The following is a 120,000-nucleotide window of genomic DNA, read 5'->3' as shown; positions in this document are numbered from 1 at the left end:
CAGAGCACCATATAGGTCCTTAGTTCAGTTATGCCGATAAGTCTGTGTTCAGATAGATTTCCCCACCGTTGTCTAATGGATTTTATTCGTGTGATCAGGGCTGTGATCTTTGAGTTTGAGTCGTTTTTCTTTTACTATCGTTATTTTGGACCAACCGCTTCACAACAACCACCTCCACCACCTACATCGCACTGACCAACCGCATTTCAACCACAACCACAACCACAACCACCTTCTCCACACCAACCACAACCACCACCTCCTCCACAACCACCCTCACCACAACGCCAACCACAGCCACCATCTCCCAAACCGCATCTCCCCCAATACCTAACGGAACAACATCGTTTCACCTTCAACTCCGCGGGCGCCGCCATCTTTGCGCCGGCAACGGTGAGATCGCTGCAAACAGACGTGGGGGTTTCCTCGCCGCGCAAGTCGGTGATTTCACGTACGTCCGCACGCCAGGGTCGCTGTCTTCGCGCACGTCCGCTCGCTCCAAGCTTCGCCTCGGAATTTGGATCAGGAGAGCGAGAGGGGCGGAGTCAGTGGGGGTCAGAGGTGAAAGTGCGGAGATCAGATCTCGCCTCACGAACCCTATAAAACGGCGCGCAGAGCGCCAGTTCAGTCAGTCAGTCTGGAGGGGTCGAGGATCTACGCAGAAATCTGGAGCTTGCAGTCGATGGGGAAGCTGAGAAGAGCGGAGGAGACGGGAGCTGTCGGCGCAGCCCAGCGCGTTTGTGTACGGGACGTGGGAAGAGCCGGAGGGAGCTCGCCAGCCAGCACCGAATGGTCGGAGGTGATCGGGCTTCGGGACAGTCCGAGGATCGCTGAGGGACGGACGGGTTCTTAAAGAGAGCATCAACTCGGAAAGAGCATAAGGTCCGTTCGTTCCTCTGAGGCGTTGCCGGCTGGGCCCGAATCACCGGGCCATCAGACGAGGCCTGGGCCGGACCACGGTCACGACAGCGGCCATAGGGACGGGACGTTGCGGGTCGCCCCAGCGAGGTGAAGGTAAAAGCGCTGTCACACCTTAACGATTTAGCCAGCAATGGCAACGTATAAATATGTATGTAAAACGTTGGCGTACGCTGAAATTTTGATGTTTTTAAAAAAATTTTTGGTCATATTCATAACGTGTTGGTTGTATGCATAACATATTAGTAACGGGCACAGGACATTTCGTTGTCTTATAGATAACTTATACCAACGAATGCTTAGCCTGTTGTCGGCGTTCACAACCTATGCCCAACGATAGTTTAACTTAGGCATAGCGCGCTGCACATATCGCCGACGAACTTGTGGCGTAGCCTGTTAAAAACCTGCCGCTCGCCGATTTAAATCATAGCCGCCTGAGAAATGGAAGTGTCAACATCGCAGTCACACCTTGACGATTTAGCCAGCGTATGCCGACCTATGAAAAGTGTCTAAAATGCTGGCACACGTCGAATACATTATGGGTAAGTTGTGTACACATTAAGAGCACACTGAAAAACGATGAAGTACGCTGTCATATTTCGTGGTACGTTTAGTAAGTCGTGAAATTTCAAGCATGCTGAAAATTTTACGATGTACTCTCCGTATGGCTCACACGTATCGTGTGTATCACACGTATCCAGCACACTACGCTGGGAATAAGTTGTTCGGCACGATATGCGATCGTTGACACAAGTTCCTTGTAAGTTACTCATAAGTCGAAACGCGTCGAGGTAATGTTTAGCATACCCGTAACTTATTTTCTCCGTCAAGGCACATTTTTTTTTCTCCTTGGCTCCGTGAAGGCACGTGACGAAATATCTGAAGTTGTTGTTTTTTTTATTATTATTATTTTTTTAGTCTATCACGAATTTTAAAATATTGTTGTGGTTGACGAAATTCGCAAACCACCATTCAGGTCCCATAGGTGAGATATCTCTGTAAGTATATGTGTAGTTAGCCCAAACCCGTTGTGTAGAGGGAATAAATGTCATTCATTCGGGCTGCGACCCTTTTAGATAGCCGTTTTTCTTTTACTATCTTTATTTTGGACCAGCCGCCATTACTACCACCACAACCACCACCAACCACGTCTCAACAGCCATCACACAACAACCACCAACCGCAACGCCGCTTCGCAACAACAACAACGCCAACAGGCTCGACCTTTACCGTCACATCTCGTTCTCGCAACCATCGCATCACCGCCATTCCCACGCCGCTTGTGGGCACCGATCCTGGACTCGTACAGGGCGCGCACCGAGCAGCGGGTGCAAAAACACCAGCCTTTCCGAGAAATCGGATCAAGAATGATTCACGCCCACTTCTGTTCCGTCCTATCAGCGAGCGTGGGGCGATTTGGCCCCGCCTCCAGGCGCGTAGGAGTATAATCGTTATATGCAGATTCGCGGATCAAGAATGATTCACGCCCACTTTTCCTCTGTCCAATGGGGAGCGTGGCTCCGCCCCCGAGCCGTTCCTGATCCAAAAATCTGCATATGATTTCTCCTGTCGCACTATAAAGCGCCAAGCGAATCGAGGCAGTTGGGAAGAGTTGAAGAGTTGAGAAGAGGAAAGAGTTGGAGAGTTGTGGCGGCGGCGAAATCAGTAGAGAGAGTGTCTGTCGGGGTCTGGAGAGGCTGGAGAAGCCAAGAATCTTTGTGGAGGTCTGCGCTCGTGTCAGAGTCAGGGAGCTGCAGAGAGGGGAGGCCGGTAACGCGACCGAGGTCGCAGTGGAGTCGCTCGTCGCGGGACCCAAGCCAGCCAGATATCCTCTTTCCCCCGAGCATCAACAACCCCTCCCTGTTTCCCCCCGCGCTGAGATAGTGTGAGAAGGGGGCCCCGTTCCCACCCCATTCCAGGCAGTGCCAGCGAGGCCCGCGGAGTCGGGGCGCCGCCGCCATTTTGCGGCTCATCACCAGACGGGTAGGCTCGACGCGGTCTCGGCCCCAGGCCCGTCTGCCCCCTTGTCGATGAGGGTGGCCCCTTTTTCTTTTGCTTTGGAGTATATGTGTTGTCGGCGCCGTCTGTGAAGTAAAACTGTGTAAGTGTTGCCGTGTGCTCGCGTAGTCGGTAGTAGATCTGCATTGTGTTTCTTTTGTTGCAATTGCTTTTTGTGCAGAATTGTCGTGTTACTTTTACATTTGCTTTTGGTGCATAATTGTTGTGATTGTATATGTGTGCTTTCCGTTTGCCGCGGAATAAATGTGCTTTATGTTGAACTGTTTTTCCCGTTTCGCTTCGTCTTTTCTTTTATTGAATCTCCATCTTACTTCACGTAAAGGGTTGGTCATGGGCTAAATACGCCCAATAATTAATCGAACCGTCGAGGTTGACGATAACACCGCTCGGTTATCCCGATAGTACGGAACGGGTCGCTTAAAGTGGCCCGTGTCCGAAGTCGACCTGCGGCAAGGTGCGATCGCCCGGTCTACCCTCCGTGTGGGTACTTAGGTAGGTCGAATTTGGCGAGCAACCCTATCCCACGCGGGGGGCCGATTGGCACGATCGTGGTGAGGCCGAAAGGCCCACCCGTGACTAGTTCCCGGCATTAGTCCGAGAGGGTCACGACGGGATTGTCCGTCCGGTGGGCGACGTGCCGCGATTCGAGTTACGTGGCCGCCAGCATGCCGGCGGGCGCGAATCTGCAACACTGGTGTCAGGAGTGGGACACAAACCCATCCCCCTCCTCGCGGCACTGGTATCGGAGAGCGGGAAAACGGGCTCTCCTGTCTCCAGCTAAATTCACGGGAATCGGTCCAAGGGTGAGAGGAGCGACCCCCGATTCCCTCCAAATTACGAGCGATTCAAATTAACCCTTTACGAGAAATAAGATTGCGTCTCAAGGCGAGCGGGAGCCGGGGGTATTAGAAATGGATTTAGAATGTGTAGAATCCATGGTCCAGGATGAAAACCCCGTGCAGGAAATGTTGGTGGTGCAGGAACACGAACTCCCCCAACTGAACCCAGAGCCCGAAATAGGTGCGGCGGCGGCCGCGGTGTATGACACCTCCCCTCCCCCTCTCCACCAAACCCCCCCCCCGATCCTTGCCGAATCGGCTCAGCTGAGTGCACCCGACATGGCCCAGCTATGCGCCACGCTGGCGGCAATGACAGCGAGGATGGATACAAACACAAATGAAATGAAAAACGAAATAAAAGGCATGAACAAGCGAATGAACGAAGTGAAAACGAAAATGGATGCAAACACAAATGAAATGAAAAACGAAATAAAAGGCATGAACGAAAATATGGAAACAAACGCACTCAAAATGAAGGAAGAAATGAAAGAGCTGCGGGGTGAGACGCAGAACATGGGCCGAAGCCTGCAGGCGGGCATGAAGGCAGTAACCGGGGAGCTTAAAATGGCGACTCCACGTGTAGGAGCGAACAAGCTGGGAGGGAGTGCAACGGCTGTCAGGCCCGCGGTGGAGGCGGGTGACAAAGTAATTCGGGAGACGTGTTGGGCGAGGGTCGTGACGGAAAAAGTGACGGTGACCGAGAGGGAAAAACTAATTGGGGTGACGGAGACGTGCACGAGGGAGATAAGGGAAGAGACGGAAATAATAGTTGAGACAAGGGAGGTAAAGGGTGAAGAGGTGACTGAGTTGGCAGAGACACGGGAGATGGGAACGATAGAGGGAAGACTACACGATGAAGACGGGGATAGAGACGCACACACACACGGAGGTAGTGGAGGAAAATGGGGGTGAGCTGGTGGACTGGGTGGAGACCCAGTGCGAGCAGCGGGATGGCCCCCTCTAGGAACGAGGGGAGGGAGTATGCCCCCTTGAGGCGAGTCACGACCAGGTGGGTTCGGTCGTGCTTTGCGAGGTCGAGGGGAGGAGTGCTGTGGACAGGTGCACGGAGAGCTTGGGGGGTATAGAGGCCCCGGAGACCCTTGTGGGGACACAGATCCCCAGTGTGGTTGTCTCGGTGTGTGTGGTGCCAGGTGTGAGTGCCTTCCGGTGTGTGGAAGCGACCCCGTGTGTGAGTGGTGTGGTGGTAAGTGTGCAGAAGATCGTGCTTCCCAGCACGCCGTGTGTGGATGAGGCACCGCGAGCGAGTGCCCCCGCGTGTGTGCGTAGTATGGTTTGTGTGAGGGAAATGGCACGAGTGAGTGAAAGGCCGCGAGTGAGTGGAGCCATGTGTGCAAGGGTAATGGCATGCGTGAGTGAGCGGCCGAGTGTGAGATACAGCGTGTGCAAGGTCGCTGTGTGTGAGAGAGATGTCGGTCGGCATGTGTGAACATGCAGCCGCGTCTCCCGGGGTGAATGTAATGGAGTGGTGTATGAGCGTCGTGGCACGCGGGAGTGCGTGGGTCGAATGGCGACGGAGACTGCGACAGAGGGACAAAAGCCGAGTAGCGGCTGTAGCCGTTTCGGGGACCGTGCCGGGTTCGCCCAGCAGCGAGCGCAACGTCCGTGCTGTGCAACGCACGAGGCCCCCACTTGCTCGCTTACGAGAGTGAAGTCCCGGTCCGGAAACGAGCGCGGTGAATGTTGCCGATCCCGCGACGGACAAAGTTTAGGCAGGATTTCGGATTTGGACCGGACGGGTTCTCCACGCGATCGTGTGTGTAAAGCTCCAACGGGCAAAGCACATGTGTTCGCGTGGGGAACCCCTCGAGACGTGGGGCTTGTGTTTTTTTTTTATGCGCACGGTGACGTCTTGGCTGCATGTGGGGTTGGAATCCGGCAGGAGGGGTATCCCTGCCGGATGGTACCGTCCAAGGAGGGACGAGGTACACGTGCAGCTGCATGACGTCACGGGCAGGTGCAAAGTGCGCGAGCTGCGAGTTGCCGCGCTGGTGCTGCGCATGTGGAAAAAAAAAAAGCAAGCCTCGCTTTCGGGTGAACAGGATTCCCGGGCAAGGGGTGGAAGACCCCCTTACCCAGGGCACAGGATGGAAACTAGTTAGGGGGAAGGGTTAGCTTAGTTAGACCGACTTCATGGGGCAGGGGTAAGTCCTCATGGAGTCCGTGGAATGGATTAGTTAGAGGGATTTAGTGAGCTTTAGGTTGGGAAATAAAATGATTTATTTGGAGACAATGACAGACTTGTGGATATGTCGAGGGGACGTAGTTTAGCTACGTAGTGTTAAATGGAACGTGCTATCGTTTAAGGGACGACGTGGGAGCACGAGTTAGTTAGGGGATGCAGATAGAAGGATGGCAGAGTTCAGCGGTGTGTGTGTTGAAAAGTTGTGAGGTGTGTACATGTTGAGTGAGTGAGGCCAGCGGGTCTGTGTGTGTGGAGCGAATGTGCAATGCATGGTGCGATGAGTGATTGGGGGGAGGAGTGACTCCCACCCAAGGGACCCCCGGGGTCAGTATAAAGTAAGTTTGCTGGGTTAGTCAAATTGAAAAATGGAGGTCGTTTTGCTGTTGGTGGGAGTGTAGGCTCGAAACCCATTTGGAGGGGTGCAGGAGCCCTGTTGACGGGCTGGGAGCGTGGCTGCGAAAGGTGAGTATCGCTGAGTGGGTACCCCGGGCACCAGGCTAGTCGGCCGTGGTAGGCCAAGGGCCCATGGGGGGCCGGGATAGCGTAGTGGGCACGGGTGCGCCTGCTTGGTGCGGGGGCCCGGGGCGCCATTAGCCATGTGGGCAGTGTTGTGGGCACGGGTGACCCTCGGAAAGGGGCCTGGGAAGCCAGCCTGCTACGTGTGCGTTTCAGGGGAGTTGCCATGGGGGGCACTCCCCGGTATTTAGGGAGCTGGTAGGCTCGGAGGCAGTGTAGTGCCCGGGGGTGCCATCATCGGAGAATCGGCAGAGGGTCATGCCTGCCAAAGGGAGCCACGTGTCCCAGCCATGAGACCGTGTGAGGGCACGGAGAGAAAATTGGGGGGCGAGGCCCGAAATTGCGAGGACACCAACACAGGCGACGGGAATCTGGGTTGTTAGAACCAATAGTTTAAGCGAGAGGCGCTTTTTGAAAGCCCCGGGGTAGTTCAACAGTTAAATGGTTAGGGTAGATAGGAAGTGTACCCCTCCGCACCATCCATCCCCTCGCTCTAGTTGTGGGCCGCTGGACCCACTTTGGGTTAGATCGCTGAACTCTGGGGAGGCCATTCTGAGGCTTGGATTGGGCCTCGACACAGGACGCTAGCTCTCCCTTGTTCCCCTCCGGGAAGGGAACGTAGGGGTTGGGAGTAGGCTAGGTGACAGGATAGGTTAGCCAAACAAGGACGATAAAGGGGGTTAGGGGACAATTTATAGTGGGGAAGTAAAAATAAAAAAATAAAAAAATAAGTTGGGGCTAAATTGGGGTTTGACAAATTAAGGGAGTGGGTATAGACAGTGACAGGCAAAGGTGATAGGTTGGGAGGGAGACCGTAGAGTAGGTCCGAGCCCGCCTTCTGAGTGGCCAGCACCACCGCACTCCCTCCACCAACCTCCACTGAACGGCGAAGGCTGGCCAGCTTCATCGGCAGCTGTTGTTTTGCTGCAAGGCCTGTGCTGGCTGGATCGTCTGCAGCTGCTGTGCTGCAAGGCCTGTACCGGCCGGATCGTCTGCAGCTGTTGTCTGCAAGGCCTGTGCCGGCCAGTTCATCTGCCGGCTGTGTTTGCCTGCAGTGGCCTTGTTCTGCAGGCTGTGTTTGCCTGATCACCTTTGCCATGCCATGCCCACTGCCCCTGTTCACCCAGCCCCGTTCAATTTTTGTTTTGCCCCCCCCCCCCTGTTCATTGCCATGTGCGCCAGGATCAGAAAGCAACAGTTTGCAAGCTGCGTGAACTGCCCTGTTGGCAGCTACAACACGGGCCTGCAGTGGCGGCCCGTGCACCGTGTTTGTGTCCATCCATCCGTTGTGTTCATTGCGTGTGCCACTTGAGCTGGCACGGAGACTGCGTTTGTGCAGCCCATGCACCGTTGTGGTTCACTGCGTTCAGTTCAAAAGGGAAGGCCTTGGACTGCGTGTGAGCAGCCGGCCACGTTCCCTGTCACCTGCATTGTTTGAGCCAGAGACTGCATGCGAGCAGCCTGGCTCCCTGCTAACTGCTTTCTTTTTGCAGAGTTCATTGATCCTGCGCCATGGTTTAGTGTAAAATTTGTAAGTTAAGGTTAAGATGTACTGTAAATATGAGTGCGCCCCCGGCATGTCTGTCTTAGCGCCGGCAATTTTATTTAAGTCGTCCGTGTGAGTGAGTTTGTTGAGGTAGTTACTCAGCGCTCAGGTTATTTATTTTGGGGACACCAATACCATGAATGTCGCACTCAGGGATCCGTAGGTAAAATGTACTAGGGGAAAACTACACATGATGGCACACGAAAATTTGACGATTCGGGACGAGTCTGTAAAAAGGGGAGGGGGTAGTGTTGTGGTTGACGAAATTCGCAAACCACCATTCAGGTCCCATAGGTGAGATATCTCTGTAAGTATATGTGTAGTTAGCCAAAACTCGTTGTGTAGAGGGAATAAATGTCATTCATTCGGGCTGCGACCCTTTTAGATAGCCGTTTTTCTTTTACTATCTTTATTTTGGACCAGCCGCCATTACTACCACCACAACCACCACCAACCACGTCTCAGCCATCACACAACAACCACCAACCGCAACTCCGCTTCACAACAACGCCAACAGCCACGACCTTTACCGTCACATCTCGCTCTCGCAACCATCGCATCACCGCCATTCCCGCGCCGCTTGTGGGCACCGATCCTGGACTCGTACAGGGCGCGCACCGAGCAGCGGGTGCAAAAACACCAGCCTTTCCGAGAAATCGGATCAAGAATGATTCACGCCCACTTCTGTTGCGCCCTATCAGCGAGCGTGGGGCGATTTGGCCCCGCCTCCAGGCGCGTCGGAGTATAATCGCTATATGCAGATTCGCGAATCAAGAATGATTCACGCCCACTTTTCCTCTGTCCAATGGGGAGCGTGGCTCCGCCCCCGAGCCGTTCCTGATCCAAAAATCTGCATATGATTTCTCCTGTCGCACTATAAAGCGCCGAGCGCGGAGCGAATCGAGGCAGTTGGGAAGAGTTGAAGAGTTGAGAAGAGGAAAGAGTTGGAGAGTTGTGGCGGCGGCAAAATCAGTCGAGAGAGTGTCTGTCGGGGTCCGGAGAGGCTGGAGAAGCCAAGAATCTTTGTGGAGGTCTGCGCTCGTGTCAGAGTCGGGGAGCTGCGGAGAGGGGAGGCCGGTAACGCGACCGAGGTCGCAGTGGAGTCGCTCGTCGCAGGACCCAAGCCAGCCAGATATCCTCTTTCCCCCGAGCATCAACAACCCCTCCCTGTTTCCCCCCGCGCTGAGATAGTGTGAGAAGGGGGCCCCGTTCCCACCCCATTCCAGGCAGTGCCAGCGAGGCCCGCGGAGTCGGGGCGCCGCCGCCATTTTGCGGCTCATCACCAGACGGGTAGGCTCGACGCGGTCTCGGCCCCAGGCCCGTCTGCCCCCTTGTCGATGAGGGTGGCCCCTTTTTCTTTTGCTTTGGAGTATATGTGTTGTCGGCGCCGTCTGTGAAGTAAAACTGTGTAAGTGTTGCCGTGTGCTCGTGTAGTCGGTAGTAGATCTGCATTGTGTTTCTTTTGTTGCAATTGCTTTTTGTGCAGAATTGTCGTGTTACTTTTACATTTGCATTTGGTGCATAATTGTTGTGATTGTATATGTGTGCTTTCCGTTTGCCGCGGAATAAATGTGCTTTATGTTGAACTGTTTTTCCCGTTTCGCTTCGTCTTTTTTTATTGAATCTCCATCTTACTTCACGTAAAGGGTTGGTCGTGGGCTAAATACGCCCAATAATTAATCGGAACCGTCGAGGTTGACGATAACACCGCTCGGTTATCCCGATAGTACGGAACGGGTCGCTTAAAGTGGCCCGTGTCCGAAGTCGACCTGCGGCGAGGTGCGATCGCCCGGTCTACCCTCCGTGTGGGTACTTGGGTAGGTCGAATTTGGCGAGCAACCCTATCCCACGCGGGGGGCCGATTGGCACGATCGTGGTGAGGCCGAAAGGCCCACCCGTGACTAGTTCCCGGTGTTAGTCCGAGAGGGTCACGACGGAATTGTCCGTCCGGTGGGCGACGTGCCGCGATTCGAGTTACGTGGCCGCCAGCACGCCGGCGGGCGCGAATCCGCAACAATATATTCAGACATTTGCTTTTAAGTTTCGACGTCGACGTGACAATATCCTCAAACAGAAAATATTCACAGAGGAGGAACTAAGAATTAGACATGAGCAAACTGAAGAGGCAATCGGACGTGACGTAACGGCACGTGACGAAATATCGGAAGTTATTGTCGTTTTTTTTTTTAACGCTGCCAATACGCCATTATACGGTAGCTGTAAATTAGAAACACGTTCAGTAAGTTCTGTGGTCGTCCGGAAGACGTCAATCAAATATGTCTACATACGTCAATATGCGTTGGAAGTACGTTACACATAAGTTCAAAGCACGTTACTCATAGGTTAGAAATAAGTTTTGGGTACGCTAAGCATTACCTCGACGTGTTTCGACTTATGAGTAATTTACAAGTAACGTGTGTCAACGATCGCATAACGTGCCTACAACTTATGGCCAGCGTAGCGGAACGTGCGAGTCATACACTGGCATACGTCGTAAAATTTCAAGCATGCTAAAATTTGAGGACAACCGCAAAGTACAACGATGAAAGCCAGCGTACTACGATGTATGGCAGTGTTTTTCAGTGTGCTCTTAATGTATACAAACTTACCCATAACGTATTCGACGTGTGCCAGCGTTTTAGCCCAATTTTGCATTTGTCAGGCACACGTTGGCTAAATCGTCAAGGTGTGACAGGGCCTTAACCAGCGCGGCCTCGCGGAGCCTCTGCGGTCTACACGGCTCCGTGCAATAAAGATCCAAAGAGGTCCAGTCTACCCCTCATCTGTCCTGGGGTTTTTCCTTGCTTTTGAATGAATGTTGTGGCGCCATGTCCACAAGTAGAACTGTATAAGTGACTGTACATAATAGATACATGGTCTTAGCTCTTTCTTTTGCTTGATTGATACATGACTGCATGCGTGCCATCGTAAATAAATGTGCTCGTTTTAAATGTACCCCGTTCGTTGCGTCCTCTTCCCTTAATTGAGCTGCCATCTTGCACTCGGAATATAAATGGTTTTTAAATAGCCGGTAAAGTGATCGGGTCCAACGGGACTGCGCGATAACACCCCACTCGGTTATCCCAAAAGGAAGCGAGCTGCTTAAGCGGCTCGTTTCCAAGCGGTCCCGTTGAGGTACAATCTCTCGGTAATCTACCCACGCGATTAATTAGGTATATCGACAATTCGGCGATTGACCCTGTTGCGCGCGGGTAGAGTACGGACAAGGCTGTGGTGTGCTCAAAAACACACCCGTGGCTGGTTTTCAGCGTTGATCCGGAAAGCCGCGACTGGATTGTCCGTTCGGTGGGCGCATACGGCCGCCCGCACGCCGAATGGGTGGAAATCTACAACAATATATATATATATATATATATATATATATATATATATATATATATATATATATATATATATATATACATATATACATACATATATATACATACATACACACACATACACATACATACACATGACAACTTTGGGTCAAAATGCACAAGTTTCATGAATAATCACTTTTTCTTTTTATTGTTATTATTACCCAACTCGAAGCCGATTCAAATTACCAGCACATTGTGCAAGATCCTGCTCAAAAAATAAAATAAAAAATACTATTTTACATTCACACAATTGACTGCAAGATGATGAAAGTTGGCTTCTACTTTTTGTTTTTTGACATTGTGCAAACAGTGGCTACACCAGAATACAGCAATCCTGGTTTAGTAGGGTGGTGGGGGAAGAAGAAAACAAAATGATCACAGGAAGTTGGAAGAAATTTGAAGTCCAGTTACAGGAGCTAATCATTAAACTGCAATGGTTACACCAAAAGGTGTTTGAAATGTTATTCCAAGTCCAGCACACGATGACAGATTTCCGCCGTGAATTCGGAGCACTTTGAATTGCCCCCAAGGTCACCGGTGAGCACCTGTGGGAGAAAAAGTCATTATAATTAAGATGGAGAAATTCTTCATGATGCTCCAATTAATGATCATTATAAATGAACAGGAAATAATGATTATATGTATATGTGGGAAAAATTGCATACCCAGACCAAGAATCGAACCCAGGTCCTCTGGAAAATCCTACCAGTGCTCTGCCATCTGAGCTATCTGGGTGACACAGGCTGAATACGCAATTCTCCCACATATAGACGCCACAGTCTTTCCCCTCCCGTTTCCGGGGCACTCTCTGCCAACCATAGGAGCAGTGAGGGCCTGTCCATGAGGGGGTCGATACCCAGTGTCCATTTTTGGGCCTTAAGTAGACATTCAGTAAAACTAACCTTTTATGGGGATGAACAAATGCAAATGATAATCGATTGGTTTTGTTCTTTGGGGTGTTAAAAGTTTATCTATGGCCAACGTAATAGAATACATCGGTTCAGTGGATGTGGGATTGTGGAAATGCTCTCAGAAGTCGATGTTAGAAGGGAAGGCACCATGGTTGCACTGAAAAGGAACCAACGTGAAACAGGGATTCTGGTACTACAAGCTTCTGTGAGAGACACTCATGGAGGACAAAGATCAACTGGATATTTGATCACAAAGCGATCGCCTCCCCCGGCTTCCACGATCTAATGATGGCCATGATTTTTGGGGAGGGCTGTCATGTGACCTTACCTTCAACATTGAGGGAGAGAGTGTAAATTAAACAAGTCTGAAGACGACGATGGTTCACGAGCGGTATTTGACGATGTAGATTGTTTCAGAAGTCAAGAATGAGACAATGTGATAAAGTTTGACCAAGTTATAAAAATGATCAACACGATGTGGTACGAGTGACAGGTTATTAGCTGTAAAATGTCGAAAACCCGGTTTCGTTCAACAACTTTCAAAATTTGACCTTTGCATAACCTTTAAAGGTCACAAAACAATGTTGTGGACATTAAAATAAGGAAAAAAGATACATGCTTATTGGAGTTAGTTCGTCGAAGGTCGAAAACCCGGTTAGATTCCCACAACTTTGAAAATTTGACCTTTGTGAACTTTAAAGGTCAAGAATTATGACGTTTGGTGCAAAACTTCCTCTGGAACATTCCAGGAACAATATAACGTCATATAGGCTATATGGCATTTCACACTCCTCGGATTATCCATACTTTGATGAAATCAGCATAAAAACAAACTTGAAGTGGGCACCACGGGTAAGGTGTTCGAGATAGAGCAAAATGGTTTCAAGACTTTAGGTGGGGAATGACCTCAAGATTATGCATAAACAAGGACAAACGTGTCCAAGAGCAGCGTCGTAAAGGTTTTGTCGGCTAAAAAAAAATAAAAAAAATAAAAAAGAACACAACAACAACTTCCGATATTTCGTCATGTGCCTTGATTAAGCCAATAGCTAGACCCGTCATCGTGTATTTACGAAACATAGTGCATTTACGAAATAATGTATTTACGAATTTACAATACATTAAATGGAATAATCTTTAAATAGTAACGTGAACTTTTCGAAACTTTAAAGCAAATGTCCGAATATATTTAAAAGTTCATGATAGACACTCTCAAAAGGCACCCTCAATTCGACGATGTGTACAGGTGCTTAGTATTTAAGGAGATCCGGATCGCGTTATTAAAGAGCAGAGTCCTAATATAAAGGTTTTGTCTTCACAACAAGAACAACACGGAGCGTTCACTACGCGAAACGCTGCTAAAAAATATTGTCATCCCAGCTCTCAAAGTTTCGGCGGTTGTATGATTTTTTTACGTCAAAATTCACAATTTTATAAGTTTATGACCTTTACCTTGGGACGAAAATGAAAAAAAAAGAAAAGAGCTCCGTGGGGCTATACAGGTGCCATTGGGCTAACCCAATACTGAAACCCCTGCCAGATTCGACAAACCCCTCGGAGAAGACTGATTTTTATGTCAAAATTCGCAATTTTCTAAGTTTGTGACGAAAATGAAAAATCGAGCTCCGTGGGGCTATGCAGGTGCCATTGGGCTAACCAAATACTGAAACCCCTGCCAGATTCGACAAACCCCCGAGGAGAAGATGCAAATTGAAATCGGCTTCCCCTAAAAACACAATTTGCAATTTTCTAAGTTCGTGACCTTGTGACGAAAATGGAAAAAAAATAAAAAAATTAAAAAAAAAAGAGCTTTGTGGGGCTATGCAGGTGCCATCGAGCTAATCACATACCGAAACCCCTGTCAGATTCGACAAGCTGTTGTCGAAGTTGTCGAAACCCTAGGAGAAGATGCAAAATGAAATCGGCTACCCCCTAAAAACACTTTTTTGGGCGTGGCTCCACCCAAAATGGGCGCACCACGCCCATTCTCAGGAAAACACAACGAGATCATGATATAAACCTCCCACCAAAATTTTATCAGGATCGGATCAAAACCCACGGAGCTATGCTCAGGACAGACAGACACACAATAGCGAATATAGTAGTCACTTATATTTTTTCGTGAAAATATTTTTTTGTGAACCAAAAACTCAAGCAAAATTGTATTGTACAATTTCCGAGAGCGAGCGGGTGTCAAAACGCTTTGGCTTCTTGCCTTGCCATCACTGATCATGTCGAAGCAAGCTCTCTCAATCCGTGTGGCGTGCTGTCCAAGCCCTGTATGTCTCAGCATCATGACCGCACTCAGCAGCAGGGCCGTTGGATTTGCAAGGTCTTTGCCTGCGATGTCTGGCGCGGTACCATGAACCTGGCAAGCGAAACAACCACAGCACTGTACAATGCAGCACTCCAGGATTTAAGCCCCGCAATGCCCTTTGACTTACATCAGGCTAATAAAGCACAAAATTAACATACATTTCAATATTCCCATCCTACGACACCAGATGCCAAGATCCTGAATAAAATTTTAAAATGTCCCATCTCATCAATGATGCACCTAAGTTCTGGCAAGCAAATCGAGTCCCTAAACACTGAAAAGACAAGGTACCCGGACATATTTCAGGCCAGACGATTGCCTAATCAGTGCATAGATTTCTTTTAAACACTGCTTTACACTTTTGCCACTTCCTGTGGAATTGTGTAGTTCCATTGATTTTGCATTCACTTCGAGAAATGCAAGAAAAATGTTTTTTTCCCCCCTCAGGGGTGAGCTCATGCATGCAGATGAAGAGTTGGTTGATCGTGTGACATGACATGTGCTCGGACTATAAAGATGTGAGCACAATATGCCTGTAAGTAAGAGGCAACAGCAATTTGATTCTGATGTACCGTACTCCTTTACAGGCTGTTGGTGCTGCCGAAGCAGTTTCTTGGCATAGGTTGTACTGGGTGGTTTGCCATTACCTTCCCAGCTTCGTTTGTCATTGCTCTATCCTGTTAAATGGGTGTTAAGTAAGGAAACAGCACATACCATGTTAAAAGTGTTTGGTATGACTCCCAGACGATCAGAGCGTATGCTCTAACCATTACAGTGTTCTTTGCGAAGAGCAGGCCATCAATTGGGGCCGTTAAATTAGTATTTTAATTAAAGATATATTTAGCATGTAGCTCATTTGGAAAGAAATCGGAAAAAAAAAATCAACCGGGAAGAGATAAAAGTGTGACGTCTCAATGTTATTTGTAAGAAATAACAAGATAAAGACCAATCAGAGATTGCAGACCCTCACCAGGACTCGTTTTGTGTTGTGTATTGTGTTACATAATTAATGAGAAACATAATTAGAACTGCCACTTTATAACTGCTGGCAGTGATGACCGGGTACCAAGACGTCTCACTTTGAATCGGACACGTGCCCCTGACGTTTATTACTATTTAATTGAATTCAGAATGGGATTAAAATAAATTCAATTCAAATCAAATGGAAGACCAAAATTGGAACAGTCCTGCACTGGAGTGATTCAAATGAACTCAAAACAAGCAAAGATGAAGTCATCAGGAGGAACCTGGATAGGATTTACATTTCAGCTGCTACTCCTCTACCCACAAACCCATCCAGGCACAAAGTGAGCCTTATTAAAAAAAATAATAATAAAAAATTAAATTAAAGCAAAAAGAACCAGGATCAGAAAAATTACATAATTCTGGCTGCCAGACCATGTGTCCAATCAAGTTGAAATTTAACAACGTGTATTTCTCATCACTACTAGATCATAATTGTGATGTTTCACGTCGATTGATGAAGCGGTTCCAGAGAAAACAGCATTTAATATTTTCTTCAATCCAATATGGCTGCCAAACCATGTGACCCATCAATTATTCCTTAAACTTGTACACACGAGGCTTGGGGAACGTGTGTGACTTTTCCCCTCGATTTGTCCAGCCATTCTGGAGAAGATTTTGATAGGTTTAAGGGTAAATACAACATGGCTGCCAAAGCATGTGACCTATGACATCATATGTATGAACCTTTTGTTCCTCATGGATCGGCGGTCATACATGTAAAAGTTTCGCCTCGATCTGTTCAGCCACTTCAGAAAAGAAGATTTTTACATAAAAATACCCCTGAGCGGGAGTGCCGATCATCTCTGCCAGAGGTCGACAGAAGCAAAATCAAATTACAACTCGGCAGAACTCATATTTTTGTCTAACTCAAAAAAGTTCAAAAAGTAACTCTGTGCCAGACTGGAATAGGGGCAGTTCATAAAGTACGTACGCTCTACTTCCGGGTTTCAAAACCACCCCACCCCCCTCTGTATGCAGGCTTGTGATCACCCACCCACCCCCATATGCGTCTCATATCACATCACAATACTTGAAGATTACAACGAACTGTAGATTTATCTCAAATGCATCAGTAATTATTAACTACGGTAATACAGCAATATGGAACAATTATTGACATCCACGGATTCAACATCACGTCGAAAATATTCCTGGGAATGGGGATATGTTTCCCCCTCGCGATGACGACAGGCTCACCTTCATCTTCTGAACCGCTTTCATGTAGTCCGACACCACTTTTCATAAAGTATGTATGCAGCCGTCGTACCACTCACCCACCCACCCACCCCTGTACGCAGCCCGTATGCGGGCTTTAAACCACCCACCCCCCTCATTTTTGTATGTACTTTATGAACGGCCCATACGGGGCAAAAATTTGCGCAGGACCCGGAGCATCTTCAGAGATTGGCGCCGGCCTCCGGATGACCACTTCAAATTAGCACCGGACATGTAAGAATCAGAGCGAAGTTTGAAGGGCTATAAAATCGGAACGAGAGCAAATTTCAAAAATATGGCTCATGTTGTTCTAGATAATAGTCCATAGTATCTGAATCACTCATAACATTTAATCTCTCTTGATAAATGAGGGAGGAGATACGATTTGAAATCGACGATTTTCACAACTTTGACAGCCTCTTGACCTTGAAAGTTATATCGTTGTGCATGTCTCATCGACCTCTATCCATTCCACTATTGGTTATATGTCTCCACTCGGTTTGATTGTGGATGGACGGACGTACGGACAGACTTCGAGACTGGCTTTATTAGGTCATCTCTACCGAGATGATAGAGATGAACTAATAATAACAATAAAAAATATGGCTGCCGAATCACGTGACCGACATCATGTCTCTTTTCTTTTCTTTCTGTGGACCATTTTATCCCACGTTTGACCCTCAAAAATTTTCATACTTATCAGCTGTGGTGTTCTACATATGCAATGACATAACAAAGGCATTGATGATGTCATTAAAAAAAAACAACCCCAAAAAAACTCCATCCCCCATGAAGAGTACTTGCCGTGTGCCAAGTTTCAATATTTTCCTTGGTGCGGTTTGAGAAACAGTGGTCCAAAGTTTTTCCAACATGGCTGCCACACCACGTGACATATGACGTCATCATTTCCGCTAATACATTCTAAATGAGTCGTGAAAATTGTCTCAATCTTGGCATAGTTCCTAATGTCTCTGTTCCCCACTGTGTTGTCCTTCCCACTCCCTCCCCTCTTGTCTCATGCCCTCCCGCCTCCCCCGCTGTGTGTTGTGTGTTATCTCTCATACGAGCCTCGACAAAGTATACAAAAAAAAAAAATCCGCCAAGCGGTTGTGGAGGAAAAAAAAAAACACGAAAATCAAGGGTAACAAGAGAAATAATTTACAAGTACTTTTGGAATTACGACACTGGATGTTAGTGTCTGAAGTCACAAGGTTTTGAACGCCAGTCCTCATTTCCCAAATCCAGCACAAAATAAAGGACAAGTCTGATACGGTAACTGTCTCCAAGAGTTGCTAGCATAAGCAACAAGAACAGGATACAAATTTATGAATAAATTGTAAGGGATAGGAAGGTAGGTGTAGGTGTGCAAGGTGTAGGTAGGTGTAGGTGTGCAAGGTGTAGGTAGGTGTGTGTGCGTGCGTGCGTGCGTGCGTGCGTGCGCCTTACCGACTCAAAAATGGCTAGGCCATTGGCACCAATGTTGCCACTTGGCGTGACTCCAAGGCCACCCACGAGCCCTGCACACAAGTCACTGCAGGAATGTCAAAATGGTCAGTAAATGGTGGAACTCTGCAGGTTGGTGTACCTGTCAATCATGAACATACTTTTTAAATGGAGTCCCATCTCCTTTTGAACGAAGAGTTGTGGCCATAACACAATGTTCGCAAATATAATTGAGTTAGTGGTGGCACACCGACAATTAAAATATGCAATTCTTTATCCAAATCCACCTCAAGTGACGCCCAATTGGAATCTCTTTGCCCTGACATTTTTCATCAACCAAATATCGGAATTCATCTCAGTCCACAAGTGAAAATTATTCCCACTTTGTGGACTCTGTTCGACACGCAGCGAGGTGAATCAGTTCGGCGGGGTGGGCTGCGTTTCGTCCTTCTGCCTATGGACACGACTCGGTTTTCACTCTTGGGTCGGCCCTGCACTGCAGGGTACTGGCGGACCGAGAGTGCGAGGCTTGGCAGAGAAGGATCGAAGTCGTGGAGATGATGCAGAGAAGGAGTTTGGAAGTGTTGTGTTTGCAGGAGACCAAATGAAAAGGAGACAGAGTGAGGGGGTTGGTAGGATACAAGCTGTTGCACGCAGGTGGGGATGGAAGGACTAATGGCATGGGAATAATAGTATCTGAAAAGATCACTGTGGAAGAAAAATAATTATGTTCATGTATTCTCAATTATATTCACTTGTTGAACTGTTGCTGTTGCTTCATAAATGTAATTTTTGTACTCTCATCAAATTGGCTGTCAGTAATGTTTTCCTTCCCCACCCCCTGTCTTTTGACCTACATAGTGAAAAAGGAATATCTTACGATGAAAAAGGGTCTTGCTTGCTGCATAGAAACAGGCTGACCTGGTTGAAAACACTGCAAACTTTTGCCAAATTGTGTGTTATTCTTTCCCTCCCACCTAAAGTGGACACGTATTGCAGTTCTGAGTTCTTTCGCCTCGTGCCCATCAGGTCATCCCGTAGTTGAAGTGCCAAGTGTCTCACCCTCCCATTTTTTGGATGTCAAATGACTACAAGAGGGATTGCTCGGGATTCTAGTTAGTGAAGTTCATTTGAATGCTTCAGTGAATCATTGAATGTTCTTCCTCTGTTTATACAAAATAAAGATTCTCTTTTGGTATGCCGAGCCATCGTGTGGAAATCGAGTTCTTTTCCACCACATCAGGAAGCAGGTTGTCAGAGTGGAAAGAGGGGAGTGACGGATAGTTATGACATGGGTGGTGATAGAGGCAAATAGTTTGTTTTATGTCAGTATATGGGCCAGAAAAGCAGAAATTCAGGGACGCAATGGAGAGGATGATGGGAATGGTTAAGCTGGATGTGATGCCGTGCATTGCAGGAGACTAACCTGCATATGGGAGTAGTGGAGCGAAGAGGAATGTGTTGGTAAATTATGGTGGGGAACAAGGAATATAGAGGGTCGTGTTCTATTTAAAAGCGGGCGGAAAATCTCTTCCTCCTTCACTTATAATCAGGTGAGTCTCATTCAATCCTGTTTCTCCTATCGATTACATTCAGAAAACACTGATTATAAACACCGCCTTTCAAAGCATCACAAAGCAGTTCACTCCACTCGCAACAGGTGAGAAAAGGATACGAAAAAGTAGCTGATATTTCAATAATTTATTTGCACGATTTTTAAAGGATGAAAGTAAATTTTTATTCCTTTTTTTTTTAGCAATTATGTAAAGATTGGTATTTCCATCAGCAAAATGATGGGTCTTACTGCTGGTGGCTTTGAAACAATCAAGCAGCTTGGTGAGCGCCCACCAAGTGGCTTAAGCACTCAAGCAAGCACTTACCGATCGATAATATAAACCCATGCAAGCAAAAATGCCCAAGCAATGTCCGAATTGGACAAATGAACACTTTTTTTTCTTTTTTTTACAGCAGTCAACTGTTGCGAAGTTAAATTCTGGAGCTTAAATTTTGTCATTCAGCTTAGTTTAAAAGAGATTCCAGAGCTTATGGTAAGTCTTCTTCTTCTTTCGGCTGCTCCCGTTAGGGGTCGTTACAGCGGATCATCCGTATGATCCGCATAGTGATTTGGCACATGTTTTACGCCGGATGCCCTTCCTGACGCAACCCTGGTCGCCTCTTAGGACACAGGGATATGGTACACCTATTTTAACCGGGGTATACACCGGCCCAGTACACTGGTACTCACTTCGCCGACCTCGGAAGGATGACAGGCTGAGTCAACCCCCTGGTATATTAATTCAGTGGCCCAACAGGGCTTGAACTCAGGACCTTTTGGATCCCAAGCTGCTGCCCGAACCACTGCGCCAACACCAGGCTTAAGCTTATGGTAAGTATGAAAATTAAATTAAGCCACGAACGCTGACATCTTCTGGCGTTCATAAACATTGCAATGCATCCACCACTTTGGAGGTATGATGATCAGGCATTCGATGATATAAGTAAGGAAAGTGGAAAGAAAAAAAAACACTTTATCCTTAAATCGTTGTGGCCTGTTCCAAGCCAAGGCATTGTTGACCAGGCCAAAAAAAACGAAAGAACAAAAATTGGTGGCTTAAGACTTGCAAGCTGACAGAGGGCTGACCAAGTTAGTGTGCCACCATCTTGGTAAGGCTTATTTTGGTTTTTCATGATGAGCATCCCCTTAAATTATCTTCAAAAGGGTTGTTTATATTAACATGAACACCCAGTTTTCATTCATACACCACCTTGGAGTTCCCTTGGTATGCATGCAAAGTTTGGGGCCACGAGGTTTCATGGTTTTGGAGTTTATGGAGGAGACGGTGGGACTGACGGACACACACTGACATTTATTATTCCAGATGTAAAGTATATTGATAAAAGCTTTAAAATGTTTCCCCTCTCATTAATGAATCTCAAAAATGAGCATTCATCAGTCTTGGTCTTATGAACATTACATGGTATTAATTACTTGAAATAGCATGATTAACAATGGCTTTCTGGCATAGTTCTTTCAAAAGGCCTTTATCCCCCCCCCCACAATCAAACCCCAACCCCCTCATCCAAATAATTAGCACATTTTGTAAGCACATATAATCTATTATGTCTTGCTTTAAATGTTACAAATATTTTTGTCGTTGAGCTGTGTATTCCCCACCTCAACATAATTTCCACCAATCAACTCGCATGACATGTTGGTCAATGCAATTACTACACACGACAGAGACGAACACAATCAATTAGTTCCACTAATGATCTGCCGGCACATTAGGTTCAGAAAGGTAATCAAAGCTCGTTAACATTCAGGCACGGCAAGTTCCACATGCAAGTAAAGGGCTGTTTGAAATTGAAATAAATAAAATAAAAAGATTTTGCAATGCTGTACTTAGTTTCCCTCCTTAAATCTCCCCCCAATAAACCGATCGTATAATTAATGGAAAAAAAATGAACTAAAATAGCCACAAACTCAATAAAAATAAAATAAAAAATAAAATAAATAAAAAAACTGTGTGGTTCAGTTACAGTGCAGTGGATTGGAAATGTTGGGAGCAATGTCCCCTTTTCTTTGTAAATCAGGAACCTTCTCCCACCCTGAACTGCCTGCCTTTTTGAATCGGGAGAGAACACCCAACTCTAACCCGATGACTACGCACCTGAGAATGTCACCATAGAGGTTTGGCATGACCAGCACATCGAACTGCGTCGGATCTTGAACCATCTACACAAGAGCAATGACCATTCCTGGTATCGTGCAGAAAACCACCAAAAGCAAAGACCAATTTATTGGAAACACATTCCTGCTACGTATTATCCAATCTCGATACACGATTAAAACCGGACGATTCTGAGGCTAAACTGCAAGCACCGATTGACCAATGCCAAACACAGTGTACTTACGTTGAGGCAAACCGTATCCAGATACATCTCTTTAAAATGTACATCTTTGTAGTTTTCTGCCACTTCCCGACATTTTTTCAGGAAAAGGCCATCAGAAAGGCGCCTGGGAAAAGAAAAAATAAATAAATAAAATAATCATAGTAATTAAAGTAAAGAAATAAAAGAAAGAATACCCCAGGCAAGATAATCACGTTAAAATAATCCTGCATAACTTTTTCCAGGATTATTCAGCGATGTGAAGAGGCTGACAGATCGTGTTAGTTTTTTTTTTAAAACATGATGCTAATTAGAATATATCTGCACTTTTTTATTTTCATAACCCAAATATCTACAAGTTGAATCTCTGAGATGCCCCACTCATACGATAATCATGATATTACACTCAACCCACCATACCAACATGACATAACAAGTGGTACCTGCACATTGAATGCAACGAACAGCACACACGGGGCTGGTGTGTGTGTGTGTGTGTGTGTGTGTGTGTGTGTGTGTGTGTGTGTGTGTGTGTGTGTGTGTGTGTGTGTGTGTGTGTGTGTGTGTGTGTGTGTGTGTGTGTGCGCGCATATATATATATATATATATATATATACACACATACATACATATATATATATATATATATATATATATATATATATATATATATATATATATATATATATATATATCCCTGTGTGTCGTAAGAGGCGACCAGGGTTGCGTCAGGAAGGGCATCCGGCGTAAAAACCTATGCCAAATCATTATGCGGACAACAAAACGAATTTCCATACCGGATCGGTCGAGGCCCGGGTTACCAACGACCGCCACCGGTACCGGTGGTCAGCAGGGTACCAGTGGAAATTGTGCTACTGCTGGGCGAAGGAGGAGAAGGAGACGGGGAAGGCGAGTCCGGAGGCAGTGGGAGAGGGGGAAGGACAGAAGTGTGGAGGTGAGAGTTGGAACTCAGAATGTTGGGACGATGACTGGCAAAGGGCGAGAGTTGGCTGATATGATGGAGAGAAGAAAGGTGGACATACTGTGTGTACAAGAGACCAAGTGGATGGGGAGTAAGGCCAGGACCATTGGAGGCGGTTTCAAACTGTTCTACCATGGTGTGGATGGGAGGAGAAATGGTGTCGGGATAATCCTGAAGGAAGATCATGTCAAGAGGGTATTGGAGGTGAGGAGGGTGTCTGACCGAGTGAAGAGTGTGAAGTTGGAAATTGAAGGGGTGATGATGAATGTCATCAGTGCATATGCCCCACATATGGGGTGTGAGATGGAATATAAAGAAGATTTCTGGAGTGAGTTAGATGAAGTGGTGGAGAGTGTATCCAAGGATGAAAGAGTGGTGATTGGAGCAGATTTCAATGGACATGTTGGGGAAGGGAATAAAGAGGATGAGGAGGTGATGGGGAGGTACGGTCTCAACAAGAGAAATGTGGAAGGGCAAATGGTGGTAGAGTTTGCAAAAAGAATGGAAATGGCAGTGGTAAACACGTATTTCAAGAAGAAGGAGGAACACAGGGTGACATACAAGAGTGGAGGAAAGTGCACACAGGTGGATTACATCTTAAGTAGGAGATGCAACCTGAAAGAGATTGGTGACTGTAAGGTTGTGGCAGGGGAGAGTGTAGCTCGACAGCATCGATTGGTGGTCTGTAGGATGACTTTAGAGGTGAGGTTGAGGAAGAGAGTGAGGGCTGAACCAAGGACCAGATGGTGGAAGCTGAAGGAGGAAGACTGTTGCGTGAAATTTAGGGAGGAGGTGAGACAGGCGTTGGATGGTGGTAAAGATGGGTGGGATGATTGGGCAACGACAGCAGAAGTTGTGAGGGAGATAGCTCGGAAGGTACTTGGTGTGACATCTGGACAGAGGAAGGAAGATAAGGAGACTTGGTGGTGGAATGAGGAAGTACAGGAAAGTATAAGGAAGAAGGGGTTGGCGAAAAAGAAGTGGGATAGTCAGAGAGATGAAGAAAGTCGGCAGGAGTACAAGGAGTGGCATCGAAAAGCAAAAAGAGAGGTGGCAAAGGCCAAGGAAAAGGCATATGACGAGCTGTATGAGAAGTTGGATACAAAAGAAGGGGAAAAGGATTTATACCGATTGGCAAGACAGAGGGACCGAGCTGGGAAGGATGTGCTGCAGGTTAGGGTGATAAAGGACGCAAATGGGAATGTGTTGACGAGCGAGGAGAGTGTGTTGAGAAGGTGGATGGAGTACTTTGAGGAGCTGATGAATGAAGAAAATGAGAGAGAGAGAAGGTTGGAAGAGGTGGAGATAGTGAATCTGGAAGTGGGGTGGATCAGTAAGGATGAAGTGAGGACTGCTATGAAGAAGATGAAAAGTGGAAAGGCGGTTGGCCCAGATGGTATACCAGTGGAGGCATGGAAGTGCTTAGGAGAGATGGCAGTGGGGTTGTTAACCAGATTGTTTAATAAAGTCTTGGAAAGTGAGAGGATGCCGGAGGAGTGGAGATTAAGTGTACTGGTTCCGATTTTCAAGAATAAGGGTGATGTGCAGAGCTGTGGAAATTACAGAGGGATAAAGTTGTTAAGCCACACCATGAAGTTGTGGGAAAGAGTAGTGGAAGCTCGGTTGAGAGGAGAGGTGACGATCTGTGAGCAGCAATATGGGTTTATGCCAGGAAAGAGCACCACTGATGCGATGTTTGCTTTGAGAATGTTGATGGAGAAGTATAGGGAAGGCCAGAAAGAGTTACATTGTGTGTTTGTGGATTTAGAGAAAGCTTATGATAGGGTGCCAAGAGAGGAGTTGTGGTATTGTCTGAGGAAGTCGGGAGTGTTGGAGAAGTATGTGAGGATCGTGCAGGATATGTATGAGGACAGTGTGACAGCGGTGAGGTGTGCGGTAGGAATGACGGACCGGTTTAAGATTAAAGTGGGATTGCACCAAGGATCGACTCTGAGCCCTTTCCTGTTTGCAATGGTGATGGACAGGTTGACGGACGAGATCAGACTGGAGTCTCCATGGACCATGATGTTCGCGGATGACATCATGATCTGTAGGGAGAGTAGGGAGCAGGCTGAATCAAGCCTTGAGAGGTGGAGGTACGCACTGGAGAGAAGGGGAATGTTAGTCAGTAGGAGTAAGACGGAGTACATGTGCGTAAATGAGAGGGAGGGTGGTGGTATGGTGCAGTTGCAAGGAGTTGAGGTGGGGAAGGTGGATTGGTTTAAATACTTGGGATCAACTGTCCAAAGTAACGGAGAGTGTGGGAGAGAAGTGAAAAAGAGAGTGCAGGCAGGATGGAGTGGGTGGAGAAGAGTTGCAGGAGTGATTTGTGACAGAAGGGTAGCTGCAAGAGTGAAGGGGAAAATATACAAGACGGTAGTGAGACCAGCTATGTTGTATGGTTTGGAGGCGGTGGCGCTAACAAAAGACAGGAAGCAGAGCTGGAGGTGGCAGAGTTAAAGATGCTGCGATTCTCGTTGGGAGTGACGAGGATGGATAGGATAAGAAATGAGTGTATTAGAGGGACAGCGCAGGTAGGACGGTTTGGAGACAAAGTGAGAGAGGCGAGATTGAGATGGTTTGGACATGTGCACAGGAGGGAAACGGAGTATATCGGGAGAAGGATGTTGAAGATGGAGCCGCCAGGCAGGAGGAGAAGAGGAAGGCCAAAGAAGAGGTTCATGGATGCGGTGAGGGCGGACATGCGGGTGGTTGGAGTGTCAATGGAAGATGTGGAGGATAGAGCAAAATGGAGACAGTTGGTCCGCTGTGGCGACCCCTAACGTGAGCATGTCGAAAGAAGAAGAAGAAGATATATATATATATATATATATATATATATATATATATATATATATATATATATATATATATATATATATATATATATATATATATATATATATATATATATATATATATAAACTACATGGCCAAAAGTATGCGGACACTTCCAATTAGTGGATTTGGCTATTTCAGCCACACCTATTACTGACAGGTGTATAAAATCAAGTACACAGCCATGCAATCTCCATAGACAAACATTGGCAGTAGAATGGGTCGTACTGAAGAGCTCAGTGACTTTCAACGTGGCACAGTCATAGGATGCCACCTTTCCAACAAATCAGTTTGTCAAATTTCTGCCCTGCTGGAGCTGCCCCGGTCAATAGTAAATGCTGTTATTGTGAAGTGGAAAAACGTCTTGGAGCAACAACAGCTCAGCCGTGAAGTGGTAGGCCACACAGGCTCACAGAATGGGACCCCCCCCCATCCCTCATTTACCCAGGAGTTTCCATTTTTTTGTCCGCATGCCATCGCTAAACTCTCCAATATGGTACAAATACCGAGCTGTACCATGCGGTTATTACCAAGTCATGAGCTCTACATTCATGTTCACACAGTGGCACACCATCAAACCGCCCTGAGGGGCAAGCCCAGCCGTTTCCTCACATGATGTTGGCCTTGTGTACGGCTGTGACGGTGCCACGCTGGTTTTTGCGAGCAAACTCGAATGCAAACTCAGCCACACGTCGACTCGCCCCCTCTGTGATCAACTTGATGCTTTGAACCACACCATCCACGATCTGCAACGTGTCAATAAATTGGTTAAAAAAATTATTTGTAACAAGGATGACTGCTTCATTATCGACGGCAGTGATTGCGAGTGAGACGTGTCAGGTGATGAATTGTTAGCAGATACCAATGTAGGTGACGACAAGCTCGGATGCCTTGTAGTGAATGGAATGAAAATAAACTCATCAACAAGATGGTGCTGCATCTGCTGAAAATATGTATTGTTACACGCTGCCTCTGTGCACCAGAGCAAGTGCCCCAATTATCGTTTACCAGGTGAAACCAGCATGTGACATGAAACAAAGATTTTTAATATGCAATTAAATAACCCCTTGTTTCTACCTTTGACATGCCAATACCTTTAACCAAGATTCCTTAACAATGATTTTAAAACTCCCCGCAGTAATACATGCCATGTTCAATGCTTTTAAAACTCCCGAAGTCACACACACACACACACACACACACACACACACACACACACACACACACACACACACACACACACACACACACACACACACACACACACACACACACACACACACACACACACACACACACACACACACGTCAAAGACTGTTCCTTTCACGTTCAAAGCAGGCTCGGTTGCCTCGGTTGGCACATGAAGTGACGCCCAACTGTCCAGCCACGTTGAGTCCCCAGAGGGTGATCTTCGTACCACCAAAGCAAGCATATGAAGCCGTGTCTAGTCCTTGCAGTTTGGAATCGTGCGACGCCAAGTGATGCTTTTGGAGGAGGATGAGCTTGGCCTTTTTGTCAATGTGCTCAGAGAGGGTTCGTCTGCTTAGATGTCGGCTCCGACACCAGCATAATAGTGTTAGTTCCTCATCAACTCAACCAGTCAGCCGACTGGATTGACCTGCATAACGCAAAGACGCAATGGGATTGACTCGTGGCTGCGGTCAATGTGCACAATCCGTCGGAGTGCGCCCGCAGACGTCGCAGCTCGATCCTTGCCGGTCACAGCTCACTTTCACAAAACTAACTTTGCTTGGCACTTGGAGCGGTGATATGCAGCCCTCTAGTTCACATTGTCGAATGGCTCACTGCTCGCCTTATATCGTGTTGAACACAAGGTCAATCCGAAGCCAGGCGACAAAAAGTCTGCATCTCCAGTCTGTTCAAAGGCTTGACCACTGGTCTGGATCAGCATGTCCCATAATAATTCCTTCTCCCAGTTCGTTTCTCTTTCTATAGAAATAGTCATCAGGTTATTGAGACATTTTAGCCTCAACAAAGCTGTCCTCAAAGTAATGCTGACATTCCAACCCACTACTGAGCTCCACATGTGCAGGCAGCCATGTGTATCGGAGCACTTTCACACACTGACAACAATACTTACTTAATTTTAAGTTGCCTTTTCCACAGAACACCTTAACATTTCCAATCACATCGTAGATTACTGATCCGTAACAGAACACGAACAAGTTTGTATGTTTATTTGTTCATGATACCTTTCCAAACCCCTGGCACAATTGCCCCACCACAATAATAAAAACACGTGTAAGGTCAATGTCACAACAAGAGCTTTCGATTCTTCACAAAAACGATGTGAAACACGAAACAATGGCCCTTTGGGTGAATGAAGGAATGTTGTAATGAAACAGTCGGTCAACATAAAACCTGAAGTGGTGATCTGGCAGATAATAAATCACCCCAAGAGGGAAGAGAAGAATCCTTATGATTTCGTCACAAGATATTGATGTCACAAGGAAGGAGCTCAGGCATGAAAATGGAATGGGTCCTCAAATATAATACTCAGTGGAAGACCAAGGACGAGTCGTTGCACTCAAGCCTTTCACCAGTGTGGTCAAACTGTCAAATCTTGAACTACAGAGATGGAAAGAGCACAACGGGTGTCCTCGGGCTTTGAAATATGGAAACAGGTTTGTGAAGAAAGGGGTCCTGCTATACATTATTGACATCGGATTGCAGTGTCTGTGGGACATTGGAAGAAATGGTTTGACCTCAACAATGAAGAACTGAAAGAACTACAGGGTGTACTGTATGAGGAACACATGGAAGTACCACCTCCAAGGTATAGGTAATGTTCGAGAAAGGGCCCAGGAAGTCCTCCAAAAGCTATAGTCAGACAACGACCAAACAAAAATTGTTGTGAACGGTCAATAAATCATTGTTCAAACAATAGTTCAGAGCACCAAAAGACAAGTGCTCAAAGGGGAACACCAAACAAACTAATCCAATTGTTGATGCATGATGCAGACTCAGAGGACTCGCTCAATTTACATTTTGATACCGCAGATGTGGATATCAAGATGTGCAATCTCTGCATTCATGGATGACAGTTGTTTAATTAACTAATAAGTCTGCATCATGAAGGCCATGGGGGAGGGGGGAGGGGGCAGTGGATGCAGTATATCTCAACGTTTCTTTCTGAAAGCATTTGACAAGGAGGTGGTGTAAAGGTTAGAGTGGAAACTCCGAGTCTGGGAGGTCAGCAGTTCGAACCCAGGATGAGTCATACCAGACTTCAAAAATGGTACGTGCCGCTTCCTTGCTTGAGGCTCAGCATTAAAAAAATATATAAAATATATATTTTTTTAAAAAAAGAAAAGAATAGAGCACGGACAAACAACCATACGTGAGCAATACCAATGCAGGCTTTGATGGGTGCAATGGCCTCCTGTGTCGAAGTTCCTAGTCAGGGAACTCATCGCGATAAAGGTTTCACAATCACATCGAAAGATGCTCCCAAAGATGAGGGCTTGTGGAGTGGCTGGTAGAATAGCAAACTCGATTTGACACTGGATTAGTGAGAGGAAGCAAGGAGTGGTTGTGAGTTAAAGGACGCCTGGTTGGGATCAATACTAGGACTGTTATTTCTAATTTCAATCAACGATATGGAAAATGTGGTTAAGAGCAGGCTTTCCAAATTGGCATACATCAAGTTTAGACAGATGACATGAGCCAGTGGAGAGGAGTTTGTCTTGGAGCCACATCTGGAGAAAGACATAGCTTCCATGTCGAGGGCTCAACATAGAGTGACTAAATTTAATGCGGGACTAGCTTAGCTAAGTGAGGAGGAACCGCTGAAAAGGCAAGTCTTTATACATTGGAGAGAAAGCAGAGTTCTTATCTTGAGGGGTCTGATCGGTGCTAAAAATGCTGTTATTTCAAGTTTGTTTTTTTTTACATCAATTAGATTAGGAATTGAAAAATTTTACATACTCAGGGATCTGATCGAGATGTTTCCTGTAATGAAGGGTATAGACAAAATAAAGGAAGAGTTTTTCTGAAAAATTGACCAACCGGATCCGGGGCCCACAGCCAGAGTAAAGAGTAATATGTATCATAATGAGGGGATCTTTTATGCAGTCGATGCATGGAAAGGTAGTGCCAGTAGAAACATTAGGTATGTCTCAACTGGAATTACATAGGTACCTTGAAGCATTGGGGATTGAGAGTTCCATGGACTTTGGCAGGACTGGTAGGTAGTTTAGATATGGATGGGTGATTGCATGTGTCACGATTGCAAAGCATGTTAAGGAGTCTCATAAAAAGTGAACATGCCTTCATTGTTTGCCCTACACCAGGGTGACGTCTCCATACCTGCCCCACTGTTCTCCTCCCCCATCTCCCAATGAAATAAAGCAGATAAATTGATGGAATTAATTAATGTGGTGATGATGGAACACAGGAACGATGGGGAAAATTGGACTCGTGTTAAAGTCCCTTGTAACAATCTTTGTGATAAATTAGGGAGGAGGAGAGGAGATTGGGACCATAGTCTGTGCAGAGTGTTGGTGCTGTTTAAGCAGTCTCCTTGGCTACTGGGCACAATCCTGGACGGGTCACCACTCCGACACAGGACATCAACATGCTGGCACTCATTTTGCCGACCTCGGAAGGATAACAGGCCGAGTTAACCCCACCTGATATTAATTCAACAGCTTAGCGGGATTTGAACTCAGGACGCTAGGATAAATTAGGGGTCGTCACAAAAATGGACATCGATAGCGACACAAAGTCGTCAATAAAATATTTTCTTCCTTGATTTTTGAAGGCTGATGTCCATTTTCAACGACAATTAATTTGATTACAGTCCGAAACAGCACTGGCTCAATTATGTTGCTTCAAAGCAAGTGTGGCTTCCCTCGCAAATACCAACAGGAGGAAAACGTACCACATGCTCGATGCCGCTGTACTCTCCCTCAGTGTTCTCACGGATTGTGACCAGATTCACATCTGCAAAGGGTGTGTGGTAGCCAGCAATGGAAACACATGGTCGCACGTTTGCATACAAGTCAAAGGTCTTGCGCAGCAGAAGGTTCATGGATGGATGGCCTGCAGCCACAGGGGTCTTCAGTGGACCTACACAAAGACAGGACAACAGTATGTGTGGTTCACTTGGCTATGTGCAATGAAGTCTTTGTAAAGTGGGAGAGGTATTAAAAAAAAATATATATATATATATATATATATATATATATATATGAAAATCGGGGTTGTAAAATTTGGATGTCGTCACATTTCTTAAACCATTTCAATGTAAAATCAGGAATGGAGTGACAGCAGTAATCTACACGATAGAACTGAAATTATATATTTATAGATGTTTGTTTGTTCGTATATGCTTCAAAAACAAAAAAAAAAAAAAAACTACTGAACCAAATTTTGCATGTTGCCAAAGGGTACCCCAAGTATGGTTTCTGTTGGGGAAGCATATCTGGGGGATGGGGTTAAGACCCCAATTCTCTCTACGTAAATGTATATTGTGTCGTGCCACCCAGTATTACAATTAATCTTATTGTTACATTGAGAAAGTTAAAAACAACTTGATAATGTGTATTACAGTGATGTTGAAATCTGAGTGAGAATAATTCAAAATGTTTCATTTCACTTGATTCAAGTGGAGGTTCAAATCTGAGAATCCAACGCTGAGATTCGCAGTGAAGTGGAAGTGACTTTTTGCTCGGACCATATGTAAGCAGTAAGGATGGTTGATGAGGGTAATGTGAGCCGACTTCCAAGCAGATGGAAGATGACCTCGGGTAAATTATAGAGTGAATAGAGTAGAATGTTTGTGAAGTACAACATGTCGTCTTTTGATTAAATCCATCGGTAAAGTGATGGGTGAAAATGCCGAGTCTATTACTAAAACTAGAGGCATCCGTGTGTGTGTCACGAAGACTTGTTTTGTGTGGTGTATTGTGTGTGGCATAATGAATGAGAAACATAATTAGAACTGCCACTTTATAACTGCTGGCAGTGATGACCGGGTACCAAGATGTCCCGCTTTGATCTGACACCTGACCCTGACCCATGACGTTTATTACTATTTAATTGAATTCAGAATGGGATTAAAATAAATTCAAATCAAGTGGAAGACCAAATAGGTACAGTCCTGCACTGGAGTAATCAGAAGGAACTCAAACATGCAAAAAGGAAAGATGAAGTCATCAGGAGGAACCTGGATAGGCCTCAGGTTTCAACTGCTACTTCTCTACCCTCAAAACCCATCCAGGTGCAGCCAAGTGAGCCTCATTCCACAACAACAACAACAACAAAAAAACCAAACAATAACCCACATTAAAATGAATAAATAAATAGGACCACTGGACTTGCAACTTACCTGGACCCTGGCCAAATGGTGTAACCCAAATTTGGTAACATTCTGATGAGTGGGTCTGGAGAAGAAGTTTTTTGAAGAAATTTACACAATTTTCCCAAAAATTGACCATTTTGACACTTCCGGTCATATGATCGGCACGACCTCCACAAATTAACATTCATACCCTGGCCTCATGTTATAACCCAAATTTGTTAACATTCTGACTGGTGGGTCTGGAGAAGATTTTTGAAGAAATTTACCAAGTCGGCCATTTTTACCTACTTCAAGTCAAGTGACTGGAACGAGCTTTGCAATCCCCGTTACCAGTTAGGAGCGGTATATGTTGCTGCCAAATTTCAGCCAGATAAGCCCAGCGGTTTGTCTGGAGAAGTCTGAATTTGTCTGAATACCTGGGGTATTCTTGACACTCACAGATAGACATGCAATGTGTTCGTGAAGTACAACACGCTGTCTGTTGATTAAACCCATCAGCGAAGAGACTGGCTGGCATGCCGAGTTTAACTAAAATACAATAAAAGGAGCTACGTGCATCCTGATGCACGGAAAAAATAAGGTGTCAGTTTCTGCAGCGTGGAAACAGGCTCTGAAAATGTAAACAGATCAACGACAATCCACGATTTGGACCCAAAATGGTCAGGGTCATCATTTTGGTCTCACCGCTCCCCCCACGGCCAACACCGAGTGTTTACCTTTCAAGCCAAGCTTGTTCTTATCCATGGAACATTTTGCACTGTGAGGGATCATCCACTTCCCTGCTGGGCTCTGGACTGGTGTTACATTGCGCTCTTCCCAATGGATTGGCACCTACAAAACAGAGTGGAAATGACAAACGTGCAAATGCATTGTGCAACTAAAGCCGAGGACAATTCTGCTGCCTTCAACAGTCTTCCATCTTTGGTGTTAGCAAGTTTGAAATGCCAAGGTCAAAACACCTCGTTTTTAAGCAATGAAAGCTGCTTGCAGTTGCATCAACAGACCTGTCTTGTTGGTGGATCTCCAAAAGTAATATTTTGAAAATGAAAGCATCTCAGATTAATCAATATATTAAAGCAGCTGGATTTCGCCGTCCATCTGTACGTTCATTTATTACCTTCGCATTCTGCGAAAGGTTATGTTTTGGTCGCTGTGTATTTATTTATTTGTGAATATGTGTGTTTGTTTGTTATTCGCATAACTCAGAAAGTATGAAACCGAATTGCATGAAATTTGGTGGGATGATTCGTGAGTATCCAAGGACGATTTGATTTTGGGAGCGATCGGGTCAAAGGTCAAGGTCAAGGTCAAAAACTCTTTTGAGCATAACTTCCTTCATAATACAGCTATCGACATGCAACCACCGGCATATTGTTCCATGACTAGATACCTTTCGGATATGCAGTTTCCGATTTGACGTAACGTCATCGGAAGTGCGTCTAAATGACGTCAAGATGACGTAAATTTTCAATTTTCAATCTCATCAGTTTTGATCATACCGTTTTGTAGGACTTACCTTAAGGACGTCACACACCAAATTTGACTTCGATCGGACTGACCGTTATGACGTCATTGACGTTTGAACATGAGGTTTTTCAATTGTGGCTAAAATGTCCTGATATTTTACATTCAAATATCTATATAATTTATAAAGCAAAGTCTCCCGAATCCAGGCATTATAATCAGTACCAAAATATCTGTTTATTGATGTACAGGTTTTGCCACTTAACTCTGTAGTCAAGGTCAAGGTCACACTCAAGATCAAAATATACTTGCAGGCATAGCTTCAGATCTAATAGAGCTATTGACATGAAACCAACGTTAAAACGTTCAGTGAACTACGAGCTTTCAGAATGGTAGTCCGCGATTGGACGTGACGTCCCCGGAAGTGCGTCAAAAGATGACGTCATTTTTCAACTTTTTAATTTTTCAGTGTTTATCATTCCATTTTGTTGGACTGCCTTCAAGGAGGTTACACACCAAATTTGACGTCAATCGGACTGACGGTTGTGACGTCATGGACGTTTTAAAATGATGTTTTTCAAATGTGCTCGGAAAAAAGTTGCAGCGGCGAAAGTATGCGCTCTACCGAGTGCCCATTCTAGTTTATCATGTTTTAGTCGTCCACAACCTATGCCCAACAATAGTCGAGCGCAGGGGTCGGGAACGTGTGGCTCGCGAGCCAGGTGTGGCTCTTTTGATGATTGAATCTGGCTCGCAGATAAAATTGGAGTTTGAAAAACTAATTTTTTGATAGAGATATATATATATATATATATATATATATATATATATATATATATATATATATATATATATATATATATATAGTTGTGAATTCGCGCCCGCCGGCTTGCGAGCGGCCACGCAACTCGAATCGCGGCACGTCGCCCACCGGACGGACAATCCAGTCGTGACCCTCTCGGACTAACGCCGGGAACTAGTCACGGGTGGGCCTTTCGGCCTCACCACGATCGTGCCAATCGGCCCCCCGCGTGGGATAGGGTTGTTCGCCAAATTCGACCTACCTAAGTACCCACACGGAGGGTAGACCGGGCGATCGCACCTCGCCGCAGGTCGACTCCGGACACGGGCCACTTTAAGCGACCCGTTCCGTACTATCGGGATAACCGAGCGGTGTTATCGTCAACCTCGACGGTTCCGATTAATTATCGGGCGTATTTAGCCCACTACCAACCCTTTACGTGAAGTAAGATGGAGTTTCAATTTAAGAAAAGACGAAGCGAAACGGGAAAAACAGTTCAACATGAGGCACATTTATTCCACGGCACACGGAAAGCACACATATACAATTACAACAATTATGCACCAAAAGCAATTGCAACAAAAGAAACACAACAATGCAGATCTACTACCGACTACGCGAGCACATGGCAACACTTACACAGTTTTACTTTACAGACGGCGCCGACAACACATATACTCAAACGCAAAAGAAAAGGGCCACCCTCAAATACAAGGGGACAGACGGGCCTGTGGGCGCGAGACCGGGTGGAGCCTACCCGTCTTGTGATGAGCCGCAAATGTGGCGGCGGTGCCCCGTCTCCGCGCTCCTCCGCGGGTTTCTTTGGCACTGCTTGGAATGGGGTGGGAACGGGGCCCCCTTTCCGCACTATCTCAGCGCGGGGGGGGGGGAAGGGGGAATTGTTGATGCTCTGGGGAAAGAGGATAACTGGCTTGCTTGGGTCCCGCGACGAGCGACTCCACTGCGACCTCGACCGCGCTCCCGGCTTCCCCTCTCTGCAGCTCCCCGACAGACTCTGAACCCCGACAGACTGACTCTCCTCCAGACCCATCTTGACTGCCCGAGCCCAAAACTCTCCCGCTGCCACACCTCTCCAACTCGCCCGAGCCCAAAAAAAAACTGACTGAATTCACCCCGCGCTCGGCGCTTTATAGTACGGCAGGAGAACCCATATGCAAATTTCTGGATCAGAACGAGCTCGCGGGTGGAGCCACGCTCGCCCATTGGACGGAGAAAAAGGGGCGTGAATCTCCCCTGATCCTCGAATTTGCATATATCGATTCTACTCCGACACGCCTGGAGGCGGGGCCAAATCGCCACGCGCTTGCTGATTGGACGGATCAGAAGTGGGCGTGTATCATTCCTGATCCGAATTCTCCTCGGAAAGGCCGCACTTTGTACCCGTGGCTCGGCGCGCGCCCTGTACGAGTCCAGGACAGCCTGACGCTCGGGGCCCACAAGCGGAGCGGGAACGGCCGCAGAAGGAGAGGTGAAGGTGGTGGAGGGCCTAAAGTGGCAGTCCCTGGCCACGGTGACGCTTGGAATGGCGGTGATGCGATGTTTGCGGGAGCGAGCTGTGAAGGTAAAGGTCGTGGCTGTTGGCATTGTTTTGGTTGTGAAGCGGCGTTGCAGTTGGTGGTTGTTGTGTGATGGCGGTTGAGACGTGGTTGGTTCAAAATAAAGATAGAACAGAAAAAAACGGCTATCTTAAAGGGTCGCAGCCTGAATGAATCACATTTATTCCCTCTAAACAACGGGTTTAGGGCTAACTACACATGTACTTACAGAGATATCTCACCTACAGGACCTGAATGGTGGTTTGCGAATTTCCTCAACCACAACACTACCCCCTCCCCTTTTTACAGACTCGTCCCGAGTCGTCAAATTTTTGTGTGCCATCATGTGTAGTTCTCCCCTAGTAAGTTTTACCTACGGATCCCTGAGTGCGACATTCATGGTATTCGTGTCCCCAAAATAAATAACCTGAGGGCTGAGTAACTAACTAAACAAACCCACTCACACAGACGACTTAAATAAAATTGCCGGCGCTAAGACAGATATGCCGGGGGCGCACTCATATTTACAGTACATCTTACCTTAACTTACAAATTTTACACTAAACCATGGCCCAGGATCAATGGGCTCTGCAAAAAGAAAGCAGTGAGCAGGGAGCCAGGCTGCTCGCATGCAGTCTCTGGCTCAAACAATGCAGGTGACAGGGAACGTGGCCGGCTGCTCACACGCAGTCCAAGGCCTTCCCTTTCGAAATGAACCCAGTGAACCACAACTGTGCATGGGCTGCCCAAACGCAGTCTCCGTGCCGCTGCCCGCAAGGCAGTCCCTGCAGAACACTGACGCAAGCAACAAAACGGTGCATGGGCTGCACAAACGCAGTCTCTGTGCCAGCTCAAGTGGCACACGCAATGAGCACAACGGATAGATGGATGGATTAATAGATGGACGCAAACACTGTGCACGGGCCGCCACTGCAGGCCCGTGTTGTAGCTGCCAACAGGGCAATTCTTGCAGCTTGCAAACTGTTGCTTTGATCCTGGCGCACATGGAAATGAACGGGGGGGGGAAAGCAAAATTGAACAGGGGCTGGTGAACAGGGGCAGAGGGCATGGCATGGCAAAGGTGAGCAGGCAAACAGCCTGCAGAACAGGGCCGCTGCAGGCAAACACAGCCGGCAGATTAACTGGCCGGCACAGGCCTTGCAGAAAACAGCTGCAGACGATCCGGCCGGTACAGACCTTGCAGAAAACAGCTGCAGACGATCCGGCCGGTACAGACCTTGCAGCACAGGAGCTGCAAACGATCCGGCCGATACAGACCTTGCAGCACAGCAGCTGCAAACGATCCGGCCGGTACAGAACTTGCAGCACAGCAGCTGCAAACGATCCGGCCGGTACAGACCTTGCAGCACAGCAGCTGCAAACGATCCGGCCGGTACAAGCCTCGTAGCAAAACAACAGCCGATGAAGTTGGCCTGCCTTTCGCCTTGAGAGGGCGGTTGGTGGAGGGAGTGCGGTGGTGCTGGCCACTCAGAATGCGGGCTCGGACCTGCCTACCTTCTCCCTCCCACCTATCGCCTTTGCCTGTCACTGTCCATACCCACCCCCTTAATTTGTCAAAAACCAATTTAGCCCCAACTTATTTTTTTGTTGTTTTTATGTTTACTTCCCCACTATAAATCGTCCCCTAACCCCCTTTACTGTCCTTGTTCGGCTAACTTATCGTCTACTAGCCTACTCCCAACACCTACGTTCCCTTCCCGGAGGGGAACAAGGGAGAGCTAGCGTCCTGTGTCGAGGCCCAACGAAGCCTGAGGATGGCCTCCCGAGACTTCAGCGATCTATAACACAAAGTGGGTCCAGCGGCACACAACGAGAGCGAGGGGATGGATGGTGCGGAGGGGTACACTTCCTAATCTACCCTAACCATTAACCTGTTAAACTACCCCGGGGCTTCCAACAAGCGCCTCTCGCTTAAACTATTGGTTCTAACAACCCAGATTCCCGTCGCCTGTGTTGGTGTCCTCTCAAATTTCGGGCCTCGCCCCCCCAATTTTCTTCCCGTATCCTCACACGGTCTCATGGCTGGGACGCGTGGCTCCCCTTGGCAGGCACGACCCTCTGCCGATTCCCCCTACGATGGCACCCCCGGGCACTACACTGCCTCCGAGCCTACCAGCTCCCTAAACACCGGGGAGTGCCCCCCATGGCACCTCCCCTGAAACGCACACGTGGCAGGCTGGCTTCCCGGGCCCCTTTCCGAGGGTCACCCGTGCCCACAACACTGCCCACGCGGCTAATCGTGCCCCGGGCCCCCGCACCAAGCAGACGCACCCGTTCCCACTACGCTATCCCGGCCCCCCATGGGCCCTTGGCCAACTACGGCCGACTAGCCTGGTGCCCGGGGAACCCACTCAGCGATACTCACCTTTCGCAGCCACGCTCCCAGCCCGTCAACAGGGCTCCTGCACCCCTCCAAATGGGTCTCGAGCCTACTTTCCCACCAACAACAAAACGACCTCCATTTTGTAAATTTGACTAACCCCCTAACTCACTCTACACTGATCCCGGGGTCCCTTGGGCGGGAGTCCCTCCTCCCCCCCATCACTCATCGCACCATGCATTCCCCATTCGCTCCACTCACACAGACCCGCTGGCCTCACTCACTCACCAAGCACATGTTTCCACTCAACTCACCAACTCTTCAACACACTCACCGCTGAACTCTGCCATCCTTCCAACTACCTCCCCGAACTAACTCGTGCTCCCACCTCGTCCCTTAAACTACAGCACGTTCCTTTTCACACTACATAGCTAAACTACGTCCCCTCTACACATTCACAAGCCTGTCACTGTCTCCAAATCTCGAAAATAACTTTCCCAACCTAAGTCTGACTACAATCCCTCTAACTAATCCATTCCACGGGCTCCATGAGGACTTACCCCTGCCCCATGGAGCCGGTCTAACTAAGCTAACCCTTCCCCCGAGCTAGTGCCATCCTGTGCCCAGGTAAGGGGGTCTTCCACCCCTTGCCCGGGAATCCTGTTCACCCGAAAGCGGGGCTTGCTTTTATTTTTTATTTATTTTTCTTCATCGCGCAGCACCAGCGCGGAAACTCGCAACCTAACCTGCGCACCAGCGCGGCAATTCACGGCCGCGCACCTTTGGTGTGACGTCATGGCAGCTGTTCGCGTCCCTCTTAGACGGTACCATCCGGCAGGGATTCACCCTCCTTCCGGATTCCAACCACACACGCAGCCATGATGTCACCCAGCGCATAAAAAAAAAAACACAAGCCTCACGTCTCGAGGGGTTCCCCACACAAACACATGGGCTTTGCCCGTTGGAGCTTAACACACACGCCCGCGTGGAGAACCCGTCCGGTCCAAATTCGTTTACCTGCATAAACTTTGTCCGTCGCGGGATCGGCAACATTCACCGCGCTCGTTTCCGGACCGGGACTTCACTCCCGCAAGCGAGCACGTGGGGGCCTCGTGCGTTGCACAGCACTAAACCTCGCGCTCGCTGCTGGGTGAACCCGGCGCGGTCCCCGAAACAGCTACAGCCGCTACTCGGCTTTTGTCTTTCTGTCGCCGTCTCCGTCGCCATTCGACCCACGCACACCTGCGTGTCACGACGCACAGACTCTACTCCATTACACTCACACCGGGAGACGCGGCTGCATGCTCACGCATGCCAACCGACATCTCCCTTACACACAGCGACCTTACACACGCTGTCTCTCTCCTTACACCCGGCCGCTCACTCATGCATGCCACCTCCCTCGCACACATGGCTCCACTCACTCGCGGCCTCTCATCCACACACAGCGTGCTGGGAAGCACGCCCTTCAGCACACTTGCCACCACACCACTCACACACGGGGTCGCACTCACACCGGGACAACCACACTGGGGATTCGTGTCCCCACAAGAGTCTCCGGGGCCTCTATACCCCCCAAGCTCGGCGTGCACCCGTCCACAGCACTCCTCCCCTTGACCTCGCTCGACACGACCGAATTCACCTGGTCGTGACTCGCCTCAAGGGGGCATACTCCCTCCCCTCGTTCCTGGAGGAGGCCATCCCACTGCTCGCACTGGGTCTCCACCCAGTCCGCCAGCTCCCCCTCATGGTCCTCCACTACCTCCGTGTGTGTGTGTGTGTGTGTGTGTGTGTGTGTGTGTGTGTGTGTGTGTGTGTGTGTGTGTGTGTGTGTGTGTGTGTGTGTGTGTGTGTGTGTGTGTGTGTGTGTGTGTGTGTACGTCTCTAACCTTGTCATTATCATGCAGTCTCTCCTCTATTTTTTCTGTCTTCCGTGTCTCTACATTTTCTCTCCTTGTTCCTTATTTCTGACTCTTCCTGGTTCCTTTTTCCTTCCCATCTGAGTCGTTCTTTCTCTCTGAGCCCCATTAGCTGTTCGTTCTCCCTCCGGAGCTCCTCAATCTCCGTTGACTCCAATCTCGCTCTCCGTTTTAGTTGTTCAATTTCACACTCATATAGTTGTTGTTTTCTCTCCCACTGTTCCTCCTGCTCTTTGTTTTCCAATCTCATTGTTTCTTTCAATTGGCTCATTTCCTTCCTGTGTTTCATTCGCTGTTCTCTCACTACTCTTCCTCGTTTCCTCTCCTGTCCTTCCTTCTCCAGTTTCATGGTTTGCTTCATTTGGTTAATCTCCTTTTTGTGTTTCATTACTCTTCCTTGTTTCCTCTCCTGTCTTTCCTTATCCAGTTTCATGGTTTCCTTCATTTGGTTCATCTCCATTGTGTTTCATTCGCTGTTCTTTGTCTATCTCCTCGCACTCCAGCCTCGCCTTTTCTTTCAATTGGTCAACCTCGGCTTCATGTTCCTTTTGTTTTCTTTCCCATTGTTCCTCTCGTTCTTCCCTCTCCAATCTCCTGATTTCTCCTTCCTACTTCATTCCTTGCTCCTTCAACTTCTCCTCGTATTCCAACCTATTTTTTTCCTTTTGTCGTTCAGTTTCAAATTCATACTCTTTCAGTTTTTTTATTCCACTGTCTCTCTTGTTCCTCGTTATGCAATCTCATAGTTTCCTTCAATTGACGGATTTCTTTCTCCTGTCTGATTCCTTGTTCTTTGTATTTCCGATTCCACTGTCTTCCTTGTTTCTCATTCTGCAATCTCGTTATTTCTTTCAGTTGGCTGACTTCCTTCTCCTGTCTGATTCGTTCTTCCATCATTACTCTTTCTTGCATCTAATTCTTTTATCTGGCCTTCGCTTCCAGCTGTTCGATCTGTACAGTGTGGTTCCTTAACGTTTCATTCTCTGCTGTCGTTCTTTCTTCTCTCACCATCCTCAACTCGTTTTGTAATTGGCTCTCTTTGTTTTGGTGTTTCTGTAACTCAGAAACTTTCTTTTCCAATTCCTTTCTCAATTTGCGTGCTTCTTCACTCATTTCATCTCTTTTTTTTCCACCGCTTCCCTCCTCAATTCGTCCCTTTTTTTTTTACTGTATTCATTTAGTTTTTTCTGCCATTCCTTTCCCATTCTTATCTCCCCTTCCAGGATTTCTCTTTTAAACTGGCTTGCCCTTACCTCTCGCTTCAGTAGTTCCAATTCCCCATCTTGTTTGCGTTTTTCCTTTTCGAGCTTTGTTTTCCTTTCTCCTTCCTCCCTCAATTCTCCCTGCAGTTCTTTGAACTGTTCTGACTTTTCCAGCAATTCCTCTGTCCTTTCCTCAAGCTGTCTCTCTCCTCTTTTTATCTTCCATTCTAGGCTTTCTTTCCTGATTGCCTGTTCTTATCTCTTCCTTCAATTGTTCCAACTCCCCATCATGTTCACATTTTTTCTCTTCCAACTGTATTTCCCTCACTCTCCCTCCAGTTCTTTGAACCACCTTGCTTCCTCCAATAAATTTTTCCATTAATTGTTTTACTTCCAAGTCGTGCTCCTTTTGTTTCCTTTCGAGCTCGGTTTTCCATTTTTCCTCCCATTGTTTCCTTTCCTGGGAGATACCAATCTGCTGTTCAGTTTGCTCTTCGCATATTCCAACTGACGGGTATAAAACACTACCAAATTCTTTTTCCCACATAGTTCGTCAACTCTATTGGCCAAGTCATGTTTTTGCAAACGAATTCGTTCCAGTAAATCGTCTAATCGCTGTGTCCCCCCGTACACGTAATCTGAAGCTCATCTGCGTGCCGTTGTGACTCGTCCACTCCACTTTGCACCTCCTCGATATATTCTTCATAACGCTTCACCTTTTCCAAGACATCCCCCAATTGTGCCTGAAGCCTGCCAATGCTCGCATAGTCATCCTGCCATGGCACATGCCGTGACCACGTGCCTTGAACCGGTGACTGGGAGCTCACGCCTCGTGCTGTGCCATTAATATCAGCCCGCTCCGTGCTGCGCTGAGGTGCGATCGCGCTGCCATTGTGCGACTCCGTTTGCCGGCAAAGTTCGTGCTCAAGCCGCTCCCACTGACCACAGTTAGTGGTGGGGTTATAATTATAAAAAGAACCGACCTGGGCCATGGATCCTGCATGACTACACATACCTAATACCCCCGGCTCCCGCTCGCCTTGAGACGCCATCTTATTTCTCGTAAAGGGCTAATTTGAATCGCTCGTAATTTGGAGGGAATCGGGGGTCGCTCCTCTCACCCCTGGACTGATTCCCGTGAATTTAGCTGGAGACAGGAGAGCCCGTTTTCACGCTCTCCGACACCAGTGCCGCGAGGAGGGGGATGAGTTTGTATCCCACTCCTGACACCAGTGTTGCGAATTCGCGCCCGCCGGCGTGCGAGCGGCCACGTAACTCGAATCACGGCACGTCGCCCACCGGACGGACAATTCTGTCGTGACCCTCTCGGAGTAACGCCAGGAACTAGTCACGGGTGGGCCTTTCGGCCTCACCACGATCGTGGCAATCGGCTCCCCGCGTGGGATAGGGTTGTTTGCCAAATTCGACCTACCTAAGTACCCACACGGAGGGTAGAATGGGCGATCGCACCTCGCCGCAGGCTGACTCCGGACACGGGCCACTTTAAGCGACCCGTTCCATTATCCCTATAGGGATAACCGAGCGGTGTTGTCAACCTCGTCAACTATCGGAAAGGGGAACGGGCCCCCTTTCCGCACTATCTCAGCGCGGGGGGGGGGAAGGGGGGAATTGTTGATGCTCTGGGGAAAGAGGATAGCTGGCTTGCTTGGGTCCCGCGACGAGAGACTCCACTGCGACCTCGACCGCGCTCCCGGCTTTCCCTCTGCAGCTCCCCGACAGACTGACTCTCCTCCAGACCCGTCTTGACTGCTGCTGCCACACTCCGCCACCGCCACACCTCTCCAACTCGCCCGAGCCCAAAAAAAACTCCCGCTGCCACACCTCTCCAACTCGCCCGAGCCCAAAAAAAACTGACTGAATTTGCCCCGCGCTCGGCGCTTTATAGTACGGCAGGAGAACCCATATGCAAATTTCTGGATCAGAACGAGCTCGCGGGTGGAGCCACGCTCGCCCATTGGACGGAGAAAAAGGGGCGTGAATCTCCCCTGATCCTCGAATTTGCATATATCGATTCTACTCCGACACGCCTGGAGGCGGGGCCAAATCGCCCCGCGCTTGCTGATTGGACGGATCAGAAGTGGGCGTGTATCATTCTTGATGAGACTTCTCCTCGGAAAGGCCGCACTTTGTACCCGTGGCTCGGCGCGCGCCCTGTACGAGTCCAGGACAGCCTGACGCTCGGCGCCCACAAGCGGCGCGGGAACGGCCGCAGAAGGAGAGGCGAAGGTGGTGGAGGGCCTAAAGTGGCGGTCCCTGGCCACGGTGACGCTTGGAATGGCGGTGATGCGATGTTTGCGGGAGCGAGCTGTGAAGGTAAAGGTCATGGCTGTTGGCGTTGTTGTGAAGCGGCGTTGCGGTTGGTGGTTGTTGTGTGATGGCGGTTGAGACGTGGTTGGTTCAAAATAAAGATAGAACAGAAAAAAACGGCTATCTTAAAGGGTCGCAGCCCGAATTAATCACATTTATTCCCTCTAAACAACGGGTTTGGGGCTAACTGCACATGTACTTACAGAGATATCTCACCTACAGGACCTGAATGGTGGTTTGCGAATTTCCTCAACCACAACAATATATTTTTTCCATCATTTTGAAAAACTGAGACAATTTAAAGATGCATGCACAGCAAGTGAGCCCACTCAAAACTTTGATCTCCACCAGTTAGCTGGCTTCACATCCAGTCTCCTACAGTCATTCAAAGCACGCTTTGGAGAATTTCGTGAGCACACTCGTCTTTTTAAGTTCAACACCCATCCAAACGAGTGTTCACTGAACACAGCCGACCTGAGTTACATTCCTGGCGTCTCCGTCAGAGATTTTGAAGCAGAAGTGGCTGACCTGAAGGCTTCAGACATGTGGGTGAATAAGTTCAAGTCACTGAATGAAGCTTTGGAAAGAATCGCACGACAGAAAGCGGAGTTGGCGAGCAAGCACATGTGGACAGAAATGAAAAAACTTCAACCCGAAGACCAGCTGATTATCAAAACTTGGAACGCGCTTCCTGTCACATACCACACACTGCAGCGTGTGAGTATTGCTGTATTGACCTTGTTTGGATCTACATATGCATGTGAGCAGTCATTCTCACATCTTAAAAACATCAAGTCCAACCTACGATCACATCTAACGGATGAAAGCCTCAACGCTTGCATGAAGCTTAACCTCACCAAGTAACAACCAGACTACAAAGCCATCAGCAAATCCATGCAGCACCAGAAGTCCCATTAATGCTGAGTATTATAACATTATTTAAAAGAATAAATTCAGAGGCTTATTATACTCACATTTAGTTGAATTCAGTCTTAAAATATATTATATGGCTCTCACTGAAATAGATTTCGAAATATTTTGCTTTCATGGCTCTGAGTCAAAAACGTTCCCGATCCCTGGTCTAGCGTATGCATAGCCTAATAATTCCCAAGCACGTTATTCATAAGTTATAAATAAGTCACGGGTACCCTAAACATTACTTTGATGTGTTTCAACGTATGAGGAACTTTCAAGTAGCGTGTTGCGAAGTGTGAACAACGTTCGTGTAGCGTGCTTACAAAACGTTACTCATACGTTAGAAATAAGTTTCGGGTACGCGAATGTTACCTCAATGTGTTTCGACTTATGAGTAACATACAATTAACGTGTCAACGATCGCATAACGTGCCTACAACTTATGGCCAGCGTAGCGGAACGTGTGAGCCAAACACAGAGTACGTCGTAAAATTTCAAGCATGCAAAAATTTTTTGGACAACCAAAAAGTACATTTTAAACCAGCGTAATACGACCTATGGTAGTGTTTTTCAGCGTGCACCTAACGTACACAAAAACGTACCCATAACGTATTCGACATGTGCCAGCGTTTTAGACAAATTTTTCATAAATCGGCATACGCTGGCTAAATCGTCAAGGTGCGACAGCCCCTTTACGCCAGATGCCCTTCCTGACGCAACCCTGGTCGCCTCTTACGACACAGGGACAAGGATTGGGTTTCGCCATGATTCCGGGCTGCCCCACACCCTCTCATAGCGCGGCCCACCACAGAGCGCCCGTCCTCAAGCGATCCTCCAACCAAAGCCTCCGAGTAGCCGGATTACAGGCGCACGCCACTATGCCCGGTACCATGTGTACTTTAAACATATGGTACGTATATTGTAGCTTCGCGGCATGTCTCACCAGTGTAACGCATCATTCCTTGCGAGTCATTTACAGAACGAAAACACCAACAGCATCTATTGATGTGTCCATTAATTACATAACAAAATGTCACAGAGTCATAACAGATGTGTCCAGTCGTTACATACGGAAACATTGAGCGCATCTTAGGGTAAATCACCATCTTGCTACAAACAGCACCATCTGAGCTGTTACATATGAAAAATGCTCAGGATAATCTGCCTGTAGATGCAAAAGACATCATGTCCTGTGAGTTTAATAATGGAAACATTGAGCAAATCTATTGGTGTAAATAGCAGTGAGCTACATATGGACCAATTACACAATGACATCGCTCACCACATCTATTAATTATCAGCTGCCGAATACAGCATCACCTGTAAAAATCCCCCACAAACAATGCAGACTACTCACCCCTCATGCAGTTACCCACAATGCATGCGTCAAGCTCATAGGAGAGCGTGCCTCCACAGACCACGACGTGTCCAAGGCATTCCCTGTAGAACTTGCGAGCCTCATCGAGGAGAAAGGGGTACCGGCTGGTGCAGATCTTTACTGCTGATGAGACCGGCTGTTTTGGAAAAAAAGATGCCGACCAGAACGTTAATCTCTCAGCGTGAGAGTAAAGCAGCTGGCTTCAAGACCGCAAAAGGACCGGGTATCCCTTCTCTGTGCAAACGTCGAAGAGGGCTTCATGGTGAAGCTCATGATACTCTTCCGGTCCCTGAACCCACGAGAAAACGCCAAAAAAAAAAAAACAGGTGCTGCCCGTGTACTGGAGGGTAAACAGGAAGACGTGGGTGACGTCTGAAGGTGAACAGGAAGACGTGGGTGACGTCTGAACTAATGGACTGGATCCATACCAGTTTTGTTCCTCAGATTGAGAGGTACCTGGCAGGAAAGAACCTTTCGTTCAAGGTACTCCTGCTGCTTGACAACGCTCCTGAACAGCACATCTTCATCCTCAAATTCATCATTTTGCAAACTTGCGTGTGCTGTGTTTTGTTTTAAGGCGAGATAATAAGAAATTGAAACAGTACATCATGTTTTCTTTTTTTTCGATTCGCGGTATGGTATGGTTAAACAACTTTAAAATGCATTCTTCAATAAATTTGAAAATGGTACCTGGTGTTGTCATTTTCTATTTGTAATCATCTTTAACAAAACTGTAATTGTGCATTCGTGGTCAAAAACATTTTAATCTTTAATAACTTTCCCCTTTGAACCAGGAAAGTTATCCCCCTTGTCCCCATTGTATCAATGACAAAACACTTGCAGATTTTCGTCTATTTCCACAGCATTCGCGGGTCGGGAAATCCCCGAAACCTATCCCTTCCCTCGCACCCCATTTCCCATTGAAACAATGCCCCCACATACGTGGTTTCAACATTTGCAGGCTTTTCCCGGAACATATCCCCCGCGAATGTCAGGGTCCTGGTGTATATGGAAACCATTTAAACCCATTTCAGTGGTTACTCGGAGACAAGAAAGGAGGTAAAAAAAAAAAAAAAACACTTCATGAAGTGTTTGAATATTTGAACAACAGTTCAATCCAGTGTTGAGTGGGTGTTTGTGTTTGTTGGTGGACATGTATTTAAGGTAAGATGGGCATGATTTAATGTATTATTATACAATAGAATGTGTGATGGGAGTTTTAACAATGGGATAATACATTAAATCCTCCAGCCAGTAGAGTCTGTTTTGTGATGTTGCATTGATGGGTTGACCGACTGCCTGGACACAAATGAGGTTGTGGATCTACTGATGTAGATCAGTGACCAGAGTTGTGGATCTGCCATTTAGAGAAGTTCTGGGCTGAAAGGATCGAAACCCCGAGGAAGAACGGTGCCCAGCTGATGATCCATGCAGTTGGAAAACCATTAATTTGCTTATTACAGGTTAAGGTTACCATGTTTTGAGGGTAACATCATTAACAAAAATCCTTTAAATTTATATTTCAGGAATAGCCGATACTGCACAAGTGTGTGTTTGTGTGTTACCTTTGCGGCGTCAAATATCCTGACAACAGCAGCAGAAATTTCTGGGCCGATTCCGTCGCCAGGTATTAAAGTCACAGTGCGGGCCTGCCAAAGAAAATCGCTTTTCATAATTAACATTTATGTTTAACAGCAACAATTAGGTATTATAATCACCTGAAAACAATCAGCAACAATCACAAAATAAATGCAGATAATACGTTTAATAAACTAGTTGATAATATGCACACCATTGTGCTCTAACCGCTTTCAGAAGACAACGTAAAGCTGATGTTTCGGGCATTAAGCTTTAGTTAACGCCAATCGCACCTGCAAAACAGGATGACTGCAATATACTCTGATACTCCCGTGCCCCGATGAAGGTTTAACACTGGAAATTTCAGCTTGAATTCCCCTCTCGGGGGGCGGGGGGGGATTAGTGAAAATAATACCTTTGTCAACCTGCAGTTGACATTATTCGAACTGTCCATCATCACAGACCGACATCGTCATCATGTACTATGCATGATCTATGCAGAGTGTTGGTGCTGCCAAAGCAGTTACTTGGCCACAATCATGATCGGGTCACCACCCCCCCCCCCAGTGCTCCGATGCTGTGGGTTAAAAATTAAAACCCACTGTACTTACTTTCTGGTATGCCTTGACGTCATACGTTCCACTGTTCCAAGTGCAGCCGAGTTCAGAGTTTTGAACCATGTAGTCCATGTGCGGTATTAAACATTGTAAACACCTTTTTCGATATCACACTATCACAGCTAGATATATCTACCAATTATATATTTTATTTTCCGGTCTATAAATGGGTGTATTTACAATTCCACCCTACGAGCAGGGAGCAGCTGTTTATCTCACATGATGGCAATCGCAGCGCCAATGATCGGGTTTATTGGGAAGTTTTGCAGGAAATAATTTAAGAAAAGAAATGTATTTAATTCCACGGTGGTTTGCAAACATTGAGAGATCCTTTGTATATTATATAGCCTATATAGGCCAAGAGTAATAGTGTATATATGCCCAAACCTGGAAAAAAAATTTATAACAAGCTGAAAATTTCAGGAAAGATGCCTATGGGTATGATAACGTATAAAAAGTCCCCGAAAACCCTCCTTGTGCTTTTCAAGATGGCCGCCATTTTTTTTTTTTTTCAATCATATCTTAACAAGTCGACATGGTAGAAATGCAAACAAAGTGTGAAAACATAGGTTTTCAAATACAAGCAAGCCTATAAAATAATTACATGATTAAAACACTCAAAATATCCAACACCAAGATGGCGGCCAGTATGGTGCCAAATATGGCCGCTGTTCTCAATTTCATATCTTAGCAAGCACTTGTGATAGAAATGCATATGTTTGAAGACCCAAGCAATCTGATTAAATTATACGTTTTAAAAACCCAAGATACATCTGGAAACTGTGATGATGCTGTAGAAATTGGTCGAGCAGCAGCATCAGAAATGGCTGGTAAGAAGTTCACAGACATCACGCTATACCGCAATGACAAGGTGAAGGCGATTGGTGCCCCGAGTAAGACAGTCAAAGTAAGGGGACAAAACACAGAAGTCAATACAAGTCTCTTATTCAACAGAATCAAATGTGTCCTGAATAACAGTTCTGAGATGTGATCATTCTTGGCATACGAACTTGCTCCTCAGCCACCTTCTCTTTTCCAAGGCGGTGTGATGCGGAAGCCAACAAAGAGTTCCCTGGGTCTCCTGCTGAAATCATTCACCCAGCAATCCAACGTGCCAGAGAATTGCCTCTTTGTCTTAGATGGTGGCCACCTACTTCAATCAGTTGTTTGGCCACAACCATCCACTTATGCTGGTGTACATCAATCATATATTTCATACATCCTGAAGCATTATGGAGCTCAATCAACCGTGGTGTTTGATGGATATGGTAGCACAACTTCAACAAAGGCAGCTGAGCAGAGACGGAGAGCCCAGAAGCGTACATCCAGTGATATCATATTTGAGGATAATATGCCAACCAACATATACTAGTGTGCCAAATTTGGTGCTTTCCTCACAAAATGCACAATTGTTATGCTAAGTTGCCCCACTAATAGGAGACACCAGCAAACACTTGATGTTTCTACATGCTGTGACAGGTTGTGACACTGTGTCTGCAATCTATCGTTAGGGCAAGCGTAAAGCTTTCAACATTGTGCACAAAAAACAGGACTATGACTTGTTGGATACCTTCACAAAAATTGGAAGCACCCATGACGAGGTGAAACGAGCATGAGAAAGCTTTATTCTTAAGCTGTATGGGGCTAGCAACTTTGAATCACTTGATGAATACCGCCACATTGCATACAAATGGACAATTGGTCGCAGTTCCCCCAAGTTCATCTTTTCAGCCAGCAAGTCTGCCTCCAACTAGAGCTGCAGCAAAGCAACATTTGTACTGCACTTATCTCACGATTCAAGAATGGATGGGAAATACTTTGCCACCAACATATTGGGGATGGAGGTCACAGGATAATACCCTCGCACCAGTGGAAACTGACCTCCTCATTGCCCCTGAAACTTTGCTCAACATGATTTCATGTGGGTGCAAAGTTGATGGATGTGGTGGTACGTCATGTGGATGCAAGAAACTGGGATTGTTTTGCACTTCAATGTGCAGCAAATGTACCGGCCAATCATGCAAGAATACAACACCAACATTGTTGGATATGGATCATGAAGATACAGCACCAAAGCCATTGGATAACAAGACTGAAGATGACAATGAGGATCATCCATGAAGCAACATGGTAATAAATGACTATGCTCAATTCATAAACTATGAAAATAACTAAGCTTAGAGGGTATTGAGGCTTCCCTAATTTCCTTTTATATTATACATAATTTATATGTGCCTACTCATAAAAGTAAGGTTTGATTTGGCTTGGATTTGTCAGCCACACTGACATTCATACTGGCTGCCATCTTGATTTTTACATTTTGGGCTTTTTAATAATGTGATTAATGATTTCATTGGACGTTTGCATTTCTATCATATGTGGTTGCTGAGATATGATAAAATAGAGAATGGTGGCCATATTTGGCACCATACTGGCGGCCATCTTGGTGTTGGATATTTTGAGTGCTTTAGTCACGTAATTAATGATTTTATAGGATTGCTTGTGTTTGAAAACCTACGTTGACACTTTGTTTGCATTTCTACCATGTCTATTTGTTTAGATATGATAAAAAACAAAATGGTGGCCATCTTGAAAAGCACAAGGAGGATTTTCGGGGACTTTTGGTATGTTTTTTAAACTCATTTTTCTGGACCTTTCCTGAAATTTTCAGTTTGTTATAATTTTTTCCAGGTTTAACTTATAATTCTTGGCCTAATAGGTCAGGTCAGGTCAGGGAGCATGTGCCGGAGCAGCGCGTCATCCACTTTCCGCCGGTACTCCAGGGGCCTCCGTATGCCCATCCCCCAGGCAGATACCTGGCCCATCCACATCTCCTTGAGATGCCAATCAACCTGCTGCAACCACGAGGCATGCAGTCAGACCATTGGCCTCCTCCACTCACAAGTTTCCCTCACCAAGTGAATCTGGTGAGCAGGATCAGCGTCAGGAAAAGGAGCCACACATCCATACAGCCACAGCTGACGCTCACGGACTATGCAGGTAGCAAATCTCATTCGAGTCTGTCAGACTGCTTGTTCGACACAAAGTCCGACCAGCAGTAGCCAAGGATTCCCTGAAGAGACCTGGTACCAAAATAATCACGTCTCCATCTCAGATCCCTGGTCAGAGTCCAAGTCTCACATCCGAAGAGCAAGAATGGAAGAACCGAGGACCTGAAGACTCGGACTTTCGTCTTCCTGCACAGGTACCGGCAGAGCCACACCACATGATCCAGTGAATCCATGACTCCAAGCCCAACCCAGACGTCTGTTGACCTCTGGCTCACAGCTAGCACTCAGCTTGTTCAACACTGGTTGAGACTGACCCAGTCAAAGCAAGCCCCGAAAACTCAAAAACTTAATCCTATTATCCAGGGCTTCCACAACTCTGTTAAACCATGCATTGAAACTGTTTATAGATACCAAAATGTGCACAAAGTTTAAGTTAACACAAGTCTGAAGACGACAATGGTTCACGAGCGGTATTTGACGATGTAGATTGTTTTTTTTTTTTGTTTTTTTTTTGTATACCTTGGTCGAGGCTCGTATGAGAGCAAACACATAACTCACAGCAAGGAGGCATGAGACAAGATGGGCGGGAGTGGAAGGGACAAAACGGTGGGGAACAGACACATTAGGTGAACTGTGGAAGGGAGAGGGATGGGGATGGGACGGGGAACATGGCGAAGAGAAGATGGACATTACAGGGACTTTCAGGAAGGAAAGCAGGAGAAATGAAGGAAGTGGCTGGGTGGATTATCGGGGGTAGAAAAGATCGAGGATTTGGATGGGGGAAGATAAGAGGTGGTGGTGAACAGCTGTTTTGAAAGCCTGGAGGGAAGAATGGGAAAGAATAGAGTGAGGAAGTTTATTCCAAAGGCGGGAAAAAAGAGGAATGAAAGAGTGAAGATGAGCAGTGATTCGTGATTTTGGTAGTTTTACCAGAAGGGGGTTGTTGGCGGACCTTGAGCGCCCTGTGGAAATGTGGTGGGGACAAATCGCAGAGAGAGCAGGGGGGGCAAGGCTGGAGAGGAGTCTGTAGAAGACAGAAAGACCACCGACCAACCTGCGGTGATTGAGTGAGAGGCCCAAAGACTCAGCTTCATTGCGGGAGATGCCGATGATCTTAAATGCCCTGGTTTCGACAGCGTTAAGCCGAGAAAGGTGGGAGGCAGGAGCACCAGCCCAGAGGGGAGAGCAGTACTCCATCAGGCTACGGACAAAAGCTTTGTAAGTGGTCAGGAGCTCAAGAGGGCCGAGGAAGGACTTGGCACGACGGAGGATTCCCAGTCGGCGACTGGCTTTTGAGGCGAGGTTGGAAATGTGACTTTCCCAGGAAAGGTCATGGCAGATAGTGAGACCTAGAAGCTTGAAAGAAAAGACTTCTTCCAGAGGATTGTTGAGAAAGTGGATGGGGGGGTTTTGTAAACGGTTCTTTCGAAGAGACATAGTGAGAGTGTGAGATTTGTCTGGATTGAAAGACATGTTCCACATGTTGGACCAGTTTGTGATTTTATCCAGATCTGCAGTGAGCGAAGAAGCTGCTGCTTGCCGGTCTGAGGGATGACAGATGGTACGGCAGAGGGTGGAGTCGTCGGCAAAGAGAAATAGAGGATTTTCCAGAGAGTCCGAGAGATCATTGATAAAAACCAGAAAAAGAACAGGGCCCAGAACGCTACCTTGAGGAACTCCAGCCTGCACAGGAAGAGGGGATGAAAGAACTCCATTTAGGGCCACACGTTGACTGCGACAGGAGAGGAAGTCTGCGAGCCATGAGTGGAGATGGCCTTGAATACCATGGGAAGAGAGTTTGGTGAGTAGGGCAGGGTGCCAGACTGTGTAAAAAGCACGTGATATGTCCAGGGATACGGCTCGGATTTCCTGTCTGGCATTGAGGACCTCCATCCATTGATGGGAGAGCAGAAGCAGCATATCCAGGGTAGAGTGACCTGGTCTGAAACCAAATTGATGATTGGAAATCAAGCCATTGGAGAAGAGGAAGGATTTCATATCTGAAGCGATGATGGATTCCATCACCTTGCTGATGATTGGGAGAAGGCTGATTGGTCTGTAGTTATAGGGATCTGTTTTTGCACCTTTTTTATGCAGGGCAGTGATGTTAGCAGATTTCCAAGCAGATGGCAGATGACCTTGGGCAAATGAGAGGGTGAATAGAACAGAGAGAGGGTGAGCAAGAGCAGAAGAGCAGGCTTTGAGGACACGTGGGCTGATGCCGTCTGGACCGGTTGCAGAATCTGACTCGAGGTTTGAAAGCAAGCTCTCCACCTTGTCAGGAGAAAAGGATACAGAGTCCAGGGACAGTTAGGTGCGACTGGGTAAAGTGGGTCGAGATAGTGATGGGTTTAGGACACAAGATTTAGCTGCAAACACCGAGTTTAGACATTCAGCTTTATCAAGTGTGGAATCAGCAGTGCGGCCATTTGAGGTAAGGGAGGGGATGGAGGGGGAACATACACCAGAAACAGATTTGATTAAACGCCACCAGGATTTTGAGGAGGGAGAGAGGTTTGAGAGTTCAGACTTGAGATGAGAAAGATGTTGTTTTCTGGCTCTCCTGAGGGTAGATACACACTTGTTCCGAGCTTTGTGGAAAGAACTGAGATTGCCCTCAGTTGGGTTTGCTTTCCATGAGGCAAAGGCAAGTTGTTTCAGGACAACTGCCTCGCCACAAGCTTCAGTAAACCAAGGGCGGGAGGAAGGGTAAGACAACTGAACACGAGAGGGGATAAATCTGTGCATGAGGGAGAGCAAGTTTCTTTGAAAGAATTCCCAGGATGAGTTGATGTTTGAGAAAGTAGTAATAGGAGACCAGTCTGTAAGTTTGATGGCTGCTCGGAGACCCTGCCAGTCGGCTTGAGTGAAATGCCAGACTCGACGGCGGTGAGGTGGTTCTCTGATAACAGCCAGAGAGATGTCCACTTTGACAAGGACGTGGTCAGAAGAACCAATTGGAGCGAAGGAAGAGCAGCAGATATTGTCAGGGAAATTTGTCAAAACCAGATCCAGAAGAGATGGAGTACCATTGGTTGAGATCCGGGTCGGGAAGTTGACCGATTGAGTCAGTCCCAATGAGTCGCAGAAAGCTTTTGCTGAGGTGCCATGGCAGGTGAGAGAGGTACCCACACCTAGCCAACTGGCGTGATGACAATTGAAGTCACCACATAAGAGGAAGAGAGAGTTTGGATGAGAAGATAGAAGATGGTCCATGTTTTCGGATAGTGAGGTGTAGATGGAGTCATCACTGTTCGGTGGACGGTACAGTACACATATAAACATGAGGTGGGAGTGGAGGGGAAGCCGAAGCCAGAGGTATTCCTGGGGGTGTGGGGTAGTGAGAGCAGTGCATGGAGAGTGAGGAATAGAGTCTTTGATGAAGAGAGCAACACCTCCACCAGGACGAGGCTCAGGTCTGTCATACCGTAAGAGGGAGTAGCCAGGGAGAGATACTTGGGAGTCAGACACGTCATGGGAGAGGAAAGTTTCTGTTAGGCAGATAATGTCTGGTTTGTCAGTGGCAACCTGTATGGAAAGATCTGAAAGGTTTGAGCGAAGGCCCCGGATATTTGAGGTCCACACTTTTAATGAAGAGGAAGGGGAGGAGGCTTTGGGTGCAGAAGGTGGAGGGGGAGGGGGAGGGTAGGACAAGGGACGAGGGGGCAGGTAGGGAGGGTTGCTGAAGGGGTGTGGGGTATTGCGGACCAGCGAGGGGAGGGGGCCGAATGAGGAGGAGAAAAGGCTCTGTGGTGCTGGGGGAGAGGGGGACAAGAGACAAGGAAGAAGGCAGTTGAGGATTTGAGGAGGTGGAGTGAAGAGATGGAGGTGAGAGGGCAGTGGAGGGAGGCAGGTTGGTGGATGAGAGGGGGCAACTTTGAGAAGGAAGAGTGAGGGGGATGAAAGGTGGGAGAAAGGTGAGGGGGAGTTTTTGAGAGAGGTGAGAGGGAGGCTTGGAGGGAGAAGAGTGGCATGGTTGCTTTGAGAGTGAGAGTGAGGGGTGAGGGGGGTGAGTTGGCACTGAAGTTGGAAAAAAAGAATGTTTGATGGAAAGCGAGCATCCATGGCAAACTGTGGTTTTTAAAAGTTTTAGGTCAAAGATACGATTTAACACAATTCTTGATGGATGCAATGAAGGCGAATTCAGAGCATGGAGAGAAGAAGCGCTGTAATAGTTGGATTTTTCAGGCAAGGAATGAAGGAAAGGTCGAAATGAGAGCAGTCTGTTAAAATAGCAGAAGAGTATTGCATTGTGAAACAGTAAAGAGTACCACATGTGTGAGAGAGGAAGATGAAGCATTATAAGATCGTTTTGTTGTTAAAAATAATGTATGAGAGAGTTCAACAGATTAGGTCATGGAAGTGCAAAAAAAAAAAAAAAAAAAACGAGGAAGACGAGGAGGTTAAGAGGAAGAAGAAGAAGCAGAATCGGGAGAAGGTGAGCGTGTTGTTGTTGGGTATATATATATATATATATTTTTTTTTTTTTTGTTGTTAATATTGATATATGAGAGAGTTCAACAGATTAGGTCATGGAAGTGTAAAAAAAAAAAAATAAAAATAAAAAATAAAAAAATCGAGGAAGAAGACGAGGAAGTTAAGAGGAAGAAGAAGCAGAATCGGGAGAAGGTGAGCGTGTTGTTGTTGTAGTAGGGTATTTTTTTTTTTTTTTTGAGATAAGAAAGAGATTAGTTGGGAGAATGGGGGATGTTTGGAAAGTGGGGAGGATCAAAATTGAAGGTAATGGGGAGGATAGAAATTGAAGGTAATGGGGAGAAAAAACAAACAAAAAAAAAAAACGATCGAACACCAAGTGGAACCGGTAGGCCTCAAGCCTAGGCCTCAAGCACAGGTAAGAACGTCGACAAAAATACTCACAAAATAGCACGATTTTTGAAACAAAACCGAACTAGCAACACACAGTAACATGTTGGTGAGAAAATTAAACAGTTAAAACGGGACAAATAACAACCGGGAACTTAGCTTTGAGAACGTCAGCAGGGAGCCCCGAAGGAGACCTCTCGCTGCTCTAAAACCGGAACCGGAGAAACCGGAACCGGAACCACACTTCATAAGTCAAGGATGAGACAATGTGATAATTTTTGACCAAGTTATAAAAATGATCAACATGATGTGGTACGAGTGACAGGTTATTAGCTGCAAAATGTCGAAAACCCAGTTTCGTTCAACAACTTTCAAAATTTGACCTTTGCATAACCTTTAAAGGTCCCAAAACAATGTTGTGGACATTAAAATAAGGAAACAGGATACGTGCTATAGCTTATTGGAGTTAGTTCGTCGAAGAAGGTAGAAAACCCGGTTTGATTCCCACAACTTTGAAAATTTGACTTTTGTGAACTTTAAAGGTCAAGGATTATGACCTTTGGTACAAAACTTCCTCCAGAACATTCCAGGAACAATATAACGTCATTTCGCACTCCTCGGATTATCCATACTTTGATGAAATCAGCATAAAAACAGACTTGAAGGGGGTGCCATGGACAAGGTGTTCGAGATGGAGCAAAATGGTTTCAAGACTTTAGATGGGGAATGATCTCAAGATTAATCATAAAAATATTGTCATCCTAGCTCTCAAAGTTTGGGCGGTCGTATGATTTTCAAGTCAAAATTCGCAATTTTCTAAGTTCGTGACGAAAATGAAGAAAAAAAAAAAAAAAAAAAAAAATCGAGCTCCGTGGGGCTATGCAGGTGCCTTTGGGCTAACCAAATACTGAAACCCCTGCCAGATTCGACAAACTCCCTCGGAGAAGATGTAACTTCAAATCGGCTACCCCTAAAAACACGTTTTTTGCGTGTGGCTCCGCCCATAATGGGCGCAGTACGCCCATTCTCAGGAAAACACAACGAGATCATGATATAAACGGCCCACCCAAATTTTATCAGGATCGGATCAAAACCCACGGAGCTATGCTCGGGACAGACAGACAGACACACACACACCCATAACGAATATAGTGGTCACTTAGGCCTAGGTCACATTTGCCACGGTGGCCATAGGGTCTCCAAAATCTACGGCCACTAGCAATTATACGGCGGCCGCAGTATTTCCACGGTCACACAATGTAGCAGTCACATGTTTTTTTTGTTTTTTTTTAGGGGAACCGCACGGCGTATTTAGGCCCGAGTCACATTTGCCACAGCGGCCGTGGGGTCTCCAAAATCTAAGGCCACAAGCAATTATACGGCGGCCGCAGTATTTCCACGGTCACAATGTTGCAGTCACACGTTTTTATTTTTCAGGGAGCTGCACGGCTTATTTATAAATTGTGGAGACCGAAAACGTGGGGTTGCCGTACGGTGACCTTAGGGCGTTCCTGCGGTGGCCATAGAATTTAAGGCAGACGCAAGGTGCCCACAAGGTGACCCTAAGGCGAACGTGCGGCCAGACGGACGGTAACGAATGGGTCAATTTTCTTTATTTTTTTTACCAGTTTTTTTTTTTTTTTTTTTTTTCGGCTTGTCAAATTGCTACGGCGAATGTGCGGCCAGACAGACGGTAAGAAATGGGTTAATTTTTTTTTTAACCAGTTTCTTTTTTTCGGCTTGTCAAATTGCTACGGCGAACGTAGAAATGAAAAAAGTTATAACTCCGCGTTATAATTCCACGGCGACCTTACGGCCTGTAAAATATAGCCAAATGGCGTCGGGCTACCCTGAGGCCACCGCAGAAACTCTGTGGCCGCCGCACGTTTGTCAATTCAGAGGGCGTACGGCCGCCGTAGAGCAAATGCGACTTAGGCCTTACTGACTCATGAACCTAACAATTGAAGACCTAATGCCATTCCAAGGTTGAGTTTACCGGTTCCCGACATTTAGCTCCCATTTTCATCACATCCTTGTTTTCACTTTTTGGTTCGCGGGCGCCAGCTGTGACCACTATTTTTGTTGTGTCTGTCTGTCTGTCTGTGACTCTCTCCAGAGCATAGCTCCGTGACGTTTGATGTGATCTTAATGAAACTTGGACACAAGCTCGATATCATGGTCGAGTACTCTAGTGCCTTTGTGTATGAGGGGCGCCCCACGCCCCCTGTGGGCGGAGCCACACCCACTTAAATTTTTATTCTCGAAATTAAATTTCCTCGAAGCTGTGCATAATGTCCATAAGTACAACATATGACAAAAAATCCGATTTGATTTGGTCAATTTTGACAGAAGAGATAAGTGTTTCTGGTAGGGCTTCCTCAAAAGCTTCCACTAACTCAATTGTACCTATCGTGGCATTGTTCAATAATGCCCGCGAACCATCGTCGCCTCCCGGCTTGTACCAATTATATTCAAATCCCCAGAAACTAAGTGTCCACAAAGACCATATAAAAAAGGGGAAAACGAACATGCACAGTCAGTTTCAAACACGTCCGTTCCTCTACCGATATGAAGTGTTTAAAGAAATTTACCATAATTGAATAAGGATTGTCCTTTGGGCTTAGTGAAAGTGAAATAAACCTTCAATTGGGACTGCTCTCTAACTTTATCTGATAATAAACTCTCTACACTAGTATCCCTAAAAATAGAATGAAGCTGAAGCCTATCTACCTGCTTGCTTGCAAGGAAATCACAAATTAAGAACTCATGGGTCCCATCAACTTTGGGAGCATACTTCTTCACCAGAACCCTGCTACAAAAACCTTCGATCAAAATTGAATGCATCATATTGTTCCGGATTTGGAAACCTTTTGCACACAAACGGCCAGAGTCCCCGTAGTTCAGTTATTTCGATAAGTATGTGTATAGTTAGAATCCATCCCCAATGTCTAATGGGAATTTTGTGTGTGCGCTGCGAGTTATTTTACAGTCAGGTTTTATACATCTACGACAACAACAACAGCGGCACCGTCACTCACTCAACCCGGTAGCCATTGCCCACGTGTTTTTGGCTCGGGGCGTGGGAGGAGCCTCCATCGCCTCAAATCGAGGCTCCACCCCGAGGAAGGGCGTAGAGCCTCCATCGCCTCAGATCGAGGCTCCACCCCGAGGAAGGGCGTAGAGTTTCCTCCAGCCAATAAGCGAAGGGCGAGCATCACGCCCATGCCCCAGCCAATGGGAGGCCAGCGTGTCGAAAGCTACGACGAAGCCTCTTCGGAGGTGCGGGCCTCCGAGATGCCTCGACATCCCCTGAGACGCCTCGTCCAATCAGGAGTCTGACCACCTCAGGGGCGGCTCTGCCCAGCCAGATGGGATGTTTGCCCCTCGTCCAATCTGGAGGAGAGTTCCCCAGAGCAGTTCCCTCGACCCGTGGGGGAGGGGAAGGATAGGAGTAGGTGGCGAGCCGTCGAGAAAGGAGGAGAAGCCTCGTCTTGCCTGCTGGCGTTCTTGTCTACCTGAGGGTGCTCGTCTCGTCTGGTCCGTTCCCATTGCGTCGTTCCTGGTCCCTGGTGCTGCGTTGTGGCGGCAGGTTCGAGTCCCGCCACCAGACAAGCTCGACCAGGTGCAAGAATAGGCTCCTGCCCTCGGCTCGCCTTCCCTCCGAGCTGAAAGGCCAAATAAAGATCCTACGGGGTCCAGCTCTTTTGGGTGTGCATGTGGCGCCATCCTGTTAAGTGCTTTTCGCTCACTGTACATTGCCTGCATTTCTTTTATTCGGATAACTCTGCTCTTTGTGTGCCCCCCCTCCCCAATTATTGTTTATAAATAAACCCCCGTGTTAAATGTTCCAGCTTGATTTTCTGTGCAATCTCCCATTGACCCAGCACGGTGCGTACTGAGAATTAGTGAGGCCGTTTGGGCCGGTACGTTGTCATTGGGTCCGACGGACTCTGGTAATTCCGCTTGGTTACACTGGACAGAGGTCACTAGAGCGACCCGGTTCGACAGAGCCCGTCGAGTATGTGGTTTCCGCGGTAGCTAGACTGCGTGGTTACTTAGGTATATTGGAGATCGAGACAATTAACCCTACGCCACACGGTCAAAATATTGGCGTCCACGGTCCTTTAAGCGACCCGTTGACCCCGGAGTTATCCGGGGTGACGACCTTCCATTCCGGTGTTCGGGAGGAGACGGCCTAACTGCTCCATCTAGCGGTCGTCCTCACCACCGAACCCCGGCCCACAACAATATGAATATTAGCCAAGACTTGTTTGGAACATGACCTCAGAAGAACATAAAAATCATGAAAAACCTTTAAGTTTAACAATTATCCCTGAAATTTCCATTTTTGGAACCGAACGACACCGACGACTCCCATAGCCGCTGGGTGCCCTTCTGATTGGATTGGCAAAATACTCGTTACCGAAAACATTACCTTGAGAAACTGATCCAGTACCTTGTACCCTGTCATCAAGACCCAAAGGATAGATCGCATATCGTGTCCCGATCCAAAAATCCTCTCTGCGCCCGAGCTCAACATTACACTCCTCTTTCTCATCAATATCATTCACATTAACCGAGTCTATAAATTAAATAAAACAACTACTTTAAACATGCCCAACTTCATCGAAATGAAATGTCCATTCAAATGTTGATGTAAACATCGAGAAGTTTTACCAACGTATTGCAATCCACAATCTTCACAAGTAGGAAGATAAATAATATACTTTGATTTACATCCCAACAAACATTCACAATCAACAAAACTCTTACCAGTCACATGACAAAGAAACGTTTCACAAGGTGTAATAAAAACCTTTACAACAAAAAACATCGAGAGGAATTACACTTTTTAAAAACAGCTTTACAAATACCCGACAAAACATACCCACTCATCCGGAGACTATCGTCACTTTTCGGTTCCTGACATACTCCGGTTGGCTCAGACCACACACAAGAGACAAGCTGACCAAGGATACCTTTTGGCGAGAGGCTGCCTCGCTCAAGGTGGGCGTTACCTGGTATAGACCTGGAAGTTTTCCCACCTACACAGACATGCCTAGCGATCAGGGCGTTGACAGCAATTACTGCCACCTTAAAACCGCATCAGTCAGCAGCTGCTGGCTTTTCATGAACTCGAGGGCAGGAAGCTCATGCTCCAGAAAATGAAGAGAAAAAAAAATAGGGTGCAAGTATTAAAATGGGAAGTAGGAATAAAAGAGGAGGTATGAAACAGTAAAAGACGAAAAAAAAAAAAAAAGGTTTGAAAGAAAAAACAAAAAAAACATGAAAGATGGAAGAAAGAACCAAGATCTATTAACCACTCCAAGACCTAAATGCAGTAGCAAGTAAAATCTACCAGCGGTCCATCATTGGGGAAGCAAAGTCAACACAGCATCAGGATATGGTGTGAACAAAATCAAAACAAACACCAATTACTGAACTGTAGTTCCAAGAAGGAAGACACACACACGAACACACCCACACACGGTGTTGGCTCAGTGGTTAGGGTGGTGGCTTGGGATCCTAGGGTCCTGAGTTCAAGCCCCGTCGGCCACTGAATTAATACAACGGGAGGTTGACTCAGCCTGTCATTGTTCCGAGGTCGGCGAAATGAGTACCAGTTCCAGTGTGTGTACTGGTAGAGGGGCACTGCATCAGCGACACAGTCACGCTTCAAAAAATGATAGCTACCCCGGCACAACCCCCACAACCCCAAAAAACGAAGGTAAACTCAAAGTCAGATTAAATCACGATGGGACCATTCTCAGCATGTGAAATTAAAGTTCAGTTTCCAACTATAAACTGCCGTTCTGGTGTAACAGCCCTGGCAGCAAGGGATGATGACAAGGCAACGTCAAATGTAAACGAGAGCAATTTGGCTGCCGCGCAATCGACGGGTATGCCTCCGCTCTCCCGCACAAACACTTGAGTATTGACATATTTGACCCTTGACCTTTATCCTATCTGGCCCAAAATCTAATTTTACCTTTGTACCAAGTTTGATGAAATTCTACAATTTGCTTCTTGAGTTATCGCGTAAACGAAAAATCCGGACGGACAACCCGGAAACATATTGCCTCCGGCACCCTTGGTGCGGAGGCATAAAAATAAATAAATAAACCGTGTCCAAACGTCCTTCTCTCATCCCTCAATTCCCATATTAAAACAACAAGCAAACCTCAGAAGAGGAAGCTCGTTTTGGGCGGGAATGGACAGGCTTCCGAGTTCCCAGCAGCGATCGCACCTGAGGAGAAAAATAAAAATAAAAATATTTCAAAAACAATTTAAAAAAATAAATAAATATATATATTTTATAAAAACCAACAACCAAAATAAATAAATTATTATAAAAAAAAATTAAGTAAATAAATACATCACCACAATTTCCCCGTTTTTTATATATATATATATATAACACGTGATTACAACCACGTGCTACAACGGTTAATCACCACAAGTACCACAGTAAAAATCATCGTGTCGATTCTTCTTCATCATAACAAGGTTACAAAGCCGATACCGAGCACCTGCGGCGCAAATAATCGGCGAATTTAATCATCAATGGAGCCAGTCAGTCCTGCAGCAAAATGAATTGAGAACCATTCGTCAGTTAATCAACTAAAAATCCTCGTAATCAGTCACCACACTTCATATTACCGTTCGTCGGTCACAAAGATTAATAACCATAAAGAAACAAACTGCCTTCGTGCAAGCACACATTCTCCTTCAGGCGTTCTCACCCCGGCACGAAGAGCCATTTCCGCAGGGAGTGACTGCGCATGCGCGACTTTGCACGAGCACGTGCCGACGAATCCCAAACGACCGTCTATTTATTACGTACGCAAATAACAAGAAAAAAAATCCGATTTCCGCAGGGAGTGACTGCGCATGCGCGACTTTGCACGAGCACGTGCCGACGAATCCCAAACGACCGTCTATTTATTACGTACACAAATAAGAAAAAATCCGATCGACGGACACCATTCGTCCCGTCATGCCGACGCCGCACCGACACCGGATTAAATCGATGTGTTAAAACGAATTAATTTCACGAGGGCGAATGATGAATAGGCAGGCTGGAGAAGTTTGGATGAGAAAACTGCGGCAAGCGCAGGGACAGCTTCTTCTTCTTCTTTTCGTGGTCACTGGCGTTATCAGAGCCGGGAGGCTCTATAAACGCCACGCACCCGTACTCATGGGCTCCAGCCAGATACAGGAAAATAAAATAGACAAGCCGGTAGGCGGCCATGGGTCGCCGAGCATCCGATGACCTTTGACCCCTGATCTGAGTTAATCTAGTACTAAGTACTTACGAAATTGCAATCGAATCGGTTAACCCGTGTATGAGCAAGGGTGCCTTGAATGGTAATTTTGACCGAAAAATGCACTCATTGACCTTTGACCCCTGACCCAGCCGAGATAGGTCAATATGTCCTGAAGCAAAGTTGTAGTACTCATTGTGTACTATGTACCTATGAACTTTCATTCGTATCGGTTAACCCGTGTAGGAGCAAAGGGGATTTGAATGGTCATTTTGCCCGAAAAATGCACTCATTGACCTTTGACCCCTGACATAGCGGAGATGGCTCAATATGCTCTGAAGCATAGTTGTAGTACTCATTGTGTACTATGTACCTATGAACTTTCATTCGTATCGGTTAACCCGTGTATGAGCAAGGCTGCCTTGAATGGTAATTTTGACCGAAAAATGCACTCATTGACCTCTGACCCCTGACATCGCCAAGATAGGTCAATATGTCCTGAAGCAAAGTTGTAGTACTTATTGAGTACTATATACCGATGAACTTTCATTCGTATCAGTTAATCCGTGTAGGAGCAAGGGTGCCTTGAATGGTAATTTCGCCCGAAAAATGCACTTATTGACCTTTGACCCCTGACGACTCGAGATTGGTCATTATGCAAATGAGCAAAGTTGTAGTACTCATTACGGTCTATAAGCCTGTAATGATTCATTTGATTCGGTTCAACAGTCTTGGAGCTAGTGCACTTTCAATTTTCAGGGGGAATGCTCAATGGCCCTCGGACACCCAAGTTGAGAGGGTTACCATTTGAAAACTATAAGATATAGAAAAAAATGGATGTCATATAGCGGATAGAGAATCACCTTAAGATTATGCATACCAAATCTCATCGAGTTCCATCTGCTGATAACTACTCGGTATCCATTTGAATGAAAAGTACCGAAAATGCGGTTTGAAATCGGAAATCCCCAGAGTTCGAGGGGGAGCTGTGGGTGAACAAAGATATAAATCGAAAATTCAGCTTGTTAGTTTCTGCACAATGCATTCCAGACGATTAGTGTGAATTTTCATGACCATCCGACCATAACCCTAGGAGGAGTAGCATTTGGCGCGAAGGCACCTCCAGCTCTTGCATGTTATTGATTTTTGCACTAATTGACCTTTGACCCCTGACCTAAGCAATATCGGTCAATATGTCCTAAGGCAAAGTTGCAGTACTCATTGCGTGCCATGAACCTGCAAAGTTTCATTCGTATCGATGCACTCACCTGGTCACTTGGGGGCCTTCAATTTTCGCCAATTTTCAGGCATACCGCAATTGTAGGGGGCGCTGCGGGTAAACTATTCCATATATCACAAAAAAACGGGATATATTTGGTAGAGCATCACCTGTAGATCATTCGTGCCAAATTTCATAACCCTACGTGGGATAATGGCTTTCGGAATTGATTTCGCGTGAACGGTACCGATTTTGAAGGTTTTTCGGCTGTTGCTAGAGAACCAAAGCGTCCTTAGCAACCATCACAATTTCCAAAGCACTAGGTCATAAGATGTACCGACTACCCGAGTTTGGTCAAAATCGGCCCACGTTTACTACCAATTATGCTGATAACAAACATCCAAACAAACACCGAATTACTGACAATAAGGGTCACCTATTTCAGCAACCCAAAAATGCCCTCAGGGACATCACCATGGTGTTAAAAATAAAAATGGGGGGAGGGGGGGCGAATTGTTGTTGTTTTCTTTCTTTTACCAAGATCTAATTCCAATTTAAACCTTCAAGCCTGGTGTTGACGCAGTGGTTAGGGCAGCGGCTTGGGATCCAAAAGGTCCTGAGTTCAAGCCCCGTTGGGCCACTGAATTAATACACCAGGGGGTTGACTCAGCCTGTCATCCTTCCGAGGTCGGCGAAATGAGTACCAGTATACTGGGCCGGTGTATACCCCGGTTAAAATAGGTGTACCATATCCCTGTGTCGTAAGAGGCGACCAGGGTTGCGTCAGTAAGGGCATCCGGCATAAAACATGTGCCAAATCACTATGCGGATCATACGGATGATCCGCTGTGGCGACCCCTAATGGGAGCAGCCGAAAGAAGAAGAAGAATTCCAATTTAAACCTTCCTCATCAACCCGCTCTCTGAGGCAGCAGCATGGAGGGTCATGTTATTATCCTCGGGGGGTATCTAGCTTACAGTAGATCTAATCTCGGGTCCGTTCATCTGTGGGGGTTTCCTCACTTTCATTTTAGTGTTAAACAGCAGTAGTGACCATTTACAAAAGTAATCACAGGTGTTTATGGTTTAAAATATTTTTTACTTTAGGTACTGGTGCCCCACGAAACTTCACAATGAGCTATTTATACACCTTGAGAGTCTGTCCAAGGAGGAAAACCCCTTAGGAAGAGGGGGTGAGATGTGGGGTGTGGGAAATGAAGTTGCAACAACTTCCATTGCGTGACCCTTAGTACTCCTGTCAAATATGGTTGAGATTGGATAAGTAACGGTCGAATGTATCTCGGACAGACAGACAGACGGACCCCAAATTGTTTATTTTAATATGATGATGATCTCCTGTTTCTGCTAAGACTACCTCTCCATGGAGACCATCCCATGCATTGACTACTCTCAGAGTGAAAGACCCTTGTGGGACACACCTTCCGTCTTAATCCCCAACATCTTTACTCTCAGCCATGGCCCCCTGGTCCCATCACTATGGATTCTGCTGCAGAACTCTTGTGCACTAATTTTGGCTACACCCTTCATTATTGAAAAACATCTCCGTCATATCCCCTCATTATCCCCAGTCCCCACCTTTCTGGTGCACACAGCCCTGTCTCCTTCAGCCGCTCCTCATAACTGAGTCTCGCTCGGCCCGGAATCAATCTCGTAGTCCAATGCTGAACCCTCTCTATGGCAGCGATGTCTTTCCTGAGATATAATGACCAAGATTGTACACAATATTCCCAATGAGTATTGAAACTCCCTCCTTTGATACATCATTTATCCCCCCTGCCAAATACAACCTAAAACCCTATTACCTTCACCTATAGCTGCCTGACGTTGTCCTGTCTACTTACCCCTCATATCTATTATCACCCCCCAGATCCTTCTCCGATGTGACACGATCCAAGATTGCCCCTTGTATCATGGAATTCCTATGTTCATTATTCTTACCCATCTGCAGCAAATTACATCTCTTTATGCGAAACGGCATCTGCCAATGTTTTGCCCAATCTATTAAAGTATCTGCACTTTCCTCAATATAATTACCTCCTTTCTCCTATGTACCTTACCTCCAAGCTTTGTATCACCTGTAAATTTTGAAAGCTGACTTTGAACAACACTGTCCAAATCGTCAATGTAAATTATCTTAATAATAATAATAATAATAATAATAATACCCCTTTTTGTTTGTCCGTCCGTCTGTCTGTCTGTCCTACCGTCTGTCTGTAACATTCCATTCTACTCATTGGTTGGACATTTTATCTGACTCCACCCACAATTTCTCCTGTGGGGGGGGGGGTGATCTAACGGTTGCCATGTTGGTGCTCCCAGCTATTCAAAGTCAATGACGTCTTTGGAGCTGTCATATTCACGATCGCCATGCCCTCCCTATAAGTTTTCCCTTCATTGTAAAACTACTGAAGTGACAAATAAAAGGATTTTGAGCCAACAGACATCACAGGCCTTGTGAAGATTGGCCTCAGCGATCGAGGCAGCAGTCTGTTCACTTAAATACCACCCAAATAACTATGTGCCATTCTCTCAAGCAGGGCTTAAACCCATGTCATCTGTCCTGTAAGAGAGGTGTGTGTGTGTGTGTGTGTGTGTGTGTGTGTGTGTGTGTGTGTGTGTGTGTGTGTGTGTGTGTGTGTGTGTGTGTGTGTGTGTGTGTGTGTCTGTCTCAGCAATTCTCTCAGAGACAGGCAAACGGTTCTTGGTCAAACTTTCATCGGTTCATCAGTGAGTGTGTCAGGGGAAAAAAAAAACGTTTTCAGAATTTTGAAAAAAAAAAGTTGGATTCTTGGGGATTTTTTCTTTTTTAATCACTCCACCGTGCCTACAAGCCATCGTAGCTATGTGAAAGATAGTATTAAATGACCCCCGACCCCATTCCTCAGTGGGTGTAGGGAAGTGTTTTCAGCTCCCACAAAAAAAAAATTATTTGATTTCTTTAAAATGCCAACAACATAAGGAAAGCCCCAGGCAACGCTGGATCCATGTGTGCACTTACAAAGGAATACTTTAAAAATGCAATTCATTCAATGTTCTTTTCATGAAAATGTTTCAATACATTTTTGATGCGAAACAAATCCAGCTATCTTAAAAAGAACATTTGTCAGTGTACGGAGTGGCCACCAAGTCCCTATTCACGCAGTTCGAATTTATCTGTATGCTTCCCTCCATTGTCCGCACAAATTTTAATTTTTCTCCATGTTCTTCTGGACATCTTCTTCCATGTTGAGAGTTGGAGGTCATAAAAGCAGCCCCTGACAGCTGTTTAGAGGTCATCAACCGTTGTTAGACGAAGATGAGAAATTTCCTCCTTCACAATGCCCCCCCCCCCTAAAGCGAGTTGTCACATGTTGTTAAGTCCAGACTTCGAGGAGGCCACGCTATCTCAGATCCACGTCCAATCCATCGTCCACTGAAATCGTCGTCGAGATATTCTCTAACTGTGAGAGCTTAATGTGCTGGTGCACCATCTTGTTGCAGGATAGCTGATTCTTGACCGTTGAAGACTTCAAAACAGATGTCAGGGGCTGCAAGAAAAGAGATTGGGGGGGGGGGCACCTCTCCCACAAAGAGCATATTAAACGTGTTCATCCCGCATCCCATGCTTTGCTGTGTTCACAGATTTCATCTGGTTTTTCATCAGCATAAATGTGTTCTCACCAAAATTCATATTGAGTCCGTAAAGCTGTGCCTGGTTGATAAAGTTCTTGTCCTTTTCTGTTTTGCAAGAAATGAGCGATGGTTTTGTTTCTCCGCTTCATTTTCTTTTTTTGTTGCATGGAATTCTTTTCCAGTCTTATCGAGTTAGCTCACCTGGAGCCGAGTTCCGAGGAGCTGGTGGGATGGCGCGTCGTCCGTCCGTCCGTCTGTCAGTCCGTCCGCCCACAAATCCTTTCAACTTCTTCTCGGAAACTACACATACAATTTTGATGACACTTGACCACAACTTTCATCACCCATGAAATACCAGAGTTTGTTCATGACATTAGAAAAATCAAGGTTTAAAGGGGTCTACGTGGGTGTTGCTGCCAAAATAGGTATTCGCTTCCTTCTCAGAAACTACACGCACAATTCCAATGAAACTTGACGACAACCTTCATCACCCATCATGTACCAAAGCCTGTTCACACCATGAAACAAAATTGTGGTCTTAAGGAGTCTACGGGGGGGGGGGGGTTGTCCCCCAAAAGAGTTAATAGCTTTCTTCTCAAACTACACACACAATTCCAAAGAAACTTCACCACAACCTTCATCAACCATGATGTACCAAAGTTTGGTCATTACATTGGAAAAATTGGGGTGTAAAGGGGTGTAAGGGAGGTTGTCCCCCCAAAATACGTCTCTGCTTTCTTCTCTGAAACTACACACACGATTACAATGAAACTTGACCACCACCTTCAGCCCCTGTGATGTACAAAAGCTTGTTCACACTATTAAGAAAATCGGGGTAAAAAAATTTTTTATCACAGGGGGGGGGGGTATTGCCCTCCCAAAAAGAGGTATTTGCTTTCTTCTCAGAAACTACACGCACGATTCAGATGAAACTTCAACCACAACTTTTATCACCCTTGATGTACTAAAGTTTGTTCACGACATAAAAAAAATCCATAGGTATTTCCTTTCTTCTCCATTACATATTTTGTGAGTCATCCATGCCTACCAGTGGTTCCCTGGTTATCTTATCTAGGCACTACCAGGTGAGCGCCCAGGGGTATTGCCCGTATGTTTTTTTTTTCCTTGTGCTTTGGAGTTTTTCCTCAAGTAAGCTGCTGGATGCACTTAAGACTGGTCATCAGAGTGAGCCTTCTTTGAGAGAGGTGGAGAGCCTGGTCCATCAGTATCATCCATTGGCAAACGTCTCTTGCATGGAGGTTTCCTTTTCCTCATGAGAGTTTGGTTGTGGACGGGATGAGTTGGAAATAAGTGAGGGACTGTAGTGCTCAAAAAGGACATGCTTTGTCACCGTTGGGTCGACATTTCTCAGATGAATGCCTGAAAGGAGAAATCAGAAAGACAATGAAACATCAGGTTGCACCCCCTACAAAAATATACGAATTACCTCCACCACTGAAGGTGGATGGAGGTTATGTTTTCACCCCTGTCTGTCTGTTTGTGTGTTTGCTTGTGGACAAACTATCTCAAAAAGTTATGGACAGATTTCGACAAAACTTGGTGGATGAGTTGGTTAGGTGACCAGAACAAGTGATTCAATTTTAGTTCAGGTCTGAATCCAGATCCAGCCTATCAGTGGTGTACAAAACGTAAACTAATCAGCCTGGTGAATATATGCTCTCAATCGAGTGGCCTTCTAGTTACCTAATATTACTGAATACATGTACATTAAAGGAATTAAGGAAGCGATTACAATATATTTCCATGTAATTGCTTATTATCCTCTGCCAACCAACAAAGTTGGCGGGGGATATAGAAATGGGTTCCGTCCGTCCGTCACATTTCATTTCCGGAGCTTAACTACAAATCGCCTCAAGATATATTAACGAAATTTGTTACACATATCAAGCAAGGAGTGAACTGTGCCTTTTGATACTTTCTAATTGATAGGTCACATGGTTTGGCAGCCATGTTGGATTCAAGAAAAATATTAAATAATGTTTTCTCTGGAATTACATAACCTAACGAATCGAAAATTTGCAACTATCATCTTCCATAATGTCTGCATAGTGTAAAATGACGTCACAAGTCACATGGCTTGGCGGCCATCTTTGATAGAAAAACACACCTCATCCGATTAACACGAAACTTCACACACGTATTCGTCAGCCATCTTGGATTGAAAATTAACAAATTTTAAAAATCTTCTCCAGAACGGCTGGACAGATTGAGGCAAAATTTCACATACACTTTCCCCAAGACATCCTTTCAGAAGTTTGTTAATTTCTAATTGATAGGTCACATGGTTTGGCGGCCATGTTGAATTTACCCTAAAACCTTCAAACATCTTCTTCTCCAGAACGGCTGGTTTATCTTGGAGAGTGTGCACAGCTAGCTAACTCAATTAAGAATGGTTTAGGTTTCTGTGGGTAATATACACGTACATAAACATATTTCAATATTCATTTAAATTAATCATACATGAGGCCATTCCAGGGTTGATTAATCATTTTTCCCCCTTTTTTGGGGGAGGGGGGGAGCAATGTAAAACATGCAAACTACATATGCAGCTTTGTAAGGAAGTTATTGTTAAAGAAGGGAAGTGAATTTGATATATCAAGTATATAATCAAAACCCTCAAGATACTTCAAAACCGAATGCTCCCACAACCTTCCCAGGTACAAATAACTTTCAACTCCCTAAAAACCTCCCTCCCTCTTGAGAGATTTATTGGAAAACCATTCGTTCCTTAATTACTCTGATTTGCCAATTTGATATTACATACCTAAAATATTTGTTATCCACACAAACATCAAGGTTTTTTTGCACAAATACATTTGAAGCAACGAGAACTACATTTTGCTCATCCCATAAGTATGTGAAATCTACATGCTGAATAGGCATCAATTGATGTTATTTAATAGTAACCCACAATTTATACCTTGCCAATAATGAATACACGATTCACGAACAGAAACCTTAATAAGTTATTCAACTGTTTAGCTAAAGATGGAAAATGCAGTCTTTGGTACCTGTGATGTCATTGCCTTTGATGAAATGTTCACTCCAGCCAACATGATTTTTGTTGGCCCCACTGAGTCTTTCAAGCCATTTTGCGAGCAGTGTAGCATCACAGAGTGGAAATCTGAAATGTGTAACAACAACGACATGGATGACACCAGTAACGCTAGAGTGTAATATTCACATTGATTTTTGCTGGTTACGATTAGACTGATTGGTAATATCCATTCCATCCATCCATCCATTGGGATCACACTCTGTGCTGAGCGTCGGTGCTGCTGAAGCAGACTCCTTGGTTATTGGGCACAATCTTGGACGAGTTGCCACTCCGATCCAGGATACCAGCAAGCTGGCACTCAGTTTGCCGACCTCGGAAGGATGACAGGCAGAGTCAACCCCACCTGGTATTAATTCAACAGTGGAGTGGGATCTGAACTCAGGATCTGAGGATCCCAAGCCCACCACCCTTACCATTAAGCCAACACCAGGCATAATGCCCATTACTCTAAATCACAAGGTCCCTCCCAAAATTGTGTACCCAGCCCAGTCCCATTGAAGAATTCAGCCCCTTACATTATTCGTGTATCATCATTCTTCAATATGTTTATGCCAAAGACAAAAAAACAAAATGAACACAGGAAGGATGTCAGAATAGTTCATAACATAATTGTCTTCCATGAATTATGAATATATTCTCAATCAGTGTGTAAACAAATCAATAATAGCAACACAATGACAGGTATGACAAAAGGCCAAGTTATTCAAAAGGGCTAACTATCGGTGATAATTGCAGCAAGAGTAGATGTAGACTCTCCTAATTACATCTACTCGTGCATGCCCGTAGATGCGTGGCCGTAAGTTCAAACCTTCCCCCCCCCCCGCAAAAAAACTCAAACCGTGTGCCAGAAACAACAACCACAAAAGCCGTTCCTTCGCTGTCACGTGCCCGTATGTGCGTGGCTGTACGTGTAAAAAAAAAAAATATATATATATATATACTTTAAAACTGCTTGCCAGAAACAACCACACAGGCCGTTCCTTCGCTCTCGCGTGGCCGTACGTGCGTAGCCGTACGTGCATGTCCGTACGTGCACGGCCGTACGTGCGTGCCTACGTGCGTGGCCGTACATACAAAAAAAAAAACTTTCACACAACTACACAGGCTATTCCTTCGCTCTCGCGTGCCCATATGTGTGTGGCCGTACATACAAAAAAAAAAACTTTCAAACCGCGTGCCAGAAACAACAACTACACAGGCCATTCCTTCGCTCTCGCGTGCCCATATGTGCGTGGCCATACATGCAAAAAAAAAACTTTCACACAACTACACAGGCTATTCCTTCGCTCTCGCGTGCCCATATGTGTGTGGCCGTACATACAAAAAAAAACTTTCAAACCGCGTGCCAGAAACAACAACTACACAGGCCGTTCCTTCGCTCTCACGTGCCCATATGTGCGTGGCCGTACATGCAAAAAAAAAAAAAACTCACAACTACACAGGCTATTCCTTCGCTCTCGCGTGCCCATATGTGTGTGGCCGTACATACAAAAAAAAAAAACTTTCAAACCGCGTGCCAGAAACAACAACTACACAGGCCATTCCTTCGCTCTCGCGTGCCCATATGTGCGTGGCCATACATGCAAAAAAAAAACTTTCACACAACTACACAGGCCATTCCTTCGCTCTCGCGTGCCCATATGTGCGTGGCCATACATGCAAAAAAAAAAACTTTCACACAACTACACAGGCTATTCCTTCGCTCTCGCATGCCCATATGTGTGTGGCCGTACATACAAAAAAAAAAAAACTTTCAAACCGCGTGCCAGAAACAACAACTACACAGGCCGTTCCTTCGCTCTCGCGTGCCCATATGTGCGTGGCCGTACATGCAAAAAAAAAAAAACTCACAACTACACAGGCTATTCCTTCGCTCTCGCGTGCCCATATGTGCGTGGCCGTACATACAAAAAAAAAAAAAAACTCACAACTACACAGGCCGTTCCTTCGCTCTCGCGTGCCCATATGTGCGTGGCCGTACATGCAAAAAAAAAAAAACTCACAACTACACAGGCTATTCCTTCGCTCTCGCGTGCCCATATGTGTGTGGCCGTACATACAAAAAAAAAAAAAACTTTCAAACCGCGTGCCAGAAACAACAACTACACAGGCCATTCCTTCGCTCTCGCGTGCCCATATGTGCGTGGCCATACATGCAAAAAAAAAAAACTTTCACACAACTACACAGGCCGTTCCTTCGCTCTCGCGTGCCCATATGTGCGTGGCCATACATGCAAAAAAAAAAAACTTTCACACAACTACACAGGCCATTCCTTCGCTCTCGCGTGCCCATATGTGCGTGGCCATACATGCAAAAAAAAAACTTTCACACAACTACACAGGCTATTCCTTCGCTCTCGCGTGCCCATATGTGTGTGGCCGTACATACAAAAAAAAAAAACTTTCAAACCGCGTGCCAGAAACAACAACTACACAGGCCGTTCCTTCGCTCTCACGTGCCCATATGTGCGTGGCCGTACATGCAAAAAAAAAAAAAACTCACAACTACACAGGCTATTCCTTCGCTCTCGCGTGCCCATATGTGTGTGGCCGTACATACAAAAAAAAAAAAAACTTTCAAACCGCGTGCCAGAAACAACAACTACACAGGCCATTCCTTCGCTCTCGCGTGCCCATATGTGCGTGGCCATACATGCAAAAAAAAAAAACTTTCACACAACTACACAGGCCATTCCTTCGCTCTCGCGTGCCCATATGTGCGTGGCCATACATGCAAAAAAAAAAACTTTCACACAACTACACAGGCTATTCCTTCGCTCTCGCGTGCCCATATGTGTGTGGCCGTACATACAAAAAAAAAAAAACTTTCAAACCGCGTGCCAGAAACAACAACTACACAGGCCGTTCCTTCGCTCTCGCGTGCCCATATGTGCGTGGCCGTACATGCAAAAAAAAAAAAACTCACAACTACACAGGCTATTCCTTCGCTCTCGCGTGCCCATATGTGCGTGGCCGTACATACAAAAAAAAAAAAAACTCACAACTACACAGGCCGTTCCTTCGCTCTCGCGTGCCCATATGTGCGTGGCCGTACATGCAAAAAAAAAAAACTCACAACTACACAGGCTATTCCTTCGCTCTCGCGTGCCCATATGTGTGTGGCCGTACATACAAAAAAAAAAAAAACTTTCAAACCGCGTGCCAGAAACAACAACTACACAGGCCATTCCTTCGCTCTCGCGTGCCCATATGTGCGTGGCCATACATGCAAAAAAAAAAAACTTTCACACAACTACACAGGCCGTTCCTTCGCTCTCGCGTGCCCATATGTGCGTGGCCATACATGCAAAAAAAAAAAACTTTCACACAACTACACAGGCCATTCCTTCGCTCTCGCGTGCCCATATGTGCGTGGCCATACATGCAAAAAAAAAAAACTTTCACACAACTACACAGGCCGTTCCTTCGCTCTCGCGTGCCCATATGTGCGTGGCCGTACATACAAAAAAAAAAAAAACTTTCAAACCGCGTGCCAGAAACAACAACTACACAGGCCATTCCTTCGCTCTCGCGTGCCCATATGTGCGTGGCCATACATGCAAAAAAAAAAAACTTTCACACAACTACACAGGCCGTTCCTTCGCTCTCGCGTGCCCATATGTGCGTGGCCATACATGCAAAAAAAAAAAACTTTCACACAACTACACAGGCCATTCCTTCGCTCTCGCGTGCCCATATGTGCGTGGCCATACATGCAAAAAAAAAAAACTTTCACACAACTACACAGGCCGTTCCTTCGCTCTCGCGTGCCCATATGTGCGTGGCCATACATGCAAAAAAAAAAACTTTCACACAACTACACAGGCTATTCCTTCGCTCTCGCGTGCCCATATGTGCGTGGCCGTACATACAAAAAAAAACAAAAAACTTTCAAACCGCGTGCCAGAAACAACAACCACACAGGCCGTTCATTCGCTCTCGCGTGCCCATATGTGCGTGGCCGTACATGCAAAAAAAAAAAAACTCACACAACTACACAGGCTATTCCTTCGCTCTCATAAACGACGACTGGATTGGGGCATTGTGTTTATCTATAAATGCGAATAAGAAATCGAGAAATTATTAGATACAGTAAGTCATCACTATCCAAAAGTAGTGCGTGCCCGTACGGAATGTTCACATGCATTCCACGAATTATCGCTTGCATTGAAGTAACAACTGCTGTGATACTTACACACAGGAGTTAATTAAAATCAACTTTACCTCCCTGTCTTTGCTTCCCATGACATTCGCTGCCATTTACCATTGGCACTCCTACCTCACGGTAACTAAGGCACCGATCGATCCCCATCGTAACCAGCATGGCACGTGACGTTATCGTCGGCCGGCCGTGCAGCCACGCCCATGCAGCAACGTGTCCTGTGATTGGTAACTAAATGGCGCATTGGCCACGCCTACGCAGCACGTGTCCTGTCATTGGTTGGTAAATAAATGGCCATAACTTGGGAATCACTTGTCCGATTAATATCAAATCTTGAAAAGGCACATCCTCAGGTCCCCAGCAATATAGCTGGCAAGTTTCAATTAGATCGGACCAGTGGTTGTCGGGAAACAGCGGTCTCAGAGACACACACACACACACACACACACACACACACACACACACACACACACACACACACACACACACACACACACACACACACACACACACACACACACACACACACATTGCTGGAATTATAGATAGATGAAATGAGGTCAATGAGATGACAAATGAAGGGGTTGAATGCAGACTGCAGAGCAATGAGTAAGGAAACCCGTCGTTGTGAATCGTTTTTACCACCAAATTGAGATGTATTTCGTTGGCAAGCATGTTGAGTAGAGCTGAATTCCTCAACACTTCCAAAGGCCACAGCGTTTTGACAATTAGAAACAAAAAAAAGTTGTGCACTTTTTTGATAAATTATTTTTGGAACAATTTTTCTTCAATAAATAAATAATAATAAATATCGTCTCCATGTACATTGTACACACCTTTATCTCGTTAGCACCTCTTCATAAACAACATCGCTGAGGAAACGGCGCTTCTTCTTTGTTTCCTCGTCCAGGGCAAGAATACGGAGGCTTTTAATGGCCAATTATTCAATTAGTGCCAACGTATTTTGCCTTTTTGCAAGGAAAAACACGAAGAGGAGAGGAGAGGAGAGGAGAGGAGAGGAGAGGAGAGGAGAGGAGAGGAGAGGAGAGGAGAGGAGAGGAGAGGAGAGGAGAGGAGAGGAGAGGAGAGGAGAGGAGAGGAGAGGAGAGGAAAAACCCGTAATGGCGAACGCGGCTGAGTTTCTCTTCACCATCGACCACGGCTACGCAGCAACGCTTCCTGTCATTGGTTGATAAAAAAAATGGCCGCAGCAACGGTTCCTGTCATTGGTTGGTAAATAAATGGCCATAACTTGGGAAGCACTTGTCTGATTAATATCAAACCTTGAAAAGGCACATCCTCAGGTCCCCAGCAATATACCTGGCAAGTTTCAATTATATCGGACCAGCAGTTGTCGAGAAACAGCGGTCACACACACACACACACACACACACACACACACACACACACACACACACACACACACACACACACACACACACACACACACACACTGCTGGAATTATAGATAGATGGTAGGGGGACCAAAGTCTACAGGGGTCTCAAGTCTGTGAACTCTTAAATACCGCACACATAATGCCAATAATGCGAGATGATGGACTACACGGCTGATTCGATCAGTTTACAGTGAACGAATCAGAAACTATGAATAAAATGAATGTCTGTGCAGATTTCACTGTTAGGTCTCACACTTTTCAAGATGGCTGTAATGACGTGTCAATGAAAATGACAATGACTATGTTCGACCTAAATTGTAACTTTTATGTCCGAAATTGTTGCATTCTTTGTTCTTCACAATATACAGACTTTGTTGATTCTCTCTTCATTTTGAATACATTTCGGACCGAAAGCCTGCTGACACTGAAAGCATGACAAACACCGACTGCATTGAACATTGCAAAATAAATGGGTTCCCCACCAGGCCCACGAACTTATATTTGTATTGTGAAAAAGGCTTCCAAAAACGAGTCTGACTTTTCACAAGGGAAAGGAAACTCATTTTGGGCTCACCTGGACTTCAGTCCGGTAAGCTTATGCAATTGAGCAGTATCCGTCGGTGAGTCAGTCAGTCAACCAGTCAGAGAGTCTGCAAATCCTTAAGTCATTCTTGCTTGAACCAAACACACGATTTTGATAAAAACTTGGCCACAAAATTTAAGTCTGATGTCTAACGAAGGTGGATTAACCGCATCAAAATCTGCACTCATTAAGGGTGCCTCTACAAGGGGGTTGACTTCCCCCCCAAAATAAGTATTTGCTCTCTTCTCCGAAACTACACACACAATTGGGATGAAATTTGACCACAATCTCCATCACCGGTGATGTGACAAAGTTTGTTCACGGCATTAAAAAAATCAGGGTGTATGGAGGTCTGCTGGGGGTTTGAGTGACTGTTGTTCCTGATCCAGGTGAGCTTCAGGACCCATGGTTATACTTTTATTCCTACGATTATTCACTTTAATGTAGAACTGATGCATGGTTTAAGCAACTCGTCGATTGTTTGGATTAAACAATGTTAATGTTAGTCAGTCTACGACTACAGTTAACTTAAACATGGTCAGGGCTAGTAGAAAGTAAGACTAACTCCAAGTTATCGTTTGGCATTATATACTCCATTACTACTCACTTATGAAAAAAATTCCACGATTTCTCTCCCTTAAGTTGGTACAACCATAGCAAGCGTTGCTTACCGGCATCTTTCAAGTACTTCAGATTGGTTTCAGATGTGGAATTGTATTCAAATCTGAGGTGGACCAGCAGTGCCTGGTGGGACTCCATGACAGATGTGTGTGTTGTCGAATGGTGGTGCCAGGCGGTGAAATGGTAAATTTTGCCTGGAACGATGATGGCAGCCAAGCTTTCTAATCTGGTCATGATTTCATCAAACTATGCCCTCGAGTGGTTAAACTGTAACTCTATGACCCAATCTTACTGCAATGAAGTAAATGTAGATGTCACTGAAAATCCAAAAAAACTAGGACACTCTTCGACGTCGTGACGTCAACAGATATGCCTCTGCCAACAGTATTACGTCATGACACGCACTTTTACCAAGTTTGATTTCAATCCCTGAACCGAGATTTAAAATATTAAATAATTCTGCCTGCCAGACCATGCATCCGATCAGGTTTAGATTTAAGACACTTATTCCCCATGGATACCAGATCGTAACTGTGAAGTTTCACATCAATTTATGAAGCAGTTCAAGAGAAAGAATTAAAAAAAAAAGATTTTCATTCAATCCGATATAGCTGCCAGCCCATGTGACCTATTAATTATATTTGTGAACACCCTGGTATCCCCAAGGCTTGGAGAACTTGTGGGTGAAGTTTCCTCTCAATCAGTAAAGCGGTTCTGGAGAAGAAGATTTTTGAAGGTTTCGATATAAAAACAATATGGCTGCCAAACAACGTGACTGATGATGTCATCAATTTTTCTCCCATGCATTTTATCCCTCGATGACCCTCAAAAATGTTCATGCTGATTGGATAAAGCGTTCGACGTCTGCAATTATGACATCAACCAAAAAAATGACACTTGCTTCACATGGGGAGTACTTGCCACGTGCCAAGTTTCAATTATTTCCATGGACCGGTTTTGGAGATACAGACGTCCAAAGTTATTCCTTTTCCCACCCAACATGGCTGTCACATCACGTGACCTATGACATCATAATTATCATTAAATCGTTCTGTATGAATAGTCACATCTATGATGAAAATTTCCTGTCAATCAGAAAAGCAGTTGCAGAGAAAACAGAGAAAACTAGCATGGACAGACGTACGTACATGCGGACAACCCACAAACATCATGCCACCAGCAACTTCGCCAACTTCGCCATAAAAATAGGGGCACGACACCTGGGTGCTCACCTGGTAGAATCAATATATGGAGGAGGAAGTCAACGTGGGATGGAATCAGAAAAATGTATCAATGAACTGTTGTTATGGCAAAACAAAATATTTGGGGGGGGGCACACCCAGTAGACCCCCTTATGGCCTGATTTTTTTTTCTAATGGTGTGAACATACTTGGTGCAACATTAGTGATGAAGTTTGTGGTCATGTTTCATCAAGATTGTGCATGTAGTTTTGGAGAAGAAAGCAAATACATTTTTTTGGGGGGGGGGAGGGGGAACCACTCCGTACACCCCCTAAGACCCCAATCTTTTAATGTCGTGAACAAACTTCGGTACACACCAGTTGCGGTGTAGTTTCAGAGAAGTTGCAAATGTTTGTGCACGTGGACGACACGCCATTCGCACGATCTCCCTGGAGCTACGTTCCATTGTTTCCAAGTGATGTCATAATGGTGGAAAGCTGTGACGTGACGTCATCGCGTCGGTGGATGTCGTCATTGACTGACTCGGTTCACCAATTGTACAGACGTGTAAAACGGCTATTCCCAACTAAAACTGACTGGACATGCGAACATCCTTGTCTCGGTGAATATTTTGAGACAGAATCACAACTCCAACCCGAACCATCGCTGCCAACTCGACCCCCAAAAACGTATATACAGAACTCAAATCGCACAAGCCTGAAGCTCCCCTCATGTTATGTGGAAATACGTGTAAAGTCCACGATAAATCCATGGCAACGTCTACAGAGTTGAGAGGTAGTCGCGGAAAAAAAAAAAATCAAAAAACAATAAAAAAAAACACATCCTTATAAACCTCATTTATATCGACATTTTCGAGACGTTTCTAAATACTGAAACATTTAAATATTCTTTATTCAGAAATAAATCATGATTACTGTTGATTGAACGGGACAGTTTTTTATGCGGTGTATTGCTTCACGAAACCTGAGTGGTTGGTTTATTACAGTTGAATAAAATTTCAATTAAAAAAAAAAAATATCCTCATCTCTCGTATGAATTTTATTGGATGTCCAGGTGTGTACGAAGAGGTAAATCAAGGAAGGATCCGTTTGTAAATCGTTCAGAGTATTTCCGCAAATAGTCTCTCGGGCTCCGGCAAGCTTGTACTTTCTGACTCCGGTCGTCATCAAACGAGCTCGCGATCCACGGTCGGGGTTGAAAGCGCTCGTCATGTCGTTAGTGGATTACGGGAGTAGCGATGAAAGCGACGCGGATGAAGAGGTGATGAAAGCTTCTCCGTATCCGGGACTCCCATCGAGTAGGCCTTCATCGGTGTCGGCGCGGCTCGACAGGCGGCCGCAGGAACCGTCCGGCGTAACGTCCCTTGGCCCAAGTTCAGCGCTGCCTCCTCCGAAAAAGCGCTCGGAACCCGTGAAGATTCCACTACCTGCGCTACCGGCCGTGAGCGGTTTTGTCTTTCTCGTGTAAATTATTATTATTATTATTATTATTATTTTTTTTTGAGGCTTCACTTTTTAATTTTCGCTGCTCCTGCTGAATCTGCTGCTCCTCCTGCTGAATCTGCTGTTGAATCTGCTGTTGAATCTTCTGCTTCCTCACCTGCTTCCTCACCTGCTTCCTCACCTGCTTCCTCACCTGCTTCCTCACCTGCTTCCTCACCTGCTTCCTCACCTGCTTCCTCACCTGCTTCCTCACCTGCTTCCTCTGTCGCTTCCTCACCTGCTTCCTCTGTCGCTTCCTCACCTGCTTCCTCTGTCGCTTCCTCACCTGCTGTTCCTGTTAATGTTAGTGCTGCTGCCCCTCATATTGTTGCTGCTGCTGCTCCTCATATTGTTGCTGCTGCTGCCCCTACTGTTGCTGCTGCTGCCTCTCATGTTGCTGCTGCTGCCCCTCTTGTTGCTGCTGCTGCCTCTCATGTTGCTGCTGCTGCCTCTCATGTTGCTGCTGCTGCCTCTCATGTTGCTGCTGCTGCCTCTCATGTTGCTGCTGCTGCCTCTCATGTTGCTGCTGCTGCCTCTCATGTTGCTGCTGCTGCCTCTCATGTTGCTGCTGCTGCCTCTCATGTTGCTGCTGCTGCCTCTCATGTTGCTGCTGCTGCCTCTCATGTTGCTGCTGCTGCCTCTCATGTTGCTGCTGCTGCCTCTCATGTTGCTGCTGCTGCCTCTCATGTTGCTGCTGCTGCCTCTCATGTTGCTGCTGCTGCCTCTCATGTTGCTGCTGCTGCCCCTCATGTTGCTGCTGCTGCCCCTCATGTTGCTGCTGCTGCCCCTCATGTTGCTGCTGCTGCCTCTCATGTTGCTGCTGCTGCCCCTCATGTTGCTGCTGCTGCCCTCATGTTGCTGCTGCTGCCCCTCATGTTGCTGCTGCTGTCCCTCATGTTGCTGCTGCTGTCCCTCATGTTGCTGCTGCTGTCCCTCATGTTGCTGCTGCTGCCCCTCATGTTACTGCTGCTGCCCCTCATGTTACTGCTGCTGTCCCTCATGTTGCTGCTGCTGCCCCTCATGTTACTGCTGCTGCCCCTCATGTTACTGCTGCTGTCCCTCATGTTGCTGCTGCTGTCCCTCATGTTGCTGCTGCTGTCCCTCATGTTGCTGCTGCTGTCCCTCATGTTGCTGCTGCTGTCCCTCATGTTGCTGCTGCTGTCCCTCATGTTGCTGCTGCTGCCCCTCTTGTTGCTGCTGCTATCCCTCATGTTGCTGCTGCTATCCCTCATGTTGCTGCTGCTATCCCTCATGTTGCTGCTGCTGCTGCTGCTCTCATGTTGCTGCTGCTATCCCTCATGTTGCTGCTGCTATCCCTCATGTTGCTGCTGCTCTCATGTTGCTGCTGCTGCTGCTGCTGCCCTTCATGTTGCTGCTGCTGCCCCTCATGTTCCTCCTGCTCCTATAGTTGAAATGAGAATGTTCTATTTTGTCAGTCATGTGAGTTTTCATCGTTTCAAACACGAGTTAAGTTGAAAGTGAAAGTGGTAGTTCAACTGACATGGGTGAAACAGCAGGCAATTGGAATCAACGTTGAATAAGTGCATGTTGGTGAGTAATCACTAACGTTAATTTCACCAGCTGACACTGTTAGATTGGTCTGTTAAATGTTATCAGGTACACGCTTCCCACGCTGTCCGACTGAAATGATCAAGGTGTGTGTTATCACCCTCGCCAGAGGAGAGGGTATTGCACTGGGGCCTGTTTGTTTGTTAATTGCCGGAATCCTTTGGATTTCGGCAATTATGTTGGTTGGTTACAAGTGTCATTCTGTGTGTCTGTCTGTCTCTGTTTGCTTGTGTGTTGTTTTACCCTTTAGCAGCCACACCGTTTCAGCGATCATGACCAAACTGGGTACAGACGTCGGCCATGGTCTAACTTAGACACTCGTCGTCTTTGGTGAATCTTGGTCAAAGGTCAAGGTCACCGAAAAAACGAAATTCTTATTTTCGCAATAACGTCCGCTAAAATGGTCGTATCGACTTCAAACCAAATCCAAAATGAGCATCTTCCAATACTGCACCAAACCAATACTGCACCTCTCATTGGGGTGTCGCACCAACAAGCTTCTTAGCGGTCGGGGGTCGAATGTCAGGAGGGGTCGGGACAAACTTTCAAATTGCGATTAAAAATGCCATTTTAAGTCCGATTGACTTCCAAGTTATGATCATGACCAAACTAAGTGCTATAACTCGTTAAACAGTAGAACTATCGACTTATAAGAACCAAATTGATTTCCAGGTTTTTGTTTTTTCAGAGATCATGGAGATATGACAAAGTTATTCCAGCAATTCCTTGCTCAACGAGCAATTTCATTATCTTGCCAAAACGAAGTTTTTGCAAGATATGTTAGGTTGTTTGTTTGTCCGCACAGAACTTGAGTGTTTTTCTCTGCAACTATATGGGTGAAACTCCTTCAGTATTTTAGGGAAATCCGTATTTTTGTAACGACCCTTACGGAGGTTTCCGTGTGTTCGTCATCAGAAAGTCATGCCGTGATTATTGTGAATTGAGGTGCTATTCTGATCTGCTGATTAGTTTGTTAAGCCATTTCATCCGGATGGGGTGAAATGCGAACACACCAACGCATCGTGACCACGATTATGTGAATTACTCCCATGGTAGTTTTTATTATGAGCTGTTTTTGTAGAAGTTAGCCACGTACAAAAGCTTGCAAGCGCGTGACCGTGATGAGATTCAGGCAGGTTGGTGGTCTTTCTGTCTTCCACTGTCTCCTCTCCACCCCCTCCTCCCCACCCCCTCCTCCCCACCCCCTGCTCTTTCTCCAATATGTCAGCCCCCCCCATAGTTCTGAGGAGCGCTCAAGGTCCACCAGCAACCCCCTTCTGGTAAAACTACCAAAATCAAGAATCACTGCTCATCTTCACTCTTTCACTCCTTTTTTCCTCACCTTTGGAACAAACTCCCACACTCTCTTCAATCCCACTCTTCCCTCCAGGTCTTCAAAACAGCTGTTGACTACCATGTGTTATCTTCCCCCATCAAAAACCATGATCTTTTCTCCCCCTGTTAATCCACCCCAACCCCATATCCTTCAAATTCCCTGTTTTCCTCCCTGAAAGCTTTCCTTTCTCTCCTTCTCTCCTTCTCTCCTTCTCTCCTACCCCTCCTCTCCGCTCCGCCTCCTCCGCCTCCTCCGCCTCCTCCGCCTCCGCCTCCACCACCGCCTCCACCGCCTCCGCCTCCACCGCCGCCTCCGCCTCCCCTCCGCCTCCGCCTCCGCCTCTGCCTCTGCCTCTGCCTCTGCCTCTGCCTCTGCCTCCGCCTCTCCTCCCCTCCTGCTCTCGGCCTCCTCCTCCGCCTCTTCTCCTCCTCCCCTCTTCCTCCTCCGACTCCGCCTCCCCTCCTCTCCTCTTCTCCTCTTCTCCTCGTCCTCCTCGTCCTCCTCGTCGTCCTCCTCGTTGTCCTCGTCATCGTCATCGTCGTCCTCCTCGTCCTCTCCCTCCTCTTTTTTTCAGACATTATTTTATTTCCATCTTCACTATTATTCCATGCAGAATCATTTTTATGAGACAGTATAAATCGTAATTAACGCTCCACCGCACGTCTGCCTTCCCTTCCTCTCACCTCATACAGTCTTCCCTTATCCTACCCCTCCTCGCTCCCACACCCCTCCTTGCCCCTCCCTCCTTCTCTCTTTTCCCCTCCACCTCATCTCTCTCCACCCTTCCTGTCTTTCTCTCCTGTCTTATTTCTTAGGAGTACTTGCTGTGTGCTAAGTTTCAATTTTTTTCATGGAGCAGTTTTGGAGATACACAAGTCCAAAATTTTGCCTTTTTACAACATGGCTGCTACACCCCGTGACCAATGATGTCATAATTATCATTAAAACATTCCAGATGAGTAGCACCAATGGTGAAGATTTCATGTCTATCGGATAAGTGGTTGCAGAGAAAAGAGAAAATTAGCACGTACGGATGTACATGCATATGGACGGACGGACAACCCGAAAACTTAACACCTCACCTCGACTTCGTCAATGGAGGCGTAAAAAAGATTCTTCCCATGTACTTGTTCTCAAGACTAAGGTGTTCTATGAACTCTCAACTTTAAAGTGTTTTCACAATTCCCCCCAAGGTCATTCCGTGCCAATTCACCTCAGGGTCCCAAGGTCACTTCCTCAGTTTTTGCTGGAAAAATTCTTAAATGTAGATCTATATGGCTCTACCCACCATGCAAAAGATGAGCTTTCAATTCCTCATAGTTTAAAAAATATCTATCTCTCGAGACCTTTGAAATTTGGCCCTAAAAATGCCAAATGTGAAAAACGCATTTTTTTTTCAACTTCAGGGGCTTATAATTTTATAATGGACTCCTCTAGAAAGTTAATATTGCAAACATTTACTAATTGGCATCCAAATTTTTCAATTATGGCATCAGATAGCCTCTGGGATGCATATTTCTCACTCTATAGGAAGCTAAAAATTGCTTTCGGGCCAAAAACGAGCTAAAATAAGGTGAAACTATAGTAGCCCTCCTGAAAATATGGAACAACTTAGAATTTTTTCCTCAAAACACAGTGATTATAGGGTCATTATCTATCCATAGATACATTTTTGTTGGGATAATACAGTTAGGTGATGAATTATAAAAGTTTTACCATAAGCCCTTGCCTCCGAGGGCTCTAAAATGGACCAATTTTGTCCCCTGGTTTGACCATGTGGCTAGGGGTTTAGGATCTTCATTTTTTTTCCTAAAGATTGCCACATATAAGATGTGTCTACTGATCAAATAATTTTATCTCACGCCCATGGCTTCATAGTAAAATAAATTTTTATTTACATGTACTTTTTTATCTTGCCAAAACGAAGTTTTTGCAAGATATGTTAGTCAGCTTGTATGTTTTTTATTTTTTATTTTGTTTTTTGTTTTTTTGTTTGTCTGTAATCACGTATAAAAAATTCTGCAGAGCACAGTTATCATTGGAAATTTTTGTAACTTCGCATATCAGAGTCCTATAGAGGTCCCTTCAGTGCATAAAATTTTCAAGGTCACTGTCGCAAATCAGGGGAGTCGACGAAACCCTTATTTTTTGAGTAATTTTGATCGGATCGTCTTCAAACTTCATGGGAATATAGTTCATGGTCTGGCGCTCAGCTGATTAATTTTTGGTGGCGATCGGCCTTGACCTTCATGGTTAGCGCTGGAGGTCGAAAGTTTTTGACCCCAAGGTCAAATTTTGAAATCTTCGGTACCATATTGTGTAATACCTCAAATTGAACACCTCGATGAGTGCTTTCTAGATATGTCAAGCTTGAGACATAATGACGTCATTTGGTGATGTTATGAGGCAAACGCATATTTTTCATGGTTACTCTGCAGAACGATTCTCATCGGAATCTCTCGTCGGCAGATATTCCTCAAGGAGTCACTCCTGGTGGATAGCAGCTCTGTTCACATCAGTGTGACCTTAAAGAAGTCACACGTGGTCACCTTTTGGCAAGATACGGGTTACCCTGCGGGTGACATTGGTTTTTTATTTTATAATTATTCACTTTTTTCATATTCAGAAGTTTATAAATCTTAAATGGAACTACCCAGGAAAGAGTTGCTGCAGAATTTTATAAACTGGTATACAAAATTTCAGATTGTGGCATCAGAATGTCTCGAGAAAGCACATACTCTTCGTTTTAGGAAGCCAAATATGGCAATTTGGCCCACTTGGTACAAAACAAGGTGAACTTGCAGGGGTGCGCATGAGGCTAAATTATGCTTCTTATTAGACATTAGTGATAAGGATGTTATTTATTCATAAATACATGCTAATGATTACTTTCGTAAGTGATTGCAAATTAAAAATTAGAACAAATTTGATTAGTTGAGTAGCAGCTTTTTTATTTACAGATATACAGAGACAATGAATATAGTAATTTTTATACCTTAGAAAACTCTTTAATGACCTTTCATATTTTGACATTCATTATCATGATTATCTAGCACTCAGAGGCACAGAATTTTACATCTTAGAAAACAGGTCTAAAAAATAACTAAAACAGGACATGTTTTTTAAATTAAAACCCAAGCATATGTTTGGATTATCATTGCAAGAATTTATTTTTGAAGAAAAAATGTACTTAGAATTATTAATTTATGAGAAGAATAATCTAAGTTGTTACATAATCTCAGTTAATGTAATGCCCCCTGCATATTCACCATTTTTGGTCAAAGTGGCATTTTCAACTTCCTACAGATAGAAACATATGCATTTATCAGGCATTCTGATAACAGATCCTTAAATTTCATATGCCAGTTTATAAATATCTGCAGTATCACTTTGCGAGAGTGTTCAGTTTCAGATTTATAAGCTCATGAATATGAAAAAAGTGAATAATTATTAAAAACGTGCATGTAAATAAAAATTTATTTTAATATGAAGCCATGGGCATTAGATAAAAATATTCGGTCTGTAGACACATCTTATATGAGCCAATCGTTAGAAAAAAAAATTAAGATCCTAAACCCCTAGCCACATGGTCAAACCAGGGGACAAAATTGGTCCATTTTAGAGCCCTCGGAGGCAAGGGCTTATGGTAAAACTTTTATAATTCATCACCTAACTGTATTATCCCAACAAAAATGTATCTATGGATAGATAATGACCCTATAATCACTGTGTTTTGAGGAAAAAATTCTAAGTTGTTCCATATTTTCAGGAGGGCTACTATAGTTTCACCTTATTTTAGCTCGTTTTTGGCCCGAAAGCAATTTTTAGCTTCCTATAGAGTGAGAAATATGCATCCCAGAGGCTATCTGATGCCATAATTGAAAAATTTGGATGCCAATTAGTAAATGTTTGCAATATTAACTTTCTAGAGGAGTCCATTATAAAATTATAAGCCCCTGAAGTTGAAAAAAAAATGCGTTTTTCACATTTGGCATTTTTAGGGCCAAATTTCAAAGGTCTCGAGAGATAGATATTTTTTAAACTATGAGGAATTGAAAGCTAATCTTTTGCATGGTGGGTAGAGCCATATAGATCTACATTTAAGAATTTTTCCAGCAAAATCTGAGGAGGTGACCTGGGGAGGTTTTTGAAATTTAGTTGAGTTGGCACGGAATGACCCCCCTCCCCCCCACCCACCCACCCTCCACACACCTGCCCCCCCTTTCCCATCCACCTCTTTCTTTTTATTCTCTTTTGTTTTCTCTTTCAAAATGTTCACATGCCAATCATAGTACTTTTGTCCTGAGTTTTGTTTGCTCGATGTAGCATAACGGTGTATTACAGTAGAATAGACTGTAATATCTTTGTATATTTTGATGACTAAAGCATGGGACGCTTCTTTCTCTTTAGTCTGATTCTGATGAAGATGAACCAACTCCAAAGAAAGGATATAGGGTAAGATCTCTTCTGAAATGATGTGCTTTTTTGTGTTTAAGCCTCAGAGAGGAGCCTGTACCCTTTATTATCAGATGCTGGGCAATGGCATTTAGAATAAAGAATAAGAATGACTCTTTTTCACGTGGGCTGCTGGGGCAGTTTTTTTCCCTTGGTCATGGGGATACAATCTTGGAGGGGTTGCCATTCAGATACAGGATACTCAAATGGCTCATTCTTTCCAGAAAGCCGGAACTCGTTTTGCCGAACTCGGAAGAATGACAGCCTGAGTCAACCCACCTGGTGTTATTTTAACGGGGGGACAGGGATTCAAACTCAGGACTCGAAGATCTTAAGCCAGCCACCTTAACCCTTAAGCCAACAAGATCCCTCAAAGATGGATAAATAACTAGAAAATCCCAGGAATGAACATTGTAACTCCAAGCAGATCAAGGGTCGGGATGGAGATGTTGTGAGATAGTGGTGCATCTCTTACTTGAAGCCCTGGAGTGAAGGGTATCTTCTGGAAAGCAGTTCTACAGATGTGGGAAAAGAAAGAAAAGAACGGGGTTGTATGATGAGACTGGATTTTGGACGTTTAACCAGGAGGGGTTTGTTTCAAATTAATTGTATGTGTCCTGGAGTGTTTCGGAAGGGTTGGTGAGCTGAGAGAGCAGTGGGCGGTCAACCGGAGGTCAGGCTGCAAAAAAAAACCCCAAAAAATAGATGCCACCGAGCTATCTGTGATGCGGGTACAACAGGCATTGTATTCAGCCTTAGCATGGGAGTTTCCAAGAATGTTGAGAGTTTTAGATTTACATAATCTCAGAGTGACACATGTGATGCTGAGTCCCCAGCCGAGAGAGGAAAGCAGGACTGCATTGAGCTATGGGAAAAAGACTTGTAGGTTGTGAGTAGTTCTGAATTTTCAAGTTATGACAGAGGATGCTTAATCTGTGATTGGCTTTGGAGGTGAGCTTGGTTATATACATTGCTATGGCTTCAGATTGGAACTCTAATAAGCCAACCTGACAACTCGTTTTATAATTTATTATTAATATTTTTTCTGATGTCCAAAGCTCATATACCACACAGTGCCTACAGAAAATGTACACCCCCTTTTAGGTTTTTCAACTTTTGTTGCCTTATAGCCTGGAATTAAATTGCATTAAATCAGACTTTTTTTTTCACCTTTATTTACACATGGTAACACACAACTTCCAAGTGAAAAACAAATTCAACAGATTTCAGAAAATTATTAAAAAATACAAAACTAGAATATCTTGGTTGGATAAATTTCCACCCCCCTGAGGTTTGCCGACCTCAGAAGGATGACAGGCAGAGTCAACCCCCATCTGGTATTCAACAGATGAGCAGGGTTTGAATTCAGGATCATAGGATCCCAAGCCCACCACCCAAACCATTAAGCCAACACCAGGCATGTTAGGGTCAGAGAAGAATAAAATAATAAATTATTTATCAGATTGGTGAAGAGGACCGCAATGAATAAATGCCATTTCATTACTTGGTTATTGTGGCTTTATGGCCCTTCCATAGAAAAGATGATGTGTAATCAGTTCTCAGTATTTCAGGATGTCGAGCTTTGACACGATACGCCAGATTCAAACCAGGCAACTGGACAGACCGATGACCGTTACAATGTACAGCATACATAACGTTTACGTGTGTAAGCTCCCAGACTTTAGTCCGAAATATTAGTAGGCTTCATGTTTAATATCCAGCATTGCCAAGACATTATCATGACTCCTTTGAAAAAAAAAATTGGGAGGGGGTTGGGGGGCACTTTCCCTCTTTCATCAACGTGTGTGCCATCTTTCGGATGGATGTTAAACTGGGTGTCCCATCAGACCTGCATCAGTTTGTGCACGTTAAATATCCCACGGTGTCCTTCGCAAAGAGTGGACGAGCCCCCGCCGGCACCATGAATCAATTCCAAATTCCTGCCCTGACTTCCTATCCTATCCAGAATTGTAACTCTCACCATAGAAACTACTTCGGCAGCACTGACAGAGAATGTTTCATGATCTCATCTGATCTGACTCCACTCCTCCACCACCGACTTCTAGTTACCCAGGAACCGATAACTCAAAGTTATGGGGATATCTTTATTCCTATTTGCTTTGGCAATCTCTTGGCCTAAACAATCTTCATTTGGATATTTTGGGGCACCATTCAGTTCATTTTATGGAATTTATGCCATTCATTGTCTTTGTTATTGTTTCCTTTTCACCCAGTTGTGCTTTCCATGAGCTTCCCTCTGATGGCTCTTTTGTGGAGTTTACTCGTTTACTGAGCCCCGTGCGCTTTCTAATCAGTCTTGCTGCTTGCAGGTGGAGGGAGGCAGGCCAGGACTTTCTGCATTGTTGCCAAAGCCTAAAAAAATGGCTGTGAAGGAGGCAAAGCGTGCACTGGTCCCACACGTCTTAAGCCAAAATAAAGCTACCCGTCTGACTTCTGAATCGGTGATTGTTTTCGCCCAATTGTTGTAAAAAAAATTCCCTGAATTGTTGCCTAATCATTGCACCCAAACATTAAAGTAGTGCACGCTTGCTTCTTTTTTGTGACGGTATATGGTCGTACACTATTTTTCACAAAGCCTAATTGTAGGAATTTCTTGATTTGACTACTTTGACGTTTCATTGTACTTTACCCCTTTGTGGATCAGGCCGCACAGTTGACCGTTCCAAGCCCATCAGCAATCAAAACGGCGTCCAAGTTTGCAACGCAACAAGTTGCGTCTCACGCTCGGCACGATGCCGAAGTGGATGATATGGAGAACGATGAATTGCCGATGGGCGAAAGCTTTTTCTCTATACCCGAAACGCCGCCACCACCACCGAGCTGTGCTATTGGGTTGCCTGGTGAGCTTAATTTGCAAATCCTTAGGATTATTAGTTATTAATACATGTCATATTTAACATGATTGTGTACTAATAATGTGAATCAGAAATGTCAGGTATTTGCTTTTTGTTCAAATTTTTTTTGACAATAAGGACCCTTGTGCATATAAATACATCCTGCTATATAAAATATGACAATTATCTGTGTGTGCGTGTGTATGTATGTCTGACAATTATAGAATCGAAAACGGCTGGGCCAATTTACATCAAATTTTTGCATACTGGTTTTACCCAGGGCCAGGTCGTGGACACAAAATAATGTCCCCTACCCTCCCTGCGAGGGTAGGGAGACTTACGATTTTCACCCGTACATGTGGCACAGTGCGAGTGGTTTACTGACCCCTGCTGGAGAGAGGGGGGACTACTAGCACAAAATACATGTGCGCCAACTCCCCTACCACTACTCCCCCTCCCCTCACTCCCAGGCCGCTCCGAGAGGGAGTGGGTGTTTCTCGTATGGAAAAAGAAGAAGAAGGAAAAAGTAGGTGGTAAACGGCTTGCAAATTGTTCTATACATATTATGTAGATGACCTAAATAGAAGAACCACAGGCCATGTACTTTTGTTTTTGAACTTTACTACTGCTCTCCCTCTGGGCTGGTGCTCCTGCCTCACCTTTCTCAGCGTCATGTTGCAGAAATCAAGGCATTTAGGATCATTGGTATCTCCCGCGGTGAGGCTGAGTCTTTGGGCCTCTCACTCGGTGGTCTTTCTGTCTTCTCCCGTCTCCTCCGTGGTCTCTGCTCTGTCTGCGATATGTCTCCCCCCATATTTCCACAGGGCGCTCAAGGTCCGCCAGCAAACTCCTTCTGGTAAAACTACTAAAATCACGAATCACTGCTCACCTTCACTCTTTCATTCCTGTTTTTTTCCCACCTTTGGAACAAACTTCCACACTTCAAATTCTTCCCTCCAGGTCTTCAAAACAGCCATTCACCACCATATTTTATCCCCCCCCCCCATCCAAAACCATGATCTTTTCTACCCCCGTGAATCCACCCCAAACTCACCTCCTTCAAATTCCCTGCTTTCCTTCCTGTAAGTCCCTGTCGTGTCCATCTTGTTTACCCCGTGTACTCCGCCCCATCTCTCTCCCTTCCACAGACCTCCTCATGTCTCTATTCCCCACTGTTTTGTGCTTCCCTCTCCCGTCTCTCTTGTCCCCTGCTCCCCTTGTTATACGTTCTGTGTGTTTGCTCTCATACGAGCCTCGACATTGTTTATAAAAAAAAAATCCTACTCAACCTTTTTGCCATCTTTCAACTTTGCTTTAGGTGTATGTCATCTTTCAACTTGGAATATGTCAATTGATGTTTCCAGCTTAGTTGGTATCAACATATAGACCCTTTGGCGAGCCCTCCAGTTTTCTTCTGCAGTTGACCTCTGGCAGTGGTGCAGTGTTTATTCACAGAATTCGAAAATCTGCTGGGACCATTCCTGCGCCGATGATGTATCCAAGCTCGCCTCCAATGTAAGGAGTTACCTTGGAATCTTCTGCACAGCTAAGTCATACCTTGGTCACTCTAAGCTCCTTAGTGTTCAAAGCTTTCACCTGTCGTGCCAATGAGTACGGATATTATCTGTGAGCTGGTACCACTACATCTCTCCTTGCACCCCTGCAAGTGGTATAATCCAAGGTCCTGTGGATAATCATAGTTTCTCAACAGGAGAAGTGGGGTGCAGAGCCTGATCCTTTTCCACTACAGATGGGTTGATGCCTCACAGTTTTCTTTTGCCTCATCTGTAGTCAAACTCCACCTGGCCACTCAGGTATTTCCCTCCTCGGAAGATGAAACTGGTGATACTTGCATAGCGAGCAACCCATGTACCTCGATACCCTACTCAAATCCAAGCTAAATATTCACTTCCACTCTTTTATCCCTGTTTTCTCTTGACTGCTCTTTTGCTTCCCTTATTCTGTCCAATCATGTTCCTCGTGTTCCAATCATGTTCCAATCATGCATAACTTTAATGTGACGACTCATTGCCATCTCACATTACCTCCCATTCCTTTTCCTGGTCTTTTCTGTTCTCACTGACTCTCCTCTCCTGTTCATATGCAATCTTCCACATTTAACTTGGACCTTTCTCCTGATGGTTACCTATATTTACACCATTTGTCAGCTTACTTGGTTCCTTTGTCCTGTACGACCCCACGTGCTGTGCATGTGTTCATCATGCCTCCGCTGATGAAGTCACTATGGTTGGGGTGGTGGGCTTGGGATCCTAGAATCTTGAGTTCAAATCCCACTCAGCTGTTGAATTAATACCCAGTGGGTTTGACTCTGCCTGTCATCCTTCCGAGGTCGGCAAAATGAGTGCCAGCTTTCTGGTATCCTGTGTCGGAGTGGCGACCCGACACAGGATATGCCCAATAACCAAGGAGACTGCTTAGGCAGCACCAACGCTCTGCACCGAGTATGGTACCGATGGATGGATGGATGATGAAGTCACTGGAGGCATTGTGTTTTCGGTTTGTCCATCCGTCTGTGATAGATTTTTATTACCGCGACAACTTAAGAACAGCTGAATGGATCCAAGTCAAACTTGGTACAACTATGTATAATGATGTAAGGATGAACTGATTCGATTATGGGCTCAGGAGGTCAAAGATCAGAGGTCCCGTCGGGTACCGTGCTAACTTGTGAACCAGTGATGGGATTTTTGACCAAACTTGGTATAATGATGCAAAGATGAACAGATTCGGTTTCGGCATCAAGAGGTCAGAGGTCGTGTCAGTTAAAAATGTGATACTTGAGAACAGTTGAAGGGATTTAAATCAAACTTGTACAAGCATGTATAATGATGTAATGATGTGGACAGAGGCATATTGGTCGATGGCGTGATGGCGAAGAGTGCTGTTCTCGTTCCTTCTCCTATTTCTCTCTCCTCTCTCTCGTATTCCAACTCCCACTGCTCCATCTGTATGTCAATGTTACACCTGTATCAAGTTCAGCTTTTCCACTAACCTCAATCGATGTAAAAGAGAATAATTTACAATTGTCGATGCCAAAATAATCCAAGTTTTCAGGTTGCTTCAGTCCAGGGCTGGCAGGATGATTTAGAGGTACGTACACTCACCTCTAAGCTGTCGAGCCTGGGTTTGATTCCCGACCCACCTATAAACTATCAACCTGGTGTTTCATAGGCATGGTGATTCATCAATGTGTGTACTAAAGCCTGGTGTTTGGCTTAGTGGGTAGGGTGGCTGGTTTAGGATCGAAGGGTCCAAAGTTCGAGCCCCGTTGGCTGCTGAATTAACACCAGGTGGGGTTGACGCGGCCTGTCATCCTTCCAAGGTCGGCGAAATGAGTACCAGTGTACTGGTAGATGGGCACAGCATCAGCGGCACAGTCACGCTTCCAAGAAATGATAGCTACCCCAGAAACCAAGCTGCCGTACGCAACAACAGAACAGAATGTGTGTACTGCCCCTCGGATGGATGTTAAACGGGCGTCCCGTCTACCAGCATTGGATGGTGAACGTCAAAGATCCCACCGGTGTCATTCACAAAAAGTAGGTGAGCCACCGCCAGCACCATGGCCAAATTCCAAAATCCTGCCATCAGGCCTGGCCAGCCGGTTGGTGAAGACTCAGGCCAAGCTTCCCCCGGCTGACCCCACAAAAAATGTGGGATAATGGTAGTCGTTCGAAGAAGAAGTAGTTTCTCCTATCCATTGTTTGTAATTGGAAAAGTGAATGTTCTGCAGATGGGACTTCAAATGTTGAAATGTAATTGTTGAGGCCAGTCCCGGCTGTATTTGTCGAAGGATAGAGGTGATCCAGCTGCTTGAAGCAATAGTCACAAAATGCCATGGGCATGGATTCCAATTTTATTTTAATTCCCAGTGATGAAGTCATGTTTTGTCTCAAGTTACTGGATGAGTGATAGATTTGGTTCTATATATTTGTTGAATGGTTCAAGAAACTTGAGACTTTATGCTAGCCGTTGTTGTCCATCATGCGTGCTGATTTGAGTCGACCATAAGTCCAGGAATCCAACTTGCTGAGACCTTGGCGTGCTGTACAATTTGTGGATGATGGTGAAAATGGTGGCCACACTGAGAAGGTTGTGGTGATCTTCTGTGATGCATGTCTGAACTTGAGGAGACAATTTGTGTCGGATGCTTCTGTGAGCCATCCTGACATGTCATCTTCAAGGGACTTGTGCCCTGACGTGTCAAAGTTAGCCACCCATTTGGAGACTGTGGAATATGAGGGTGCAACTCTGTCCATGTATGACCTCGATGTTTTTGTGGATTTATTTGGAGCCGACACATTCTTCGTATAGTAATTTGACAACACCTTGATACTCAAGTTTAGCGAGATCCATAATCGTACGACAAAGCAAACTTACGGATTTCATTCTGAAATGACGGGTCAGATTAATGAAACTATTAGCATGTAACAAACCTACATACAACTTGATAATGATCAAACACTCTCTATTTCTGTCTGTCTGTGTCTGTTCCTGTCTGTCTCTCTCTGTCTCTGTTCATGTCTGTCTACCTGTCTCTTCCTGTCTCTGTTCCTGTCTGTCTCTCTGTTTCTGTCTGTCTGCCTCTTTTTTTTTTTTTCCTGCCTGTCCGCCTCTTTTTTTTTTTCCTGCTTGTCCGCCTCTTTTTTTTTTTCCTGCCTGTCCGCCTCTTTTTTTTTTCTTTCTTTCTTTCGTTTTTTCTGCATGTCCGCTTTTTTTCTTTTTTTTTTTCCTGCCTGTCCACTTTTTTTTTTCTTTCTTTCTTTTTTTTTCCTGCCTGTCCGCCTCTTTTTCTTTCTTTCTTTTTTTCTGCATGTCCGCTTTTTTTCTTCTTTTTTTTTTTCCTGCCTGTCCGCCTCTTTTTTTTTCCTGCCTGTCTGCCTCTTTTTCTTTCTTTCTTTTTTTCTGCATGTCCGCTTTTTTTTTCCTGCCTGTCCACTTCTGTTCCCGTCTACCCGTCTGTTCCTGTTTTGAGAGACCACCTCCTGTGCCAAGACCACAATAGTGCTCAAAAAAACAATTCTCAACAGACCTCTCTATCTCTCTCTCTATATCTCTCTCTATATCTCTATCTATCTCTCTCTATATCTCTATCTCTCTCTATCTATCTCTCTCTATCTATCTATCTCTATCTATCTATATCTCTCTGTACCATAATGGTTTATTGCCACACATTTATTTTACCTTTTGGATGAAAACTATGAGGTCAGTTTCAGTAATACTGCATATTGATATCAGCTGGCAACAGAATGTTTCATTTTAAAGGCAGGATGGCCTCGGCGTGTGCATACTCGCTTCTGGATACGGATCCTAATCCAGCTATAAACTGTCATCCCGGTGTTTCATCGGCACGGTGATTCCTCAATGTGTGTGCCGTCCCTCGGATGGACGTTAAACTGAGCGTCCCATCTCCTGGCATTAGTTGGTGGATATTAAAGATCCCACGGTGCCCTTCCTGAAGAGTAGAGAGCTATCTCTGGCACGATGAAGAAATTACAAAATTCTTGCTCCAACTACTGCTGGGAAGGCAATGGCAATCTACCAACTGTAACCCTTGCCAAGAATCTGCTTCGGCAGCACTGATGCTCTGGAACAAAGTATTGGACATCAGAATATATACAGGATAATTTAATCAAAACTAGTCATATTTTTCAATGTGGTGTAACATTTGGCCCACCTGTCAGGTGGTTACACGTTTCATTCTTTCCACCATACACAAGCCTTCTCGTTTTTTTTATTTTTTTCCAGTTATTCAGTCAGCCTCTAATTTTTTTTCTTAATATCAATGAAAATAGCCCTTTGTGCATTTTGTTTTTTATGTCTTGTCTTGTAATGTACACCTTGTATCTGCAAGCACTTCTCTTTGTACATGCGTGGTTATACGTGTGCCGTGGGCCCCCAACAGACCCTCGAGGCTTATCTGTGCTTCCCGAGGGAGAAAGCAAGGAGATTGGCCCACTCGCTGGGCCCCCTGTATGTGTTTTCAGTGAGGAGTTTGCCTACCCTGAGAACTATCCGGTGAGGCTGCTGCGGCTCTACCCCAGCCATGGATGACGGTTATTAGAAGTTCACTTGATGATATGCCTTGCAAAGCAACGGCCTCGCAAATGTTCGCCAACTGAGGCTATTCTTTTGCTGTTTTCTTTTTGCTTATGGGTTTGGATCCCTGGGGCGTATGGAATTAATACCGAGATCGGACACGAGCCCACAAGTGATCCACTTCCAAACAAAAAAAAAATTTAAATTTGTTTATTTCACCTTTGCTCGTTATTTCATATTATAATTGATATACTTGTGTTTTACAAGCATGTGCATGACCGAAACTTATTCCACTGCAATTGTACAGGGTGACCCCAAACAAGTGGGCCCTGGGAAAAGTTTAATAACTTTAATATTATCCAATTACACTTAACACCATTTGCAGATCATATTACTCACTCATAGTCAAGATATCATTGAAAATTTCAATTGTCGACAAATAAATTTGACAATTTTACAATGAAATTCGCGATGACGTCGATGTTTGATAATATGCTCCAAATTCCGTTGACATTGCACCTAAGTTGCTGAACTTTTGGTCGATGCTGACCTTAAAAACTATTGGCTGGTTGAATTCAGTGACCTGAACTATATATCCTCTTCAAATTTCAAGTCAATCGGATGAAAATTGAGGATTTTCGAAACCTCACCTTGTTGTTGACCTTTGGCCGATGTTGACCTTTTGACCTCAAAAACAATAGGCTTCTTCCTTATGAGAAACTCTCACATGTGTTGAAGTTTCGTGAAGATCGGTTTGAAATTGTGCCCTGTAGGCGACGTGCAGACACACACAGAATAACAAAATCGACTGACCGATATACTTGAAAAATCTTTGATTTTGCAAGTAACAGACGGACCCAAATGCAATACCCTCTCTGACTTCTGAGGTGAGGGTAACTAGAAGGGTACTCGAGAGAGCGCATAGCTCCACCACGCAATGCCTGATCCACGAGAACATATCGGGCCCAATACGTTTTTGAAAAATCGTGCTATATATCAGTTTCGCCCTATCTCTCAATGTTGAAGAATATATACTTAAAAAATTATCGGATCTGGATCTTCACCAAAATCTAACCAATTTGTCCTTGTCACACACCCAACCTGCCCACCAAATTTCATCCGGATTCGTTCACAACTTTTTTGAGATATCCTGCACAGAGACTGACAGACAGACAGGGGTGAAAACATGACCTCCTTCCACCTTTGGTGGTGGAGGTAAATAACTTGGTAGAAGCACTCTCCCTTAACTTGGTTCAGACCTCCTGAAAAATGAAAGCTGTGAAGGTTCTTAAACTTTTTTGGGGTCGCCCTGTTAAGATCATTGAAATTGATCAAGAATCCCTGCGCTTGTTGTTCTTTTTTGTTTTCAGAATTGATCATTTTTGTTTTACATCGATCATTAGTTGAGGAAGGATTTTGCGAATCTCTGCACTTGGCGAATGCGGATAAGTGATCAGATTGTGTTCTAGCTTATTTGTAGCTCTGCAGATTTTGATTGGTTATTACACAAAATGCTCAACAAGCCACAAGATTGAAACTGTTGGAGAGGTGTAATGCATGCATTGTGTTCCAATCTTAAAATGCTTTGTGTTGGTGATGTGAAGAACAAATTAAATTTGGGAGGAAGGGGTGAGGGGTGAGGGGTGAGTGCAATGGAATGGAATGTAATGTTTCTTAAATGTTAAAACATAGTTTTAGCTCCGGCCTTTCTTTTAAATACAATACATGTTGAAACTTCTGTAAAGCAAGCAGTGCACCGCCATCTCTTGTCATCCCCAATTCTGGCCCGTGATCTTTACTACCCCTACTTACCTTTTGTAACGCAACCATCTTACTTGCTAATTTCAGTACGCTGTGTCTCTTTCTCTCTGTGTCTCTTTCTCTCTGTCTTTTTACAGTGCGGCGACATCGCGCTGTTATATAATTGGTTCTCTCTGTCTTTTTATCTCTTTCTCTCTTTCTCTCTTTCTCTCTCTCTCTCCCCCCCCTCCCATCTTGTTTGTCTGTGTCAATTCTACCTTGCTCTTCCATGAGCTTTACTCCTGCAAAGAAGAAAATCAACAACTTGCAATTGAAGTAATTGTACTTTAATTGTGAACGACCAGAGCTGAGCCATCACTTCGCGAATGGAGCAATTAGTCGTCCCGTTTGACAAAAAGTTTGGGCAAGGAGGAGAAGGAAAGGAAGACAAATTTACCCATGCACGGAGTGCTTTCCCCTCAGCATTGCCCACGTAAAAAACGAATTTGTAATACACTGCCACCACCACTAGGTGATGCAACATGGTACACATTTACATAGAGAACTTACATCCCCCACACCTCGGCGTGAGGCCGTGGCCACATAGCCTATGTTAACCCCCACACAAAGTTGTGTTTGTACCCCGAGTTTGGAGTTTGGAACTTAAAATATGTGGCCGTGTATTAGAGATAGAGAGAGATATGTATAGATTTGCCTTTTATTAGTGGAGATGTTTTCTGCGTTGAATTGCAAACTACAACCATGGCAGTTTGTTTGTGTAATTAAAAGGGTAAAGGCGCTGTCACACCTTGACGTTTTAGCCAGGAATGGCAACGTATAAAAATGCATGTAAAACGTTGGCGTACGCTGAAGTTTTGAGGTTTTTCTTAAAGTTTTGGTCGTATTCATAACGTGTTGGTCGTATGCATAACGTATTAGTAACGGGCACAGAACGTTTCGTTGTGTTAAAGATAACTTATACCAACGAATGCTTAGCCTGTTGTCGGCGTTCACAACCTATGCCCAACGATAGTTTAACTTAGTCATAGCGCGCTGCATGTATCGCCGACGAACTCGTGGCGTTCTCTGTTAAAAACCTGCTGCACGCAGATTTAAATCATAACCGCCTGAAAATTGGAAGTGTCAACATCGCAGTCACACCTTGACGATTTAGCCAGCGTATGCCGACCTATGAAAAATGTGTCTAAAACGCTGGGACACGTCGAATACGGTATGGGTAAGTTGTGTATACGTTAGGAGCACGATGAAAAACAATGAAGTACGCTGGCATATTACGTGGTACGTCTAGTACGTCGTGAAATTTCAAGCATGCTGAAAATTTTATGACGTACTCGACGTATGGCTCACAAGTTCCGCATACGCTGGCATAAGTTCTCGGCACGCTCCGCAATCGTTTACACACGTCGGCCACACGTTACTTGTAAGTTACTCATAAGTCGAAACACGTCAAGGTAATGTTTAGCATACCCGAAACTTAATTTTTAACCTACGAGTAACGTGCTTTGAACCTATTAGTAACGTGCTTTGAACCTATTAGTAGCGTGCTTTGAACCGATGTGTAACGTATCTCAAACGCACATTGGCGTATGTAGACAAATTTGATTGACGTCTTCCGGACGACCACAGAACTTACTGAACGTGTTTCTAACTTACAGCTACCGTATAATGGCGTATTGGCAGCGTTTAGGGGACTTGGTATATACAAATGGGCTTCACAAGAGGAACCCGTCAGTGTTCCAGACTCCATGTTGAGTAGATGTCAATGTCAGTAGCAGTGGCAGTAGTAGTAGTAGTAGTAGTAGTTCGAGAGAATTTCGTGACGTCGATGGTAGTAGTAGTAGTAGTATCAGTAGGAGTAGTTCGAGAGAATTTAGTGATGTTGATGTTGGTAGTAGTAGTAGTAGTTCGAGAGAATTTAGTGATGTCGATGTTAGTAGTAGTAGTAGTAGTAGTAGTAGTAGTAGTATCAGTAGTAGTAGTTCGAGAGAATTTAGTGATGTCGATGTTAGTAGTAGTAGTAGTAGTATCAGTAGTAGTAGTTCGAAAGAATTTAGTGATGTCGATGTTGGTAGTAGTAGTAGTACTAGTTCGAAAGAATTTACTGATGTCGATGTTGGTAGCAGTAGTTGTAGTAGTACTTTCAAGTAACGTGTTGCAAAGTGTGAACAACCTTTGTGTAGCGTGCTTACAAAACGTTACTCATAGGTTAGAAATAAGTTTCGGGTACGCTAAACATTACCTCGACGTGTTTCAACTTATGAGTAACTTACAAGTAACGTGTGTCAACGTTTGTCAACGATCGCATAACGTGCCTACAGCTTATGGCCAGCGTAACAGAACGTGTGAGTCATACGTCGTAAAATTTCAAGCATGAAAAAATTCGATGAAAACCCAAAAGTTCAACGTTTAAAGCCAGCGTACAACGACGTATGGCAGTGTTTTTCAGCGTGCTCTCAATGTTATCAAAACTTACCCATAACGTATTCGACGTGTACCAGCGTTTTAGACAAATTTTACAAAAATCGGCATAAGCTGGCTAAAACGTCAAGGTGTGACTGGGCCTTAACGTAAATCTGGGTGTGACGTAGGTGGCAAGAAGGGCTGGAGGGAAAGCCTTTTCAATTCCGTCATGTCATTTTTTCCCTCGAACAGGATAAGCAAGATGCAGAATATCGACAAACATCGCACATGCTCCATTGTCTGGGAGCTCACGTAGACGTACATGATAAACCTCACTCTGAGTGGGTTCGGAATCGAATCCACAGGAGTGAGTTGCAAACATTAAAGCCTTTGATCCCCACGCTGCTCCACAGCCTGGTGATTTTTTTTTTTTTTTTTTTTTTTTTTTTTTAAAATAACCATCGACGACGTGTGTAAGTGCTCTTGCCGTGCTAATCTGATAATAGTCGTATAGTAATCATTTATCGTGATGTAATATTTGTGCAACCATAAACTCAATACCCTGGGTATCGACACCAGACCCGCGATGAGACGTTGTGCCATTGGTCAGTTACAAAGTGGCATCCAGTTAAAGACAAATGATGTTTGCATTCCATTCACATGGCCGTGGAATTTTGAACAGCTTGTTATAAACCTTTAAGGTTTTAGTTTCCATAGTTTACACAATGACAAAAGGAAGTTTGTTTAAAAAGGAAAAAAAGATGAATTTTGGTAACGAAGCAAAGAATCACTTACAATTTTATAAAGCCAAAATAATCCAATAAAACACAAATGGAAAGTCGAGCAAAAACGACGCGAACTGTTCAAGTGTATTTCTCGGACTCGAGCTTCCGTCCATTTTTTTTTGTTTTTGTTGTTTGTTTGTTTGTTTGTTTGTTTGTTTGTTTGATTGTAAAAATAAAAGAAAGAGAGGAGGAGGCAGTGTGCAGTCTTCGAAATTAGGCCGAGATGAATCGTTATCAGGGACATCCAAATGTGTATTTTGTAAAAACAAATTGCTCGTGCGAATCGGAATAGGTCAGTAGGTCAAGTGTGAGCGTAACATTTTGTCTGGAGCCCTGTTGTACCATGACAAATGAAGAAGTCGTGTGTTTCGCCAAACTGATGGTTGATGCTTTGTTGTGACAGGAGCCTTATGCAGAATCCTGTTACCAGGCTGTGGATGAGAGCGCCCAGCAGGATCCGACGAGGTCGAGCATTCTTGAAAATGAAGCGGTTTGTCCTCTTTGCTCCTTCATGAACACCCAGCTGCCTTCTGTTTTTCTAGGATTCGTTTTGCATTTGAAGAGCACATTGAAGATCGATTTTATAAAGTCTCAGGACCTTTAAAAGTGTGACTGATATATCGGATAGTGTTGAACAGTGACATGCATCGAGCGATCGACGTAGATATTACCTTTGAAAATAAATAAATAAATGACGTCGCGGTTTGTTTCTCGTTTGTTGATGTGGTTTTATGAACACACGCTCATCCCATTTTCCATACCCAGTTCAAGCGCTTGCAAGGACGCCGCAACCGTGGTGAGGAGGTGAACTTCATTGAAGTAAAGGGTGATGAACAGCTGAGTGGGTTGCAGAACTACCTCACAAAGTCTCTCACTGAGGAGAAGGAAATGAAGTCTTTCAGCAAGGTGTGTGTGTGTGTGTGTGTGTGTGTGTGTGTGTGTGTGTGTGTGTGTGTGTGTGTGTGTGTGTGTGTGTGTGTGTGTGTGTGTGTGTGTGTGTGTGTGTGTGTGTGTGTGTCCACAACTCCAAAACCATAAAACCAAGCAGCCTGAAACTTTGCATGCATACTAAGGGAACCCCAAGGAAGTGCATGAGTGAAAATTGGGTGTTTGCATTAATTAAAACCCCTTTTGAAGATAATTAATGGCCTTGTTTAGTTGTATCCTTCATCGGGCGATCCTTGGCCACCTCGCTGTCTGCGGTCTTAAGGCATCTCCTGGGTTACCTCGCTGGGATCTGAAGCCGCCATGTTTTTTGCTCTGTTCATCCATGCCTTGACTTGGAACAGGCCACAACCATTTCTTAACAAAATATATATATTTTATTTTTTTCACTTTCCTCACATATCATCGAATGCTTGTTCATCATAGCTCAAAATTTTCTGGGTAAATTGCAATGCTTATAGACGCTTGGAGATGGCAGCGTTCGTGGCTGTATTTCATTTTTGCACATGCCATAACCTCGAGAATCTCTTAAACGAAGCAGAATTACAAAATGTAGGCTCTAGAATTTAATTTAGCAGCAGTTCCGACTGCTAAAAAAAAACAACAACATTTGTTTGTCCAGTTCGGAAATATTTGATATTTCGGGGATCTCCGGGAGGTGTAGGTTTAATATGACGGTTCGGTGATTGCTCATCACGTGCCGAGCAAGCCATTCCGTATTGACTGTTTTATTGGAGTGCTTAAACCACTTGGCGAGTACTCCATAATATTCGCACTGTAACTGAATACTGTATATCGATCGACTTCAACAATGTTCAGAGGCCACTCACCTGTGATGGCCCCGCATTGTTCTGTGTTCACTTTGGCATCGTTTTACAAACAAATAAAAAAATGAAGCATTTCGTTAACATCATGGCAGGATCGCCGTGGAGGTACGCACACTCGTTCGATGCTGTCTAGCCTGGGTTGGAATCCTGACCCAGCTATAAACTGTCATCCCGGTGTCTCACAGGCGGGGTGATTCATCAATGTGTGTGCTGTTAAACAGGACGTTACATCTACCAGAATCCCTCTCCCCTCTCCCTCTGTCTCTTACCCCCACCCATCTCTCTCCCCCCCCCCCATCTCCGAACATATCTGGACGCTGCTTATGCCCAGATGGTGGTTATCTCCACACATATCCTAACAGTGGTTATCTCCCCACGTATGTGGACGGTGGTTATGTCCGGATGATAGCTATCTCCGGACGTGCCTGGAAGGGGAAGGTGGTTATGTCTGGATGGACCCTCCCCTCACGCAACCTTCCCTTGCCCTCCGCTCATGCTGCCTTCCTTTGCCCTCCCCTCACGCTGCCTTGTTCCTCCCTTATTGGTAGGGGGTGAATACTTTTGCCGGCCACTGCATATCAAGCATTCGACAGTCTGTTGTCCTGGTTTACTTGTCAAGTTCGTTGCCTGTTGCACACAACGCCATCTTCATACCTAGGTTTCAAATTTCATTCATTCTTGCACTCAACATGTTATCAATGGAACCCGTCTTCTCCCAGTGGGGGGCTGGAGTGCTGGTCTAATGCATTGAACATCTTTAAATCCTGGGAGGTTTCACATTATCACCTTTTTGTTCCGGAAGAATCGTCAAATGAACCAAACTAACTATTTTCATAGTGGGAAATTGGAAGAGGTTGAGTATCCTATCAGCTTTAGGATCAGCCCTCTAATACCAGCCATAGGCTGGGAATCCTTGAACAATAAGCAAATATAATGTCGAATAAGCAAAAGGCCTTTGCACGTAGCTCAATGAAGTACTGCTCTCCCCAATGGGTTGGTGCCTCAGCATCACATGTATGTCTCTCCTGGATTATAAAGCTCTGTTATTGGGATTCCTCTGGATGAGGCTGAAGCACAAGGGTTTGCTGCTGCTCATGTTGATGATCTACTAAATTTCAATTGTATTTCATATTTTGAGCACCGCAGAACATAAATCTGTAGCTTAGCAGTACTTTGACTCTGAACTTGGCATATTGTACGGAGTCTCATCCCGATGGCGCATGCACACAGAGCAGTGAGATAATCTTGTTCGTCTTTCTGGAAACTTATGGAAAATCATGCCAAACAGGAAACTTATGGACATTATAAAGGACTCTGAGGCACGAATAACGAATGTTGCGTGTCAATTAAGGTGGTGTAAAAGACGGCGGGAAACTTCCCAAAAAACAAACAAACATTTATATAGCCTTTAAAATTTTTCTTTTATTTCAATTAAATTGTATATTTGGACTGTACACAGGATTACACAATTCACCTTATTGGCACTTCCAAAAACCTCCAGTTTTGCAGTATTTGGATAAAATGTTACGCCATCTCGACCAATCAAATCAAAGTTTTCTCAGCTTTGGGGGATTTCGAGAATTAGACAAAAATTGTGGCTCATAGGAAATATAGACTGTGGTAAGAAACGCAAAGCAAGAGTTTGAAAGATCCCCTTCCCACGTCCTTTTTCTCAAGAATGCGTGGGGTAATAAGGCGTTCTTTGAACTCTCTAGTTTGTTCTGCTCCTGCATCCCCCTTGTGGCTTAAAAAAAAAAATTTTTGCACTTTTGTTCCAGAAACGTGGGGAACAACCAACATCTCAACAACGAAGGAAGCATCAGCTCTCGTATCTAATCCACCAGGTGAGTGACCTCAAATTCTCATCCCAAATCGTGCTTTTCTAAACAGCATGCATAGCATTGTTTCCTTAAACACCAGTGTGCCGATAGAAAGGTTCTTCTCCTTCCCCTCCTTATCCTCCTCCTCCTCCAATGAGCATTATCACAAAGTTTGGAAGTACTTTATTATTATTAAATATATTGCAATCCCAGAAACCCCATGCAATCAAAGTTTTATTTTCCTTTGAAAAATCTGTTTGTGTCACTAGGCGAAGGAACGCGAATTGGAACTGAAGAATTCTTGGTCAGAAAACCGGCTTACTCGGAGGCAAACGCAGGCCAAATATGGCTTCTAATATGTCTTCCTGCAGTGCTATTATACCACAACCTTTCACACATACATCACCCAAGTTTGGCCCTGTGAGGGTACAAAGTGAATTTGCTAGGCCAGTGGAGGTTGTCCCCTTTGGTACGCCTTGTAATAATACTTCCACCTGTCTTTTGCTTGCAAGGTTTCGCTACTGAATCCTTGGTATTTCTAGCACTTTCTCCTAATTACCGGGATGGTTCAGCCGTGACACCGGGGAACTCTGCAGACGGAGTGGTTCAATGACGAATGAGATGTACCCACCTCTTGAAATCCACGATGCACGTTGTAAAGACGGTCAACACGAAGTGAACTTGTTTTCCGCCAAACGAGTCCCATGTCCCCCATACCTTTACCATTTTATTTGTACAACTGCGTTTTTAATTATCGTGTCACACAAACTTGGAATATAATTGTGACAAAGGATGATACACTTGGGTCATACATTGATTAAAAAAAAAAATTCTACAAATTTTGTGAGGTTACATTTATTTTTAAATTTATAAACTTTTGTATAAATATTCCTGTCGTGTTTCATGTTTTACAAACGTCAGAGTTTAATAAACTGGGAGATATTTCAGTCTTGATAGTTGTCATATTTTTTTTTTCCCCCAATTAAACACAACCATCTGAAAATTTGTTTTATGATAGCCTGGGCTTCGCCTTGATGTTGAGGAAATGTCTATCCAAAATGGTGGTTCGTTCTCGTCTTGTTTTTCTAAACGAGTGCATTCTATGACCACATCATTTTGTTTTAAAGGAAACAAAACAAACAAACATTGCTTTGATAGTTATCTGAAGGGGGGAGGGTGGAGGCAGTGGTATGCATATGAGTAGTTTCATAGTACAGTAAACACTTTTCACAGTACAGGTTTAGTTTATGTGGTTTCGACTTTACACAGATTTTCTGTATACCAGTTTTTAACGTGGGTTTGATCTCGCGTTTTACTTGGTATTTTTCCCTTGGTTCGGACTGGTATTCTTCTTCCTCTGCCATGGTATGTACTGTACGTTTCTCTGCGCTAACACTGTGCTCTATGGAATCGTAATCAATTCCTTTGTTTTCAGTTATCATTGCCTTTAGAGTTGTTATTTTAACCATGGTTATTTTCATGATTGACTGTTTTACATCTTGACAGTTGTGAACAATGTATGAAGAAAAACAAGAAAAAAGGCAATCAGAGATTGCAGACCCTCACCAGGACTTCTTTTGAGTGGTGTATATATATATATATATATATATATATTTTTTTTTTTATAGGTTTGAGGGTAAATCCAATATGGCTGCCAAACCATGTGTCTGATCTCATTTAAATTTAAAACAATTATTCCCCATCTCTACTGGATCACAGCAGTGAAGTTTCAGATTGATTAAGTGGTTCCAGAGAAAACTTTATTTAATATTTTTCTTCAATCTGACATTGCTACCAAGCCATGTGACCTATCAATTGTTCCTTAACAAACTTGTACACACATGGCTTGGGGAACATTTGTGTGATGTTTTCTCTCAATTTGTCCAGCCGTTCTGGAGATGTTCATCAGTTTTCGGGTAAATCCAATATGGCTGCGAAACCATGTGACCAATCACATCGTATGTGTGAACTTTTTCTTCCTCATGGACAGGTGGTCATACGTGTAGTTTCGCCTCAATCTGTACAGCCACTACAGAGAAGAAGATTTTTGAAGTTTTTCTTTAATATTTTAAAACAATATGGTTGCCAAATCACATGAGCGATGACATGATTTTCTTTTTCTCTGGACCATTTTATCCCGTGATGACCCTCAAATTTTCATACTGATCAGATGTCACGGACCCAAATGCAATACCCTCTCGTTTGGCGAGGGTAATAATAACGACCTGATTATATCCAGGGAAATTTGAGCTTTTTTCGTTTTTAGCTCGCCTGTTCGAAGAACAGAGAGCTATAGTGATACCCCCGACATGAGCGTGAAAATGTTAGTTTTTGGTGCAAGTTATTTCCTTTCTAATGTTTTTATCTACCACACTTTTTTTAACTGATTACAATATACAAATACATATTGTTTTAAAATTATTTGGATCAGACTTCACTGCAATGCTTTATAAAAAATATTATTAGACTCGTCTTTTAAAAACGATAAATGTATAAACAGGCGAGCATTGGGTGGCTTTGACACCATTGGGTGGCTAAACACAATGATCAATGAGTTAGATTTACTCATTGATCATTGTGTTTAAAGTTGCATGAAATGCTCGTGACTGGAAAACGTGATGTGATTATCAACTGGAAAGATGGAGTGGTGAGGAAGAAAAAAAGCAAGGGAAGAGTTGTTGGGGGTTTTGCTAAAGTGACAAAATACACGAGAATACGATTTCAGGGCCTTTTCCATTTGAAAACTTTGGTACATTCAACAACACTTCTGAGTTTATGTACACCTTAAAAACTTAAGGTATGTTCTCATTGCATGAAAAGTCATGATTAATAATTTGAATAATTGCTTTTTTAAAGTCTTTTTGTTGGAATTTTGTATCTATGCTGTCATCGTCCAGTTTCATTACATGACGACGACGAGGATAAATGTTTAATCATATGTACGTTTAATGATTTTATCTGTTTCAAAGCCAAACCATTATTGATTACAACAGCCAGGTTTTAAAAGTATTTGCTATTTCCAGTTCTAAGAGTTCAGCATCTTGGAAATCACTTTAAGATATTTATCCATTAAGAGGATTTGTTTTACGATATATTTATCCATCAAGAGGATGTTTGTTTGAGATATTTATCCATTAAGAGGATTTGTTTTTGAGATTTTTATTCATTAAGAGGATTTGCTTGAGATATTTATCCATTAAGATAATTTGTTTTTTTTTAGATTTTTATCCATCAAGAGGATTTCTTTGTTTAAGATATTTATCCATCAAGAGGATTTGTTTTTTTCTTAATATTTATCCATTAAGAGAATTTTTTTTTTGAGATATTTATCCATTAAGAGGATTTGTTTTATTTTGAGATATTTATCCATTAAGAGGAATTTTTTTTTTTTGATATTTATCCATTAAGAGGATTTTTTTTGAGATATTCATCCATTAAGAGGATTTGTTGAGATATTTATCTATTAAGAGGATTTGTTTGAGATATTTATCCATTAAGAGAATTTGTTTGAGATATTTGACTGTTTATCTCAACATTTCGTCATTCATTACTTTCGGAACAATTTCCAATAGAAGGTGAGACAAATACTTTATATTAAACAATAAGATATCGGAATAAAAATAAATATGTGAAAATCTTGATTTGATGAAAAGTTAAATCGCATCAGATGTACGAAAATTAATCAAAGCCCTGCTGCCAAACATTTCCAAGACCACATTAGTGTCACACTTGGAGTGCTCAAATTCTGCTCCCTTCTCAATAACCCCAAAAATATTGTAAACATTGCTTTTATTTCACAATTTTATATTTGTATGTTGGGTCCTTAATCAATACTGAAGCAGTAAACGAAACAACTTTTCATCAATGATGATGTACAAAAGAGTCTCGATGAAAGTGACAGTGAGCACCATAAAATGCACAAAGTTTGATCCAGACTGGTACAACCAAAATTTTTTTTCCAGAAGGCCACAACAAATTATGTATTGATTTTGTAAATACACAAAATGTTTATTTTAAAGTTTCAGTGCCCTCAAGTTTGTATTTTGTGACTCCATATTTCGGTGATTAGGCAAGACAGAAAAACCACAACATGAGGTACCTTTGCCAGGCTGAAATATAAGAGCACCAATAAAAAGGCCAAAATTTCCAATTACAATTATTCAAAGACAACAAAGAATATAAAATAATGGAACTCATTGAGAATTGAAACCAAAGGCAGTGTCTTGGGTCCAGTCTTGTTCCTCATCTTCATCAAGGATCTTTCTAATTCCCTGGAAAATCCCCATCTCTTTGCTGTTGATTCCATTGTATAATTGTCATCCTCCAGACAGGCAGCAAGCTCTTCCCTCTCTGCCGAGCTTAATGGAATCAGCAGATGGTGCAGGACTTGGAATTGGTCTTTCAAACCTGACAAATCACATACACTCGCCATGTCTTTGAAAGGACGGTCTGGTAAACCCTCCATGCAACTTCCAAAACAAATCACTTGAGGTTAAATCAGGCCTCACCATTAGCCGTGATCGTTCTTTGGCAAACTATATTTCCAACATGGCCGCTAAACTGGGCATCCTCCGTTGTGCAAGGTTTTTTTTTTCCTTGGCCAACCAGAACTTTGGATAACCTGCAAGGACATCTTTCACTGCTCTCCCCCTTTGGCTGGTCTCCAATGACAAAGCTGGGTGTCTTGGCCTGTTACTTTCGCATTGTAGACAGGTTGGTGGCCTCTGTATTCTACCACCTCCACTTTCTCAGGTTTCTGGAGTCTGCAAGTAACCACTTTCTTGTTAAACTCCCCAAATCCAGTCTCATTGCTCAACTCTGCTGATTTGTTCTTCTTTTCTCTAACCTGTGGAACCAACTTTCCCAGTCTGTTCAGTCCTATTCTTCCCTCCAGAGCTTCAAGACATTCACGACTATATCTTCTACCCAAAATGACCCCATTGCCAAGCACTCCCTCTTTTCAGGTTATTGTGATGCGATTCCCCCTCCCCCCTCTCATCCCTCTTTCGCTTGTTAGTTGTCCATTCGTTTGTACCTTTTCAATTTCTTCCCTGCTTTCCCCTTTCTCTGCTTGCTATGTTTCAACTTCTTCACCCCCTTGTGTCTTTTCTTCCCCCCCCCCACCACCCCTTCTACTCTGCTGTTGGTGTTTCCCACTTTGCTTTGGACAATTCCATTTTCCTCTTGCACTTTCATGAGCCTCAATCATATATACAAAAAAGTGCAAAATATTCAAAACGAGCAACAGGAGAAAAAGTGAACAATTCCAAGAAAAAGCACAACCTTTACACCATTTCCTTATGCATTCAGGTGGTGATAGCAATATGCACCACAAAGGTGAAACAGAATTATTGGTAATGGTATTGCTAACACTGCAAACTGGGGGCAGCAATTTGGATTTTCCCTATGTGTGCTCAAAGGCATGTGAAAAAATACTCGTATCTTTAACACTTACAAGTGCAAAATGACATCTGAACAGGTCATCTTCACCCACACAATGGCACAAAATACAATCAAATACTTTGCCTGCAAAGACAAATACTCGTACTTTGGTAACGTTACCTTTACAAATGAACTAAAAACTTGAATAAATTGGATGCCGTAACATGCCAGTCCCCCAATGTTCAATAAATATTAACAAAGAAAAACAGGAAACAAGTAGGGACAAAACAAACAAAAAACACCCTTTCTTCAACATTCATTGTGAGGAGGATGCAGGCACAGGAATCAAAGCTTGATGGATATGGAGTGTTTTGATTACCTCCTGAAAAGCAAAAATAGGAAGGGATGAATTATAGCAGTCGACAATGTTTTACAATCACATCAATTTAAGCTCTTAAAGTTCCTTAAATTTTATGATGTGGATGAATTTTTTTTATCTACACGTTTAAAAAAAAACAAAAAACAGGGGACATTGTAATCTGTTGTCTGTCACGCTATCTCCTCAACAGTTAGGCAGAAATTCACCAAACTTGGTAGTTATGATCACCACGTGGCAATAAGGTGTGAGAGCAGTGCCATTTCAAAATGTCGGGGTCAAATAGTGAAAAATGCAAATACGGACACATTTTAAACATTTTTAATGAAATGGAATATGCAATCAACATTGGGGGACGCATGAAATATGTAACTTTTTAATGGGATTTGACCCCTGGATCATGCCCCAAGGGGTGAGTGGAGATTTAGGGTGATGGGGTCAAAACGGAGAAAAAAAAGTTTACCTCTATTTGATATTGGGTCATTCCTGGTGGAACTGGGTGTGTTGTGACACAATGGTGAGTCATCGACTTCACTCTAATTTTTATTTTGCTGAGAAATAATTTGTAACCATAATGTTCATCTATTCGTTTATACTTTCAGGCCCAGCTGTCCGTGGGGGATCCGTTCTTGGAAAATGCAACGAATGTTGGGGCATTGTTTCAATGGGAAAAAAGGAGGCTCATTTTCCCCGTGGTTTGTGATTCAAAAGGGAAAATTTTTAAATCCAGTGAAAAACTCCCATAAAAAAAAACCAAAAAAACCCCACAAATACGTGAAGTACATGGCCGGGAATGTAGAACCAGATCGCATTTTATCAACCACGAATATGGGGATCTGCGAATGTGGGTTCTAGTAGGTGAATGGAGAATCCGCGAAGAGCGGGGTCCGACAGTATAGCATTTCACTCAGGTACCATTTGATGCACCAATCCATCTCCTATTTGGCAAACCACACAAAGACTACTTGTCTTGAATTAAAATTTAAAAAAGTGCAAAACCTGATAAATGACCGTTTGTTTCTTTAACGTGAACGGTAATCTGATGTTTCGTAAAATTTAGTTACACGATTCATTTTCATTTGAGATATATCAGCGATACCAAAAGTTTGAAGCTCCAAGGCAAAATGTAGCTTGGATATAACTTTTGTCAAAGGGTTGTGAGGCTAAACATTTACTTGTATCAATTTACAAAAATGTAGAATTTTGTGATGCATGTGAAGATACCTTGGCCAAATTGTAAAACCCCCTCTGAACCAACATGCATTCACCAATGACATGACTCTCATAAGAGACTTGGTGAGGTTTTTGGACAAGGTATCTATTTTCAAACTTCTCACACCCACCTAAGTAAGTGGTGTAAGTAATTAAGTAAATAACAACCATTCCTTTCACGCCTTGAGGCGCATAGGGCTGCTGAGGCAGTTTCATTGGCTGAGGACAAGGGTCGCCACTCCAACGCAGGATACTCAAATGGCTTATTACCCCAATAAGCTGGTACTCATTTTGCCGACCTCAGAAGGATGACAGGCCAAGTCGACCCACCTGGTGGTATTTCAACAGCACAACAGGGGCTCAAACTCAGGACCCCAAGATTTTAAGGCAGCCACCTTAACCGTTAGGCAAACACCAGGTCTGGTGGAAGTAGGAGGGATGGCTTAACAATTGGTTAGCTTGCGATTTGCCAAGATTGAGCAGAGGTAACATAACCTCGTTTTGTCTCGCCTGGGTTCGACTCTCAACCCAACGATAAACTGTCGGATTTGTGCTTTGTTGGAAAGAGTGCCATCCCTTGGATGGATATTAAACTGGGTATCCTGATTACTAGCATTAGTTGATGGATGTAAAGTATCCCATGGTGTCTTTTGAAAAGAGGCGAGTTCTCACCAGAACTCTGAACAAATTCCAAATTGCTGCCACATTCACGACAATGTCAAACTCAGACCTGACCAACTGGTTTCGAAAAGACTTGGGGCAAAAACTTTTCCTGGTCAACCCACAAAAAGATGGAAATAACTGGAGCTGTTAAAGTAGTAGAAGTGCAAATTACTTTTCAGAGAGAACATTAACATTAGAGCTACACACACACACACACACACACACACACACACACACACACACACACACACACACACACACACACACACACATACACACACACACACACACACACACACACACACACACACACACACACACACACACACACACACACACACACACACACACACACACACACACACACACATACACACACACACTCATTTTACATTAAAAGAATATTTGTGTCATCGCGAACATTTACATTAAATTGTACCTGGATCGGCAACATTAGAGAGCAGCAAGGAGAGTTAAAGATGGTGGTAGGAGGCTATTGACAGAGAGGGGGACAGTATTGAATGTATGTGAAGGCTATTTTTATGGAACTGTTGACCCGGGGAAGAAGCAACGGCAAGCTGGAGCTTTCATGTTATGTAGAGGGGAAAGTGGAGTTAATGGGGACCATGGAGGAGGAGATGTAGGGAGAAGTCGGAGTCAGTTGGATAAAGAGGCCAAATGCATATATGAAAGAGGGTTTGATCCTGGAGGATTGGAGGACAGGGTGAGTTGTGCCGATTATGGAAGAGGAATGGTGGTGATCAAGATTCAGGGCAGTATAGGAGCATTACACTCCTAAGTCAAGTCATGAAGGTACTGGAGAGGATTCTGGACAGGCAGATTAGCAAGAGTGTAAAAATGGAGATCGGCGAAGTGCAATATGGGTTTAGAAAGGGTAGGGGATGAGAGATGGGATGTTCAGCTGGTGAAGAGGTTGGCAATGCAAGGTGAAATGGCATTGGGATTGGTGGACCTGGAGAAAGCTTATGACACTGTCCTGAGAGAGATGGTGACTGAGATGGATGGGAGTGCTGGAAGCAGAAGATAGGTTGGTGTAAGGGATGCACAAGGGAACAAAGGGAAGCATTTTGGTTGGTCCAAGGTGGTCGGAGAAGTTCAGCGTGAACATCACGTTGAGGTAGGGAAACCTTTTCAGTCCAATCATGTTTATCATGGTGATGGAGTTGGTAAGCAGGAGGGTAAAAATGAAAGGTATTTTGGGGAGGATGTTGCATGCGGACCATCTGGCTGTTGTGGCAGAGAGTAAACACGACATGCAGGAGGTACTGGGAAATGGAAGGAGGCATTCTCATAACATGGACTGCAGATGAGTCTGGAGAAGACCGAGGTGATGTGGGTCAGGCAGCAGAGAAAATAAATTCATATCAGGTGAGAGGGGAAAGAGATCAGAGAAGGAATATAGGTCTGATTATCTGGGGAGGAACAGTAATTGGGGATAGTTGGTCGGAGGCAGAGGTGCAGAGGTGGATACGAATGTGTGAATGATAGTGGAGGGATTGACGGTAGACAGAAAAATATCAAGGAGATTGAAAGGGAAGGTTTTGGTGTCTTGTGTAATGCCGGCCTACCTTTAAACCTGCATCTCACTGGGCTGCGACAGCTCGTGATAAAATGCGAACGGGATTTTCCAAAATGTCTAGAAACGTCCGCGGTGGTTCTCAATTTCCTCGCACGAGTCACAGGACGTCGCTCTGGTGTCGCTGGAATGTTGAACATGTTCAAAAAATTCGTGCGACAAATTTTCTCAAAATAGTCAGTCGTCGCGGTTGTCTCGAACCCTTCTCAATTTAGTTTCCATGAGTCAGAAGGTGCGACAAATGTGAGACAACTTTGTGAGGGATTGGCGACCTATGAATTAAATTGTGACTGATTGGAGAAAAAAAAATGATAATCTGTCCTGGGATCCCTGAGAGCGCGACAAAACTGCGATTCAATAGAGAATATTTTCAGAAGAAATTAATCTGAAATTTGCACAATGTATTGTCTACTCAATTTAATATATACAGAGAAATCCACATGTTATCCATGCAATGTAATGTAGATAGATTCACAATAGTTCAATCCAGATACGACTTAAAAAAAAACAACAACTCGTAGTCCAAATTGTAAAACCAGCATGGTCTGTCCTCTTTCTCTCCTGTTCTGAGTAATGGCCTTCAATGCAAACTTTTCACTTTCCCATCATTCCTTAATTACGTCACACATTTTTACATAAATTAGGTCACACACAAAATATGGTCACACCCACAAGCCCCAATCAAGGCAGATGAACAATTGGGTCACACACAATGTTTGTGGGTGCAACATTGACAAGTAACAGAACACTTTGAACAATCAGGCTTGGTCAGCATTCTCCTGTAATCCCACCATCCTGTTCTGCCAGGGCACAGCTCCCACACCATTGCAGTACTCAGTCAGGTACTCTCTTACTCGTTTCCCAAATGACAATATGATTGCTGGAAGGGAGAGGCCATATATGTATACATATACATATTGTGACGTTCACGGGACTTGAACAGTCCCGCCAACGTAGAATGAGCCGAAACGATGGAGGCGGTTTATTTATTTATAACCCAAAGATGGCGGTTCTAATCGCTCGACCGCAAACGGGACGAGGAAGGTGGCACGAGTCGCTTTTCACCGAGTTGATAACGTTTATTCCTCCAACCAGAAATAACAAGACTCGGCAAGAAGAGGGATCCGGGGCGATTCGACGGGACGGTGTGGGATCGGGCGTGGGGAAAACACAGACAATTCCAATGGATATACCAATCTCAAACCCTCTAAGGCGCCAGGTACACACACACACACACACACACACACACACACACACACACACACACACACACACACACACACACACACACACACACACAACGTAGCTATTCCTGGTGGTCAGGCTGGACCGTGGTGTGGACGCAACAGTCCCTGGATTGGCGTCGGACGAGCTGGCCTTGCTCTCGTCAGGGGGACAGGAGAAACCGTGGTGCTGTCGACCTCCTGGTCTTGGCCCAAGTCCGCTCACAGCCGCCAGGGAACCAGTTCTGGCGCCAAATTGCGAGCAGGAGAGGGAGGCAGGTCCGCCCGCCGTTCGACCCCGTACTCCGAGCCAGCAGAACCCCAGAGCCAACCAAGGTGAGGCACGAGGCTCAGCAAGGCAACAAGACACGATGAAACCAGGGCCGAATCGGCGCAACAACAAGCACGCTCCCAGCACAACAACCTCCACCCCAAAAAAACGGTCTTTCTGTCCCGATCTTCTTCCTCTTCCTTTTCGACCCCGAACAGAACCTTTTTATCCTCCCGTCCTCGTCACTTCCAATCGAGCCGTTTTATTGGCCCTGCGCCGTCGCCTTTCGCCAATCGTGATCACGGGGCAAAGCCATCCGTAGCACTGTCCTGTGACGTCACGGCAAGCCTCCAGAGAATACTAAAAGGGTTTTACGCAGACACACTTACCCTATCCCGTATCCCTATCTAATTACGTGACAATTATCATTTCCCCCTTGAAGAAATGGACATTTACTAGACAACTTATCACCACTGAATTGCTACTTATTACATCGAGATCCTGGTACACTCGAACAGCATGGCATACCTAATTAAACATCCTAATTACCCTTTGAATGCATACCCCCCCTCAAACGTAACTATATATATATATATATATATATATATATATATATATATATATATATATATATATATATATATATATATATATATATATATGTTGTTCATCTTTCGGCTGCTCCCGTTAGGGGTCGCCACAGCGGATCATCCGTTATGATCCGCATACTTTTTTGGCACAGGTTTTACGCCGGATGCCCTTCCTGACGCAACCCTGGTCGCCTCTTACGACACAGGGATCAGGATTTGGGTTTCGCCATGATTCCAGGCTGCTCTACACCCTGCCCAGTGCAGAGCCCCCGTCCTCAAGCGATCCTCCAACCCAAGCCTCCGAGTCGCCGGATTACAGGCGCACGCCACTACGCCCGGTATATATGTATATATATATATATATATATATATATATATATATATATATATATATATATATATATATATATATATATATATATATATATATATATATATATATATATATATATATATATATATATATATATATATATATATATATATATATATATATATATATATATATATATATATATAGTCCCGATTTCTCAATTGTCGTGCGACTGTTGCACGACATTTGCGCGATGGTCGCACGACCGTCGTGTGACCGTCGCGCGACAGTTGCATGTGCCAAAAAAATCTGTTTTGTCACCTCAACGTCGTGCGAATGTCGTGCGACATGTATGCGAACTCCAGGCGAAGTTCATCCCAAATTTCGCCGGGAGTTCGTGGGACATTCGTGCGATATTCGTGAGACATACGCAAATGTGTTTTCGTATAAATTCAGTGTGATTCCAAGTGAAAATTATCGGTTTTATCGCAATTTGGTGTCTCCAACTAGTCACGAGCTGTCGCAGCCCAGTGAGATACAGGTTTTACTGACAGAGAGACAACAGAGGCTGCAGGTTTGTGAGAACAACTGAGTCCGGAGGATTGTGGAAGTCAAGAGGCTGGATAGAAGGAGGATTGATGACGTGAGGGAGGAGATTGGTGTGTAAATAAGTTTGATGGGGAGATTGGTAAAAATCCAGCTAAAGTGGGCTGGAGGAAGAGAGAATGGCAAAGAGAGGATAGGTTGAGGGAGAGGTAGACCATGGCTGAGATGTAAAGATTGTGTGAAAGGGATATCAATTAGGTGGAGGTGGTTGGAGAGCGGATAGGGTTGGCTGAGGACAGAGGGAAATGGAGGAGTATCGTGGTCAAGGCAAAGCAGAAGAATAATACCACTGGACCTCACCCCTTTTCATGGGAGGAGGAGGTGGAGAATATGATGAGGCTTTAATTATTTATTTTAAACACTTGTATAACAGCAATGCTTTTGAGAGATTGTTTGATTAAGCTCTTACCCCCAGGACTTCAATCAAATAAGTTATGAATCTCCATTTCATATTAACCGCCCACCCCTTTCCCTTTCCATTGACAATATTTTCTACCCACATTTACCCAACCTCAAACCCCTTATTTGCAATTTACTGCATTACATATCTTCTCTCTCTCCATTGTTTTATCCAACAGTGGCCCACTGCCACTTCATTGCCTTTTTGTCAACTCGCTCTTTCATGAGGCTCAATTTTCGATTAAAAAACAAAGCAAAACAAAAACAAAATGTAAACATTTCCTAAAGTTGGAGAACACGCCCAGAATTTTCTTTTCTTTCTTCGATCTGCGGCAGATGGTATATCAGATGCTCAAAATATAGTCCATGGACGATGTTAAACCTTTCAAAAATGCTTCTCACGACACTTGTGCCACTCTATTCTCTGACCTTACAGCACTTTCAAGGAAAAAGAATGCTTTTGTAATTAATTTTATAAAAGTACTCGATTCTCCATGAGCCTGACTGGCTTTTGCAAGAAAATTACAATCACCATTCAAAAAAAAAACACGACAGTATTCTTTATTGAAGAATGCAGTCAAAAAATAGAACTTCCAGGCTGAACAGTTGACATTTTGTATCCAACTGGAAGGCCGCATCTGGATCCGGACCTGAACCAAAATTGAATTGGCTTGTTCTCGTCACCTAACGAAGTTTTGTCAAAACTCGTCCACAACTTTTTGAAATATGTTGTGTAGCAGTTTTGGCGCTATCTCTCAATGGTGAAGAATCATGAAATTTTTTTTTTTTTTTTAATTTACGTATCCGGTTCCAGATTTGGATATTCACCAAAATATAATCAATTTGTCGTCACACACCCAACCTGTCCACCAAGCTTCGTCAAAATCTGTCCACTTTTGAGATATGCTGTTCAGACCGACAGACGGGTGAAAACATAACCCCCGTCCACCTTTGGTGGTGGAGGTAACAAAAACATTTTACCTTCCATTTCTGCATAGACAATGAAATGATCATCTGCTTGTTGTCCGAATGATACAACCCCTCCTCCTGATGCAGTGGAACCAATCCTGCATCACAATTAACACAAGCAATTAGTGCAGGGAAACCAGAGACATAGATTGGGTTATTCACAAACCCACATTTCCTGCGAGTAAGGTCGCTCAAATCTGGTTAAAAAAAACACACACACACACACACACACACACACACACACACACACACACTTTTTTTTTTTTTTGCTCTCTTCAGGTGAAATTGGCACAAAGTGACCGAGTCATGAAGAAGAAGTCTATTAGACAACTATCAACAAAGTCAATTCTGATTGGATGTTCTCTTCTGATGAGTCATCACATCCTAATGGTCGAGGTGGGAGGAGCCTGTTCAGGAGAGAGCTGAACACTGAACAGGCTCCTCACATCTCGACCTTTGGGATGTGATGACGCATCAGTAGAGAACGTCCAATCAGAATTGAAAATATTGTTGTGGTTGACGAAATTCACAAACCACCATTCAGGTCCCTTAGGTGAGATATCTCGGTAAGTATATGTGTAGTTAGGCCCAAACCCGTTGTCTAGAGGGAATAAATGTCATTCAGTCGGGCTGCGAC

General features: G+C 44.8%; 3 protein-coding genes across 14 annotated transcripts in view; 1 reads left to right on the top strand and 2 right to left on the bottom strand.

Moving 5' to 3' along the window:
• Positions 1-11,555: 11,555 nt before the first annotated feature.
• Positions 11,556-71,483, bottom strand: IDH3A (isocitrate dehydrogenase (NAD(+)) 3 catalytic subunit alpha). Of its 9 annotated transcripts, none has more exons than XM_085891064.1 (11): positions 71,457-71,483; positions 62,490-62,555; positions 47,844-47,927; positions 33,090-33,204; positions 30,952-31,139; positions 26,660-26,793; positions 22,252-22,354; positions 22,008-22,072; positions 18,340-18,424; positions 14,551-14,703; positions 11,556-11,969 (listed from the first exon to the last, which is right to left on the bottom strand). In XM_085891064.1, exons 1-11 carry the CDS (start codon positions 71,466-71,468, stop codon positions 11,886-11,888), a joined length of 1,089 nt encoding a protein of 362 aa, XP_085747190.1. In that variant the 5' UTR covers positions 71,469-71,483; the 3' UTR covers positions 11,556-11,885. The 9 variants fall into 9 exon arrangements, with proteins under 9 accessions (XP_085747190.1, XP_085747192.1, XP_085747193.1 ...); XM_085891066.1 differs by lacking the exon at positions 71,457-71,483 and adding an exon at positions 63,052-63,143; XM_085891067.1 differs by lacking the exon at positions 71,457-71,483 and adding an exon at positions 63,014-63,046.
• Positions 71,484-80,545: 9,062 nt separating this feature from the next.
• Positions 80,546-106,711, top strand: PRCC (proline rich mitotic checkpoint control factor). Its single transcript, XM_085891059.1, has 9 exons — positions 80,546-80,908; positions 88,265-88,309; positions 90,640-90,771; positions 90,975-91,170; positions 97,091-97,203; positions 102,574-102,660; positions 102,936-103,076; positions 105,721-105,786; positions 106,032-106,711. The coding sequence occupies exons 1-9, from the start codon at positions 80,678-80,680 to the stop codon at positions 106,116-106,118; spliced, it is 1,098 nt and encodes a 365-aa protein (XP_085747185.1). The 5' UTR covers positions 80,546-80,677; the 3' UTR covers positions 106,119-106,711.
• Positions 106,712-109,534: 2,823 nt separating this feature from the next.
• The window catches only part of LOC147021256 (non-structural maintenance of chromosomes element 4 homolog A-like), a 55,274-nt gene continuing 44,808 nt past the window's right edge, over positions 109,535-120,000 (bottom strand). For 2 of the 4 annotated variants that reach the window (XM_085891060.1, XM_085891063.1), the window contains 2 exons: positions 119,376-119,461; positions 109,739-111,526 (listed from right to left, as the gene is read on the bottom strand). In XM_085891060.1, coding sequence (XP_085747186.1) covers positions 111,461-111,526; positions 119,376-119,461 — 152 coding nt within the window. In that variant the 3' untranslated portion in view covers positions 109,739-111,460. Of the gene's footprint in view, positions 111,527-119,375; positions 119,462-120,000 lie in introns of all 4 variants that reach the window. The other 2 variants (XM_085891062.1, XM_085891061.1) reach the window with 2 other exon arrangements.

Source organism: Eptatretus burgeri, chromosome 8 (assembly GCF_056783735.1).
Source record: "Eptatretus burgeri isolate ZD-2024b chromosome 8, Ebu_testis_v1, whole genome shotgun sequence".
Lineage (NCBI taxonomy): Eukaryota > Metazoa > Chordata > Myxini > Myxiniformes > Myxinidae > Eptatretus > Eptatretus burgeri.
Note: the sequence above shows the minus strand (reverse complement) of the source record. Positions and strands in the feature narration are given on the sequence as shown.

What these genes read in the sequence shown, in the direction of transcription:
- IDH3A (XM_085891065.1), bottom strand. Translation starts at nt 62,998, where the DNA reads ATGGTTATTAATCTTTGTGACCGACGAACG. An exon ending in ACAGCGGCATCGAGCATGTG is followed by an intron (nt 26,794 to 30,951) that starts GTACGTTTTCCT and finishes GACACGTTGCAG; the next exon opens with ATCGTGGATGGTGTGGTTCA. An exon ending in TGGATACGGTTTGCCTCAAC is followed by an intron (nt 22,073 to 22,251) that starts GTAAGTACACTG and finishes GCTCTTGTGTAG; the next exon opens with ATGGTTCAAGATCCGACGCA.
- PRCC (XM_085891059.1), top strand. Translation starts at nt 80,678, where the DNA reads ATGTCGTTAGTGGATTACGGGAGTAGCGATGAAAGCGACGCGGATGAA. An exon ending in CCTACCCTGAGAACTATCCG is followed by an intron (nt 97,204 to 102,573) that starts GTGAGGCTGCTG and finishes TTGTTGTGACAG; the next exon opens with GAGCCTTATGCAGAATCCTG. An exon ending in GCATTCTTGAAAATGAAGCG is followed by an intron (nt 102,661 to 102,935) that starts GTTTGTCCTCTT and finishes TTCCATACCCAG; the next exon opens with TTCAAGCGCTTGCAAGGACG.